Genomic DNA, 121,896 nt, shown 5'->3' on the forward strand with positions numbered 1-121,896 from the left:
GTTCTGGTTTTATGGATGGGATATGGTTCTGGTTGCTCTGTGTACCACTTCTCCCCTTTTCTCAAGTTCTGGTTTTATGGATGAAATATGGTTCTGGTTGCTCTGTGTACCACTTCTCCCCTTTTTTCAAGTTCTGGTTTTATGGATGAGATATGGTTCTGGTTGCTCTGTGTACCACTTCTCCCCTTTTCTCAAGTTCTGGTTTTATGGATGAGATATGGTTCTGATTGATCTCTGTACCACTTCTCCCCTTTTCTCAAGTTCTGGTTTTATGGATGAGATATGGTTCTGGTTGCTCTGTGTACCACTTCTCCCCTTTTCTCAAGTTCTGGTTTTATGGATGAGATATGGTTCTGGTTGATCTGTGTACCACTTCTTCCCTTTTCTCAAGTTCTGGTTTTATGGATGAGATATGGTTCTGGTTGCTCTGTGTACCACTTCTCCCCTTTTCTCAAGTTCTGGTTTTATGGATGAGATATGGTTCTGATTGCTCTGTGTACCACTTCTCCCCTTTTCTCAAGTTCTGGTTTTATGGATGAGATATGGTTCTGGTTGCTCTGTGTACCACTTCTCCCTTTTCTCAAGTTCTGGTTTTATGGATGAGATATGGTTCTGATTGATCTGTGTACCACTTCTCTCCTTTTCTCAAGTTCTGGTTTTATGGATGAGATATGGTTCTGGTTGCTCTGTGTACCACTTCTCCCCTTTTCTCAAGTTCTGGTTTTATGGATGAGATATGGTTCTGGTTGCTCTGTGTACCACTTCTCCCCCTCTTTCAAGTTCTGGTTTTATGGATGAGATATGGTTCTGGTTGCTCTGTGTACCACTTCTCCCCTTTTCTCAAGTTCTGGTTTTATGGATGAGATATGGTTCTGGTTGCTCTGTGTACCACTTCTTCCCTTTTCTCAAGTTCTGGTTTTATGGATGAGATATGGTTCTGGTTGCTCAGTATACCACTTCTCCCTCTTTTCTTAAGTTCTGGTTTTATGGATGAGATATGGTTCTGGTTGCTCTGTGTACCACTTCTCCCCTTTTCTCAAGTTCTGGTTTTATGGATGAGATATGGTTCTGGTTGCTCTGTGTACCACTTCTTCCCTTTTCTCAAGTTCTGGTTTTATGGATGGGATATGGTTCTGGTTGCTCTGTGTACCACTTCTCCCCTTTCTCAAGTTCTGGTTTTATGGATGAGATATGGTTCTGGTTGCTCTGTGTACCACTTCTCCCCTTTTTCAAGTATTGGTTTTATGGATGAGATATGGTTCTGGTTGCTCTGTGTACCACTTCTCCCTCTCTTTCAAGTTCTGGTTTTATGGATGAGATATGGTTCTGGTTGCTCTGTGTACCACTTCTCCCCCTTTCTCAAGTTCTGGTTTTATGGATGAGATATGGTTCTGGTTGCTCTGTGTACCACTTCTCTCCTTTTCTCAAGTTCTGGTTTTATGGATGAGATATGGTTCTGGTTGCTCTGTGTACCACTTCTCCCCTTTTCTCAAGTTTTGGTTTTATGGATGAGATATGGTTCTGATTGATCTGTGTACCACTTCTTCCCTTTTCTCAAGTTCTGGTTTTATGGATGGGATATGGTTCTGGTTGCTCTGTGTACCACTTCTCCCCTTTCTCAAGTTCTGGTTTTATGGATGAGATATGGTTCTGGTTGCTCTGTGTACCACTTCTCCCTTTTCTCAAGTTCTGGTTTTATGGATGCGATATGGTTCTGGTTGCTCTGTGTACCACTTCTCCCCTTATCTCAAGTTCTGGTTTTATGGATGAGATATGGTTCTGGTTGATCTGTGTACCACTTCTTCCCTTATTTCAAGTTCTGGTTTTATGGATGAGATATGGTTCTGGTTGATCTGTGTACCACTTCTTCCCTTTTCTCAAGTTCTGGTTTTATGGATGAGATATGGTTCTGGTTGCTCTGTGTACCACTTCTCCCCTTTTCTCAAGTTCTGGTTTTATGGATGAGATATGGTTCTTGTTGCTCTGTGTACCACTTTTCCCCTTATCTCAAGTTCTGGTTTTATGGATGAGATATGGTTCTGGTTGCTCTGTGTACCACTTCTTCCCTTTTCTCAAGTTCTGGTTTTATGGATGGGATATGGTTCTGGTTGCTCTGTGTACCACTTCTCCCCCTCTTTCAAGTTCTGGTTTTATGGATGAGATATGGTTCTGGTTGCTCTGTGTACCACTTCTCCCCTTTTCTCAAGTTCTGGTTTTATGGATGAGATATGGTTCTGGTTGCTCTGTGTACCACTTCTTCCCTTTCTCAAGTTCTGGTTTTATGGATGAGATATGGTTCTGGTTGCTCTGTGTACCACTTCTCCCCTTTTCTCAAGTTCTGGTTTTATGGATGAGATATGGTTCTGGTTGCTCTGTGTACCACTTCTCCCCTTTTTCAAGTATTGGTTTTATGGATGAGATATGGTTCTGGTTGCTCTGTGTACCACTTCTCCCCTTATCTCAAGTTCTGGTTTTATGGATGAGATATGGTTCGGATTGATCTCCGTACCACTTCTCCCCTTTTCTCAAGTTCTGGTTTTATGGATGAGATATGGTTCTGGTTGCTCTGTGTACCACTTCTCCCCTTTTCTCAAGTTCTGGTTTTATGGATGAGATATGGTTCTGGTTGATCTGTGTACCACTTCTTCCCTTTTCTCAAGTTCTGGTTTTATGGATGAGATATGGTTCTGGTTGCTCTGTGTACCACTTCTCCCCTTTTCTCAAGTTCTGGTTTTATGGATGAGATATGGTTCTGGTTGCTCTGTGTACCACTTCTCCCCTTTTCTCAAGTTCTGGTTTTATGGATGAGATATGGTTCTGGTTGCTCTGTGTACCACTTCTCCCCTTTTCTCAAGTTTTGGTTTTATGGATGAGATATGGTTCTGATTGATCTGTGTACCACTTCTTCCCTTTTCTCAAGTTCTGGTTTTATGGATGAGATATGGTTCTGGTTGCTCTGTGTACCACTTCTCCCCTTTTCTCAAGTTCTGGTTTTATGGATGAGATATGGTTCTGGTTGCTCTGTGTACCACTTCTCCCTTTTCTCAAGTTCTGGTTTTATGGATGAGATATGGTTCTGGTTGCTCTGTGTACCACTTCTCCCCTTTTCTCAAGTTCTGGTTTTATGGATGAGATATGGTTCTGGTTGATCTGTGTGCCACTTCTTCCCTTATTTCAAGTTCTGGTTTTATGGATGAGATATGGTTCTGGTTGATCTGTGTACCACTTCTTCCCTTTTCTCAAGTTCTGGTTTTATGGATGAGATATGGTTCTGGTTGCTCTGTGTACCACTTCTCCCCTTTTCTCAAGTTCTGGTTTTATGGATGAGATATGGTTCTGGTTGCTCTGTGTACCACTTCTCCCCTTTTCTCAAGTTCTGGTTTTATGGATGAGATATGGTTCTGGTTGATCTGTGTACCACTTCTTCCCTTTTCTCAAGTTCTGGTTTTATGGATGAGATATGGTTCTGGTTGATCTGTGTACCACTTCTTCCCTTTTCTCAAGTTCTGGTTTTATGGATGAGATATGGTTCTGGTTGCTCTGTGTACCACTTCTCCCCTTTTCTCAAGTTCTGGTTTTATGGATGAGATATGGTTCTGGTTGCTCTGTGTACCACTTCTCCCCTTTTCTCAAGTTTTGGTTTTATGGATGAGATATGGTTCTGATTGATCTGTGTACCACTTCTTCCCTTTTCTCAAGTTCTGGTTTTATGGATGGGATATGGTTCTGGTTGCACTGTGCACCACTTCTCCCCTTTTCTCAAGTTCTGGTTTTATGGATGAGATATGGTTCTGGTTGCTCTATGTACCACTTCTCCCTTTTCTCAAGTTCTGGTTTTATGGATACGATATGGTTCTGGTTGCTCTGTGTACCACTTTTCCCCTTATCTCAAGTTCTGGTTTTATGGATGAGATATGGTTCTGGTTGATCTGTGTACCACTTCTTCCCTTTTCTCAAGTTCTGGTTTTATGGATGAGATATGGTTCTGGTTGCTCTGTGTACCACTTCTCCCCTTTTCTCAAGTTCTGGTTTTATGGATGAGATATGGTTCTGGTTGATCTCTGTACCACTTCTCCCCTTTTCTCAAGTTCTGGTTTTATGGATGAGATATGGTTCTGGTTGCTCTGTGTACCACTTCTCCTTTTTTCTCAAGTTTTGGTTTTATGGATGAGATATGGTTCTGATTGATCTCTGTACCACTTCTCCCCTTTTTTCAAGTTCTGGTTTTATGGATGAGATATGGTTCTGGTTGATCTGTGTACCACTTCTCCCCTTTTCTCAAGTTCTGGTTTTATGGATGAGATATGGTTCTGGTTGCTCTGTGTACCACTTCTCCCTTTTCTCAAGTTCTGGTTTTATGGATGAGATATGGTTCTGGTTGCTCTGTGTACCACTTCTCCCCTTTTCTCAAGTTCTGGTTTTATGGATGAGATATGGTTCTGATTGATCTCTGTACCACTTCTTCCCTTTTCTCAAGTTCTGGTTTTATGGATGAGATATGGTTCTGGTTGCTCTGTGTACCACTTCTCCCCTTTTCTCAAGTTCTGGTTTTATGGATGAGATATGGTTCTGGTTGATCTGTGTACCACTTCTCCCCTTTTCTCAAGTTCTGGTTTTATGGATGAGATATGGTTCTGGTTGCTCTCTGTACCACTTCTCCCCTTTTCTCAAGTTCTGGTTTTATGGATGAGATATGGTTCTGGTTGCTCTGTGTACCACTTCTCTTCTTTTCTCAAGTTCTGGTTTTATGGATGAGATATGGTTCTGGTTGCTCTGTGTACCACTTCTCCCCTTTTCTCAAGTTCTGGTTTTATGGATGAGATATGGTTCTGGTTGATCTGTGTACCACTTCTCCCCTTTTCTCAAGTTCTGGTTTTATGGATGAGATATGGTTCTGGTTGCTCTGTGTACCACTTCTCCCCCTTTTTCAAGTTCTGGTTTTATGGATGAGATATGGTTCTGGTTGCTCTGTGTACCACTTCTCCCCTTTTCTCAAGTTCTGGTTTTATGGATGAGATATGGTTCTGGTTGCTCTGTGTACCACTTCTCCCCCTCTTTCAAGTTCTGGTTTTATGGATGAGATATGGTTCTGGTTGCTCTGTGTACCACTTCTCCCCTTTTCTCAAGTTCTGGTTTTATGGATGAGATATGGTTCTGGTTGCTCTGTGTACCACTTCTCCCCTTTTCTCAAGTTCTGGTTTTATGGATGAGATATGGTTCTGGTTGCTCTGTGTACCACTTCTCCCCTTTTCTCAAGTTCTGGTTTTATGGATGAGATATGGTTCTGGTTGCTCTGTGTACCACTTCTCCCCTTTTTTCAAGTATTGGTTTTATGGATGAGATATGGTTCTGGTTGCTCTGTGTACCACTTCTCCCCTTTTCAAGTTCTGGTTTTATGGATGAGATATGGTTCTGGTTGCTCTGTGTACCACTTCTCCCCTTTCTCAAGTTCTGGTTTTATGGATGAGATATGGTTCTGGTTGCTCTGTGTACCACTTCTCCCTTTTCTCAAGTTCTGGTTTTATGGATGAGATATGGTTCTGGTTGCTCTGTGTACCACTTCTCCCCTTTTCTCAAGTTCTGGTTTTATGGATGAGATATGGTTCTGGTTGCTCTGTGTACCACTTCTCCCTTTTCTCAAGTTCTGGTTTTATGGATGAGATATGGTTCTGGTTGCTCTGTGTACCACTTCTCCCCTTTTCTCAAGTTCTGGTTTTATGGATGAGATATGGTTCTGGTTGATCTGTGTACCACTTCTTCCCTTTTCTCAAGTTCTGGTTTTATGGATGGGATATGGTTCTGGTTGCTCTGTGTACCACTTCTCCCCTTTTCTCAAGTTCTGGTTTTATGGATGAGATATGGTTCTGGTTGATCTGTGTACCACTTCTCCCCTTTTCTCAAGTTCTGGTTTTATGGATGAGATATGGTTCTGGTTGCTCTGTGTACCACTTCTCCTTTTTCTCAAGTTCTGGTTTTATGGATGAGATATGGTTCTGATTGATCTCTGTACCACTTCTCCCCTTTTCTCAAGTTCTGGTTTTATGGATGAGATATGGTTCTGGTTGATCTGTGTACCACTTCTTCCCTTTTCTCAAGTTCTGGTTTTATGGATGAGATATGGTTCTGGTTGCTCTGTGTACCACTTCTCCCCTTTTCTCAAGTTCTGGTTTTATGGATGAGATATGGTTCTGGTTGCTCTGTGTACCACTTCTCCCCTTTTCTCAAGTTCTGGTTTTATGGATGAGATATGGTTCTGGTTGATCTCTGTACCACTTCTTCCCTTTTCTCAAGTTCTGGTTTTATGGATGAGATATGGTTCTGGTTGCTCTGTGTACCACTTCTCCCCTTTTCTCAAGTTCTGGTTTTATGGATGAGATATGGTTCTGGTTGATCTGTGTACCACTTCTCCCCTTTTCTCAAGTTCTGGTTTTATGGATGAGATATGGTTCTGGTTGCTCTGTGTACCACTTCTCCCCTTTTCTCAAGTTCTGGTTTTATGGATGAGATATGGTTCTGGTTGCTCTGTGTACCACTTCTCCTCTTTTCTCAAGTTCTGGTTTTATGGATGAGATATGGTTCTGGTTGCTCTGTGTACCACTTCTCCCTTTTCTCAAGTTCTGGTTTTATGGATGAGATATGGTTCTGGTTGATCTGTGTACCACTTCTCCCCTTTTCTCAAGTTCTGGTTTTATGGATGAGATATGGTTCTGGTTGCTCTGTGTACCACTTCTCCCCCTCTTTCAAGTTCTGGTTTTATGGATGAGATATGGTTCTGGTTGCTCTGTGTACCACTTCTCCCCTTTTCTCAAGTTCTGGTTTTATGGATGAGATATGGTTCTGGTTGCTCTGTGTACCACTTCTCCCCTTTTCTCAAGTTCTGGTTTTATGGATGGGATATGGTTCTGGTTGCTCTGTATACCACTTCTCCCCTTTTCTCAAGTTCTGGTTTTATGGATGAAATATGGTTCTGGTTGCTCTGTGTACCACTTCTCCCCTTTTTCAAGTATTGGTTTTATGGATGAGATATGGTTCTGGTTGCTCTGTGTACCACTTCTCCCCCTCTTTCAAGTTCTGGTTTTATGGATGAGATATGGTTCTGGTTGCTCTGTGTACCACTTCTCCCCTTTTCTCAAGTTCTGGTTTTATGGATGAGATATGGTTCTGGTTGCTCTGTGTACCACTTCTCTCCCTTTTCTCAAGTTCTGGTTTTATGGATGAGATATGGTTCTGGTTGCTCTGTGTACCACTTCTCCCCTTTTCTCAAGTTCTGGTTTTATGGATGAGATATGGTTCTGATTGATCTCTGTACCACTTCTTCCCCTTTCTCAAGTTCTGGTTTTATGGATGAGATATGGTTCTGGTTGATCTCTGTACCACTTCTCCCCTTTTCTCAAGTTCTGGTTTTATGGATGAGATATGGTTCTGGTTGCTCTGTGTACCACTTCTCCCTTTTCTCAAGTTCTGGTTTTATGGATGAGATATGGTTCTGTTTGCTCTGTGTACCACTTCTCCCCTTTTTCAAGTTCTGGTTTTATGGATGAGATATGGTTCTGGTTGCTCTGTGTACCACTTCTCCCTTTTTCTCAAGTTCTGGTTTTATGGATGAGATATGGTTCTGGTTGCTCTGTGTACCACTTCTCCCCTTTTCTCAAGTTCTGGTTTTATGGATGGGATATGGTTCTGGTTGCTCTGTGTACCACTTCTCCCCTTTCTCAAGTTCTGGTTTTATGGATGAGATATGGTTCTGGTTGCTCTGTGTACCACTTCTCCCTTTTTTCAAGTTCTGGTTTTATGGATGAGATATGGTTCTGGTTGCTCTGTGTACCACTTCTCCCCCTCTTTCAAGTTCTGGTTTTATGGATGAGATATGGTTCTGGTTGCTCTGTGTACCACTTCTCCCCCTCTTTCAAGTTCTGGTTTTATGGATGAGATATGGTTCTGGTTGCTCTGTGTACCACTTCTCCCCTTTTCTCAAGTTCTGGTTTTATGGATGAGATATGGTTCTGGTTGCTCTGTGTACCACTTCTCCCCCTTTTTCAAGTTCTGGTTTTATGGATGAGATATGGTTCTGGTTGCTCTGTGTACCACTTCTCCCCTTTTCTCAAGTTCTGGTTTTATGGATGAGATATGGTTCTGGTTGCTCTGTGTACCACTTCTCCCCTTTTCTCAAGTTCTGGTTTTATGGATGAGATATGGTTCTGGTTGCTCTGTATACCACTTCTCCCCTTTTCTCAAGTTCTGGTTTTATGGATGAGATATGGTTCTGGTTGCTCTGTGTACCACTTCTCCCCTTTTTTCAAGTTCTGGTTTTATGGATGAGATATGGTTCTGGTTGCTCTGTGTACCACTTCTCCCCCTCTTTCAAGTTCTGGTTTTATGGATGAGATATGGTTCTGGTTGCTCTGTGTACCACTTCTCCCCTTTTCTCAAGTTCTGGTTTTATGGATGAGATATGGTTCTGGTTGCTCTGTGTACCACTTCTCTCCTTTTCTCAAGTTCTGGTTTTATGGATGAGATATGGTTCTGGTTGCTCTGTGTACCACTTCTCCCCTTTTCTCAAGTTCTGGTTTTATGGATGAGATATGGTTCTGATTGATCTCTGTACCACTTCTTCCCCTTTCTCAAGTTCTGGTTTTATGGATGAGATATGGTTCTGATTGATCTCTGTACCACTTCTCCCCTTTTCTCAAGTTCTGGTTTTATGGATGAGATATGGTTCTGGTTGCTCTGTGTACCACTTTTCTTCTTTTCTCAAGTTCTGGTTTTATGGATGAGATATGGTTCTGTTTGATCTGTGTACCACTTCTCCCCTTTTTTCAAGTTCTGGTTTCATGGATGAGATATGGTTCTGGTTGCTCTGTGTACCACTTCTCCTTTTTTCTCAAGTTCTGGTTTTATGGATGAGATATGGTTCTGGTTGCTCTGTGTACCACTTCTCCCCTTTTCTCAAGTTCTGGTTTTATGGATGAGATATGGTTCTGGTTGCTCTGTGTACCACTTCTCCCCTTTCTCAAGTTCTGTTTTATGGATGAGATATGGTTCTGGTTGCTCTGTGTACCACTTCTCCCCTTTTCTCAAGTTCTGGTTTTATGGATGAGATATGGTTCTGGTTGCTCTGTGTACCACTTCTCCCCTTTTTCAAGTTCTGGTTTTATGGATGAGATATGGTTCTGGTTGCTCTGTGTACCACTTCTCCCCTTTTCTCAAGTTCTGGTTTTATGGATGAGATATGGTTCTGGTTGCTCTGTGTACCACTTCTCTCCTTTTCTCAAGTTCTGGTTTTATGGATGAGATATGGTTCTGGTTGCTCTGTGTACCACTTCTCCCCTTTTCTCAAGTTCTGGTTTTATGGATGAGATATGGTTCTGATTGATCTCTGTACCACTTCTTCCCTTTTCTCAAGTTCTGGTTTTATGGATGAGATATGGTTCTGATTGATCTCTGTACCACTTCTCCCCTTTTCTCAAGTTCTGGTTTTATGGATGAGATATGGTTCTGGTTGCTCTGTGTACCACTTCTCTTCTTTTCTCAAGTTCTGGTTTTATGGATGAGATATGGTTCTGTTTGATCTGTGTACCACTTCTCCCCTTTTCTCAAGTTCTGGTTTCATGGATGAGATATGGTTCTGGTTCCTCTGTGTACCACTTCTCCCTTTTTCTCAAGTTCTGGTTTTATGGATGAGATATGGTTCTGGTTGCTCTGTGTACCACTTCTCCCCTTTTCTCAAGTTCTGGTTTTATGGATGAGATATGGTTCTGGTTGCTCTGTGTACCACTTCTCCCCCTCTTTCAAGTTCTGGTTTTATGGATGAGATATGGTTCTGGTTGCTCTGTGTACCACTTCTTCCCTTTTCTCAAGTTCTGGTTTTATGGATGGGATATGGTTCTGGTTGCTCTGTATGCCACTTCTCCCCTTTTCTCAAGTTCTGGTTTTATGGATGAGATATGGTTCTGGTTGCTCTGTGTACCACTTCTCCCCTTTTCTCAAGTTCTGGTTTTATGGATGGGATATGGTTCTGGTTGCTCTGTATACCACTTCTCCCCTTTTCTCAAGTTCTGGTTTTATGGATGAGATATGGTTCTGGTTGCTCTGTGTACCACTTCTCCCCTTTTCTCAAGTTCTGGTTTTATGGATGGGATATGGTTCTGGTTGCTCTGTATACCACTTCTCCCCTTTTCTCAAGTTCTGGTTTTATGGATGAGATATGGTTCTGGTTGCTCTGTATACCACTTCTCCCCTTTTCTCAAGTTCTGGTTTTATGGATGAGATATGGTTCTGGTTGTTCTGTGTACCACTTCTCCCCTTTTCTCAAGTTCTGGTTTTATGGATGAGATATGGTTTTGGTTGCTCTCTGCACCACTCTCGATGATTAGCATCTTTTATTTTGTAGTAATGAGCTTTTCTTCTAAAATTCCAGTGAGATTAGAGCCACCTGGTTTAATTAGTACCAGTGAGATTAGAGCTAGTTCTGTTTTCTGTTGAGATTAGCTACTTTTGGTTGAGATTACCACCCTGAGATTAGCTTCTCTGTTTAATTAGTACCAGTGAGATTACTTCTGTTTCTTTGGTACCAGTATTATTTACTCATTTCTAAGTGAATTTACCTGTTTAATTAGTGAGATTAGAGCTACTTTTCTGTTTAATTAGTACCAGTGAGATTAGAGCTACTTTCTGTTTAATTATTAGCACCAGTGAGATTAGAGCTACCTTTCTGTTTAATTAGTACCAGTGAGATTAGAGCTACTTTCTGTTTAATTAGTACCAGTGAGATTAGAGCTACTTTCTGTTTACTTAGTACCAGTGAGATTAGAGCTACTTTCTGTTTAATTAGTACCAGTGAGATTACAGCTACTTCTGTTTAATTAGTACCAGTGAGCTACTTTCTGATTAGTACCAGGGATTACAGCTACTTTCTGTTTAATTAGTACCAGTGAGATTACAGCTACTTTCTGTTTAATTAGTACCAGTGAGATTAGAGCTACTTTCTGTTTAATTAGTACCCAGTGAGATTACAGCTACTTTCTGTTTAATTAGTACCAGTGAGATTACAGCTACTTTCTGTTTAATTAGTACCAGTGAGATTAGAGCTACTTTCTGTTTAATTAGTACCAGTGAGATTAGAGCTACTTTCTGTTTAATTAGTACCAGTGAGATTAGAGCTACTTTCTGCTTTAATTAGTACCAGTGAGATTACAGCTACTTTCTGTTTAATTAGTACCAGTGAGATTAGAGCTACTTCTCTGCTTTAATTAGTACCCAGTGAGATTACAGCTACTCTCTGTTTAATTAGTACCAGTGAGATTACAGCTACTTTCTGGTTTAATTAGTACCAGTGAGATTAGAGCTACTTTCTGTTTAATTAGTACCAGTGAGATTAGAGCTACTTTCTGTTTAATTAGTACCAGTGATTACATTACTTTCTGTTTATTAGTACCAGTTCATTAGAGCTTACTCTCTGTTTAATTAGTACCAGTGAGATTACAGCTACTTTCTGTTTAATTAAGTACCAGTGAGATTACAGCTACTTTCTGTTTAATTAGTACCAGTGAGATTACAGCTACTTTCTGTTTAGATAGTACCAGTGAGATTACTACTTCTGTTTAATTAGTACCAGTGAGATTACAGCTACTTTCTGTTTAATTAGTACCAGTGAGATTACAGCTACTTTCTGTTTAATTAGTACCAGTGAGATTACAGCTACTTTCTGTTTAATTAGTACCAGTGAGATTACAGCTACTTTCTGTTTAATTAGTACCAGTGAGATTACTAGCTACTTTCTGTTTAATTAGTACCAGTGAGATTACAGCTACTTTCTGTTTAATTAGTACCAGTGAGATTACAGCTACTTCTGTTTAATTAGTACCAGTGAGATTACAGCTACTCTTCTGTTTAATTAGCACCAGTGAGATTACAGCTACTTTCTGTTTAATTAGTACCAGTGAGATTACAGCTACTTTCTGTTTAATTAGTACCAGTGAGATTACAGCTACTTTCTGTTTAATTAGTACCAGTGAGATTACAGCTACTTTCTGTTTAATTAGTACCAGTGAGATTAGAGCTACTTTCTGTTTAATTAGTACCAGTGAGATTACAGCTACTTTTCTGTTTAATTAGTACCAGTGAGATTAGAGCTTACTTCTCTGTTTAATTAGTACCAGTGAGATTACAGCTACTTTCTGTTTAATTAGTACCAGTGAGATTAGAGCTACTTTCTGTGATTAGATTAGTCTACTGTTTAATTAGTACCAGTGAGATTACAGACTACTTTCTGTTTAATTAGTACCAGTGGTGAGATTACAGCTTAATTAGTACCAGTGAGATTAGCTACTTTCTGTTTAATTAGTACCAGTGAGATTACAGTTACTTTCTGTTTAATTAGTACCAGTGAGATTACAGCTACTTTCTGTTTAATTAGTACCAGTGAGATTAGAGCTACTGTTTTCTGTTTAATTAGTACCAGTGAGATTAGAGCTACTTTCTGTTTAATTGGAGTACCAGTGAGATTAGAGCTACTTTCTCTGTTTAATTAGTACCAGTGAGATTACTTCTTACTTTCTGTTTAATTAGTACCAGTGAGATTACAGCTACTTTCTGCTTTAATTGGTACCAGTGAGATTAGAGCTACTTTCTGTTTAATTAGTACCAGTGAGATTACAGCTACTTTCTGTTTAATTAGTACCAGTGAGATTAGAGCTACTTTCTGTTTAATTAGTACCAGTGAGATTAGAGCTACTTTCTGCTTTAATTAGTACCAGTGAGATTAGAGCTACTTTCTGTTTAATTAGTACCAGTGAGATTAGTACCAGCTACTCTCTGTTTAATTAGTACCAGTGAGATTAGAGCTACTTTCTGTTTAATTAGTACCAGTGAGATTACAGCTACTTTCTGTTTAATTAGTACCAGTGAGATTACAGCTACTTTCTGTTTAATTAGTACCAGTGAGATTAGAGCTACTTTCTGTTTAATTAGTACCAGTGAGATTTACGAGTGAGATTAGAGCTACTTTCTGTTTAATTAGTACCAGTGAGATTAGAGCTACTCTCTGTTTAATTAGTACCAGTGAGATTAGAGCTACTTTCTGTTTAATTAGTACCAGTGAGATTACAGCTACTTTCTGTTTAATTAGTACCAGTGAGATTAGAGCTACTTTCTGTTTAATTAGTACCAGTGAGATTAGAGCTACTTTCTGTTTAATTAGTACCAGTGAGATTAGAGCTACTACTTCTGTTTAATTAGTACCAGTGAGATTAGAGCTACTTTCTGTTTAATTAGTACCAGTGAGATTAGAGCTACTCTCTGTTTAATTAGTACCAGTGAGATTACAGCTACTTCTTCTGTTTAATTAGTACCAGTGAGATTAGAGCTACTTTCTGTTTAATTAGTCTGAGATTAATACTTTCTGTTTAATTAGTACCAGTGAGATTACAGCTACTTTCTGTTTAATTAGTACCAGTGAGATTAGAGCTACTTTCTGTTTAATTAGTACCAGTGAGATTACAGCTACTTTCTGTTTAATTAGTACCAGTGAGATTAGAGCTACTTTCTGTTTAATTACTGGTACCAGTGAGATTAGAGCTACTTTCTGTTTAATTAGTACCAGTGAGATTAGAGCTACTTTCTGTTTAATTAGTACCAGTGAGATTACAGCTACTTTCTGTTTAATTAGTACCAGTGAGATTAGAGCTACTTTCTGTTTAATTAGTACCAGTGAGATTACTTTCTGTTTAATTAGTACCAGTGAGATTACTTTCTGTTTAATTAGTACCAGTGAGATTACAGCTACTTTCTGTTTAATTAGTACCAGTGAGATTACAGCTACTTTCTGTTTAATTTCTGTTTAATTAGTACCAGTGAGATTAGAGCTACTTTCTGTTTAATTAGTACCAGTGAGATTAGAGCTACTTTCTGTTTAATTAGTACCAGTGAGATTACAGTTACTTTCTGTTTAATTAGTTCCAGTGAGATTACAGCTACTTTCTGTTTAATTAGTACCAGTGAGATTACAGCTACTTTCTGTTTAATTAGTTACCAGTGAGATTACAGCTACTTTCTGTTTAATTAGTACCAGTGAGATTAGAGCTACTTTCTGTTTAATTAGTACCAGTGAGATTACAGCTACTTTCTGTTTAATTAGTACCAGTGAGATTACAGCTACTTTCTGTTTAATTAGTACCAGTGAGATTACAGCTACTTTCTGTTTAATTAGTTCCAGTGAGATTACAGCTACTTTCTGTTTAATTAGTACCAGTGAGATTACAGCTACTTTCTGTTTAATTAGTTCCAGTGAGATTACAGCTACTTTCTGTTTAATTAGTACCAGTGAGATTAGAGCTACTTTCTGTTTAATTAGTACCAGTGAGATTACAGCTACTTTCTGTTTAATTAGTACCAGTGAGATTACAGCTACTTTCTGTTTAATTAGTACCAGTGAGATTACAGCTACTTTCTGTTTAATTAGTACCAGTGAGATTACAGCTACTTTCTGTTTAATTAGTACCAGTGATTAGAGCTACTTTCTGTTTAATTATTGAGATTACAGCTACTTTCTGTTTAATTAGTACCAGTGAGATTACAGCTACTTTCTGTTTAATTAGTACCAGTGAGATTACAGCTACTTTCTGTTTAATTAGTACCAGTGAGATTACAGCTACCTGTTTAATTAGTACCAGTGAGATTACACTACTTTCTGTTTAATTAGTACCAGTGAGATTACAGCTACTTTCTGTTTAATTAGTACCAGTGAGATTACAGCTACTTTCTGTTTAATTAGTACCAGTGAGATTACAGCTACTTTCTGTTTAATTAGTACCAGTGAGATTAGAGCTACTTTCTGTTTAATTAGTACCAGTGAGATTACAGCTACTTTCTGTTTAATTAGTACCAGTGAGATTACAGCTACTTTCTGTTTAATTAGTAGCAGTGAGATTAGAGCTACTTCTGTTTAATTAGTACCAGTGAGATTACAGCTACTTTCTGTTTAATTAGTACCAGTGAGATTACAGCTACTTTCTGTTTAATTAGTACCAGTGAGATTACAGCTACTTTCTGTTTAATTAGTACCAGTGAGATTACAGCTACTTTCTGTTTAATTAGTACCAGTGAGATTAGAGCTACTAGAGCTTCTGTTTAATTAGTACCAGTGAGATTAGAGCTACTTTCTGTTTAATTAGTACCAGTGAGATTAGAGCTACTTTCTGTTTAATTAGTACCAGTGAGATTAGAGCTACTTTCTGTTTAATTAGTACCAGTGAGATTACAGCTACTTTCTGTTTAATTAGTACCAGTGAGATTACAGCTACTTTCTGTTTAATTAGTACCAGTGAGATTAGAGCTACTTTCTGTTTAATTAGTACCAGTGAGATTAGAGCTACTTTCTGTTTAATTAGTACCAGTGAGATTACAGCTACTTTCTGTTTAATTAGTACCAGTGAGATTAGAGCTACTTTCTGTTTAATTAGTACCAGTGAGATTAGAGCTACTTTCTGTTTAATTAGTACCAGTGAGATTACAGCTACTTTCTGTTTAATTAGTACCAGTGAGATTACAGCTACTTTCTGTTTAATTAGTACCAGTGAGATTACAGCTACTTTCTGTTTAATTAGTACCAGTGAGATTAGAGCTACTTTCTGTTTAATTAGTACCAGTGAGATTACAGCTACTTTCTGTTTAATTAGTACCAGTGAGATTACAGCTACTTTCTACCAGTGAGATTAGAGCTACTTTCTGTTTAATTAGTACCAGTGAGATTACAGCTACTTTCTGTTTAATTAGTACCAGTGAGATTACAGCTACTTTCTGTTTAATTAGTACCAGTGAGATTACAGCTACTTTCTGTTTAATTAGTACCAGTGAGATTACAGCTACTTTCTGTTTAATTAGTACCAGTGAGATTACAGCTACTTTCTGTTTAATTAGTACCAGTGAGATTACAGCTACTTTCTGTTTAATTAGTACCAGTGAGATTAGAGCTACTTTCTGTTTAATTAGTACCAGTGAGATTTACTACTTTCTGTTTAATTAGTACTTTACTTTGTTTAATTAGTACCAGTGAGATTAGAGCTACTTCTCTGTTTAATTAGTACCAGTGAGATTAGCTACTTTCTGTTTAATTAGTACCAGTGAGATTACAGCTACTTTCTGTTTAATTAGTACCAGTGAGATTACAGCTACTTTCTGTTTAATTAGTACCAGTGAGATTAGAGCTACTTTCTGTTTAATTAGTACCAGTGAGATTACAGCTACTTTCTGTTTAATTAGTACCAGTGAGATTACAGCTACTTTCTGTTTAATTAGTACCAGTGAGATTAGAGCTACTTTCTGTTTAATTAGTACCAGTGAGATTACAGCTACTTTCTGTTTAATTAGTACCAGTGAGATTAGAGCTACTTTCTGTTTAATTAGTACCAGTGAGATTACAGCTACTTTCTGTTTAATTAGTACCAGTGAGATTACAGCTACTTTCTGTTTAATTAGTACCAGTGAGATTAGAGCTACTTTCTACTTTCTGTTTAATTAGTACCAGTGAGATTAGAGCTACTTTCTGTTTAATTAGTACCAGTGAGATTAGAGCTACTTTCTGTTTAATTAGTACCAGTGAGATTACAGCTACTTTCTGTACCAGTGAGATTAGAGCTACTTTCTGTTTAATTAGTACCAGTGAGATTAGAGCTACTTTCTGTTTAATTAGTACCAGTGAGATTACAGCTACTTTCTGTTTAATTAGTACCAGTGAGATTACAGCTACTTTCTGTTTAATTAGTACCAGTGAGATTAGAGCTACTTTCTGTTTAATTAGTACCAGTGAGATTACAGCTACTTTCTGTTTTATTAGTACCAGTGAGATTACAGCTACTTTCTGTTTAATTAGTACCAGTGAGATTACAGCTACTTTCTGTTTAATTAGTACCAGTGAGATTACAGCTACTTTCTGTTTAATTAGTACCAGTGAGATTACAGCTACTTTCTGTTTAATTAGTACCAGTGAGATTACAGCTACTTTCTGTTTAATTAGTACCAGTGAGATTAGAGCTACTTTCTGTTTAATTAGTACCAGTGAGATTAGAGCTACTTTCTGTTTAATTAGTACCAGTGAGATTAGAGCTACTTTCTGTTTAATTAATACCAGTGAGATTAGAGCTACTTTCTGTTTAATTAGTACCAGTGAGATTACAGCTACTTTCTGTTTAATTAGTACCAGTGAGATTACAGCTACTTTCTGTTTAATTAGTACCAGTGAGATTACAGCTACTTTCTGTTTAATTAGTACCAGTGAGATTAGAGCTACTTTCTGTTTAATTAGTACCAGTGAGATTACAGCTACTTTCTGTTTAATTAGTACCAGTGAGATTAGAGCTACTTTCTGTTTAATTAGTACCAGTGAGATTACAGCTACTTTCTGTTTAATTAGTACCAGTGAGATTAGAGCTACACTCTGTTTAATTAGTACCAGTGAGATTACAGCTACTTTCTGTTTAATTATGTGAATAAAAAAAGTACATCAACTATGGTACACATGGACCAATCTTCTAAAACATAAGAACATTTTATTACTAGAAATAATTTACAAAATAACGTCATGTTACTAACTAAAAATGACTAAATTCAATAAATATCTATATGTATGGGTGTGTAAAGTATTAAAAACTACATTAATACTGTGGCCCGGCATGGCCAGGTGGTTAAGGCACTCTACTCGTAATCCGAGGGTCGCGGCTTCGAATCCCGGTCACACCAAACATGCTCACCCTTTCAGCTGTTGTGACGGTCAACTACTCGTTGGTAAAAGAGTAACCCAAGAGTTGGCGGTGGGCGGTGATGACTAGCTGCATTTCCTCTAGTCTTACAGTGCTAAATTAGGGACGGCTAGCGCAGATAACCCTTGAGTAGCTTTACGCGAAATAAAATAAACAACAAAAAACATTAATAAGGTATATGATACTGAAAACTGTCAGGGTAGCATCTCAAGTCTAAAATAGGAAATAATTACTTCGTGAATTAGTACGAATTTGTTTTGAACTCTTATGTTCTTGTAATAATCAGATGTAGTCGCACACAAAAATAAAAACATTAAAATGCGACATACACCGACCAATTTTGGAAGACAGATACTAATTACTATTTTTAAATTTAAAAACAAACAAAGAACTTCAAGCTTGCAAAACTAAACTCATTGTCAGAATGTCTTAAAATAATAATAACTATGCTTATTGGCCTACATCTGTAGTCAGCCCTCGATCTACAAAACTTTTATTTTCATATCGAAGAGATTGAAGAAAAATATTGCAGACTTATGTTTTCCATGTAACCGTAATAATAATAACATGCAAATGGATTTTAAAATGTTTATTTTAAACTTTTGATTTTTTATTGGTTCAACTTTTCGGTGTACTCTGTTTCGTAATTGTGTTTTGTTTTAACGTTGTGCGCGTCCAATTAAATATTACCTTTGCTTGTGCTGCTACCTGGTGGATGACGTCAGAGAAATTACTCCCCGTCGGAGTGTACTATTTCAATTGAAATGTGTACGCTGACGCCTAGGCCTCACATTTAGTTACACAGCAACTCTATTCCTGAAAGAGAGAGTTGATGATGCTAACTGGGTAAGGATTAGTACCATAATGTATGAAATGATAAACTATAAGAAGTGGGTATTTCATGGATTGAATTATGATATGTAACAATAAGATTTTATATATATATGAGAATATAAAAATTGTTTATTTTGGGGAACCCTTAAGCATGGGAAACTCTGAAAGTTTGGAAGCAACTGTTGATCACCGACTTACGATGCGAAATAAGTCCTGTGGAAGTTACGACGTGAAAATGCCCATACCGGAACCAAAGGAGTTAGAAAGAAGATTCACTTTAGTTTTGGTATGTTTTCTCTTAATAATTTCAGTGTTGTTTCCTTGTACATTTTTTGTTGCCTTTCAACATTTGTAGCACTTGTTAGAGGGACTTGCACATTTTGATAAAACTTAAGAAAAAACGGTCTTTTTAGTATATTAATCCGGTTATGTATGTTAACCCTGAAAAAGGTGCAAAGGCGAAACGTTGGTTTAAATAAATATATATTTTACATTTATCCGGAGCGTGTAGGTCGTTTTTATAATCATAACGTTCAGGAAAAATGTTTCTCTATAAACCTTATTCTTCGGTTTAACATATTTTGAGGTTATATGACAATTTATAATTGTGTTAACAAATAGTTATGTAACGGCAAAATTTCCTTATAGTTTTAAAATTAAAAATTGTCGATTGTACTTTGATAAAACCGGAATTTCACTTTCATCACATATAGCATGTGAGAAAAGGGTTTCATACGTTCAAATTTTTAAAATTTTATGTGAAGTGAAACTGATGTTTGAAATTCAATTATTATTTATGTCCCTGTTAATCTAATGTAATTAATACACCCTTATATTTTATATCAAAATAGCTTGCACTTGCTGTCCAGTCATTTTGTATATCATATGGGGCCTGGCATGGCCAAGCGCGTAAGGCGTGCGACTCGTAATCCGATGGTCGCGGGTTCGCGCCCGCGTCGCGCTAAACATGCTCGCCCTCCCAGCCGTGGGGGCGTATAATGTGACGGTCAATCCCACTATTCGTTGGTAAAAGAGTAGCCCAAGAGTTGGCGGTGGGTGGTGATGACTAGCTTCCTTCCCTCTAGTCTTACACTGCTAAATTAGGGACGGCTAGCACAGATAGCCCTCGAGTAGCTTTGTGCGAAATTCCAAAAACAAACAAGTATATCATATTGTTTTAATTGTAGCAGTATTACTCTATACCTAGAATTAATAATTTATCCAGCTCTAATTATTTCCGGGCATCAGTTTTCAACATTGGCATAGATAGAAAATGTTTGGCATTGGGGCAAAAATACAAATATCTGTAAGTTAGAAACTTTCTATTTTGCGACAGTTCTAAACGGAACTTCCTGTTTACAGTGAATCAATTTTAAATACATGCCGACCTAATATTTGTTATACAAATGTTATAAATCTCTCAACTTGTACAATTTTTAAACCGTTACTTATGACTAGGGTGTAGCGCCAATACTTTTACAGTCACGTGCTTGCGACATACTTGTGTAAAACCATTCGTTGGTAAAAGAGTAGCCCAAGGGTTGGCGGTGGGTGGTGATGACTAGCTGCCTTCCCTCTAGTCTTACACTGTTAAATTAGGGACTGCTGGCAAAGATAGCCCTCGTGTGAATTTTCGCGAAATTCAAAAACAAAAAATCCCGTTTTGTGTTGGTATACATGCTAATATTGGAACATTGTTGATTCATTTAGTATTTTTTAAATTTTATTTGTTGTTGTAGAGAATAATTATGGCGCTATTTCTATTGTTAGTTACGTGCACGAGCAATTACGTTCAACATGTTCTGTACATCATTTTCGCGGGTAATTACCCATAATTATCTTTGTCATTCTGCTGGGTTTTTCTTTTTATAATTTTTCTTCTTCTTTGCTTTACTAATGAACGAACAAAAAAAAAATCTTACCGCTGGTTCTATTAAGTTGTAAGGTTTGCTTGTAATAAACTGAATATGACTCTTAGGAAGAAGGCCTGAGAAACGTAACCGGGTGAACAGTGTTTAAATTAGTATTTAAATTGTCGCGTAATATTCATGAGTCTTAGCGATTTCTAGCCTTATAGACCATGCAAGATAGAGAATATAATATAACCTTTTAGAAGTAAGAATTTCGTAAACATTTTTCTATAGAACGTGCAACGATTGTTTTTGAAACTGACAATAAATAATTAAAGTAGCGACTTACCAGTTTTGTTTGATTTGTTTATGAGTCAGAGATAAACTACATTTGTCCGTTATTCATTACGAGACCACTGTTTTCTGTATTTTAAATTTAGTTTTTATGACTAAGGTAATTAGATCTGTTAAATGTAAACCAACCTTTTTATTAAGGGGAACAAATGGGGGGTTCATAAAAATTGAAAAACGTTACGATCACATTAACTACTTAATTCGAAAACATTATTAGTAATAACGTTATTCATATATACACTTTCTTTTATTCACCATCGCCCAGCTTTTACGTTTAGAGAGGCCTGGTGATTTGGGCACTGACTCTTTGTGACTTGCGGGTCGCGGGATTGAATCCTGTCGCTGAATACGTTCTTTCTGCTGTGGATGTTCTGTAATGTGACGTAGTAAAACATTAGTCGAAGGCGTGGGTGGTGTTGACTAACTGCTTCCCCCTTCAGTTTGTTAGTTCAAAATTAGGAACGACTAGCGAAGATAGCCCTCTAGTAGTTTTGCGCGAAATTTTACAAGTTTAGTCGTGTCAGTAGTAGGACACCTAGTGATAGAAAACGGCCATAATGAGAAACAGTACTAGAATCAGGCTGTTGTACTCGAGAAACTGCTGCTATTGATTTTATTATGATTAGAGAGACGTAAGTAAATTTATCTATGGAACTTATCCGGGTTCTAGCCTTGTACAAGTTTATAAATTAACCTAACGTGAAGCTGAAAATAGTATTAAAATTAAACTAGTGTTTAATTTTTTATCAAATCCGTTCTTCTGGTTACATTTAGACTGTGGTTTTGTGTTGTACTTGTTATAACACCGTAGTAAACAACAGCAAAACATATTTTAGGTGACCGGGCGTGGCCCAGTGGTGTCTGAGAGTTTGCCATTCTTGGCCCGGTGTTTCAGAAACACTTTGGGACCACGTGTGATGGCTGAATTTTACTATTTGGTAGGGGAAGTCGTACAAGAGATGGCGTTAAGTGCTGCTGATCTTCACTCCCTCTGGTGTAGCTAAGACACAGACAAACGAATTTTAATTGCACATGTTATTTCAGATATGAAGTTTTAAGCTGAGGTCATAATGACACCTGGTTGGTTTAACCACTGGCTGTTGTTAGTGAAGAACGTAGCATATTAATTAAGACAGGGAAACGTCATGTAGTGACGTAATTTAACGAGATGTTTCCGATGTTTGTTATTCGGCTTATTTTATTTTCTTGGTGGACGTTTCAAAAATTAATTTCGTATAATTGACTTTCTATTTGCTAAAAGTCTGAAAGTTATACAGCTATTGTCTAAATGTATTAACAGAATTTTATATCAATCAGTAACCTCCAAATTCACCATGAAGCACGTGTCCTTTTGTCTTTAGCTTGAGTAAGACACCCGACCTACCGGTTGACTCAGCGGTGTTTTTGTTTTTGCGCAAAGCTACACGAAGGCTATCTGCACTTGCCGTCTCTAATTTAGCAGTCCAAGACTAGAGGAAAGGCAGCTAGTCATCACCACCCACCGCCATCTCTTGGGCTACTCTATTACCAAAAATTAGTGGGATTGACCGTCACAATATAATGCCCCCACGGCTGAAAGGGCGAGCATGTTTGGTGTGACGTTGATTCGAACCCGCGGCTTTCAGATTACGAGTCCAGCCGCTTAAGCACCTGACCATGCTGGGCCCAGCGATAAGTGAAGACTTATAAAGTTAAACAATTATGGTTCAATACCCGCACTAGGCAGACTGCAGGCAGCTCGTTTTATGTCTACCCATAAACAAACTAAAGAAAATATATTCATGTATTTGTTTTTTAATCTGTATACTTTTTTCTTATAGTTTCGTACTAATGTTCATCTTAAAATTTTGAAATTCAACGTTACATGTGGTTTAATGTGGCGAAGTGTGGTAGTAATGCGAGTTTACACCACATTACAAACCTTTTAGAGGCACTATCAAAGTTTGTCAGCGTTTTTTCTTTCGACAGGAGCAAATTACAGACTGCTTCTAGCAAGAACCTTATTATGGGGTAAAACATGACCGTGTCATAATTATTTCATGTATTAAATGCTAATAAATATGTGTATATTCTGCTAATATGTATAAATATTCATTTTTACGCATGTTTTATTTTTAAATAACGAAACTCATTTTAATTACATGTAGTTTATAATTTAACTGTGTCGTAGAACTTAGTAGATGCCTAATGAGGGGTGATATTACCCAAGTGTTTAAACTCTTTCAAATAATTTAAGAGATGCTTAATTTGGGTCAAACGTTCTCCTGGTGTGACAGCAGTAAGTTAAAGGACTTACAACACTAAAATTCAGAGTTCTACTCCCCTTGATAAATAAAATAGATGTGGCTTTGTTTAGAAATCATACAGTTGGGTGGAAACTGAAGTGTTTGTTTCAAGAGTGCCTCACCGCTGATGGCCACCCTCTGATAAAAAAATAAACAGCGAAAACTGGCGAAACAACAGAACCAAATAGGCCTAGTACTTGACTTAAGTGAGGATAAATTAATATGAATGTGAAGATAGAAATTTGAGTTTACGTGATTTATATCTTCTTGTTACGACTAATAGAAGCCACGTGGATACAGTATTTCTAACAGTTCTGTTGCGAGTCTATCCGATTGGTTGACGGACTAGTTGTCATGGCATCATTTAAAGGAGTTAGAAACTGTGGTCTTGCCCTACCAATGTCCTAACATCGAGCACGGATATGCCTTGTAGTTCAAGTGAGGTTTGCTAAACCATCACGGAACCAACAAGTGTAACATTTTGTTAATTACAATTAAAGTAACCACCTCTAATCAGAAACTTGCAATATGATTGGCTGAAATAATGTAATGCGGATGTATTAATATTCGATAGTAGAACTTGCGAATAACCTTTCTTAAATTAATAACAGCAGTTTTTTGTTGTGTGGGAAAACTAATAGCTATCAGTAATTTACGAGTAAGACTTAATAACAAGTTTAAATAAATTATTCAAGAAAGAAACATAGTTAATAGCTATCTAAAGCTTAAGCCTAATCTTTCACCGAGACTTTATTCTACAGGGTGGCCCGTAAGGCCCTACCCATTCATATATCCTGATGTTTCCAGTGTATCTGTTTGCTGTCCCTCATTCTCGCTGCATAATATTATGCGACGCCATGTTCTGTGAGACATTTTCCTCAGCACAGCAGGGGTTATTGTTCCAAATGCCACGGTAACAGCTGCCTTCAACTCATCATCAGTATTATAACGTTGCTCAGACACAATACATGGATATGGGTATGGACTTACGGGCCACCCTGTATATAAACAGTTTTATTGCAGTCTGTTAGAAAAGTTTTGTTTACAAGAAGACAATGGCAGTATTTCCAGAGATGCCAACTATTTCAATTGACTGAGTGTAATGATTGTAGACAGAGCCCTTTCACAGTTTTAGTCCTTTTAGATTTGCTGGAAACAAGACAATCTGGTGAACGAGGCCTCTTTATTTCCAACTTGTGAACGATCGCATTGGTGTTTCGATGCCGCTCAGAAAACGAGAAATACCCATCTACGCGAACGCTGATTGGCTGACAAACACTGATGACGTAACTATGTATTCCCCCACGTACCCAGTATGGAGAAACACCGCATTCAGACTATTGGTAGAGGTCGGAGGTACAAATATTTTTTTATTATTTCAAGCACAAACACGATTATCGCAAGTAGCCATTTGGACTCTTATTTATTATCAAAATTTATTTGTATCTCACTAGAAATTTTCGTTTCACCCTTTCAAGCCCTGGGGGAACAATTTATCACTTTATTTTATAGGCCGATATAATATATAATAATTTGGGAGTTGCAACAAGTCGTAATATTTGTCTGTATGAGAGTATAGTCGTAATGTGTACACCACAATCGTAATGATTACGCTCAAATCGTAATGGTTGGCGTCTCTGTATTTGTTGACTTAGCAACAAATACTCTGTCAGTTACCACGTTCTACACTGGGACTTTCTTCAAGAGGTAGGGAGCACTCTTTGAGCCCAGACCTCTGGTGAGAAGTCTGGAAAACTGTACGTGGCGTTAATTTTGTTTGTTTGTTTAGAATTCCGTGCAAAGCTACACGAGAGCTATCTGCGCTAGCTGTTCCTAACTTAGCAGTGTAAGGCTAGAAGGTAGGCCACCACCCGCCGCCAACTCTTGGGCTACTCTTTTACCAACGAATAGTGGGATTGACCGTCATATTCTAACACCTCCACGGTTGAAAGGGTGAACATGTTTGTTATGACGGGAACCATTTTGGTATTTTAAAAAAATCATAGGTCGTCTTATTGTATTATGCTAACTATATGAACCTTTCTAAATCCAAGATACTAAAATTTGTACGGAAATGTAGGCCTAGCGTATGGTACTATATATGAAAGTTGTGTATAGATTCTAATAATTTCGTGATGTAATATTATTCCTAGCTGCTTTTATATACGGCAAGGTTAATAATAAAACTTGATTAAATCAAAGTGAGTATGTGTTTGTAATTAACGTAGTAGGTAATTTAGAAAATACGACAGGTGCTTCTCTGGATGCTTGAAAGATTTGCGGCTCGGATCTCTAAGCGCGGGATTTTTTGTTGTTTCAGTATAATATCGATCGTAATTTCCTGTTCTGATTTTTCAAGACACCAACTGGGGATTTGGAGCACTGTCAAGTAGGACCGGCGCACGAGCCTCGTGTGCCTAACAACTGCTCTGAGATACGGCAGTGCTGTTGATTGTTTGTTTGTAGTTAAGCACAAAGTTACATGATACACTACAATATGTAACACAATTTTTACTTTTTCTTGTTCCTGGACAGAAAGTGTTATTTCCCAATTGCTTATGTCTAAAGTAAATGGAAAAGACCTATTTTTCTCTTCAAACGTTGCTTTTGTGACCTGGGAGCGTATAACGAAAACATGATGGGAGACTATATTTTGGGGCTGATACGTGAAAGTGATTTACATTACAGTCGCAAATCTCGAAAAACTACTCGCTTCTAAACATTTTTGTATAACTTTAATATAAACACATGTAAATCTTGATTCATATGTTATTTTATTCAGATCTTATGTAAATAAAAATGTGCAAATTTGCCCGTTTTTACATAGAAAATAGGTTAATTTCTAAATTTCATTATCCAGGTCACAAAATCAAAGTTTGAAGGGAATAATGGCCATTTTCTGTACTTTTACAGCAATTAAGAAATAACACATACTATCCAGGAACAAAATTTGTGTTATATAGTGTTATCTGTGCTCTTTCCGCTATGGGTATCGAAACCCAGTTTTTGCATTGTCAGTCCGCAGACATATCGCTGTGCTATGGGGGGGGGGAGGTGCTATTGAAATGGGACAATTAGGTAAAATGTATTAAGGTTATTTGTATGAACGACGTGTGAACGTGACATTTCATTCTGTAACGTGGCACTCAGTTCTAGGTATATTTCTAGTAAATTTCAGCTTGTGTTACCTTTTTAAATCTGGTGTTGATTAACTGCCTTTCTTCCAGTCTATCACTTCTAAACCAAGGACCGTCAGCGGAGATAGCCCTGGACTTGTATTTTTGTTCGAACTCTAACGAACAAACAATCATCAGGCAGTCTGTGTTATAACGTGAAAAGCGCTGGGTAATAAGGTAAAATCATGCATTGTTAATCGTGCTGATAATCTGATTGGTTACTAAGGAATGACGTGATTAAAATTATAAAACCATAATCATTGTCACGTCACACACACCACCTGTCGGAAACTGATGCCACTGAACTCAGACTTCTGTAACGAACGATGTTCTGTGAGATGCGTGTGGTTGCCGAGATACGAACCATCAGTTCTTAGCTTTCTTGTGCCACCAGACAAAATACTATTGTATGCATACTTACAGACCAGATGTACTTTCGCAGGGTTCCCGAAAGTATTTGTTTCAAGTGTAACTAAAATTAACAGCAACAAATATTTTTATTTCCTGTTTTTAAAGTTCATATGTTGTGCTTTGGTTGTTATTAAACACAAAGCTACAAAAAGGAATATCTGTGCTCTGCCCACCACGGGTATAGAAACCCGATTTCTAGCAGTATAGGTCTTTACACAGTACGCACTTGTAATCAGTGAGATCCGCACGTTTTATTGACGTCATGACAGTACAAACTGCATCGTTAAAAGTCCCTTATGTAACATCATTTTAGTGTCCATTGAACTGTCTGATAGACACTAGATGATGACGCGAGTGGTTAAAGCAGGTAACATTCTTCTGAGGTTATTGAGTTTCCAAGTTACTAGCCGAAGACGAAGACTACTGTAACTAAAGTTGTTTTGACCAAACGTTGGATAAAAACAATAAAGGTTCATGTCATCAAACGTTACTGGGTCACTTTTCGAATTCTTGTTTTACTCTAGGCGGCGCTGGTATCAAGAAAATTGTTTTTTGTTTTTTTTAATTTCGCAAAAGCTACACGAGGGCTATATGCACTAGCCATATCTTATAAAACAGGGAAAGCAACTAGTTATCACCATCCACCACCAATTCTTGGGCTAGTCTTTAACCATCGAACAGTGGAAATGACTTACGTTACAACACCCCCACGGCTGAAAGGGCGAGCATGTCTGATGTGACGAGGATTTGAACCCGCGACCCTTAGATTGTGAGTTGAGCGCCCCTAACCACCTGGCCATGCTAGGTCCCAAGAAAATTGAGCCGTCACAAAGTTGGTCATTCCAGGTCGTCATTGTTTTCATGGTCTCTATGCTGGTTTTGACAGCTGGCACAATGCCTGGACTTCGTTTGTTGCTATGTTTTATTTGTACTCGTGTTGACAGCTGGCACAATGCCTGGACTTCATTTGTTGCTATGTTGTATTTGTACTCGTGTTATTCACAGAAATTTATATGACATGAGAATTTAATAATTGATGGGGGTCGAGCGTGGCTTAGTTGTGAATCCGAGGATTTATTAAAAAAAAAAAAACAAACTCGTACTGAGGGATGGTGGGTGTGTTTTGAGAGTGACGGTCAAGCCACACTAGCTGGTCAGAATGACTTTACGATAGGTATTCCACATTGTGTAAGAGTGACGGTCAAGCCACACTAGCTGGTCAGAATGAGTTTACGATAGGTATTCCACATTTTGCAAGAGTGACGGTCAAGCCACACTAGCTGGTCAGAATGAGTTTACGATAGGTATTCCACATTGTGTAAGAGTGACGGTCAAGCCACACTAGCTGGTCAGAATGAGTTTACGATAGGTATTCCACATTGTGTAAGAATGACGGTCAAGTCACACTAGCTGGTCAGAATGACTTTACGATAGGTATTCCACATTGTGTAAGAGTGACGGTCAAGCCACACTAGCTGGTCAGAATGAGTTTACGATAGGTATTCCACATTTTGCAAGAGTGACGGTCAAGCCACACTAGCTGGTCAGAATGAGTTTACGATAGGTATTCCACATTGTGCAAGAGTGACGGTCAAGCCACACTAGCTGGTCAGAATGAGTTTACGATAGGTATTCCACATTGTGCAAGAGTGACGGTCAAGCCACACTAGCTGGTCAGAATGAGTTTACGATAGGTATTCCACATTTTGCAAGAGTGACGGTCAAGCCACACTAGCTGGTCAGAATGACTTTACGATAGGTATTCCACATTGTGTAAGAGTGACGGTCAAGCCACACTAGCTGGTCAGAATGAGTTTACGATAGGTATTCCACATTTTGCAAGAGTGACGGTCAAGCCACACTAGCTGGTCAGAATGAGTTTACGATAGGTATTCCACATTTTGTAAGAGTGACGGTCAAGCCACACTAGCTAGTCAGAATGAGTTTACGATAGGTATTCCACATTGTGTAAGAGTGACGGTCAAGCCACACTAGCTAGTCAGAATGAGTTTACGATAGGTATTCCACATTGTGTGAGAGTGGCGGTCAAATCGCATCATTTGATAAGTGTAACCCATGAGCTAGTGACTTGGACTAGTTGATTTCCCTTAATCCAACTCTTCAAAATTAGGGGGTTGTGTAAATGAAGTTCTAATGGCCACAGTGTCTGCTGGTCTCAAAACGCTGTATATTCTTCATTTGTTGTAGGATTGCCATTTAAGTCTTTACGTTGTATTCGCACATTAAACGCAGCCCAGCATGGTCAGGTGGTGAAAGTACTCGACTCGTAATCTGAGAGTCGTGGGTTCGAATCCCCATCGCACTAAACATGCTCGCCCCTTTAGCCGTGGGGGCGTTATAATGTCTCGAATAATCCCACCATTCGTTGGTAAAAGAGTAGCCCAAGAATTGGCGTTGGGTGGTGATGACTAGCTGCCTTCCGTCTAGTCTTACACTGCTAAATTAGGGACGGCTAGTGCAGATAGCTCTCGTGTAGATTTTAGCGAAATTAAAAAAACAAACACATTAAACGCATTTTGTGGTTATATAATTAATTATAATGATATATGAAGAGCTCTTAACATGAATTTTACCAAAAAGGAGCCGAAGGTCGCCTAGAGAGGTCACTTGTTCTAACCAATCGCAACGCTATACGGTAGTGTGTTGTCAGTTAGTTAATCAGTAGACACTAAAATGACGTCACATAAGGAACGCATAACGTTGCAATTTGTATTGTCGTGATATCAGTGAAACGTGCGCATTCCATGAATCACCAGAAGAATTATCCGCTCTAGGCTACCTTACAGCACAAGATATGAACTTCAAAAGTAAGAGATAAATTTTTTTCTCCTAATTTTGGTTTTATTTAATCTTGAAAGAAAACACTTTTGGAGACCCAGCGCAAATACATGTAATAATTATAGACTTAGTCACAACGTATGTAGTAACAATTACATAAATAAAACCATCCATGATAAGAGACAAGTGTAGAAAGATAAGGAGTCGTAGTTAAAAGAATTAATATATTAAACAATGAGATATGAAAATATATTTCTTTTTTCACTCGAAATACACCTTGTGTATGTAATACAGTGAGCTAAATTAGGGACGGGTAATGCAGATAGCCCCTCGTGTAGCTTTGTGCGAAGTTTAAAACTATTGTATTATAATACTCGAAATAAACGACATTTTAACCCATTTATTTTTCTTGAATTGGACACTCAACATTTCGCTTTAGATTACAAAGATCCCAAAATGTTGGTGTCGTTCTAGTATTAAAATTGCTTCTGTACATCACCAATACGCACTATAGAAAATTAAATAACCACTGACCTTTTTAAACAATATTTTTTTCCGTTTTATCCATGTTGTGGGCATTTTGTTATATTGAACATAATAACAACAGAAACTTGTGTCAACTATACTCTTCAAAAAAAGAAACGCAAAAGGCAAAATATGAGACAAATTGTTAACAAGTTTATTCCGGGTAGTTCTGCATGACATGTGTGAAACTTTGCACATTCACTGCTAAACATCCAAAGTCTGCAAAGGCGAAGTCCACGCTCACTAGGTGAAGTTTAACGTCACTCAACGTCAATAACGAGTATGCCCCCCGTGAGCATCAACAACTGCTTGGCATCTCCTGCCCATGGAAGCGATGAGATGACGAATCGCATCCTGTGGAATGGCTGTCCACTCAGCCTGCAAAGCTGCTGCAAGCTGAGGTAGAGTCTGCGGTTGAGGTTGTCGCCTTCGCAGACGTCGGTCCAACTCGTCCCAAAGATGTTCGATGGGGTTTAAATCTGGTGATCTGGAGGGCCAGGGAAGAACGTTAATGTTGTGGTGTCTCAAGAAGACAGTGGTGAGTCGGGCTGTGTGAGGACGGGCGTTGTCATGTTGAAAAATGTCGTTGACGTACACCATGATGGGTTGCACATGGGGCCTAAGAATCTCGTAGACGGTTGCGTACGGTCTGATCGGAAATCATACGCAGCCCTGGTATGGTTGAGGCAGTAGACGTCGCAGTAGTGGTCCTATCCCAAAGGTGACGTAACCGGATGTTGCGATCTTGTGCGGGCGTGATCACACGAGGTCTGCCAGATCGTGGACGGTCACGAGTTGATCTATGTTGTTGGTGACGATTTCATAGCCTTGTGATGGTGCTTGGGTGGACATTCACAGCTCTGACAACATCTGATCGAGATTCGCCTGCATCCATGCGACCAATGGCGTTGTTGCGTTGTGCTACAGTCGGTCGTGGCGTAACTATGTTGCGTGTCGGTGGCTTAACACTGAGCTATGGAAACCGAGAACCCGTCACTTTTATAGGGATTTTGCACATGTTGCACTTGCAGAACATGCAGATCTCTCAAACAAATGTATTGGACACGCATGCGTTTTGGCGAAAAATCCGATTTTTTCCTCCATTTTCAAAGTGCACAACTTTTATTGTCATTTTGGTCTGACAATCAGTGCCTTAACACGTGTAACATCACATACTCTGAGCTTGTAACGTTATTACATATATTTCTCTTTAAAATAAAAAAAAATATTCCTTTTGTGTATGTTGTTTTGAAGAGTATATTATGAGTAAGGTTTGTTTAACCAATTCTTACCAGTTCTTAACGCCCCATAGTGGCACAACGGTATGTCTGCGGACTCGTACTGTCAAAAACCAGGTTTCGATACCCGTGGTGGGCAGAGCACAGGTAGCCCACTGTGTAGCTTTGTGTTAAGTGTCAAATAATCGGTCAAATAGTCCTTAATGTACACCGGTGGAGTCAGCAGATAACCCAGTGTGGCTTTGTGTTAAGTGTCAAATAATCGGTCAAATAGTCCTTAATGTACACCGGTGGAGTCAGCAGATAACCCAATGTGGCTTTGTGTTAAGTGTCAAATAATCGGACAAATAGTCCTTAATGTACACCGGTGGAGTCAGCAGATAACCCAATGTGGCTTTGTGTTAAGTGTCAAATAATCGGTCAAATAGTCTTTAATGTACACCGGTGGAGTCAGCAGATAACTCAGTGTGGCTTTGTGTTAAGTGTGAAATAATCGGTCAAATAGTCTTTAATGTACACTGGTGGAGTCAGCAGATAACCCAGTGTGGCTTTGTGTTAAGTGTCAAATAATCGGTCAAATAGTCCTTAATGTACACCGGTGGAGTCAGCAGATAACCCAATGTGGTTTTGCTATAAGAAAACACACACACACTTCTAAGTGGTCAAGAAATGGCTAAACTGATGTGTAAAACATGTGAAGTTACTTTGTATATGACCCATTGTTATATAGAAGGAACTGCGTTAGTTTTGTTTTCTTTTACTCTACCCATAAACTATAATAATAATATTCAAATACTGTAACATTTAATGATCGTATCAATAACTTACATAATTCAGTGATTTTGTTTTTAGTAACATTCAGATTTCTATCTTTAGCGCCATCTTTTGTCGATTGTAGACTTTTAAACTTGTGTCCTTGCGCATAAATGAAAATATATATATATATATATATATATATATAATAGGGCCTTGAAGGAGAAGTGAAAATATCGCACGCATTCAACTATATCAAACTGATGTATACATCAAGTTGATACTTGTGAGCACATTGTGGAGGACGTGTGGTATCCAAGGTAATTTACCAGCTATATCTATAGACGTGTGTGGGTTTCACATCTCGGTTCTAACATGAAGTTACGTTTGTAAAAGGGGCGAAGTGCGCGGGTAATTACGTTCGCTCTTTCTCTCTGTATGGGTATTTGGGTATTGATGTTTATCTACCCTGGAGGATCAGGTAATTACGTTGTGGAAAAGATTGTTTGTTTTTGAATTTCCCGTAAACCTGCACGATGGCTATCTGCACTAGCCGTCCCTATTTTAGCATGTGAGACTGAAGAGAAGGCAGAGTCATCACCACTCACCGCCAACTCTTGGGCTACTCTTTTACCAACGAATAGTGAGATTGACCGTACCATTATAACTCCCCCACAGCTGAAAGGGCGAGCATGTTTGGTGTGACGGGGAATGGAAAAGAAGTTCCATAAGTCATCGCCAGGTGGTTAAGGCACTGGAATCGTAATCTGAGGGTCTTGGGGGCGTTATTATATTAGGGTCAATCCCACTATTCGTTGGTAAAAGAGTCACCCAAGAGTGGGTAATGATGACTAGCTGCCATCCTGCTTGTCTTAAACTGCTAAATTAGAGACGGCTAGCGTAGATAGCCCTCGTGTAGCTGTGCGCGAAATTAAAAACACAAACCATAAGTCATCGAACCTTTTTTTGGTAATTAAATAGGGTCGTGTGTGTGTGTGTAGTGATCGTCTTTGTATTTATTTAAAGTTTTATTTCCGTTGTACACCATTCGAAAAGCTGTATTGATTTTGACGCCATCCAATAAACCATTCGAAGTAAGCTGTAATTTTTTTGTTTTCCACGGTTTATTTACAAGTTAGTGTTCGTTTAGTGCCATACATATGACGCATGCGTGTCTGCTAGGCCTCTCTGTGGTTTAAACTTTATTACGCTTAAGGACAGCTTCCATTGTGGTAATTTCGATAAGAACAAACGGTATTGTTGATTAATCAATTCCAGCTATGTTGGTTCGTTTGTTAGACAGTGGGATGTGTGATGTGCCCATCACGGATACTCAAATTCAGATTTTAGTGCTATAAATCCTTAGACTTGCCACTGAGGATCCCCGGCTGCGATTGTCTTCCCCGATCTGAAACACCACCGTCAAAAAAGAATAATTGGGTTATAAGTAAAATCAAAGTGCAACCCTGACATCTTCCATGTTATCTTGTCCAGACACGGGGTGTGAACTTCAACACACATGGTTCCCGTTTCTCCGTACTATAGGCCTGTTATAAGAGAAACAGTCAAATCTCGCTCTTTGTCCAAGAGTTGGCGGTTGAAGATGATGGCTTGATGTGTTTTCTAGAAACTTTTCAGGAAAGAATTGGGAAGGGCCACTTGCAAGTAGCATAGTTAGCTTTGATTAAATTTTTGAGATAAAGTGTTAAAAATAGGTGTTCTTAGCCAACCAAGGCTCCCTCTATGTACATCACAGACAGTAATGAAAACAGTGATTCAATGTGGGTGAAAGATTAGACCACGTGTTTTCTAACGTGTAATTTGTTTATTTATCTTTTTTGAACTCCGCGCAAAGCTGCACGAGGGATATCTGCGCTGGCGTCCCTAATTTAGCAGAGTAAATTGTTTTTGTTTTTTTAATATCCCACAAAGCTACTCGAGGGCTATCTGTGCTAGCCGTCCCTAATTTAGCAGTGTAAGACTAGAGGGAAGGCAAGCTAGTCATCACCACCCACCGCCAACTCTTGGGCTACTCTTTTACCAACGAATAGTGGGATTGACCGTACATTATAACGCCCCCACGGCTGAAAGGGCGAGCATGTTGGGCGCGACCGGAATGCGAACCCGCGACCCTCAGATTACGAGTCGCACGCCTTAACACGCTTGGCCATGCCGGGCCAGCAGTGTAAAACTAGAGACAAAGCAAATAGTCAACAAGACCCACTGCCAAGTATTGGGCTACTTTTTTACCAGTTAAAAGTAGAATTAACTTTCACGTTTTAAAACTCCCACGGCTTAAAGAGTGAATATATTAAAGACGAGATTCGAATCCGCGACCTTCAGATCATGCAAAGCAGGTCCCGTGCAACGTGTTGAAATTAGGATAGTCAAGAAAAGCACGAGGATTTGTTCTGACCGAAGTTTTATAAAATTTTTTGAAACTTGGAAGCAAATATGTCGCATCGTTTTTCTACTGATTTCAACATAATTGGAAGATTAGGCGAGTAGAAACTGCACTGATAGGTCACATTCTTTACTGTCAAGTTACGCTTCAGTATGGGGGGGGGGGAGAGATGGCGCTGTATGGGTTTAGAACGTATTCTTTGCACGAGGCTACTGACAATCGCTTTTTGTTTACAAGATCTCGAAGAAAGTGGCACACATTCCAAACGTGTTTGATACACGTGTTGTTTAACGGGTATAACAGGACCTGACAAGGTTATTAGTCGGTTACACTACAACCCCAGCCTGTCAACATTGTGGCTGTTTGTGTTCTGCCCTCGTTAACTTATCCCCGTTTTACTAGTTTCAAAGTAACTGATTCTGAGAAATTATGTACGCAACCCCTTCCTCTTATTGACAGAGATTCCAGTGCCTTGCACCAACTGTGTAGTTTTTCTATTGTGGATTAACCTTTACCGGCTTTGTGTGTTATTTTGTTTGTTTATTTTTGAATTTCGAGCAAAACTAAACGAAGGCTATCTGCGCTAGTCGTCCCTAATTTTGCAGTTACTGTAAGACTAGAAGGAAGGTAGCTAGTCATCACCAACCACCCCTAATTTTTGGGCTACTCTTTTGCCAAAGTAGAGTAGGATTGAGCGTAACGTTTTAACGTCCACACGGCTGAAAATGTGAGCATGTTGTATCTCATTACTACACTAATATACATCACGTGTCTTTCAGTTTGCACATCACCTCACAGTGCAACTCCACTAATCTTTTATTGCTCCAACGGTTGCGCTTCACCTCACAGTGCATATCCGTCCTTTCATTGTACATTACCTTACACAGACATCACCAGTCTTTCGGTGTGCAGCGACGATTACGCATCATTTTGAAGCGTAATTTTACCTCTTTCAGCTGTACTAGTGTTCGAGTATCACTTTTTGTACGTGTAATACCATTCCAACAACACTTACGCGTCTGCTTTCCCTTGTCACCAAAACGTTTCTTTGTTTAATCCAACATATTTTATGTACCATCAACATTCTGTGTACACACATCCATACTTTTAAATGTATCAGTTTTTATTTTCCTATCAACAGGTGCCTTTGTTGTTTTTTTTCAATAGTTTCCTTGCAGGTAGATGGCGCATCAGCTCGTTAATCATTTTTACGTTGATTTGATCCATTCTATTCACGCATTTTCACGTTCTTTAATACTGCTTTGACGTAGTAATAACTATTTACACGAAAATTACCGTCTACGAAACGTTTTAACAACAGATTAGCCGAACTGGCTTGTGTAGTTTGGTCAGCTTGTTACTCTCAGTAGCAGATAACGTGCGTTACGCGAGAGCGATTTTGAATCAGGAGTGTTGAACGTTGTAAAACTCGAAGGTCTAGTGTAAGATCTTTATTATGTTCTTCCCCATTTGTGGGAAGTGGGGGCAGTATGAGTTAGCGGTTTCAACACACTACTTCCCGCGTCTTTTGAATCGACCCAGCCGTTGGACACAAGTAAATTTCGACTAGTTTTCCGCCATAAAAATCTCTAGTCACGTGTTGCAACATCATTTTGTGATAGTGTGTGGGTGTTTTCTTATAGGAAACGTTGCATCGAGCTACCTGCTGTGTCCTTCGAGGAGAATCGAACCTCATTTTAACGCTTTAGATCCGAAGACTTACATCCCCGTCACACCAATCATGCTCAATCTTTCAGTCGTGGGGGCGTTATAATGTTACGGTCAATCCCACTATTCGCTGGTAAAATAGTAGCCAAAGAGTTGGCGGTGGGTGGTGATGACTAACTGCCTTTCCTCCAATCTTACACTGTTAAATTAGGGACAGCTAGCGCAGATAGCCCTCGTGCAGCTTTGCACAAAATTCGAAAACAAACCAAACCGAAGACTTACCACTGACCTACCGGGGGGACATGTAATTATGAGAGTGTACGAAGTTTACGAAGATGTGGACTCCTCCTTACCATTCCAGTGCCCTTGAACACTTCTCTAAATACAAACTGAGCAGTTACTGAATAAAGAAAATTATACATATGAATAGAAAAAAGTTGAACTGGTTTTTAAGCCACATGTTTATTATGTGTATTTAAATCTTCTCATGAAACAAAACATTCAAACAATTATTTTGATTCCGTGCCAACAAGAACATTTTAACACAGAGAAAAATGACCGTATCCCCCCCGTATAATCGGACTTTCGTGATGCATTTCATTTGTATTGATTGCCGCTCTTCGTTTGTTTCGTCACAGAAACCTTACCACGTGCCCCAAGCTGGTTATCCATTGCTACCCAACGATAGTAGTGGGTTGATATCCAAAATATTAATGTACTTGGGTCTCAATAATTACGTTTTGATTCACGTTAAGTCTCGCTAATGTGACTAAGGGTAAACTAAACAACAGGAACTCCTATTCACGTACTTTGTTACAGGAGCCATATTTTATTAGGCTTAATTACACAAATAAAGATATTTCAATCCAGGTTTATTGAAACCTTCTTTAAGTGGAATGTTAGAATCTAGCTACTTCCATCTCATGTTAAGACGTTCAACTCGTAATCTGAGAATCCCCGTCACACCAAACATCCTTGCCCTTTCAGCCATGGGGACGTTATAATGTTCGGTCAATCCCACTATTCGTTAGTAAAATAGTAGCCCAAGAGTTGGCGGTGGGTGGTGATGACTAGTTGCCTTCCTTCTAGTCTCACACTACTGAATTAGAAACTGGTAGTGCAGATAGCCCTCATTTAGCTTTGCGCGAACTTTAAATATAAAACAAACAGTTCCACTTAAAGGATGGATATTGGGGGGGGGATATTGAAATAGTGAACTTCGTGGGACCAAGTTCCCCACAACTAACTCATCATAACTGGAATTTAAAATACTTACATTACGTATAGTCTAGAACAATGACCCTAAAGAACTATACTACAAAGCATATGACAAAAATACGCGTCATTGTTAAGGGTTAAGACAATCACCCGGAAGAGTGGGGCGTCTTATACTTAACCAATCATTTTAAAGAAATGACACGTTATAGGAGCCTTTAAACCTTAACTTTTTTATAGCGTATTGTTATATAACTTCTCGTTGTTTGAAATTACAAACTATAATTTTCTTAAATATCTACATTGTAACCATAAAAAACAAACTAAAAAAGGTCAAAGTGCTTATCTTAGATTGTCTTTCTGTTGGATAGCGGTAAGTCTATAGACTTGGAACGTTAAAATACAGGGCTCGATTCCCGATTGTGAACACAACAAAATAGTCCAATGCGGCTTCACATCCGCTCGTTCAATGATTACAAATTGAAATGGTACTGTTCATTCGTATTCCTGACCTTCCGCCAGCTCGTGCACGAAGTGAACAATAGTAACGTATTATTTACTCCAGGTGGCAAAACACTGAATGTGTTTGACAGCCTCAAAGCACACCCCTAATAAGGTATTGCCCAGTTTGATGTTTTTAACGGTATGATCGATTTTATTCTTTGTTTGTTTTGAATTTTCGCGCAAAGCTACACGAGAATTGTCTTCGCTAGTTGTTATTAATTTATCAGTGTAAGGCTAAAGCTAATCATCACCACCCACCGTCAGCTGTTGGGCTACTCTTTTACCAACAAATAGTGGGATTGACCGTCACTTTATAACGCCCCCACGGCTGAAAATGCGAGCATGTTCGGTGCGACGGGGATTCGAACCCGCGACCCTCAGATTACAAGTCGAGCATACGAACCATCTGGTCATGTCGGGCGTGTTCGATTTTATAGTATTTAGCATGTACAAGGTCTGTAACAACTAGTAAATATAGACATATAGCACTATACTGGACATGTATGAGTTAGACGCGAAAATTCGCAGTGGGTGAGTGAAGTACACGCGTTCTTCACTACACTTGTCTTCGTGATGAGATTGCAAATTCTCTTTGTTAACCTGAAGATGGCCTAACAAGGTCGAAACGTTGTTCTGTCCTTTATAAGTGTTAATACCCATATCAGCCGTTCTGAGAAAGGTTTTACTAAGCCTCTTTAATTAAAGTAGAACAGTATGGTGACTGGCTGAGCAGTTTCATAGAAGGACGCCCTTCGATTCCTCTTTCCTAATTAAAAAAAAAAAAATACGAGTTCAAGTTATCAATCGGATATAAAAAGTTTGATTTTGGCGCCATTTCAATTTTTCCTCCTTCATTCCCTCGCGAATGTGGGTAAAACCGATTGAGATTTGTCTTCTGAAGCCACGTGCAGCACGTGTGTTACGTGTCAGTGTTCTTCAATCTTTTCGATACTAGGGACTGGATCGCTGCCATCCTAAACCGCCAAATGTTCGAGTCCAACGAAAACCGATAGTGATTGAGGTGCGAGTTGTTTCAGTGAAGTCACACGAATTGGTAATTGAATGAACGGTGTAACATGCGGCTCAAAATAGTGAAAGGGGCAGACCACACCCTCGCTTACAAGGTATTAGTTTTCAAGTCGGTCATTGTCTTGTATATTTGTTAATTAATTACGTATACTAAAACAGGCTATCCTTTTTAAACACTTCTGTACATATTCGACTTACGATGTTTACTCGTAAATTTTACTGTATTTTACTAACGATAGTGCTACAGACTTGAAATCAGTTAAACCTAAACTTACTGTTTTGTTTATTGTGCGTTGTATATGGAGGGAAAGGACGACAAAAATATTGTAGTATTTAGTTGAGACTTCTGGTTAGGCTTAACTTTTCCAACTTCTTCTTTTTAGAGACATATTCCGGTCATTAAACGCTTCAGTTTATTTATTATACAGCAAATGACGTTCTAAGCCAGTCATCTTCCATCCGCCATTTTTGTTGTTTCGTTCGTTAGAAAAACAGTATCACGCAGGTCCAGACACGCCATCTGTAATGAAAAGAAAAATTCATAAATTTGGCATGGAAAAATAGTTTGTTTTTTGTAATCTACACAACTGGCTATCTGTGATGTATCCATAACGGATATCTAAGTCCAGTTTTTGGTATTATCAGCCTTCAGACTTACCGCTAAGCCAATGGGAGATGGTATTACAATAACAAAGTAGCATTAAACGTAATAAACAAAATAACTTAAACCTGGAATGCTGAAAATAAGCAACGTCGGAAATGACGACACAGACGAGCTCCAGTAACATTCTCTTTCCTGTTTTTGTCTTAAGTAGTTTAATATTAGGCTTAACTGAGGGCCTATATATGTAATTAACCAACATGAAGTGGTATTTGTTCTCTAGTTGGTTAAAGGGCGTCTTTGTTTCGAACATAAATCATGAATGGTAGACCTTTCAAAATATAGCCTGAATAAAATATGTTGGCACACTTGTATATAGGAAACGTTTAAGATGTAGGACAGTAAAAAATGTCTTGATGTAGTTCAAGTGTCTATAGAAGTTGGACTAAGTAGCAAGCGGACACTTGTGTTAACAACTATTGATTTTAAGTATGTAATATTTTATTAAAAAAGAAACTCCTTTTCTGGCTTAAAAAGTCTTTAATAATTGTTGCAAACTTAAATTTTGCCAAATACTGAAGTTTTGTACATTTACTCTATGTTTTACCGCAATTGGTTCTCTGCATTGTAAAAGTTGTGGTTGTAGAACCGGTCTGAACAGCTAGGTTTACTGCTGAGTCATTGGGTTTACTTTTATTGTTTTTTAAAGGTAATATCCAACAAAGTATTTCAGTGTTTTAGAATTCAAATTACTGGAACACTTTACTGGATTTTACTAAAGGGACTAGTCAATACTTCCTGGTTTGTCTGTTAACCATTAAACCATTTTACCTTCACAGTTGAAGATGTGACAGTGGACTCATCTTCTGGTTAGGTAGTAGTTTATTTAGCTTAATGGCAAGAAATTGTAGTTGAAAGGACAGACACTGTCAACAATCCAGATCTGAGTAAGAGTTCGGAAGGGACAGATACAGATAAAAACTCTGCTGGGGTCTAGTGTGTGTGAACCCTAAATGTCTAGTTGTTATTGTTTCTCACGTCCTTCGTGGCTGTCTTCCAGTATTGGGATACAGCTATGTGGCGCCAACACTGTAACTAGAACTGTTTAAATTGTCAGAGCAAAAATAAAATTTTGATTGCGAATTATTTGTCGTAACCAATCACAAGGTGGATCTTTTACACTGTTTTAATTTACTATTATTTAGCCAACGAAGAGAATGAAGAAATAAATGATAATGCTGTGCATACCTAAATTATTCTGTAATAAAATATATTCATGTTCCTAATTTGTCGACACAGTAATGGCTGGAGCTAACTTGAAGGTTTATGTAACACAGCCGTGTTCAGAGTATATACGTATGTATGTAAATATAGGACTGAACTTTTGGGCAGACCTGGGATATTGACAACGCTGTTTCGAATGGCACTATTCTAATACTTCGGAACAGTTTTAAGCTCTTTTAGACCACATTAACAACAAAATATCTGTTAAGAGAAATAGCCAATGGATATCTTATGAACTATTTGTTGCACGTTCTTCTCGGTACCGAAAACTAGGATATAAATATCAGTGTGTACTAGAGCGTGACAACTTCACGTGTATTAATATCTTGTGAATATATTTATAATTTAATGATTTGATGTCCACTGTCAAAGCTGACTTAAGGACGTAGGCGGCATGTGAAAAAAACAAAACTGTTTGCTTGAGCTGAAATCTTACTTTGAATAGAATCTTATTTTTAATTAATTTTCAAATAATGTGCTGTATTAAACTGGTATTACTTTTTAAGTTAAGAGAAATAAGTCTACAAGGAATACGGCTATTTTTATATTTTTTTCCCCCAAGGAATATTGTTGTTTTTATCTTGTTTTGTTTTCCCCCAAGGAATTCTGCTGTTCTGTTTTGTTTACCCCCCGAGGAATACTGCTGTTCTGTTTTGTTTTTCGATAACAGTCAGAATGTTCATGTTTCAATTAATTTTTTTCTCGGAGAAACTAGTTTTACCATACAAACACTAGTAAATCTCACCATTTCGTTTGATAAACACTGAACGTTTTCAAACATAAAAACAACTTAAAGTTTGTCTAAGAGGATTCACAAATGGACAGAGTTGTTAGTTTCCATTTTTATTTATAAACTGATTTTTCACGATGCACGTGAGTTAAAACACCCTAACAGCTGTAAAGTAGAAGTGTGTGGAACTTAACTGTAAAGTAGAAGTGTGTGGAACTTAACAACTGTTATCTGATCAAACCATTTTACTAAAAGAACAACAACAGAAGGATTTTGTCTCGGAACAAACAAGCCACATTGGTCCATCTGTTCTGTTCACCGCAGATAAACAAGCCACGGATTTAGCATTACAAGTTTCTAAATTTAGCACAGTTTTATTGGGGGACCCAAACTCCTCAAGTTAGACGGAAAGAACCAGCCATGTGTAAGTGTGGTATATGAAACAGGATAGGCCTTATGAAGATGTAATGTGAAAGTAGATAGGTTAACAAACAGACAAACAAAATTGGGGGGAATACTTTTCTCTCTTATTGCAACATAAAAGGGGTAGAGGTCACGTTTTCCCTAATGGTCAGCCTGCTGGAAAGTTAATTAGAGGCTTCGTTTTTCAATCCATATTACAAACAACATTAATGATGGAATAAAGGATTGCGCAATGCACTTCGTTGTAAGAATGATGATCAAATTTCACTATTAGATTAGAGTATCCCCGGTAGGTGGTGCTGTTGGCTATCTGCTTTCCCTCTGGTCTATCACTAAAACTTGATACGCCTAGAGTAGAAAGCTTTCGGGTAATTTTGCCCGAGAACATATTCTTGGTGTTAATAAAGTGTATTATAAACTTGTAGGGGGCGCTAATCACTTTCGACTGTGAGCGATACTTGTGTACAAAGCTATATTCGTTTGCCCATCGCAATTTTTACGTGGCAATATTGGCATCAGCTAGTTTTCTCGGGGTCCTTCTGTTTCCTCCCACGTGCTATTCTTGGCACAGGATCTAGAGATCCCCCGCCGCCCCCTGAAGGACCCCTAAATCCCATATCTGTCGTCGATCTTGTGTTAGTCTTAACACTATAACTGTTGTCATTTTCATCTTTTCTAATTGTTATTATTTTCTTCTAAGTTCTGATATTTTTCTCATCTTAATATTAAGTCCACTTGGATATTCAAAACCACGTGCGGGGTGAAGAGAGAAGAGAGTACCCCCGGTTATACCTTCCCCCCCCAAGTCAGACAGATTCAAACCGAAATGTCCGTTCCGTGCTGTGCTGTGCTATGCTACGCTGTCGCTTCTAAGACGATTTAATATAAATCAGTATATTAACAAAAGAACCTACAACTTATTGTTTGTGGCACATCTGTTTGATGACAAAAACCAAAACAACTGTGTCGAATAAGTACCGTGAACCCAAGCAAAAGTTATCAAAAATAATTACTGAAAACGATACGTGCTAGCTTTAGCAGCATTACATTTGGTAGTTTTCCAGCTAGTGTTAGCTTTAGCAGCATTGATGACTAAAATTACAAACTATGGCATTGTCATATTAAACCAATAAAACAATGTAATTAATGTTTTGTGATGTTACGCAAACATTTTTGTGTAATGATAACTTAATTCGTAAAATAATAACTTTTTACGTTTTATAATTTATCTCGGACGAACTTCCAGTTTATTATGTTGCATATTACGTTTTCAAATATCCTGAAACAGGGTTACATTATAATTTTGATTTAGAAGTAAATTAATGTTAATATGTATCACATTTATGATATTTTCGAACAAGATCGATACAGTTTTCTTTTTTTAATACAAATATATTTTAATATACAAACAATAATACACTTTATAAGAACGGTTATTACAAATAATGATTTATGTACAAAGGTTTCACAAACAATAGTGAGTCTTCTATCTGATCTGAAACTTCCTTTATCTTATCGAGGGTTCACAATGAGCGAATTAATTCTGAGTTGAAAGTGGTACAATTCACTTAACGGCGAGCTAGCTAGCTCTTTACTAATCATACGTGAATTTTTCGCAGTTTAAGTTATATAATTGTAAAAATATCAATCTCGGCGCTTGTTTGTTTTGAATTTCGCGCAAAGCTGCACAAGAACTATTTGCGTTAGCTGTCACAAATTTAGTAGAGGGGAGGCAGCTGGTCATCACCACCTACTGCCAACTGTGGTGCTACTTCTTTACCCACGAATAGTGGGAGTGATCGTGAAATTATAACGCTTTCACCGCCGAAAGGGTGAGCATGTTTGATGTGGCGAGGATTTAAACCCTCAGATTACGACTCTAGTGCCCTAACCACTTGGCCATGGCAGGCTAGTAATGTTGGATGCTAATCCACTGAAGTTAAACGGTTTGTAATGTCTGAAATCTATAAATGTTCCTGGTCAAAAATACGTATTTTCCCGTTCAATAAGCGTCAATCACAGTTGTATCTTCGGAGGTTTATAGTATATCAACCGTGGTAAACCAACAATATTGTTTTTCGGCGCGTCGGTTTATAAACGTTAAGTCAAGGTTCTAGAAATTTCAGCTGGCTCAACAATACGTTAGTGGTTTCGTAAAACGTAGATTTTTGATTCTCACACTATAGAGAATCTTCAACAAATTTAGAAATAGTTTCCTTTAGTGTCACTTAACAGTATTATTTAACATATCAATATAAATATGTGTCAGTAAATTTGCTATAATCTGTACTACGTATTGGGGAGAGACTGTGAAAATGTGATTTTCATACTTAGTTGCGTTTCTAACGTAACATGATGTGGGTACTAACAGTAGAGTTTTTAACCTAATAGTACCTCACTTTCCGAATTACACATGGTTATTACATTTTGTTAGAATAACAGAAAAGAAGTTTATTTAAGAACAAATATGCCACGTTGAACCATCTGCAGTGTTCACCACGGAGAATCGATCCCTGATTTAGTGTTGCAAACTTGATGGTTTCGTTTTCTAATGTTATTTTTCCGAAAGGTAGCCGAAGGCCACCTGGTGAGTGGTTTTAACCACTTTCACCATTGTCCGGTTTTATTTATTTTGTAGAAAGAATACTTTCGGGAGCCCTGTGGAAGTACATGTCCGCCGCCCCCTAACTGGACTCGCTCCTTTAAAAACCATGTTTCGCTACCCGTGATGAACAAAGAGATAGCCATTAGGCATTTCTATATCTTTGTATTTAATTCCAAATAATCAATCAATCAATACAAACTACGCTTGAATCACTAATTGTTAAATCAATAATAAAACAACGTTTGTAAGTAGTGCGACTATGGTGCACGTGTTAGTCGTATCGATATTTCACTAACCAACTCGTCTGTTGTTGTCGTTGTAACAATACTTGACTAACCAACTCGTCTGTTGTTGTCGTTGTAACAATACTTAACTAACCAACTCGTCTGTTGTTGTCGTTGTAACAATACTTAACTAACCAACTCGTCTGTTGTTGTCGTTGTAACAATACTTGACTAACCAACTCGTCTGTTGTTGTCGTTGTAACAATACTTGACTAACCAACTCGTCTGTTGTTGTCGTTGTAACAATACTTAACTAACCAACTCGTCTGTTGTTGTCGTTGTAACAATACTTAACTAACCAACTCGTCTCTTGTTGTCGTTGTAACAATACTTAACTAACCAACTCGTCTCTTGTTGTCGTTGTAACAATACTTAACTAACCAACTCGTCTCTTGTTGTCGTTGTAACAATACTTAACTAACCAACTCGTCTCTTGTTGTCGTTGTAACAATACTTAACTAACCAACTCGTCTGTTGTTGTCGTTGTAACAATACTTAACTAACCAACTCGTCTGTTGTCCTTAAACATTTCAACCATTATTATTGTTTTGACAATACTTAATGTTTAACAGTGCTACTGTTTATTACACATGAAGTCCTAGCGGACGACATACAGTAAGTAAATATCACATGTGAGTTGGAGACTGAAGGACAAATGTTTGTCCTGCTTCCAAACCTCCATGAATTCTCACTAGTGTTCTGTCCATGCGCGCGAAATTCAAAACAAACAACCCAATCCATGTTGAATTGTCTCAATTTAGTATTTGGGAATTTTTATTAATCTATTATACAACACGAAGAGTTAATAAGTTTAAGTTACAAACGTGTATTTTATGAGTCGTAGATCCAATTTGCTTCTTCGCATGTGGTATTAATAAATAACTTTTGTAATGCTTTCTTTTTGTATATGTAGGGTGGTATTTTTTGTATTATTCGGCAAAACAATAATTATTCCACGTAATAAACCATAGGCCTAACTTCACAAATACAGTTTTAGAACAGATCCGCTTATATCTCGTACGTATGTTCTTATCACATTTCTAGTAACTCGTTGAAAACTCAGAACTTAAAACGCTGATCAAACTACCCAGATTACTCAATAATCAGTTTCTATAACCCATTCTCTCATCTCACATTTTAAAACTTACAAATAGTTTCCTAAACTTTGAACAATATTTCTTCCTCTGATCTCGTTACGTCGACACGCACTCTGGTGGAACAACAGATCGAACGCATATATTTGTCGTAACACAACAAATCGGCGTTTACAGGTGTTTGTGCTCACTGTATGTTAAGACAGTATTTCTTAGATAAGTTTCTACATTTGTCGATGTTTCAATAAGCTCCAGTTAGTTACTGGAGGAAGGACGTGTGTGTGTGTTGTTAGTTGGTTGCCTTGACTTTTTTTACTTAGGTCGTATACGCTGAGTGATCAAAGCGTCCTTCAGAATCCACTTATTTGCTGGTAGGTTTCTCTGTTGAATTTCACGCAAAGCTGCACGAGGGCTATCCGCGCTAGCTGTCCCTAATTTAGCAGTGTAAGACTAGAGGGAAGACACTTATTCATCACCACCCACCGCCACCTCTTTGGTTACTCTTTTATCAACGAATAGTGGGATTGACGGTCACATTATAACCCTCCCATAGCGGAAAGGGCGAGCGTATTTTGGTGTAAGGTTGATTAGAACCCAGGGCCTAACCACTTGGCCATGTTGGGCCTTTCTTACAGGTATTATTACCCTGCTTGGCGTGTCTGACACACCACGTAACGAACCAACAGCTGCGACATCTTTTAGTCTTAGATAATATATTGGTTTATTTTAATTACTGGTGCAGACATATGTATATGTAAATTAATACGGTTGTGTAACTACATTTTTTGGACGTTTTACATCTGTTTAAATATTAATTGTGAATATATTTTTACGCCAACTTTTCTACGTATCTCTTTGTTATGTATAATGTGATGTCAGGCTTAACTGTGTGACGTATAACGTGATGTCAGACATTAGCAGATATACTATGACATTGGTGGAAATAATTATCAGCTGTCGTGTATCATTTTGTATGAAAACCAACACTTACTATGTGTCCGCTGTACAGTTATGAAACATATGTCAACCCTCTGAATATAATGAAAGATTCTAATTACATCTAACGTAGAAAAGACTATAGTCAGTTACAAGGCGACACACACACACTTCTATTAAATAACAGTTGGTCGTGAAGCTGGACCACTTGTAAATATCTGTGTTGGTCGTGAAGCTGGACCACTTGTAAGTATCTGTGTTGGTCGTGAAGCTGGACCACTTGTAAAGATCTGTGTTGGTCGTGAAGCTAGACCACTTGTAAAGATCTGTGTTGGTCGTGAAGCTAGACCATATAAAACTATCGCAATACTTTCTTGTTTATTTGTTTCAATAATAAACTGAACAAACTCAAACTATTGAAATTTTCAGTCTAGTATATAAATACTGCATTTGTTCCTGTTGTTGTTGAACGTACCTGTCACGTTGGTTTCGAAATTTCATGAAACTTGAGGGGAATCCCCATAATCAGAAACTTCCTTTTCTTGATACTAGGTGGTGTCTGGTCACGCAGAGAAGTAAAATAAATCATTAACATGTTGATAGTGATTAAAATAAATAAAACCAACTCGGACGTGGTTTTATCGTAAAGTGTTCCTGCTGTCTTTTAGTACGTTATTTAGCGATGATAGGGAGTCCACTGATTTTTGTAAATTTCATGTAATAGTAGTAGGGTAGCCATATTTGTGGTAAACGTAAAGAAAAGGCGGTTTTTAGAATATCCAGTTTTTTTACAAATATCCCTTAACTAAAATATTCTTTTTCAGTTATTCCGTTAGTAATTATACGTATAATTTATTTCTACCAAATCCGTTTTTTACTGAAATAATTTGTTAATAATTCATTAATATTTTGTTTCTAATATTTCCTCTTGCATGTTGTCAATAGACACCTTACGTGCTCAGTGGATAAATAAATCGTTTTTAGTTTTAGAGACTGTGGAAATAGATTAATCATGAACCACCACAGTGAAATCACGTATTTTGCTTATTATAAATGATTGAGTGGTGTTAGCATTTGGAAAATAGGCCCAGCATAGCCAAGCGTATTAAGGCATACGACTCCTAATCTGAGGGTTGCAGGTTCTCATCTTCGTCGCTCCAAATATGCTCGCCCTTTCAGCCGTGGGGCATTATAATGTGACGGTCAATCCAACTATTCGTTGGTAAAAGAGTAGCCCTAGTGCTGGCGGAGGGTGGTGATGACTAGCTGCTTTCCCTTCTTACACTACTAAATTAGGGACGGCTAGCGCAGATAACCCTCGAGTAGCTTTGTACGAAATTAAAAAAAGGAAAACTATTGGAAAATAATTTTTTTCGCTGTGTTTAAATAATAAATCTGATTATTAAATGTACTTTTTCTCGGAATGTTCTATTAGTTTCCAGCAAATTCCTTTGCGATCGTGTGACAAAATCAAAATTTACCCATTCGTTCATATTATTGTTTTACAAGACTAGAACAAAATCGACTGGGTATTTTGCACCGAAGCACAGACATACGTTATATGAAGTGTTCAAATATCCATGACCTGTTTAAGAAGTTTCATTAAGAGTTGATTTACATGGTTGTAAGTACGTAAAAAGAGATCTGCTGGTAGTGTATTCAAGCTACAACTCCCTCTTCTGACATCACTATAAAAGTATTGCAAGTTATATCCACATTGTAGTGTGGGATTGCACAGGAATTTTGCAAAAACTGAGAAAACAGTTTTAATATGACTTCCTTAATTTTGTTATGTTCTGAATTTTTTAAGTACTTCACTTTCCGCTATTAAAAAATCTAATGTTTTCCTACAGTGTGCGTTAGTTGGCAACTACAGCTCGTGCATTTCTAGCGCAGTAACCTGTTCAGTGCCGCATAACTCGTCCAAGCCGATCGTAACATAGTGCCACGGATGAGTTGATTCGTTCTCAATAATACCTAACTTCAACGCTAGATGTCAGCACCATACATACATTTGACCTACTTACAAATTGTTTCACTTTCGATCCAAAATGGCGTCACGAAAAAGTTACAAAATGAAGAAGCATTAGAGTTGTATTGTAGTAGCTGAAATACTTGTCAGTCAACAGGTTAATTGAAGTCATATAAAAATATTCCTATTTTGCTGTTGCATATTGTTAGTCGAGTTGCTGTTCTTCATCCTTACTTGAGTTTGCTGTCTATTCGTGGATTTCTGCGACTATACATCAGCAAGTATTTAACAGTGAACAATTATCCTAGTACATTTCCCTATTCAGACGGCAGTGGCAATTCTTTCTACTGTGTTTTATATTTATCCGAACTTGTAAGTGCGTATTTATTACCACTACATATAACATTTCATATTGCTATTTCTGTTTTTAAATACACACACTAAGTGTGTCACTGTTGTCTCTTTTGCATGCATTATTTGTGTTGCCTTATTCTAGCAAACACTTTTGCACAACAGGCTGTTGAAGAACATAAATGCGTATCGTGTTGACCTAACAAAGTAAGCATGTTATTGAGTATGTATGCTCACCGCATTGCACAAAAGTGTTAGGACAAAGCTAGCCGTCACTAATTTAGTTGTGTAAGACTAGAGGGAAGGTAACGAGTCATCATCACCCACCGCCAACTTTGGGGTTACTCTTTTACCAACGAATAGTGGGATTGACTGTAACATTATGATGCCTCTGCTAGCATATTTGGTGTGACGGGGATTCGAACCCGTGACCCTCGGATTATGAAACAAGCGCATTAACCACCTGGTCATACCGGGCATATATTGACCTTCGAATTTAGTGGAAGTGCTTGAGTTTAGCAAACACTTAATATTGTGTGCCCTCTTTAATAACTGCAGACAGTCTTTCAGCCGTTTTTGCAACATATCTGATGAAAGCTTTTTTCTGGTTTTTTCTATAAATATCTCCGATACACTCCCATAAAGCTCCTTTGGAAGTAACTTTTGATTTGTTACCTTTTTTTTTAAGTTATGGAATCCCATATCTGCTCAGTTGGCTTGAGATGATGGCTCTGTTGGGGACATAGCCAAGAAAGAATAATGCAAAGTAATTTCTGCATACGTTTAATGAGTGTGTGGGGTCATTATCTTCTTGGTAGCAGAATTCTTTACTAATAATACACAAACCACTGGGTATAAACCATGACGGACCAGTATGTGATCGTACTTGTACTGGTCCATTATTCCATCTATTCTGCAAACATCTGTTGCCTCAGCAGAAAAACAAACTAGAAACATCACTATGTTTCATGGTAGGTGCTGTTGCATTGAGTCAAATATCTTTCACCTTTCTTCCGTTGGACGTGCAACCTGCGCTTTAAACCAAATATTTCAAACTTGGACTCCATCCATCCATAACACCCTTTTCCAACCATCAGCAGTCCAGATTTTGTACTTTATAGTAAATTTCCATCTCTACACAGTATTTGGAGCTTGAAGTTACAGTTTATTAACTGCTACACGAACAAATATCCAATTATTGTCGAGTCTTGTTGATACTGTACATCTGGAAACTTTTCTGTCATTTGGAACAAGGTCGTTTATCTCGAGTGCCAGTCTGTCTTCTGTCCTGAAGGTTACAATGAACAAAGATATTTAACATCAATATCATTGAGTTTATGTGTTCTATCTCTTGCTTTCCTTTTTAAAACTTACCTGTCTCAGTCTCATGATCTAGGGTGTACTTGACAGTGTTAGGAAGCAGTTAGAGTCCGCAGCAGTTTATTCAAGTCCAACCAGCATCACGTAAAGCTTTGATGTGAACTCTGTTTTACTGACAATTCTCTATGGTTTTGGGCCGAGGCATGACAACATAACTTAACACATAGTGTTAAATACGATTTTATCAAGGTTTATTTGTGGGGTACAATTAAATTGATTTCTTCCAACATATACCGGTACCATATGCTAGCTCCTTTCTATAAGAGTAAGACACTGTATGGACACGATGACAGTCATTTCAAACCCTAAATTTCATGAGTACGTTTCTTCAAGCAGAACCCTCATGACATGTTCTTGGTACAAGTATATGGGAATTTTAAAGATTGATAAGTATCCCCCCCCCTGGCTGGTTAAGGCGCTCGACTCGTAATCTGAGGGTCGCAGGTTCGAATCCCCGTCACTCCAAACATGCTCGCCATTTCAGCTGCGGGGCTGTTATTGGTGTTGACGAATCCCACTATTGGTTGGTAAGAGTAGCTCAAGGGCTGGTGGTGGGTGGTGATGACCAGTGCCTTCTCTCTTGTCTTACACCGCTGAATTAGGGACGACTAATGCAGATAGCCCTCGTGTAGCTTTGCACGAATTTCAAACGTTACTGCACAGTACTGTACGCTGTATTAATTAGTGTTGTATTATCCTAAACATTAATCCGTTCTGATGAGATTGCTTTGTTGCTGCGCGTCTCTTGTTACATTACGCTGTGACGTTGATGGAAGTCGACCATTAAATCTGTAATGATACAGTTGTTCCCTTCAGTATGGTTTATTGAGAACAACTTTACATTTTGTTTGTTGTAGGTGTATACCAGTTCATGGTTGGTTGGTCTTTCCTGGACAATTGTGATTTATTTTGAATAAGTTCAGTGTGGTGATTGGGTGGGAAAAAGTTAGTGCAGCAGTAAGCTGTTGAAAAACACGTAACATTCAGTTGAACACATGTACGTGTTTAGCTTAAAATTTATTCTTCATAAATGGATTTAAAAGCTTATGAACAAAGATTAGTAAAAACTGTTAATTTAAGAGGGGAATAGTGATGGTAAAAGTACAGAAACAAATTGAATCCAAAATTAAACTTTATATTTTTAAGCCTACAACTAAGGACTCTAAAAAGGTAAACAAACTAGACTGTAAATAGTGTCTACATTATTTTCTAAAGCTACAAATCCCTATTTTGACTCCATGTTCACAGTACTATGTCAAAATAGGACTTGTAGCTTGAGAAAATAACAGACACCATTTATAGCCTTGTTTGTTTGCCTTCTTAGAGTCCCTAATTGTAGGCTTGAATATACTCTTAGGATTTTCCTTCATCCAATTTCTGTACGTTTTTTTTAAAATTAACATTTTATACTAATTTTCCTACAACAAGAACCATTTTTGGTGAATTACCTAACACTTCTTCAATGCTCTGTGTAAATTTATTTTCACGTGCCTTCTTAGGACTAACTTTCATTTCATTCTGAGGAAAAATTAAAACAATAACAAATTTTATTTCAGTATTCCTCGTGTGTTGAACAATGAAATTAATCTAAGAATATTTGTTTTTTTTCCACAAGATTTTCGCACAAGAACTTCGTAACTTCGGTGTTGTTAAGTCGCTTCGTTTGTTCGCTTGGCAGATTAAAACGTGCTTATAATTTAGTACAAGAATTTTTCACTTTAAACGTGATACCGTGCAAACATTAAATCAGGCATGGCTGTGACTCCTTTGTAATTCTGAGAAACGACCACGATCTAGAGTACTTGCTTAGTCACAGACAACAGCTCTTTATTTGAACACTTGTCAAAATTTAACCTAAAAATACCGCTTAGCGCCCACGTGCTTCAGTCAAATCGTGGAGTTGCTAACAGACCAATAAAATAAAATGGCAAGTGTGTATTGGCTACATGTTAGTGGCGCATGTCCTATTGTACACGTGACCAGCGATCTGCACTATTTATAGTTGTCATGGGCGATTTTTTTCCGTTTCGAATGAATAGTATTAGTGTGCCAGAACTGGGAATCCGTGGGCTAATGTGTTAATCACTTTGAGGTCACGGGTTCGCTGTGAGAGTAGCGTCCAAAGTCCAGTATTTGAAAAGAAGTTTAAGAGCTAGCGGCGGACCATGTCTTTCTTATAACAGTCCATCAGTTCAAAGTTAGGGACCCGTAATCACATAGTACTTGTGTGGCTTAGCGCGAATTTCTGAAATACAACTTTTGAGTTTAACATGAGGAGATACGAAAACGCACCATTAGCTCACTGGTAAGATGAGTTACGTTATATATTATGACCATCAAGTCCTAAATATCGTTCTGAGACCGAACGTTAGAAGTGTTATAACATCGTCCATGTATATTTTTTATAAAGAAGAAATCGCTGCTGTCGCGCGATATTTGAACTCGCGACTCCTATTTTATGACAACGATATGCTGCTATGTCTTTAGGGTGAGCAAGCGGGATACGAACCCTTGACCCTGCTTGCAGGCCAAATGTTTGACTGACTATACTACCTCCTCTCGAATATCGTAAATCTCAGTTTCACCATTTTAGCCATTCAAGAATGGATTTTAGCAGATGCTTGAGTCGGTTTGTGAAGCTCAGAATCCAGTAACTTGGTGAAAACAATACTGTAACATTTCACACAGAACACAGTAGTTTGGTAGACAATTACATATGACCAGTGTAACCCATTTCACACAGAACACAGTACTATGGTAAAATATCACACTTCACCAGAGCGAACAGTTCACAGAGAAATCCGATAGCAAGATTAAAGAGTTACACGTCGGCCCGGCATGGCCAGATGGTTAAGGCATTCGACTCGTAATCTGAGGATCACGGGTTCGAGTCCCATTCACACCAAACATACTCGCCCATTCAGCCGTGAGGGCGTTATAATGTGACAGTCAATCTCGCTATTTGTTGGTAAAAGAGTAGCCCAAGAGGTGGCGGTTGGTGGTGATGACAAGCTGCCTTCCCTCTAGTCTTACCCTGCTAAATTAGAGACGGCCAGCGCAGATAGCCCTCGTGTAGCTTTACGCGAAATTAAAAGTTACACACGACACGTGTAACCTAGTTCACACTGTAAAGTCGTTACTATAAATAGCGTCTCAACCACTACTATGTCTGTTGTATCATACACCCTTGTGCAAATTAATTGAAACAAGACGGAAAATTACGATTTTTTCAATTTTTTGCGTTTTATTTCTGAGAATCCAAAAATTACTCACAAATTAATACATGATATGACCGCCTTTATTTTTCAGAAGATCATTAATCCGCTTTGGCATCGAGTCCACGATTTGACTGCAATCTTTACTAATTTTTGGATCGCGGTACCACACCTCAATTATGGCCTCAATTAGCTTATATTTCGTAGTACAGTCTTTTCCTCGAAGTCTTTCTTTACAAATCGCCCAAAGAATTTCAATAGGATTTAAGTCCGGAGAGTTTCCGGGCCAGTCCAGCACCTTTATTCACGTTGTAGTCATAAAATTCTTCACAAGTTTCGATGTGTGGCACGGAGCCAGATCTTGCTGAAAAATGCCAGATCCATCTGTAAATCTCTTTTTCAATACTGGAACGACTCTTCTCTGCAAAACTTCAATGTACTGTGGTCTTCGCATCATACCTTCTACGATATGTAAGTCTCCAACGCCATAATAGCTGAAAAAGCCCCAAACATCTTCTTCAAGAGATGTTTTACAAACTGATTGATGTGAGATTCTCGAAGTTTCTCACCTGGAGATCTGCGAACATGCAGACTTCTTTGACCCTGTATGAAGAAATGAGTCTCGTCACTGAATAACACCTTCCTCCATTGTTCTTTCGTCCAGTTCTTGTATTTCAGACCACACTGATATCGTGTTTACTTCATTGAGTTGGTAAGAAGTTTTTTTGACTGGTCTCCTTGCCCTTCTAACGCAATTTCGAATGACGTAATATTCCTCAAAATTTCGTCATATATCCCAAAAATAGATCGACCGTACTACAAAACACAGCTAATGACGCCGTCTGTGTGAAAAAAATGACTATTAAAGGAAATCAGCGGTCCAGCGAGCCTACGCCGGCCGCCATGCTGAAAATATTGTAAAATGACCATTTGTTTCAATTAATTTGCTCAAGGGTGTATTTGCCATGAATAGCTCTGGTATTGTACAAAAGGCCTCGTCGGCGCTGTATATAGCAGAGGTATAGTGAATGATATAAATTCTTACAATAGTTAACCTAGATCGTCAGAAACGTACAAATATATAGGGCATATGTTAGTATCAGAGCGGATACTACAGGGTGTTCGGAAAGTACACTTATATTTATTAACATACAAAACTGCACAGTGACTGTCCGAACACCCTGTATAAGTTGTACACACATGTAGGAAACATGTTAGTATCAGTCCAGATCATTTAACATGTTAATACGTCTTTAAAGGCTCTGTTGGAATTTAAATTTATTTATACTTATGTCTGTCTATAAATTAATAGACGGCGTCCCTGTAGTGACTCCTGGTTGTTAGAGTAAGTTAGTCTATCAGCAATTTTAAGAAATTTGCTCTTAGCCTAACTTATGTTGTTCCCTTTATATCACCTGCTGCTGAGTATTTTGTGTCGGTTGTGTCTTAGTGGCACAGCGGAATATCTGCGGACTCACTCCGCTAGAGATCGGGTTTCGATACTCGTATTGAGCAGAGCACAAATAACCCAGTGTAATTAACAATAATTACGAGTCCTCATTTTTGCAAGTTTCTGGATACCAAATCTTGCAATTGTACTTTCAGGATTTGTTTCCAGGTCACAGGAACTGTCCGTCATAGTAGAAGTACATTACCGCCCACTGTTTTGTAGAAAGTTTATATTAAATCTATAGCACTCGAGTGTTTTGTTTGTTTTAAATTTCGCGCAATAGTACACGAGGGCTATCTCCTCTTACACTGCTTAATTAGGGACGACTAGAGGGAAGGCAGCTGGTCATCACCTCCCACCACCGACTCTTGGGCTGCTTTTTTACTAACGGATAGTGTGATTGACCGTCATATTATAACACTCCCGCGGCTGAAGGAGCAAGCATATTTGGGGTGAAGGCTTCGAACCCTCGACCCTCAGATTATGAGTGGAGTGCTCTAACCGTCTTGCCATGCTAGGTCAAACTATAACTTAGATATTATTATTATTTCGTTTATCACAATTAACTTTTTTTTTTATTTTTGTTTGATGTGTTTAGGTTCCAGAACGATCGATAAAACTCGCGTCATGATTGGTCTAAAGAAATCTGTAGCCAATAGTTGCCAACATTTTAATCGTAACAAAACACGAGCCGATTTCAATGTAAGAGATTCGCTTGTGTAAAAGTACATATGATATTCCGTGAAAACTCCGCACGTGGTGGAGAAAAATAGACATCATTTTCGAATTCAGTGTCAGCGGTAAGTTTCAGGAAGTATAACATTAAAATCCGGGGCTCGATTCTCAGGTGGACATGGCACATATTGCCTATTGTGCAGCTATGTGCTAAAATACGAATAATAACATTCACCCTCATCAGTAAGATAGGTTAAAATAAAGCATGGTAACTTCCAGGCTCTAAGTAATATTATTACTTCCACAGGCCTGCGATGGTTTTATTGTCGAAATGTTTACATCTTCTATAGTAATTTCTGTATCCTGAATCCGAACACGATGCCCATGAGATTGGATTTGATACTGGATTTGATACTGGATTTGTTTGTCATTAAGCACAAAGCTACGCAATGGGCTATTTGTGCTTTGCCCACTATAGGTATCGAAACCCGGTTTTAAGCGGTGCGAGTCCGCTGTGCCACTAAGGAGCAAAACAATAGTAACTGGAAAAGAAACCAGGCTTGGCATGACTAGGTGGTTAATGCGCTCGACTAGTAATCTGAAGGTCACGGGTTCGAATCTCCGTCGTACCAAGCATGCTCGCCCTTTCAGCCGTGGGGACGTTATAACGTGATGGCCAATCCCACTATTCGTTGTTGAAGGAGTATCCCAAGAGTTAGCGGTGGATGGTGATGACCAGATGTTTTCTCTGGTCTTACACTACTAAAGTAGTTATAGGCCTCGTGTAGCTTTGCGCAAAATTCGAAACAAACAAAACTTGCACAGTCATCATTCCCCGGTAGGACATCGGTTACTCTAGTGGACTTGCAGCGCTAAAATCCGAGGTTCAATTCCCCGTAGTGCAGACAGCAGATGGCCCAATATGGTTTCGCTTAAAAAAACAACAAACGAAAATACTAATACAAAGTCTTGCTGTGGAAAACGTCTTAGTTACCTGCAGTGTACATATCGACCCTCGACTAAAATCCGAGGTTCAATTCCCCGTAGTGCAGACAGCAGATGGACCAATATGGTTTCGCTTAAAACAACAACAAACGAAAATACTAATAAGTCTTGCTGTGGAAAACGTCTTAGTTATCTGCAGTGTACATATCGACCCTCGGCTAAAATCCGAGGTTCAATTCCCCGTAGTGCAGACAGCAGATGGACCAATATGGTTTCGCTTAAAAAAAACAACAAACGAAAATACTATTACAAAGTCTTGCTGTGGAAAACGTCTTAGTTACCTGCAGTGTACATATCGACCCTCGGCTTTGTTACCGTTTTCCGAATACCTGATTTCGTCGATATTTATCTGTGTTTACATGTCGTGTTCTGATCAGTTTGTTAGTGTGTTGCGTTATTGTAACACATCTCTCGTGCTATTGGACGATTAAAGAATGTCCTTGCATACATTTTCCTCCAACTCTTTTGAACGTAACGTCGTTTAGGTGTTTCAATATGGACGATTTGACTGGCCTGCCTCCTAACTGTGGCAACTGTAAACATATTCTAACATACATTTTCTTTTTACAGAATTCAATTAGAACTTCTTTGTAGCAAAACACGTGTGATTGGTTTATTCGTGTTAAGTAATAAGTGATACGCCTTTTAAACCAGTTTCTTATCATTGACAAATATCTTTTACTAAGATGTCTGTTTTAGTGAAGAAGTAAAACAAAGACACCGGAAGAATTATAGTATCAGAGGAACGCACACCACTGACAGATTTTTTATTCTTGTCCCACAGCGGAATGTTTGCGGACTTGTAACGCTAGAACCGGATTTTGATACCCGTGGTGTGCAGAGCACAGATAGCTCATTATGTGTCTTTGTGCTTAATTCAGAACCAATCTTTTTCTTCTAGGCTTAACATGGCCACGTGGTTAGGGTGCTCGACTCGAAATTTGAGGGTCCCGAGTTCGAATCCCCGTCACACAAAAACATTCTCGACTTTCAGCTGTGGGGACGTTATAATGTAACGGTCAGTCTCACTATTCGTTGGGAAAAGAGTAGCCCAAGAATTGTCAGTGGGTGGGGATGACCTTTCCTCCAGTCTTGCACTGCTAAATGAAAGACGACTATCACAAATAGTTCTCGTGTAACTTTGCGCGAAATTCAAAAACAAAGAATTCCTTTTCTACCTACGTGGAACTTGATGAATTTGTCACTGACTCCATACCGAAAACCGTTAAACTCGGGCCTGATGGTTAGGGCACTGGACTAGGAATCTGCGATGTCTTTTAGGATAAAAGAATTGTTTCAAACGTTAGACTCGAAGTTATAACGTCATTTCCTTGACGTATCTGTGACGTTTTTTTTTGCCCCATTTCAAAAATGAACTCTGCCCTTAATGTAATTTCCACAGTCCGGAAATCATTGGATCTTGCCCGGTGCTTACAATAAATGTTAACAGTTTTCATATATCTACTATTTACGTATTTACTTAGCTATATGTAGGTTTATCACTTCATTTATCTGTTTCTTTCTTTATGTAAACACATACCCATCTATTTGTCTGTGTGCATCTGTCTTATTATAATTTATTGTCATATTTTCATTTTGCCGTACGTATTCGAGTGGTTAGTTTGCGTAGACTGTGAATCTGAGGATTCATGGTCCGTGGCTCGTGTCTAAAAAATGCAATCTGTGAGAGCGTTATAAACGAGCATCTGTCAAACCTTACTGTCTTCAGACAGGTTGGCGGTGGATGCTGTTGACTAACTGCCCTCTATTAAAGTCTATCCGTTCAAACCGAGGGTTTTTACCTTTTGTGAAGCTTTGCACAGAACTCCTAAAACAGTCAAACACGTTTCCATTGAAGCCTAATTTTTATAAATTTATTTTGACACCTCATCCTTATTTACCAGCCGACTGACTGGGTGCATAATTTCGTGGGGTAACGTGAGGTTAGTGTTAAGTGTGGTAAAGGTACACGTGGTTTGGTTTATGACGTGTTTTTTGGTTTTCTCAGTTTATTTGAATCCACACAGTTCTGTTTTTTGGAGAATTTGTTACTGGAACAATCTGCTAAAGATAACCAGGAAACGACAGAGTAGACGTATATGAACAGTCAAGATTCATCTCAACAACTGAAGCAGGAATACGTTCATTACCGTATTATTATAATAAATACTGCGTAAAAACTATTTCTGCAAAGAACCTTACTCAGTCACGATATGATCGATGTGATTTATTAAATAAGCACCTCGTGGTGATCGTGGCACGTCACATCATTAGTGTAATGTTGTGAGTGGACACTGACACATTTAGTGACTGTTAGAGTAGAAACACTGGTAAATATCGAGATATTCAAACAGTAGTGACTAGATACTGACACATTCAGTGACTGTTAGAGTAGAAACACTGGTAAATATCGAGATATTCAAACAGTAGTGACTAGATACTGACACATTCAGTGACTGTTAGAGTAGAAACACTGGTAAATATCGAGATATTCAAACAGTAGTGACTAGATACTGACACATTTAGTGACTGTTAGAGTAGAAACACTGGTAAATATCGAGATATTCAAACAGTAGTGACTAGATACTGACACATTCAGTGACTGTTAGAGTAGAAACACTGGTAAATATCGAGATATTCAAACAGTAGTGACTAGATACTGACACATTCAGTGACTGTTAGAGTAGAAACACTGGTAAATATCGAGATATTCAAACAGTAGTGACTAGATACTGACACATTTAGTGACTGTTAGAGTAGAAACACTGGTAAATATCGAGATATTCAAACAGTTGTGACTAGATACTGACACATTCAGTGACTGTTAGAGTAGAAACACTGGTAAATATCGAGATATTCAAACAGTAGTGACTAGATACTGACACATTCAGTGACTGTTAGAGTAGAAACACTGGTAAATATCGAGATATTCAAACAGTAGTGACTAGATACTGACACATTTAGTGACTGTTAGAGTAGAAACACTGGTAAATATCGAGATATTCAAACAGTAGTGACTAGATACTGACACATTCAGTGACTGTTAGAGTAGAAACACTGGTAAATATCGAGATATTCAAACAGTAGTGACTAGATACTGACACATTTAGTGACTGTTAGAGTAGAAACACTGGTAAATATCGAGATATTCAAACAGTAGTGACTAGATACTGACACATTCAGTGACTGTTAGAGTAGAAACACTGGTAAATATCGAGATATTCAAACAGTAGTGACTAGATACTGACACATTCAGTGACTGTTAGAGTAGAAACACAGGTAAATATCGAGATATTTAAACAGTAGTGACTAGATACTGACACATTTAGTGACTGTTAGAGTAGAAACACTGGTAAATATCGAGGTATTCAAACAGTAGTGACTAGATACTGACACATTCAGTGACTGTTAGAGTAGAAACACAGGTAAATATCGAGATATTCAAACAGTAGTGACTAGATACTGACACATTCAGTGACTGTTAGAGTAGAAACACAGGTAAATATCGAGATATTCAAACAGTAGTGACTAGATACTGACACATTCAGTGACTGTTAGAGTAGAAACACTGGTAAATATCGAGATATTCAAACAGTTGTGACTAGATACTGACACATTCAGTGACTGTTAGAGTAGAAACACTGGTAAATATCGAGATATTCAAACAGTAGTGACTAGATACTGACACATTCAGTGACTGTTAGAGTAGAAACACTGGTAAATATCGAGATATTCAAACAGTAGTGACTAGATACTGACACATTCAGTGACTGTTAGAGTAGAAACACTGGTAAATATCGAGATATTCAAACAGTAGTGACTAGATACTGACACATTTAGTGACTGTTAGAGTAGAAACACTGGTAAATATCGAGATATTCAAACAGTAGTGACTAGATACTGACACATTCAGTGACTGTTAGAGTAGAAACACTGGTAAATATCGAGATATTCAAACAGTAGTGACTAGATACTGACACATTCAGTGACTGTTAGAGTAGAAACACTGGTAAATATCGAGATATTCAAACAGTAGTGACTAGATACTGACACATTTAGTGACTGTTAGAGTAGAAACACTGGTAAATATCGAGATATTCAAACAGTTGTGACTAGATACTGACACATTCAGTGACTGTTAGAGTAGAAACACTGGTAAATATCGAGATATTCAAACAGTAGTGACTAGATACTGACACATTCAGTGACTGTTAGAGTAGAAACACTGGTAAATATCGAGATATTCAAACTAGATACTGACACATTTAGTGACTGTTAGATACACTGGTAAATATCGAGATATTCAAACAGTAGTGACTAGATACTGACACATTCAGTGACTGTTAGAGTAGAAACACTGGTAAATATCGAGATATTCAAACAGTAGTGACTAGATACTGACACATTTAGTGACTGTTAGAGTAGAAACACTGGTAAATATCGAGATATTCAAACAGTAGTGACTAGATACTGACACATTCAGTGACTGTTAGAGTAGAAACACTGGTAAATATCGAGATATTCAAACAGTAGTGACTAGATACTGACACATTCAGTGACTGTTAGAGTAGAAACACTGGTAAATATCGAGATATTTAAACAGTAGTGACTAGATACTGACACATTTAGTGACTGTTAGAGTAGAAACACTGGTAAATATCGAGGTATTCAAACAGTAGTGACTAGATACTGACACATTCAGTGACTGTTAGAGTAGAAACACAGGTAAATATCGAGATATTCAAACAGTAGTGACTAGATACTGACACATTCAGTGACTGTTAGAGTAGAAACACAGGTAAATATCGAGATATTCAAACAGTAGTGACTAGATACTGACACATTCAGTGACTGTTAGAGTAGAAACACTGGTAAATATCGAGATATTCAAACAGTAGTGACTAGATACTGACACATTCAGTGACTGTTAGAGTAGAAACACTGGTAAATATCGAGATATTCAAACAGTAGTGACTAGATACTGACACATTCAGTGACTGTTAGAGTAGAAACACTGGTAAATATCGAGATATTCAAACAGTAGTGACTAGATACTGACACATTTAGTGACTGTTAGAGTAGAAACACTGGTAAATATCGAGATATTCAAACAGTAGTGACTAGATACTGACACATTCAGTGACTGTTAGAGTAGAAACACTGGTAAATATCGAGATATTCAAACAGTAGTGACTAGATACTGACACATTCAGTGACTGTTAGAGTAGAAACACTGGTAAATATCGAGATATTCAAACAGTAGTGACTAGATACTGACACATTCAGTGACTGTTAGAGTAGAAACACTGGTAAATATCGAGATATTCAAACAGTAGTGACTAGATACTGACACATTCAGTGACTGTTAGAGTAGAAACACTGGTAAATATCGAGATATTCAAACAGTAGTGACTAGATACTGACACATTCAGTGACTGTTAGAGTAGAAACACTGGTAAATATCGAGATATTCAAACAGTAGTGACTAGATACTGACACATTTATTGACTGTTAGAGTAGAAACACTGGTAAATATCGAGATATTCAAACAGTAGTGACTAGATACTGACACATTCAGTGACTGTTAGAGTAGAAACACTGGTAAATATCGAGATATTCAAACAGTAGTGACTAGATACTGACACATTTATTGACTGTTAGAGTAGAAACACTGGTAAATATCGAGATATTCAAACAGTAGTGACTAGATACTGACACATTCAGTGACTGTTAGAGTAGAAACACAGGTAAATATCGAGATATTTAAACAGTAGTGACTAGATACTGACACATTTAGTGACTGTTAGAGTAGAAACACTGGTAAATATCGAGGTATTCAAACAGTAGTGACTAGATACTGACACATTCAGTGACTGTTAGAGTAGAAACACAGGTAAATATCGAGATATTCAAACAGTAGTGACTAGATACTGACACATTCAGTGACTGTTAGAGTAGAAACACAGGTAAATATCGAGATATTCAAACAGTAGTGACTAGATACTGACACATTCAGTGACTGTTAGAGTAGAAACACTGGTAAATATCGAGATATTCAAACAGTAGTGACTAGATACTGACACATTCAGTGACTGTTAGAGTAGAAACACTGGTAAATATCGAGATATTCAAACAGTAGTGACTAGATACTGACACATTTAGTGACTGTTAGAGTAGAAACACTGGTAAATATCGAGATATTCAAACAGTAGTGACTAGATACTGACACATTCAGTGACTGTTAGAGTAGAAACACTGGTAAATATCGAGATATTCAAACAGTAGTGACTAGATACTGACACATTTAGTGACTGTTAGAGTAGAAACACTGGTAAATATCGAGATATTCAAACAGTAGTGACTAGATACTGACACATTCAGTGACTGTTAGAGTAGAAACACTGGTAAATATCGAGATATTCAAACAGTAGTGACTAGATACTGACACATTCAGTGACTGTTAGAGTAGAAACACAGGTAAATATCGAGATATTCAAACAGTAGTGACTAGATACTGACACATTCAGTGACTGTTAGAGTAGAAACACTGGTAAATATCGAGATATTCAAACAGTTGTGACTAGATACTGACACATTCAGTGACTGTTAGAGTAGAAACACTGGTAAATATCGAGATATTCAAACAGTAGTGACTAGATACTGACACATTCAGTGACTGTTAGAGTAGAAACACTGGTAAATATCGAGATATTCAAACAGTAGTGACTAGATACTGACACATTCAGTGACTGTTAGAGTAGAAACACTGGTAAATATCGAGATATTCAAACAGTAGTGACTAGATACTGACACATTCAGTGACTGTTAGAGTAGAAACACAGGTAAATATCGAGATATTCAAACAGTAGTGACTAGATACTGACACATTCAGTGACTGTTAGAGTAGAAACACTGGTAAATATCGAGATATTCAAACAGTAGTGACTAGATACTGACACATTTAGTGACTGTTAGAGAAGAAACACTGGTAAATATCGAGATATTCAAACAGTAGTGACTAGATACTGACACATTTAGTGACTGTTAGAGAAGAAACACTGGTAAATATCGAGATATTCAAACAGTAGTGACTAGATACTGACACATTCAGTGACTGTTAGAGTAGAAACACTGGTAAATATCGAGATATTCAAACAGTAGTGACTAGATACTGACACATTCAGTGACTGTTAGAGTAGAAACACTGGTAAATATCGAGATATTTAAACAGTAGTGACTAGATACTGACACATTCAGTGACTGTTAGAGTAGAAACACTGGTAAATATCGAGATATTCAAACAGTAGTGACTAGATACTGACACATTCAGTGACTGTTAGAGTAGAAACACTGGTAAATATCGAGATATTCAAACAGTAGTGACTAGATACTGACACATTCAGTGACTGTTAGAGTAGAAACACTGGTAAATATCGAGATATTCAAACAGTAGTGACTAGATACTGACACATTCAGTGACTGTTAGAGTAGAAACACTGGTAAATATCGAGATATTCAAACAGTAGTGACTAGATACTGACACATTCAGTGACTGTTAGAGTAGAAACACTGGTAAATATCGAGATATTCAAACAGTAGTGACTAGATACTGACACATTCAGTGACTGTTAGAGTAGAAACACTGGTAAATATCGAGATATTCAAACAGTAGTGACTAGATACTGACACATTCAGTGACTGTTAGAGTAGAAACACTGGTAAATATCGAGATATTCAAACAGTAGTGACTAGATACTGACACATTCAGTGACTGTTAGAGTAGAAACACTGGTAAATATCGAGATATTCAAACAGTAGTGACTAGATACTGACACATTCAGTGACTGTTAGAGTAGAAACACTGGTAAATATCGAGATATTCAAACAGTAGTGACTAGATACTGACACATTCAGTGACTGTTAGAGTAGAAACACTGGTAAATATCGAGATATTCAAACAGTAGTGACTAGATACTGACACATTCAGTGACTGTTAGAGTAGAAACACTGGTAAATATCGAGATATTCAAACAGTAGTGACTAGATACTGACACATTCAGTGACTGTTAGAGTAGAAACACTGGTAAATATCGAGATATTCAAACAGTAGTGACTAGATACTGACACATTCAGTGACTGTTAGAGTAGAAACACTGGTAAATATCGAGATATTCAAACAGTAGTGACTAGATACTGACACATTTAGTGACTGTTAGAGTAGAAACACTGGTAAATATCGAGATATTCAAACAGTTGTGACTAGATACTGACACATTCAGTGACTGTTAGAGTAGAAACACTGGTAAATATAGATATTCAAACAGTTGTGACTAGATACTGACACACTGTTAGAGTATATATCGAGATATTCAAACAGTTGTGACTAGATACTGACACATTCAGTGACTGTTAGAGTAGAAACACTGGTAAATATCGAGATATTCAAACAGTTGTGACTAGATACTGACACATTCAGTGACTGTTAGAGTAGAAACACTGGTAAATATCGAGATATTCAAACAGTAGTGACTAGATACTGACACATTCAGTGACTGTTAGAGTAGAAACACTGGTAAATATCGAGATATTCAAACAGTAGTGACTAGATACTGACACATTCAGTGACTGTTAGAGTAGAAACACTGGTAAATATCGAGATATTCAAACAGTAGTGACTAGATACTGACACATTCAGTGACTGTTAGAGTAGAAACACTGGTAAATATCGAGATATTCAAACAGTAGTGACTAGATACTGACACATTCAGTGACTGTTAGAGTAGAAACACTGGTAAATATCGAGATATTCAAACAGCAATGTCCTTATTTCAACAGTTTCGTGATTGTTTGCTAATAAAGTAAATGAGAGATGTGTAACTGTGGCTCTCTTCTCACACCATCTGTAAATGTAAAAATTTAAAGAACTTTATTTATAGGAAACGGTTTTCTTCAGCTATTGCTACATTAATGGTGTTTGGTCTGTGAACGCGGTTTATTCGTGTGTTTTTTTTGGGTTTTTTAAGTAGTCGGAAAGCATCTACCACTATATATGTATATTTTTTGTTTATTGACGGAACCCAAACCATGGATCCTCGTATTTACAACCAAATATCTTAACATATAGTGTAGTGTTTAAAGCCAGTCTTGGGTATGAATGTCACTCTTGTTTCATAACCTCGATGTATAATACAAAGAAGTAAGCATACTTCATAAGGTTATGTTTTGTTTGTTGGATTTTGCGCAAAGCTACACGAGAGCTATGTTCGCTGGCCGTCCTTTATTTAACAGTGTGAAACTAGAAACAGTTAGTCACCACCAATTTTTGGGCTACTCTTTTACCAACGAATAGTGGGATTGACAGTGACGTTATAACGCCCGCACAGCCGAAAAGGAGAACGTTTGGTGAGACGAGGATTCGTACCCGCGACTCTCAGATTGCGAATTAAGCGCCCCCTAACAACCTGGACATGCTAAGCCGGAAACGAAGAAGGTTTAGTTTTTGTTATGCCTTACCAACTTCCTAGCGTTCAAATTGAAATTTTATGTTTAGGTAACAATGTTTACATTGTCATAGAAACTGTAATTTGTTTTAAGTTTACATTATTTTGGTTTTCACTGTCAATCACTTTGGAAAAAGTAAAATCATAAGTTGAGGATTTTTTTTCGTATCTGTACTGGTTAGGTTGTTAGATTATGAACCTGATCCATGATTGGAATCCCATAACCGCACAAACAACAAACTTATTTTGCAATTTGCAGCCGTTAGTGCGTTATAAGAGAGACAGTGAAACCCTATTATTTGATTAGATTACTTCAAGAGTTAGCGGTTTATGTTGTTAACTTGTTGTCTTTCTTGTATTTACTTTTATCTATTGATTTAACATTATAGGCAGCTATCCCGTGTGTGACTTTGCGTGATTATCCCAAACAAACATGTTTTGCTTTATAGATTTATAATTACACGACTAATACATGTAAGTTTGAATGTTGTCAAAGAAATTGTTTATTTACTTATCGGTCTATTAAGAAAAACAGTTATCCCTACGTATAATAAATTATCCCCCCTTCCGCCACTAAAATAAAACACTTGGTGGTCAGTTAAGTAGCATACTTCAAGGTACTGTATGATCGTTTGCTGAAATACAGCCTAACACTACTTGGAAGGGTTTCCTGTTTAAACCATTAGCACTACTATACAGTAGTGTGTTGTCTGTCAGTTAGTTAGTAGATCCTAAAAATAAGGTCAAGTAAAAAAACGCTAAACATGTCATTTGTAGTCATGACGTCAGTAATACGTGCGCATGTCACGAATCACGAGAAGTATGATGCATTTTGTAGGCTACAACACAGCGTGGCGTATGGACTTCGAAAGCAAAATAATGTTCACGGACTTGCAACGCTAGAAACCAGGCAGAGCACAGATAACTCATTGTGTAGCTTTGTGCTTCAAACAATCAAAAGTAGGAAATAGATATATCTGTTTCTCTTAATTTTGTTTTTATTTGCATTGCAAACGGAACACTTTAGGGGGCACTGCACAAGTACATCTAATTTGCTTTCACATTTTGCGTTTCCAACGTTTTAATGTCATCTTTGATTCGTGTTTTCAGTGACGTCACTATCTATCACTAAAACATCTTTTCGTGGTAAATGTTCACCCAATTTTAAATCTCTAAATTAAGACTTTGACAGACTCAGAAAGTGAACATTTTGTGTCATTAAATGGTCACTTGACCAGGCTACTTTGTTAACAGTGATTGAAATTGTTTCACGGTCATAAGTATCGCGTTTTTTTCTTTCAACCTACGACATTATCTGCGAACAGAAGTGGTTAATAGGTTGGATCTTTACTAGAGAAAACATTCTTGGTTAGTCCCACCACGGGTATCGAACCCCGGTTTCCATGGTTGTAAGTCTGCAGATATACGTTTGTGTCACCGGAAGGGTGTTATTCAGTTGTATTAAATAACAGACAAATGACATAAACGGTGATAGGTATGTACAGTATTTTTATTGCTTTTTACAAACATAAATTATTACTTAAATGTATCAGGTTGTTGTTGTTTTATTTAAGACACATAGCTTCCATCAGAGGTCAGTTACGTCTCTGGGAAAGATTAATACAATATCACATGAAATATTAGTTTCACTTCTTGGCATTCACGAATTGACACTGTGAAATGTAAATCAGGCTCGTTTCCGTTCCCCTAACTGTGTGAATAAACCTGAACTTGATCACAATTCCCAAGGCATGTCACGTGTCACAGTATTCGTATGTTCCGTACTGAAACTAATTACAGTATTTGTTTTGTACATGTAGGCATCCATGGACCTTCCTCCAGATAAGGCCAAACTTCTCAAGCAATACGATGATGGAAAAAAATGGGACATGATCTGTGACCAGGTATTATATAATTGTCTAATATTTTAAAAATTGTAAGCACGTTGTTGTTGTTGTATGTTTAATTTTTATTATAAGCATAGGCACATCGGGCTACCTGCTGTGTCCACCGAAGCGAATCGAACCCCTTTGACTTCAGTGTTGTAAATCCGTAGACTTACTGGGGAATGTATTATTACACTATGTAACAAAATTTATACTTTTTCTTGTTCCTGGACAGAAAGTGTTATTTCCCAATTACTTATATCTAAAGTAAATGGAAAAGACATATTTTTCTCTTCAAACTTTACTTTTGTAACCTGGGAGCACCTGACGAAAACACGATGGGAGACTTTATTTGGGAGCTGATACGTAAAAGTGATTTACATTACAGTTGAAAATCTCGAAAAACTACTCGCTTCTAAACATTTTTATATAACTTTAGTATAAATACATGTAAATCTTGATTCATATGTTGTTTTATTCAGACCTTTATGTAAATGAAAATGTGCAAATTTGTCCATTTTTTATATAGAAAATAGGTTAATTTCTAAATTTCATTATCTAGGTCACAAAAGTAAAGTTTGAAGGGAATACTGGTCATTTTCTGTACTTTTACAACATAAGCAATTAAGAAATAACACATACTGTCCAGGAACAAAATTTGTATTACATAGTGTTATTGCTTGTAAAAGTAGGTTTAGCCGTGGCCATTTGTGTTCCTTATTCGTGTCCATTTAAGGAACTGTTGTACACATGACATAAAGTGTTTTAATAATAAAAATGTTTTAGGAGTGTTTGATTTTTTTAGTTTTTGTGTTCCCATCAGAATTTTAAACAAAATTGTTAATTTTTTAACTTCTTAAAAAAACAAAAAAATACGTGATTATAATATTGTTCGAACAACGAACTATTAATTACGTGCTGTAGTATGATTGGTGGAACAACACATTATTTTCTTATACAGTTATGGTAGTCCCTACTAAACCGTTATAAAGAAAATTCATACATTTTTACTATGTCGTGTAGGAGAAAGTCATGGCTAAGGAGTCTCCTTCGTTCTACCTTAGAAGGCTGAAGACTTACCTGGATCCAAAAGCCTCTAGAAGTTCTCGGGTAGGTAAAGTGTGTTGTATATTTGTTATTTGTAAAAGATGGTTAGTCAGAACAAAACTGAATGTAGAAATACTGTTTGAATAATTAATAATGGTAACAAACGTATGTTACACAAGTAGATCTCAAGTGTTTCTTCTCTTCGAAGAAAATCGCGTACACAGAAGGTTATTGTCGAGTTTGTGAAATGAGAAACCGTAGAACCAGTTAATAAATTTTAATATCTGTTTTATGGATACATTAGTTTAAAAGTTTGGTTCATATTTTTTCGCAAAGCGATACAAGCACTATGGGTATGGCATTCTCTAATTTTGAAAGGATACGCAGGAAGGTTACGTTTGTTTTGATGCGCAAAGCTACACGAGGGCTATCTGCGCAAGCCGTATAATTTAGCAGTGAAAGACAAGAGGGGAAAACGGCTATTCATTACCAACCACCACCAACTCTTGTACTGCTCTTTCACCAACGAATAGTGTGATTGACCGTTACAGTATAACGCCCCAATTGTTGACAAGGCGAACGTGCGTGGTGGAACGGGAATACGAACACGCGCGGTCACGTGGCTAAGGAGCGTGACACGTAATCTGAGACCTGCGGGTTCGAATCCCTATCACACCAAACATGCTCGCCCTTTTAGCTGTGGGAGCCTTATAATGGTACGGTCAATCCCACTATTTGTTGGTAAAAAAAATAAAAAACGTAATCCAAGTATTGGCGGTGGGTGGTGGTGACTAGCTGCCTTTCCTCTAGTCTTACACTGCTAAATTAGGAACGGCTAGCACAGATAGCCCTCGTGTAGCTTTGCGTGAAATTCGAAACAAACCAAATCACACCAAATCCCTAGTAGGCCACCGGTAGGTTTGATTTATGAAGGTAAAATTCATGCTTTAGTTTTCCGAGGTGGATAGGGCACAGCTTTGCGCGAAATTGAAAAAGAAACACACGACCCTCAAATTGCGAATCAAGCGCCCTAACATCATGACCATGCTCGGACACCTAGAGGGAATGCGGTTGGTAAATAGTACTCATCTCCGACTTATGAATTACTCTTACCTGTTCGAATACTGGCATCTGACCTTCATTTTTATAGTCCAGTCACGGGCCCAAAGTGCGGAGTGCGTTTTTTATGGCAACCATAAACCTAACGTTCACTGTCCGGACGCACTAAAGGACATGGCCACGCCTGACTCTAAGTGAAACTGTTGTATGGGTCATCGTTAAAGTTTTTCAGTTTTGAACAATACAACCCTAAAAACCGGGTTTCGATACCCGTGGTGGGCAGAACACAAACAGTGCACTGTAAAGCTTTGTGCTTAGCTTCAAACAACAATGAATTTCAACAATAATTAGACGAAAACAGATGGACCATTTTCCCTCAAATTCTTAGACTGGGCACTCTAGGTTGGTTACGCCCGGCCTACAAAGCTTCAGAAATAAGAGATAATCTTGCAAGTATTATACAGTGTTGTAATAAAAGATGGTAACATGTAACTTATTTACTCGTGAAAATCAGTGTCAGATGTAAGATTGTTGGAAATCACTTCCAATTCATGAAACAGGTATTAAATTCTCGACAGGCTGTTGAAGGTGCTCGCGGAACTGTCGAACTGCTCTACTTTAATACATGAAATAATTTAACGTGTGTATTATGGAAGGAAGTGTGCACGTGTAGAACGTTCTCTCTTTTTTTATTAGGTATGATTTATTTCGAAAAATGACAGTTTCGATTAGCTGAATACGTGCACTGAATACACTAACCGATAAATCATTTACCTTAATAGAAGCTGGATAAACGAATGTTTTTAATATTAAATGGAAATCAGTTAAGATAATCCATGTTTCGATTTGATTTTTACATTTAACGTTCCTATTAAGTGAACTTCGTGAGATAAAATAAGAACAGCGGTCAGTGATACGAGAAAAAGGGCGGAGTGTGGTAGCACAATGTAACGTGATATACATCTCGCGAGCGTTGTAAGTGGCGCGTTGACGTTTTACAAAATGTCTCTGTCTTTAGGGACTCGTTGAAAATGCTTAGTCCTTTAAGCACGTGGGTAGGACTGAACCAAAATTAGAAGTCTTTATTCATTTCCTGTTGTGTCAGCTGTCGACCTGTCGTCTTTCAAAGACGAAGCAGTGGCCAGCAAAGCAACCAACCTTGTCGCGATATTTCAGTCCCCTTGTTAACCTAACAGACGAAAGTATAAGGCTTAACTGACAGAACCTTATTAATGTTACAGACGGATAGCATAAGGCTTAACTGACAGAACCTTATTAATGTAACAGACGGAAGCATAAGACTTAATTGACAGAATAATGTAATAACTTTCCAAGTATTATATACCAGCATATGAAATGTACTTAATATTTTGTTTTTATTGTTATAGGCAATTTGTTGACATATTATGTGGTGGTTCTCTCATCACAAAACGATCACATTTCAAGAATTTGCACACTGAGAGAGAAACAATACAAACAAAGAAAACATTAAAAAGAAATAAATATAATTTAGAACGTCATTGTTGTCACAAAGAAAACAGTGATAGAACTGTTGGATCTGGTGTTTGATCTGTAATTGAATTAAAAAATTGTGGTGAATAATCTCCCCCCCATTGAACCTCATGTTTCCTTTATCTCACTTAACAAAAACAGTAAGAAATGAGTTAATGTTCTTTCTGTGAGTGAAAGATAATTATTGAAAAGAAATCAGTTTGTTCTATCACATATTTAGGACATCAACAAAATCAATACTTCTGTTACCTTTTAATGATTTAGAATATTAATCTAGAATCAGCCACTACACCAAATTAAACATTTTCTATTTAAAAAAAAACCAAAAAACAAACAAACTTGGTATTTGTTTGTTGTTGTTCCCATGGTATTCTATGCCATGGAGCTAGTGACTTAAATCTTTTTCAGTTGTTTAGAAAACATGAAAATAAGTTTTTTTGTACTTCCAAAAATGTTACCTCATTCAATGAATAAATATAAACATAAGTTTTTATTTCACTCACACAGGTTGTAGATGAATGTGATAGGTAGGTAGCATCCCCTGTTTTTTTAGCATCCTTTTATTCTTATTGTAGTTGATGTGAGAGGGGAAAAATGCTCCATGAGTAGATTAAAAATATATATTTAAAAACAGCTGGTATGGATAGAGAAAAAAACTATGTAGAGGAGCGAACAATGTTTTGACCTTCTGTCGTCGTCAGGTTCACGATGACCAAAGAAGGTCGAAATGATTTTGGCTCCTCTACATAAAGTTTTCAGGTCATCATGGGTCCATGAGTAGATTGTTAGCACAATCCATCAGATAAGAGAAGCAGTTTCCAAAATAATTATGGATAACCTTAACATTCTAATTTTAGTATTCTATTTATCTCATTGTTCAGAGAAAATGTTATTTTTTAAATTTTATATTTTAACTGTAACAAAAATGTAAAAGGTCTCTGAATCGTAGTCCATAAACCGTCAATGTTTTTCAATAGGTGCAACCTTATCAGTTCTTCATAATTGTACATATTGACTGTTGCTATATTCAGTGGTTTATAATTGTTTTGCTCATCTGTTTTGTTACCATAGGTCTAGCTGGTTCTGCATTCAATAAGTCCATAGGTCTAGCTCGTTCTGTGTTCAATAAGTCCATAGGTCTAGCTGGTTCTGCATTCAATAAGTCCTTGATCCATAAAACTCCCCTAGATGTATGTAATGCCTTTATGGATCCTGGAAATAGTGTAGTCTTTTTTTTTAGAGTATTGTATGTGGTGGTTGTTAAAGGTTCTTCCAGAGGAGAAGGCAGGAAAAGTTGTCAAGGTTTCATGGTTTAATGGATTTCTTTATCTATTCATGTAATCATCTCTGGTGTAACTGCTGTTTCAAGAATTCCTGGATAATTTCAGCTCATTTGGGCTTATCTTTAAAAGGTAATAAAGCATGGATTGTTACAGTGTGGGCACAGAGCACAAGTGAAGGAGGACAATTAATAAGAATACATTTCTGGAAATTTTGTGTTAATCGTAACACTTGCAGATTGTAACATTTCAAATTTGTTTAGGTAGGGCTTCTGTACCTAGACTTAGATTTTGATTTGTTTGAATGTATGACTCCTTGTTTTAACTAAGTGTACTTATTTTGATTTGTTTGAATGTATGACTCCTTGTTTTAACTAAGTGTACTTATTTTGATTTGTTTGAATGTATGACTCCTTGTTTTAACTAAGTGTACTTATTTTGATTTGTTTGAATGTATGACTCCTTGTTTTAACTAAGTGTACTTATTTTGATTTGTTTGAATGTATGACTCCTTGTTTTAACTAAGTGTACTTATTTTGATTTGTTTGAATGTATGACTCCTTGTTTTAACTAAGTGTACTTATTTTGATTTGTTTGAATGTATGACTCCTTGTTTTAACTAAGTGTACTTATTTTGATTTGTTTGAATGTATGACTCCTTGTTTTAACTAAGTGTACTTATTTTGATTTGTTTGAATGTATGACTCCTTGTTTTAACTAAGTGTACTTATTTTGATTTGTTTGAATGTATGACTCCTTGTTTTAACTAAGTGTACTTATTTTGATTTGTTTGAATGTATGACTCCTTGTTTTAACTAAGTGTACTTATTTTGATTTGTTTGAATGTATGACTCCTTGTTTTAACTAAGTGTACTTATTTTGGCTTTTGTGGACTCATTGTTTTGTTACAAAAACAGTACAGTAGACTAAAGTTATAAGTCTTACTTGTATTGAGGATGGGGGTATGTCCCCCTCATATTTGAACAATAGCTATACACTTCTTGTATGTTGTATAGAATAATTCGCTCATTTAAACTATACCAACCATCATTCTCAAACAATGTTATGGTGCTGGAACTCAATACTATAAATCATTGTGTTGGTCTATCCAATAATTGCTGTTATTAACTGTCCAAACACAATAAAAGGAAAACATTGAAGAAATGGTTACAGAAAGGGTTAGAAAGTGCTGATAAAATGTGTTAGTATTAACTTTTACAAGCACTTGCATATTTTTCAGATCTTGAATATACAAGGTGATTGAAATCATGTAGTTTTATCTAAAGATGCTTAAAATATTCACTACAATGTCTGAGTCTCAACTGTTGATTTGTTAATAATTTTAAGTGAATCATTATAAAAACAATCATTTATTGCCAGGGGTACACACAGAAATATTTTTGGGAGGGGCATTTACAGTGTAATTTAATAGACTAAAAGATTATATGTTGTTGTGCGTGCTTGAATGAAAACACAGATTTTCAGTTTTAATAAAACTTACTAGAAATAGTTGGTTTAAGTATGATATCAAGCTTCTGTAATAATTTTTACAATTTTTATGACATCTAAGGGGAGCAAATGTCTCTTCTTGCACCTTCCTATAGGTGCTAATGTTTTGCTTTCTCATTTATCTTCCTAAATTTTGTTTTTAGAAAAGAAAGTTTCTCGGAGATGCCTCTTCAACACAAGTCCTTCAGGATCTTGAGATTTCTCTCAGGACTAACCATATAGAGTAAGTTTAATTATCTATGTAAATGTGTTTATAATCAAACTGTATGAATATAGGAAAATAGAAAACCTTAAATGCTTTATTTTCTAATTATGTATATTTTGTGCTGGATGTAAAGGTACAGCAGTGGCTTTATCAAAGGCTAAAATAAACTTTCAGACCATACAAGAAATGTTATATTTGGACATTTTAAAATTATGAATTCCAGAATAAAAACACATACAGTGATATTAATATTTTAAAACACTGATTTAAAACTATTGCTACAGTTACTATATTATTTTAATAACACAAAAATAATGTACCAAAGTGATGCACATATTTGCTCTAAATTCACTGTACAAATAAAAGTTGTGGGATTACTTAGGTGGTATAAATATATCTTAATCCATTTGTCTCTGTTTTCACTTCTTTGGGAAATATTTGTTTTATGCCAAAAGTTGCTACATTTCTGTAATTAGTAAACAAAAGGTAATATATATCAGTATTTTTTTAACTTTTTGTTTTCAAGGTAGCAGACCAAGGTTGGACCATTGTTGGCCCAATGACAAACTGCACGTATGTTTTTAATTGGACTGGTTAATTGTTGGTTCAGTGTAAGCATCCCCTTTTGTAACTGTTGGCATAATGCTGTGATGATGCTGGCCAAAGTAATTGGAGAATACCTAATTAAAATACCAGATTATTAATTAATATTAGATAATCCCTTGCATGTTAAGTTTTATTTTGAAAAATGTATTTTTCAGTTATTATTATTTATCTTCAAAATTCCTTTGATCTACAAGTATGAAACAAAAATCACATCTGTCACAACGTGAGAAGTAATAAAGTTGTAAATTTAAAAGTCCCAGCCATTCTAGAATTTCACCTGAAATGTAATTCAACACTTCCTGGTTATAGTTATTGTAGAGGTCACTGTTTTTCAACACTCCAACTTGTTTGTCAAAATATTTGTGTACCCCAGCTTTTAAATATATATATATATATAAAATTGTACTACAAAGGACTAATAATATATGCTCAAGTTTTCTTGTGTTAAATCAACAGATCGACTGGTGGCTAGGAGTCATCTGTAATAACATGACATCTTGAATACATGGCAGATGCTGGTTAGTTCTGTGGTAGAACTCATAATTTAAGATCAGTTGAATTGGGCTCAATTCCATGAGTTCCCACAAAATATTTTCTTCACTCTGGAGACAAGGATATATTATAAGAGCTGTGGTCAAATCCCACCATTTGATCTTGCAAGAGTGGTTCTTGAGTAGCGTTGAGAAAAAATTTAACACACACGCACACACAAAACAACAAAAAACATACTGGGTAATATTTATATTTACATTTTTTAATACGAGGGCACTCAATAAATGCCCAGTAAACTATACAGTAAGAAAAAGTGATTGTATGATGTTCCAACAGTTAAAAAAGTTCACATCATTAAGTACTTTTTCTGTTATTTTCAGAAAACAAGTACATTTTATCTGATTTTACATATAGGTGGGTTCGAGAATTTCTAAATGAAGAAAATAAGGGATTGGATGTTCTCGTAGATTACCTGGCATTTAGACTTGAAATCCTTAGGTAAGATGTAGTCAGAAAATGTGTTTCTTTGATTTCATTAGGACAGTATTTTGTTAAGCCTTGTTTGTTATATTGTTTCCAGTAGCTTAGCAGTAAGTTTATAATACTAAGACTTAGGTTTTATACCTGTGATTGGTAGAGTACAGCCACTTAACAACAAGATTTGTTGAATTAAATGTAAGTTTTCTTTATTACAACAGAACTTGTAAGTCACATAGTTTTAAAAATACCCTTCACCAGTGTTTCAGATTTAAACAATTACTTCTGTGTAGATTCTTAAAATGTTAAAACCTAAATATAAAAATTATATAATTGTTCAGTGATATGCTTGAATTGGAATGATGTATGTTAATTAGTACTTAAAGCCTGAAGTAAATTTTGTTAGGTTTTTCTTATTGTTTCTTGTGAAAGATTTTAGTGATGCAAGACAATTGTGATGATTTTTAATGCTTCATGAAAAGCGTTGTAGCCATTGTGATTTGTCCTTGCTTTATTTCTAGCAATTGTTGTGTCTGAACCTTTTACCTCAAATTGACAGGCAAGAGAAAAGCTTGCAAAATTCACCCAACTGTAACCACAAGAACGGAGAGATTCCTAATGGATATCAGGTGCCACATCGACCTGTCCAGGAAAAGGATGCTCCAAAGATCAGAAAGGCTTCCAGACATATAGCTAAGCTGAACATGGGTGAGGCTAAAGATGACATACACTTGTGCGTTATGTGTCTTCGTGCTATCATGAATAACAAGGTAGAGTCATAAGTACATATGACTTGTTTATTTTCCGAATTTCTAGTTTTCTTCTTAACTCTTTTAGTGCCATCATCATACAAGATACACAAGTCAGTGAAAATTCTGTCAGAGTGTAACGTGTGTTTATCTTACCCTGCACTCTTTGAATCAATACTGGCATTGTGGTAAGAAATCAGAATGTTGATATGAATTCCAAGAGTTATGATAAAAATAAAACTGCATGTTACACAGTGACAACTAGCATTTTCACCGACTACTGTATCTCGTACAGTGATAGCACAGAAAGGGTTAAATATGTTGTGATTTTTGTAAAACTTGTTAACCTTTCACTTATGTAAGAATACAGAAAGAAGTGTGGTTTGTTCATAATAAGTGTTAATCTTTCACTTATGTAAGAATACAGAAAGAAGTGTGGTTTGTTCATAATAAGTGTTAACCTTTCTCTTATGTAAGAATACAGGAAAGAAGTGTGGTTTGTTCATAATAAGTGTTAACCTTTCACTTATGTAAGAATACAGGAAAGAAGTGTGGTTTGTTCATAATAAGTGTTCACCTTTCTCTTATGTAAGAATACAGGAAAGAAGTGTGGTTTGTTCATAATAAGTGTTAACCTTTCACTTATGTAAGAATACAGGAAAGAAGTGTGGTTTGTTCATAATAAGTGTTAACCTTTCTCTTATGTAAGAATACAGGAAAGAAGTGTGGTTTGTTCATAATAAGTGTTAACCTTTCTCTTATGTAAGAATACAGGAAAGAAGTGTGGTTTGTTCATAATAAGTGTTAACCTTTCTCTTATGTAAGAATACAGGAAAGAAGTGTGGTTTGTTCATAATAAGTGTTAACCTTTCTCTTATGTAAGAATACAGGAAAGAAGTGTGGTTTGTTCATAATAAGTGTTAACCTTTCACTTATGTAAGAATACAGGAAAGAAGTGTGGTTTGTTCATAATAAGTGTTAACCTTTCACTTATGTAAGAATACAGGAAAGAAGTGTGGTTTGTTCATAATAAGTGTTAACCTTTCTCTTATGTAAGAATACAGGAAAGAAGTGTGGTTTGTTCATAATAAGTGTTAACCTTTCACTTATGTAAAAATACAGGAAAGAAGTGTGGTTTGTTCATAATAAGTGTTAACCTTTCACTTATGTAAAAATACAGGAAAGAAGTGTGGTTTGTTCATAATAAGTGTTAACCTTTCACTTATGTAAGAATACAGGAAAGAAGTGTGGTTTGTTCATAATAAGTGTTAACCTTTCTCTTATGTAAGAATACAGGAAAGAAGTGTGGTTTGTTCATAATAAGTGTTAACCTTTCACTTATGTAAGAATACAGGAATGAAGTGTGGTTTGTTCATAATAAGTGTTAACCTTTCACTTATGTAAGAATACAGGAAAGAAGTGTGGTTTGTTCATAATAAGTGTTAACCTTTCTCTTATGTAAGAATACAGGAAAGAAGTGTGGTTTGTTCATAATAAGTGTTAACCTTTCACTTATGTAAGAATACAGGAAAGAAGTGTGGTTTGTTCATAATAAGTGTTAACCTTTCACTTATGTAAGAATACAGGAAAGAAGTGTGGTTTGTTCATAATAAGTGTTAACCTTTCACTTATGTAAGAATACAGGAAAGAAGTGTGGTTTGTTCATAATAAGTGTTAACCTTTCACTTATGTAAGAATACAGGAAAGAAGTGTGGTTTGTTCATAATAAGTGTTAACCTTTCACTTATGTAAGAATACAGGAAAGAAGTGTGGTTTGTTCATAATAAGTCTTAACCTTTCACTTATGTAAGAATACAGGAAAGAAGTGTGGTTTGTTCATAATAAGTGTTAACCTTTCACTTATGTAAGAATACAGGAAAGAAGTGTGGTTTGTTCATAATAAGTGTTAACCTTTCTCTTATGTAAGAATACAGGAAAGAAGTGTGGTTTGTTCATAATAAGTGTTAACCTTTCACTTATGTAAGAATACAGGAATGAAGTGTGGTTTGTTCATAATAAGTGTTAACCTTTCACTTATGTAAGAATACAGGAAAGAAGTGTGGTTTGTTCATAATAAGTGTTAACCTTTCTCTTATGTAAGAATACAGGAAAGAAGTGTGGTTTGTTCATAATAAGTGTTAACCTTTCACTTATGTAAGAATACAGGAAAGAAGTGTGGTTTGTTCATAATAAGTGTTAACCTTTCACTTATGTAAGAATACAGGAAAGAAGTGTGGTTTGTTCATAATAAGTGTTAACCTTTCACTTATGTAAGAATACAGGAAAGAAGTGTGGTTTGTTCATAATAAGTGTTAACCTTTCACTTATGTAAGAATACAGGAAAGAAGTGTGGTTTGTTCATAATAAGTCTTAACCTTTCACTTATGTAAGAATACAGGAAAGAAGTGTGGTTTGTTCATAATAAGTCTTAACCTTTCACTTATGTAAGAATACAGGAAAGAAGTGTGGTTTGTTCATAATAAGTGTTAACCTTTCACTTATGTAAGAATACAGGAAAGAAGTGTGGTTTGTTCATAATAAGTGTTAACCTTTCACTTATGTAAGAATACAGGAAAGAAGTGTGGTTTGTTCATAATAAGTGTTAACCTTTCACTTATGTAAGAATACAGGAAAGAAGTGTGGTTTGTTCATAATAAGTGTTAACCTTTCTCTTATGTAAGAATACAGGAAAGAAGTGTGGTTTGTTCATAATAAGTGTTAACCTTTCACTTATGTAAGAATACAGGAAAGAAGTGTGGTTTGTTCATAATAAGTTTTGCAGGCAGACACAAACTTATAAATACATGAGGTGTTAAAGGTGAAAGAAGTACAATGTTCTACAGTCATTTGATTTTGTTAGGATTGTCGATCATCATAATGATTCCTTCTATAACTATTGTTCGTGTTTCTTATCATACTAAAGTTACTGTAATGTTAAAATCGAACAATTTGCTCTTCTGTTCAAGGTAACAGATGAGAATCATTGTTCATTAAGGCTTTTCAAACCTGAGATAAATGTCATTAGAATAGTTTAACATGTTAATGTTAGTATCTTTTATGTTATTTGAATCTGAAAAAAAAACAATCCAAAGTTTTAAATATTGAATAGCAGAATATTCTTTTCTCTATTATTTAAAGTTTTAAATCTATTCTGAGAAAAAACAATTTAAGACTGTAATAAGGCAACCAAAAATATCACTAATAGTTAGGGTGTCTAACTGATGAAATAGTGCACTATAATCTTTATAAATAAAAACAATATATTCAGCTACTTATAATTATTACCATAGTTTTGATCTAAGTAAGTAGCTTGATTTGGTCGAGAGTTAATGTTAAATACTTGTACCAACAACACCAGTGTGGTTTGGTATACAGCTTCGACTTATATGGGGTCTAAATATTCCGTGTTGGCATTCTAGGGTTATTGAGGTTTGAGCATTTATGGGAATAGTGATGTACTGCTATTCTGTTTGGAACCACCAGGGGAATTTTGATAAGTTTTTTGATTGTTTTTCAGTTATGCAAAGAATGAGATACCTATGTGCTTTGCTCACCACGGGTATTGAAACTCACTGCTGTATCACTTGGTTGTGTTTTTGATAAGGTGTGCTAGTGAAACTGGTAACTTTTGGATGCACAAACACTGTTTGTGTTGTGATAATGGCATATATAACCAGAACCTCAATTTGTACAGAGTTTTATACATTGGTTCTCAAATTTTCTTATTACAATTTCTTTTCAGTGCAACATATTATTAATAGTTCTTGATTAATTAAGCCACAAAGAAACTTCTGACAATGATTAGTTTTGTGTAATAATTTCTCTTTAATGACTACAGTATGGCTTCAACATGGTCATAGAACACACAGAGGCGATCAACTGTATTGCTTTAAGTTTAAACCACAAAAGTCTAAGGTAAGTCATATTCTATTTCAACAACTTATATCTGTACATGTGTATTCCGTACCACTGTAACTATAAGGCTTGCACTACCACTTCTTGGTAGGATTCAAACTGTCTTCACATTTCAATAGTTCATACTACTGTTTATATAGTTTGTGCCACTGTTTGTATTTCCTATGCTTCAGTATGTTTAAAACCTAAAGAATTCAACTTTCTACACCATCTTTCTTAGAACCAAACTTTTCTCATTGGTGGATTAAATAAACTGATACATTTATTAACAATATTTTAATTTAGTTGATAAAGTTTTACTAAGAAGTTTCAGACCCTGACTTGTATCCCTTATTCAATTAATTTGTTTTTTATCAGTTTTAAGTCTCTGAATATGTTTCAGTCAATGTATTAAAACTAAGTTTTAGTTTATTCTAGAATTCTCGTTTTGATAGCAAAAAGAAAACATCAGTAAATAATTAGTTTTTCATTAAAAATTAAGAAATAATTTAACTTAATAACATAATGTTTTTGGACAGCATGGGACCTATTGATCCATCTCGGCTGTCATGCTAAGACCATTGTTAAAAAATCTTAAAGCCCTTATCATTCGTTTACTGCCTGTACAATATTTAGTGTCGACCCATTCCACAGGCCAACCATCCTGTTAGAAAAATAAAACTGTTTTAGCTGAAGATAGCTCCAACTCTGTCAAAACTTATGTTTGCATCCTTTAACTTTTTCTTGCTGTTAAGTATGAGAAAAGATGATACATCAACACTGTTAATTCACTTTACAATCTTAAACATCTTAATCAGATTCACCATAACTGTTCATTTTGCAAGAGTAAACATTAAAATTTTACCATTTTAGTAACCCTTCTTGAACCCTTTTCAACAATTCAATGTCTTCCCTAAGGTAAGGAGCCCAAGACTGAAAACAATACTCCAAATGTGGCCTAACCAATGGCCTATACAATGAAATTATAAACTAGTTAGACTTGTATTCAGTATTTCTATAGATACAATCTAAAATCCTATTTGCCCTACTACTAGCAACAGCACACTGCTTGGATGACTTGAGAGACTGATAAACTAATACATCAAAATCTTTCTTTCATAATAGTGTTAAGGTTATTCCCATCCAAATCATACTTATAATTCAAATTATGATAACCCACGTGCATTATATTACATTTATTATAGCTAAAACCTCATCTGCCATTTGTTTGTCCAGTTTACTAAATGATCTAAATTGTTTTATAAATCAGCAGCATCATCCTCTTCACAGCCATCAACACCGAAGATTTTAACAGTTAAGTAACTTGTTGATCATTCCTTCATCTGGTTCATTGATGTAAAGAAAAAAGAGCAAACCTCCTAAGACTGAAACCTGAGGTACCACACTTGTAACGTTTGACTGAACTCCATCTGTAACAACCCTCTGCTTTCTTCCATCCAACAACTCTTCTACCAAACTTGCTAACTTATCTCCAACACCTGTATAGACATGAAAAACTAGTTAAAAAATGTATCACTTTGTAAAATGCTTTCTGAAAACCCAAATCTATGCCCTTAACTTTATTTACATGAGCAGTCATCTTTTCAAATAAGATCAAAAGATTTGAACAGCAAGATTTTTCCTCAGTGAAACCGTGTTGACTTTCTAATAAAACTCAACTTTGTTAAATGACTTTGTAAAGCATCTTTAATCAGGCTTTCCAAATCTATTCCCACAACTGATGTAAGACTAATGGGTCTGTAATTACTGAGACAGTTTCTATCACTCCTCCCTGAAAAGAAAAGCTACATTCGCTAACTTCCAATATTCTGGTTTCTGACCACTATCCAAGGACTAACAAAACCCTTGGGGAAGTATCTGGCCCAGTAGCCTTATTGTTCTTTAAATTTATTAATTATTTTCCTAACAAGCTCAGAATTAATGCAGTCATCTTGTTCAGTTTTGTTTCTATTTACCAACTAGATAGATAGATACTAGTGATTAAATTTAGGAAACAGTGACCAATGTTCTCCAGATAATAATAAAAAAGTGGATACTTTGAGCCTAATGTAATTGTTTTTTTTTATATTTTGTTATTTTTCAATAGAACAAAGTCATTGGTGTTGGAGCTTCTGGCTGCTATCTGTTTAGTTAAAGGTGGCCATGAAATCATTCTGTACGCCTTTGATAAATTTAAAGAAGTCTGTGCAGAAAGAAGGAGGTTTGAGACACTTATGAAATATTTCATGAACTTTGAAGATTTCAATGTTGATTTTATGGTATGTTGTTCTTCACAAACTGTTTACATTTAAAATTTTGTTTAATAAAATGTATGACTTGCTTTTTGTTAACACAATAAGCATTTATATTTGAGACAAATCTACAGTCAAAATATCCGATTGTTTCAATGCTCAGGTATGATGACGTGTCAAGAGTATTGAGGCGTTTGTGTTTAACAAAGTTGGACATAATTGTTAACAAAAGCTCGCATTCAATCTTGTACATTAAGAACTGAAGATAGGATGTTGTACTTCATTCCCGAAATGTGTATTTTAGTATCTTTAAACATTTTTCCAATGTGGCAACAGTGGGGCTGTCTCAGTGTTACATGTGGCAACAGTGGGGTTGTCTCAGTGTTACATGTGGCAACAGTGGGGCTGTCTCAGTGTTACATGTGGCAACAGTGGGGCTGTCTCAGTGTTACATGTGGCAACAGTGGGGCTGTCTCAGTGTTACATGTGGCAACAGTGGGGCTGTCTCAGTGTTACATGTGGCAACAGTGGGGCTGTCTCAGTGTTACATGTGGCAACAGTGGGGCTGTCTCAGTGTTACTAAATCGTTTATACTACCACTCTTCTGGTCGTTAATTTAAATTAACATAGTTATTATTAGCCATAAAAATTATTTAGAGATTTTTTTATATATACAAAAAAAGAAATAACTTATCAGTTTTTCTTGAATGTAAATTGTATTTTTACCCTATTTTATCACATAATTATTGTCTCACTCTGCAGAACCATACTGTAAGTAACAGTGTCTTGTTTCAAGTGATGCGTATATTTTGACATCATATGAAAAATGCTAATATTTTATTAATTTCTTTTGAATTATAATAATGGAAAATATAGTTTTATGTGAAAATACAGACAATTGTTTTTACAGTATTTACTGTTAGTTACAATTGTTTTCATAGTACTTACTGTTTGTTAAAATTGTTTTTTGTAGTACTTACTGCTATTCTATTCTTCATATGATACTGTAATACTTGATTATTTGTTTAACTTTTTCTGCTAATATTTACACGTGAGGACTGTTTATCAAGTCATAAAATAAATTGTATGAGTACAGTTTACAGTGACAAACATTTTGACATGTTGTAAGCATAGACAGAAGGGTTAGAAAGAAGTGTGGTATACCTGAAACTCAGACATCGTTTTGTTTGTTTGTAGGTTGCTTGTAAGTATAGACAGAAGGGTTAGAAAGAAGTATGGTACACCTGAAACTCGGTCATCGTTTTGTTTGTTTGTAGGTTGCTTGTAAGTATAGACAGAAGGGTTAGAAAGAAGTATGGTATACCTGAAACTCAGACATCGTTTTGTTTGTTTGTAGGTTGCTTGTAAGCATAGACAGAAGGGTTAGAAAGAAGTATGGTATACCTGAAACTCAGACATCGTTTTGTTTGTTTGTAGGTTGCTTGTATGTATAGACAGAAGGGTTAGAAAGAAGTGTGGTATACCTGAAACTCGGACATCGTTTTGTTTGTTTGTAGGTTGCTTGTATGTATAGACAGAAGGGTTAGAAAGAAGTATGGTATACCTGAAACTCAGACATCGTTTTGTTTGTTTGTAGGTTGCTTGTACGTATAGACAGAAGGGTTAGAAAGAAGTGTGGTATACCTGAAACTCAGACATCGTTTTGTTTGTTTGTAGGTTGCTTGTACGTATAAACAGAAGGGTCAGAAAGAAGTGTGGTATACCTGAAACTCAGACATCGTTTTGTTTGTTTGTAGGTTGCTTGAACGTATAGACAGAAGGGTTAGAAAGAAGTGTGGTATACCTGAAACTCAGACAACGTTTTGTTTGTTTGTAGGTTGCTTGTATGTATAGACAGAAGGGTTAGAAAGAAGTATGGTATACCTGAAACTCAGACATCGTTTTGTTTGTTTGTAGGTTGCTTGTATGTATAGACAGAAGGGTTAGAAAGAAGTATGGTATACCTGAAACTCAGACATTGTTTTGTTTGTTTGTAGGTTGCTTGTATGTATAGACAGAAGGGTTAGAAAGAAGTATGGTATACCTGAAACTCAGACATCGTTTTGTTTGTTTGAAGGTTGCTTGTAAGTATAGACATCAGTGTTAGAAAGAAGTATGGTATACCTGAAACTCAGTCATCGTTTTGTTTGTTTGTAGGTTGCTTGTAAGTATAGACAAAAGGGTTAGAATGAAGTGTGGTATACCTGAAACTCAGTCATCGTTTTGTTTGTTTGTAGGTTGCTTGTATGCAATTCATTAACATAGTGATTCATTCAGTGGAAGACATGAATTTCCGAGTACATTTGCAATATGAATTCACGCAACTGGGATTAGATGATTACTTAGAGAAGCTCCGTCCTTCTGAGAGTGAGGAACTACAAGTACAGATATCTGCTTATCTTGACAACGTGTTTGACGTAGCAGCCCTCATGGAAGATTCAGAAACGAAAGTAGCAGCACTGGAACATGTGGCTGATCTTGAAGAACAGTTATCCAGGGTGAGTACTGTGAGTAGATGTGTCTTGATAAGAGGTGAGTACTGTGAGTAGATGTGTCCTGATAAGGGGTGAGTACTGTGAGTAGAGGTGTCCTGATAAGGGGTGAGTACTGTGAGTAGAGGTGTCCTGATAAGGGGTGAGTACTGTGAGTAGAGGTGTCCTGATAAGGGGTGAGTACTGTGAGTAGAGGTGTCCTGATAAGGGGTGAGTACTGTGAGTAGAGGTGTCCTGATAAGGGGTGAGTACTGTGAGTAGAGGCGTCCTGATAAGGGATATATTTAACTTTTAAGGTTTCTGGAAACGAACTTGCAGGTTATGGCTTGATAGAAAAGAATGGTCATACTTTGTTAGGATTGTTTACTCTATCTACACAATCTCTCTTAAACCAAATTACTAAGTTGAATTATGTTATTGCAAACATTTTTTTTTATTAATAGTTTCAGTTTACTTACTTGTAAGGTATATTTTATTACACTTTACAGTAAGTGAGATTAGTTGATAGAACAAGAGTGATGTTTTGATCACTGGTACAATCATTATCAAATCCACAGCTTTTTACAGTAAGTGAGATTAGTTGTTAGAACAGGTACGATGTTTTGATCACTGGTACAATCATTATCAAATCCACAGCTTTTTACAGTAAGTGAGATTAGTTGTTAGAACAAGAGTGATGTTTTGATCACTGGTACAATCATTATCAAATCCACAACTTTTTACAGTAAGTGAGATTAGTTGTTAGAACAGGTACGATGTTTTGATCACTGGTACAATCATTATCAAATCCACAGCTTTTTACAGTAAGTGAGATTAGTTGTTAGAACAGGTACGATGTTTTGATCAATGGTACAATCATTATCAAATCCACAGCTTTTTACAGTAAGTGAGATTAGTTGTTAGAACAAGAGTGATGTTTTGATCAATGGTACAATCATTATCAAATCCACAACTTTTTACAGTAAGTAAGATTAGTTGTTGGAACAGGTACGATGTTTTGATCAATGGTACAATCATTATCAAATCCACAACTTTTTACAGTAAGTAAGATTAGTTGTTGGAACAGGTACGATGTTTTGATCAATGGTACAATCATTATCAAATCCACAGCTTTTTACAGTAAGTAAGATTAGTTGTTGGAACAGGTACGATGTTTTGATCAATGGTACAATCATTATCAAATCCACAACTTTTTACAGTAAGTGAGATTAGTTGTTAGAACAGGTACGATGTTTTGATCAATGGTACAATCATTATCAAATCCACAACTTTTTACAGTAAGTGAGATTAGTTGTTAGAACAAGAGTGATGTTTTGATCACTGGTACAATCATTATCAAATCCACAACTTTTTACAGTAAGTAAGATTAGTTGTTGGAACAGGTACGATGTTTTGATCAATGGTACAATCATTATCAAGTCCACAACTTTTTAGAGTAAAACACACTAACATTTAGATCCAAGGTTAGATTTTGAAGTCTGATTTCAATACTAAAACGTTATTTCCTGTAAAAACGTGTTGTTGATATTGATTGAACCATTGATAGAAATGTTGTACCTGTTCTAACAACTAATCTTACTTACCATTAAAGTTGTGAGTTGTAATAAAATATTTTTATGGATTAATTTTTAATGTTCTACTTATTCTCCATTTCTCTCTACATCCCTAGGCACATGAAGAATTTTTCGAGATGGAGAATGAATTTAATTCAAAACTGGGTAATTAAGTTTTACTGTTTTGTAACAAAGATGAAGTTGTTACTAATTATCAATAAGTGTTTGTTTTACTGTTTTGTAACAAAGATGAAGTTGTTACTAATTATCAATAAGTGTTTGTTTTACTGTTTTGTAACAAAGATAAAGTTGTTACTAATTATCTATGTGGTAATTTTGAAAGCCATTGTTTAATGTTGTGATTAGTTAGAGATATTTTGGAAGAAATAATCACATACAATTAGACCTTGGATTGTTTGCATACAGAAACACATTTCACATTCTCTTACACAGCCACCAGTGTTATGTCTCCAGTGCTTTTATTTACCTTAAGTAATGTTATAATTTCAAACCAACTCTGTGCCAAGGAGTGGTTTTATTGAACCTTCAAGTGTAAATTTGGAATATTTTAAAATTGTGATGAATTTTCATCTAGTTTTATTTCCTGTGTCATGAATGGAGTTAAAGTTCTTCAACCTTATTAAAAACAAGTCACTAATTAATAACTTCTATACTGGTTGTAGTTGTGTTCTGTAATTAACATGTTTTTCCTTCAACATTCTAACCATGATGAACGTACATAGCTAAAAACATTTTAAATGGTTTTTTAGATGTATTAACAGATTTAAATGTGTTATTTATAGCTATTTTAATATATTTATATTTCATTATTGCAATATATGTTCAAAATTCAGTTGGAAATATTTATTAACCTGGAATTATCTATGATTGAAGTATGGTCAAAATAATAAATGTGATCTATTCCAGTTAAAAGTAATGGTGCATAAATATGTGTGTATATAACCAGTATAATATTTATATTAACACGTTGGCTTCCTAAGCCTATTTTGCTGATACTTTCCCAGGGTCCCACTAGTCATTTTATAATTACTTTTTTATGAAGACTGTATGTGTAGTTGTTGTGTCCCAGCCAATAAGTGGCCCTTCAAAGAGAAAATAGAGCATGACTCACTGGTCTTGTGGGTCTTACTAGAAGTCTGTCATGACCCACAGATGGGTCATGTGGGAGCCAATGTGTTGATCAATTTGTAACATTTTTTTTTAAAGAATGGATTGAACTGTTTTGTTTAAAGTTTTTCCTTTTCTTTTTAATGCTGACACATGTAGTCATAGAAACATTGGAAACTTGGTTAAAACAATTACTTGTTTTGCTGAAATTGTAATAATTAAAATGAAAAGCAGAGTTTATACTTTTTCTTTATGTTAAAACAATTTTGTTTCTTTTAGTGGAACTTGAAACTCACTTAGAGTATATTACAAAAGAGAAAACTAACCTGCAGGTGAGAATTAGTATTTAATAAGGTCTGATGTTTTTTAACTCTTTGTAAATATATTGTTGTAGAAACCAAATACCTGGTTAGTTAAATCCTTGCTATGCCCTTGTAGACCACATAATCTCAGTGCTTTTCAACTCCCCAATGATGCAAGCAGATGAGAATAATGACACTTTTCTCTTGGATGACATGCCTACCCATTGCAGATTAACTGCTAGGAACCAATTAGGTAGACTCACTGGAGGACACAACAGCATAATGTGGGCCAGCCTTGAACTTGCAACCATCTGGACGTGAGTCAAAAGCATGAGCCACTGAGCCATGCTGCCTCCAACACCTAGTAGTTTTGGTTTAAGCTAGAACCAAGAAGTTAATGATTTTGATTCTTCAACAAATTAGTAGTGAAATTAATACAGATAAATAAACTTAAGGTCTGTATTGTAAATTGTAAACTTAGACATCATTTTTTGTATTTTAAATTGTTTCAGTATGAAAACTTTAATTATACAGCTGATGACCTCTTCATTCATTCTTTGAGGACCTGCACAACCTGGTGGTTGACTCACGATCTAATGGTCTTGGATTGGAATTTCTGTCACATTGAACATGCTTGCTTTTTGAGCTGTGGGGGTATAGTAATGTGATGGTCAATCCAACTATTTGTTCATAAAAGAATGGCCCACAAGTTGATGGAAGGTGGTGTTGACTAACTGCCTTCCTTCTAGGCTGTCAGTGCTAAATTGAGGAGGGCAAGTGCAGATGGCCCTCATGTATTTTGTGCAAAATTCAAAACAAAATCAAAGCCATGTTATTGAAGCTTGCCATGATGTTAAAGACTAGGTCACTTCAATATTAATACTGTAAATATATTATTATAGTAAAATGGCGTACATTATTAACCAGTTTGAAGGGCCATGTCGGTCGTGTTCACCCTTTTACCCATGAGAATGTTATAATGTAACAGTCAGTCCTACCATTTGTTGGTACAAAATAGCCCAAGAATTGATGATGTTGACTATTTATCTTTTATTTAGTTTGTCATATCAAAATTAGAGGTAGCTGGCACAGATAGTTCTCGAGTAACTTCACACAAAATTAAAGGAAGAAAGAAGCAAACTTTGAACTACCAGTTACTAGATATTTAAAAGTTTATAAATACTTTACTGGTCAAAGCTATGATTTAAAGAGATAATTAGAAACATCATAAACATTTATAAGTATGTATATATTTTTACTATAATCTCCAAATTATAAAAGTTTTAAGCTTTCAAATTAATACCATTCATTGTAAGAAGGGTGGTAGATATTTCTCAAAAAAAAGTGTGAAGATGCTTTTGTAATTTTCAGCAATTACACCAACAAGTAGGCGAAGAACTTAATATCATGCGGCAAACAGTTTCACAGAAGGATATAGAATCTCGTCAGAGGCAAAGCATGTTGGAGTCGAAGATAGAGGAACTTGAAATTTATCAAAAAACCTTACCTAAAGGTCAGAGATTTTTTCATAACAAGAACTTTGATAGTAAATGTAAACAGATTTAGAATACAAATACGTTTAAAAATAACAAGAATGAATAGTAATTTTGTTTATATTGTAGTGACCCCAAAAAATGTCATTATATATTACTCATCAGAGGACCATTCTTTGAATTATGTAAACCAAATGAAAATCAGGTATAATTCTTATGGTATTAATGTGACTTTTTATTTCCTTACATTAGGAACATTAGGTGTAATAAATGGAGAAACAATAGCTACTCCTATGCCACCACCACCACCTCCACCTCCTCCACCATTACCTATAAGTAATGGTGGTCAGTCAACTGGAATACCACCACCTCCAGGACAGATGGAATCTCCTACAGATGGTAAAATCAATTTTGAGAGTGAAAATTAATTAAAACAATTTAACCTTTATATAAAAACGTGAATTTAAAAATTTTGTGCAATAAAAATAACTGTTGTTTTCAGTTGTATTTGCACATATGAAAAACCTTTATTTCAGTATTTAGATAAAACGTTATAATTTTAAATAAAGGTACTCACAGAAGAGGCCACTGATTATAAGGAAACCTGGATCATTTACATGGGTCATTTATTTTGGTGATCGCTAAAACGTCTTACGCTGTGAGAAAAGTTGAAATTTGTAATTAATTTTATAAAAAAAAATTAAAGTTAAAGTGTAGTAATAGAATTTTTTTATTAACAAACATGAACAAATTCATGATGATGAGAAACCCACTTGAAATAAAAATGTACCTCAGGTTAACAGATGGTTACTTTGTTAAACTGAAGATGACCGAGGAAGGCCGAAACATTGTTCTCTGCTTATCAATAAAAGTGTTAATACCCGTACCAGCCGTTCTGAGATACAAATATGAACAAAGTTATTAGTATGAATTGAATTCTAAAATATCTGGGTGAAAAACCAATGTGTGTGTATTTCATAAAAATTGTACAAAAATGTATGACATAATAAAAATTAAACTATAGATCAATCCTAAAGTAAGATTTTGTGATTATGCAAATTTTTTTTGAAAAGCTAAGTGAATTCCAAAAATTGTCCACCAATTAAGAACCCACACACAAAGATAGGAAAAATAAGAAACTGTTGGAAAAATGTCTGTATTAAGTAGTTAAGCACCTGTTTGTTTCTGTTTTTCTTTTTTACTTGCAGCCATGACAATCAAGAAAAGATACCAGACAAAGTACAAATTACCTACTCTTAATTGGATAGCACTTAAGCCTAACCAAGTTAAAGGGACTGTATTCAGTGAAATGGATGAAGATAAGTTGTACGAGGTGATCACGGAAAAGTTTTGCCTGAAAACTATTTGTTTTTTAACTTTGTGTAACATTGGTTATGTATTTTGTACTTTGGTGTTTCAACTCTTTCTGCAGTGTATTAATTAACAAAACATTTAATGTTTCACAAAATAATTTAAAAACTGGCTTTTGGCAAATTATAAAATAATTGCAGGCACTTTTGAGGAACTCAGTATATTTTTTAAAATAAAATGATTATTTGCAAATTCTCACAAAATGTGTCAAAATATTTTGATTGCTAGAAACTTGTATAAATTTAGTTATCGTAGGTTAGAATTAATTTTTTTTTGCCTTACTGTTATTGTAAGGCTATAATGTTTTCAGAGAATATTTAATATTTTCTAGTGGAGCATGGAGTGGTGACATATTAAAATATGAGCTTTGTTAACCCTTTGAGTGCATAATTAAATTTCCAATGGGTTTTTAGAAAGAGTTAATTACTTGCTAAAAATCAAATCTATAATTAGACTTGTTTTTAGTACACTTTGCTCACTGATGTTTGAGAAATTTAAAAATAAGTGAGTGTTCTGATTGTCACACTGAGGAAAAGTCGTTTTTTCTACCTTGTGGTAAATCTGATTGTAACATCAAATAAATATAAATGTTAATTTCAATAAATTTTATTTATAATATCTGGAAGGTTAAGAAGTCACTTAAAAATATTAAAGGCCATTAAAAGAACTGCTGTTTTTTTTGTATTTTTTAAAAGTTTTATTAGTATGTGTAAATTAAACTGAACTGGCACATTTTGTTATAGGCCTAATTAAAACTTGTGATTTGTAGTAGGTTTTAATAAGTTTCTCAAAGCACGTCGCAAGTTTTACCAACTTGAGGAAGGTACTTATGTAAGTTGGTTTATTTGAGTTTTACCAACTTGAGGAAGGTACTTATGTAAGTTGGTTTATTTGCAGCTTATTGATTTCTCTGATTTTGAGGAACATTTCAAACTGAACCAGCAGGGTGGTTTTGCTGACCGAACAGAGGACGTTAATTGCAGTAAACGTTTCAAGGTAGGTTGGAATCATATGAGCACAAGAGTACTGACTACAGAGCTCTACCATAACAATTTGAAGTATTTTAAATTTGATACACTTATAATAGAGAACTGTTAATGAACAAAATATAATTATTTAAAATTGTATAATTTAATTATTATTAATCTCTGACCAAAACAAGCTAGTAAGAAAATAAAAAATTAAACCAATGATGAACATGGCTAATTTAATATACCATTTTTTACTTATATTGCCCAAATTGGATTGCTTCATCAGTTGGGTACTCTAACTATTGTAATATTTTGGGCCATAATTCTTATAATGTGTCACGATATATATACAGTTTGGGAACTTTTGGTTAGTCACAAATTTGTATACTTTTAATAAAAATACATAATTAAAAAAAAAATAAATACAGGGCAATACTCCAAAAGACTTCTGTCTTGACCTGAAGACAAAAGATGTCAGTCTTTCAAAATGTGTCACTCTGAACTGCCCATTTCACTTTTGTTCATCATAGTTACTGTGCCTAAAAGAAAAATGAAGAAAGTAGTTATAGTCTATTCTCTATCTTCCAAGTAATTTTAGAGGTGTGGCATGCTGCTCTGTCTGTTTACAGAACGTTGCACATGTGGTACAGGATGCTTGGATCAGATACGGGCAAGAGATCGTCCTATAAAATATAAGGACAGAAATTCTGTGGAAATGAACAGTCCTGGAACAAATACAATATCAAAGAATTAGTGTTATTTCATCACTGTACCTTTTCTTGTACATCAGTTGTAAACGCATTGAAGGAAACCTGTTCACGAACTTGCTATAGTTTGCTGCGTATCCAGAAATTGTGAACTTTGACCACCTGATAAGGCTGCAGACCTCCACTATTTGAGGGGTTTGCAACTTGCTTTTGTTCACTGCTATTCATTTGAGCAACTCATCTAGTATACTTGAATCTATTTTAAAGCATTTACACTATGCCTTAGCTTAAATATATCACTTTTGCAAGTGTGTGTTGATAAGGCTTAATAAAGCTGAAGAACAATGTGTATCAGGTGACAGTAGAGGGTCTCTAAAGAGTTTTTATTATGAGATCTCAAGATCAGTAATGATACGGCAGGTGGTTAAGTATCAAGTATTATAAGTATTATATAACAAGTTGCCCTTACATCCAATATGCGTATCCAGAAATTGTGAACTTTGACCACCTGATAAGGCTGCAGACCTCCACTATTTGAGGGGTTTGCAACTTGCTTTTTGTTCACTGCTATTCATTTGAGCAACTCATCTAGTATACTTGAATCTATTTTAAAGCATTTACACTATGCCTTAGCTTAAATATATCACTTTTGCAAGTGTTGATAAGGCTTAATAAAGCTGAAGAACAATGTGTATCAGGTGACAGTAGAGGGTCTCTAAAGAGTTTTTATTATGAGATCTCAAGATCAGTAATGATACGGCAGGTGGATGGACCAGCTTCCAATTCGTCTAGTACTTTAACATGGAAGTATATCAGTTTCCACATATTTTAACTATATTTGTGATTAATAGGTTGACAAAGTTTGCTTGTCCAGTGTTTTTATATTGTTTTTGTATTGGATATGCAGATGTGATATATCCAGCTAAAGCTGAATCAACCTTTAAACTCTTGGTTAGGTCCACTTAGTAATTGTAGATTTGCTTAAGATATTGATCAAAGAGTCTTACTGACTGAGTTTTAATGTTAGGCATAATAATAAAGCTGTAAACAACCAATTATACAGTTTTCATCCTCATAATAAGTGTGACTTTATGCATTTCCAGAGAACTTGTGGCACCCAACAGAAATATTGACATGCTCTTTGTATCTGAATTGAAATTCACTGTGGACACATTAAGAAGGATATATGAAAACTGTTTACAATTAAACATTAATTTTATAATTGCTGTTTAGGTCTTTTGTTTTTAGTCTTTTTTACAGCTTTTTGTGCACAACAATTTTAATATTTTACATTATATACTAATTGAGAAATGTTTTATTTTTTTAACTTCCTTATACCCTGTTTTTTCTTTGACTTTTAATACACCAGAAAAAGTCTGATCAGGAGTTACTATTTTTTAAACAGAAGTCCAGTGAAGTGTGTGTTTTCTATTAGTTTTAATTCCCAGATGTCATATTTGATAGGGCAAGAATGGATCTTTTAATACGTATTGAGTAGAAATTACAATTTTTATACCATGTTTCTACCTCAGAATATGACGTTTTTGGTTAAATTCATAAATGTTTTAATTTTTTTTTGTTAGATTCTGTAACCTACTAATTCCAAATTTTGTATGTGATAAGTTAGGGTCAAAAGCTATTTATGTTTTTATATTTTAACTTGAAGCATCTAGTATTTTCTTGTAGTATGACTAAAACTAGTACAAGTACTCTTGAGACAGCTGGTATTGGTATTAAAACATTAATTAAAATAAAGTACATAACATTGTTTTGACCTTCTTAGGTCATCATCAGGTTAACAAAGAGAGAGCTTGCAACTGATCATTGTCAGGCACATGTCTCGGGGATGAGTGTGTCCAGTGAACACAAAATTGATTCAAAAACCAGGTACAAAACTAAAGTCCATACTATGTAAAAACTACACTGACAAACACAACACCAACATTACTTATAAAATACAATGCAACAACTGCCACGACATCTATATTGGAGAAACAAGTAGAAAAATGGAAATCGGATTCAAAGAACACAAAAAAACACCCTCACGCATTTTTGAACACTGTAAATCAGATAAACACAACATAACCATAGAAAATACCCAGAAATTAAGTAGGGAAACAAATATAAACAAATGCAAAATTAAAGAAGCCCTACTTATACAACTAAAACCAAAATTAAACCAATATAAAGGAACATCTTTATACCTATACTAATTGATAACCTAACATCCAACTGCAACGCCCCCTACAATCCCATACCCATTTACACTCATTCGTAAGACGTGTCTGGCGATGGTTAACTGCAATCTCTCTTTGTTAACCTGAAGATGATCTAAAAAGGTCGAAACGTTGTTCTCCACCTTTATTTTAATTGTTTTAATACCCATACCAGCTGTCTTGAGAGTACATTTTTTACTTCAAATGGGTTTCTTGTCATCACAGAAAAAGCAGTGCAAGTTTCTACAGCTGTATGTAGATTATATAAGGTTATTTACTATTGCAACAAATATTCTCATAAAGTAAAAACATCAGTTGATTTTAAATGAATATAAAATAACTTAATTTTGTAAAGAATTTATCAAATTATCAAGAAATTATTGTTTTGTTTTTATTTCTTATCTAAGAAATGTTTGTTTGTGCAGGTACCAGAAAAAATAACAATGCTAGAACACAACCGTTTGCGAAATGTGGCCATCTCCCGTCGTAAGCTAGAGTTATCGAACGAGGAGGTGGTTCGAGCAGTCAGTGCTCTTGATTTAAATACACTGAACCAGGAGTATGTGGAGCTACTTCTACGGATGGTTCCAAATGACAAAGAAGTAAGAAGTTTCTATGAATATAATTTTATATCACTGCTTACTAAATCCTTGGATGACAGACAGAAGTAATAATAATTCTTATTTCATTTTTATAAAGAGGTTAAACTGCTTGACTTTCAACCTGTTAGTTTCAGGTTTGAATCCCATCACCAAAGTTACTTGCCCTTTCAGCTATGGAGGTGTTGCTACATAATGACCAATTCCACTTTGCATTGATAAAGAGTAGTCTAAAAGTTATTGGTGGATGGGATTAACTAGCTACCCCCTCTCTCGTCTATAACCCCTAAATTAGGGACAACTAGCACACATAGTTCTTCTTAGTGTCAAACAAAAGTGAACTAATGAATCATTTGGTGCTTGCAAAAAAAGTGTAAGCTCTTTCATTTCCTCACGGATAAAATCCTCAAACAATATTTAGTAGAGTAGAGATGTCACTCATTACCTCTGTTGTTTAAGTCTGTTTATGAATATAGTGATAACTGGTTACTTTAAGACATCAGTAGTTTGGTGATAGATGCATTTGCTAGTTCTTCGACAAAAATGATACTAGTGAGGTGAAATCTCACTGTGTAGCAAACAAATCAGTATGTTATAATTCTTTAAGTCTTTAAAAGCAATTATGTTGTTACGTTAAATATTACAAGACAGATCTACAGTTAAGTTATTGTCTGACAAGTTTATAAAATTTCAGCTGTCAAGGACAAAAATGTATTTTTATTCACAATTTTATGTAATATTTTTCGTGGGGAGATTTAAAGATCAAATCTTAGTCAATTTATGAAGTCACAAAATAGCAAAGTAGACAATAATTGCAGAGTGACTGTGAATCATGATTTTCAATTTATGGAGTTACATGAGTAAACTGAAATGTATTTAGAGAGCATATGGCTTAGTGGTTTGCTTATATATGTGAGTTATACATGGTCAGGTGGTTAGGGCATTTGACTTGCAATCTGAGGACCATGGGTTCAAATCCCTCTCTGTCAAACTTGCTTGATCTTTCAGCCATGCAGCAGTTATAATGTGATGGTCAATCCCATTATTCTTCAATAGAATAGTAGCCCAAGAGTTGGTGATGGGTGGTGAAGACTAGCTGTCTTCCTTCTGGACTTTCGCTACTAAATTAGGGATGGCTAGTGCAGACAGTCCTTATGTGGCTTTGATAAAATTCAAAATAAACAAACCCAAACTTAACCCAATAATTTACTGAAGTTTTACTTCTCCTGAAATGGAGGATTTGTTTGTAAATGTTTGTGCAGAACTTACTTGAGGGTTGTGTACACTACCCATCCCTAATAGTGAAGATAGTGACTGGAGGGAAAGCACCCATTGACTTCTTGGGCAACTCAAAAGAAATAGTGTGATTTAACCATTGCTTTTATAATGCACCTATGGTGCCCTAAAGTATGAAGCTCAATTTTTTTTTATACTTGTAATGGGGCATAGATCATGGGACCTTCTAACTGTTGGGCTGTACTCAGGTCTGAAGGGAAAGAAATAAACATTTTATAATAATTAAGACACTTAAAAGGGACTCAAACCTCTCTAGTTAAAAATTAATCAGTGTGAATTTAACCCATTTTAAAAATTTGGAAATATAATCCCTCTTATAAAAGTTTACAGACTTTATATAATAGAGGTTATTTAAAACATGTGCCAGAATGTTTTTAATAATTGAAACAAGTTACGTACCAAAGTTTTACAATATATAGTTTTACAATGGCACAAAGAAATAACTAATGTCACCATAGTCTGTTATGCTTTTTCACAAGTTAGGTATTCCACTGATAAAGCTGTACTTTGTAAAAGATAAAATATTACTTACTATTTGTTGACAGAAAATAGTATTTCTTTTGCATTTTTTAGTTCTTTGATTTTGTTTTTTTGATCAACTTTACTGAAAAACAGTTTTCTCTGTTGAAAAGTTTTTTTAAACCAGATGTCACTGTATAAATCTTTTTAGGTAAAGGCTTACAGAGAATATGAAAAACAGAAAAGGCCAGTAGATGGTTTAACAGATGAAGACAAGTTTCTTTTGTCGGTAATTAAGTTTTATTCTAGATTTATAGTAATTTGTTCTTTAGATATAAAGTTACTGATGAACAATTAGTTTTAGTTACATTCCATCACGCTTTCATGGCATCAAAATATAAATTTTACTAGGACATCAACTATGTTGCTTCAGTTAAGATGTACATATTTACAATTTTAATAGAATGTAATAATATGTCATGGTTATTTGTTAAAGGCATAGGAAATGTGTGAGTTTGACATTTAAAGAAAGAAATAGAATGTAATAGTATTCTATGGTTATATTGTTAAAGACATAGGAAATGTGTGACTATGACATGGAAAGAAAGAAATAGAATGTAATAGTATTCTATGGTTATATTGTTAAAGACATAGGAAATGTGTGACTATGACATTTAAAGAAAGAAATAGAATGTAATAGTGTTCTATGGTTATATTGTTAAAGACATAGGAAATGTGTGGGTATGACATGGAAAGAAAGAAATAGAATATAATAGTATTCTATGGTTATATTGTTAAAGACATAGGAAATGTGTGACTATGACATGGAAAGAAAGAAATAGTGTAATAGTATTCTATGGTTATATTGTTAAAGACATAGGAAATGTGTAGGTATGACATGGAAAGAAAGAAATAGAATGTAATAGTATTCTATGGTTATATTGTTAAAGACATAGGAAATGTGTAACTATGACATGAAAAGAAAGAAATAGAATGTAATAGTATTCTATGGTTATATTGTTAAAGACATGGGAAATGTGTAACTATGACATGAAAAGAAAGAAATAGAATGTAATAGTATTGTATGGTGATATTGTTAAAGACATAGGAAATGTGTAACTATGACATTTAAAGAAAGAAATAGAATGTAATAGTATTCTATGGTTATATTGTTAAAGACATAGGAAATGTGTAACTATGACATGAAAAGAAAGAAATAGAATGTAATAGTATTCTATGGTTATATTGTTAAAGACATAGGAAATGTGTGACTATGACATAGAAAGAAAGAAATAGAATGTAATAGTATTCTATGGTTATATTGTTAAAGACATGGGAAATGTGTAACTATGACATGAAAAGAAAGAAATAGAATGTAATAGTATTGTATGGTGATATTGTTAAAGACATAGGAAATGTGTGAGTATGACATTTAAAGAATGAAATAGAATGTAATAGTATTCTATGGTTATATTGTTAAAGACATAGGAAATGTGTAACTATGACATGAAAAGAAAGAAATAGAATGTAATAGTATTCTATGGTTATATTGTTAAAGACTTAGGAAATGTGTAACTATGACATGAAAAGAAAGAAATAGAATGTAATAGTATTCTATGGTTATATTGTTAAAGACATAGGAAATGTGTGACTATGACATAGAAAGAAAGAAATAGAATGTAATAGTATTCTATGGTTATATTGTTAAAGACATAGGAAATGTGTAACTATGACATGAAAAGAAAGAAATAGAATGTAATAGTATTCTATGGTTATATTGTTAAAGACATGGGAAATGTGTAACTATGACATGAAAAGAAAGAAATAGAATGTAATAGTATTGTATGGTGATATTGTTAAAGACATAGGAAATGTGTGAGTATGACATTTAAAGAAAGAAATAGAATGTAATAGTATTGTATGGTGATATTGTTAAAGACATAGGAAATGTGTGAGTATGACATTTAAAGAAAGAAATAGAATGTAATTGTATTCTATGGTTATATTGTTAAAGACATGGGAAATGTGTAACTATGACATGAAAAGAAAGAAATAGAATGTAATAGTATTGTATGGTGATATTGTTAAAGACATAGGAAATGTGTGAGTATGACATTAAAAAGAAAGAAATAGAATGTAATAGTATTGTATGGTGATATTGTTAAAGACATAGGAAATGTGTGAGTATGACATTTAAAGAAAGAAATAGAATGTAATAGTATTCTATGGTTATATTGTTAAAGACATAGGAAATGTGTGAGTATGACATTTAAAGAAAGAAATAGAATGTAATAGTATTCTATGGTTATATTGTTAAAGACATAGGAAATGTGTGAGTATGACATTTAAAGAAAGAAATAGAATGTAATAGTATTGTATGGTGATATTGTTAAAGACATAGGAAATGTGTGAGTATGACATTTAAAGAAAGAAATAGAATGTAATAGTATTCTATGGTTATATTGTTAAAGACATAGGAAATGTGTAACTATGACATGAAAAGAAAGAAATAGAATGTAATAGTATTCTATGGTTATGTTGTTAAAGACATAGGAAATGTGTGAGTATGACATTTAAAGAAAGAAATAGAATGTAATAGTATTCTATGGTTATGTTGTTAAAGACATAGGAAATGTGTGACTATGACATAGAAAGAAAGAAATAGAATGTAATAGTATTCTATGGTTATATTGTTAAAGACATAGGAAATGTGTGACTATGACATTTAAAGAAAGAAATAGAATGTAATGGTATTCTATGGTTATGTTGTTAAAGACATAGGAAATGTGTGGGTATGACATGGAAAGAAAGAAATAGAATGTAATAGCATGTCATGGTTATTTTTCAGCTAACCAGAGTTGAAAGGTTAAACCAGAAACTGAACATTATGAGCTACATCGGAAGTTTTGATGAAAATATTGAACTTCTCACACCGGTGAGTGAAAACTGAATACTGTTCATATCAAGTGTAGCTGTGAATATTAGTTGTTGTTGTTTTTCCTGTTGGTGTCAAGTGTAACTGTGAATGTTAGTTGTTGTTGTTTTTCCTGTTGGTGTCAAGTGGAACTGTGAATATTAGTTGTCGTTGTTTTTCCTGTTGGTGTCAAGTGGAACTGTGAATATTAGTTGTCGTTGTTTTTCCTGTTTGTGTCAAGTGTAACTGTGAATATTAGTTGTCGTTGTTTTTCCTGTTGGTGTCAAGTGTATCTGTGAATATTAGTTGTCGTTGTTTTTCCTGTTGGTGTCAAGTGTAACTGTGAATATTAGTTGTCGTTGTTTTTCCTGTTGGTGTCAAGTGTAACTGTGAATATTAGTTGTCGTTGTTTTTCCTGTTGGTATCAAGTGTAACTGTGAATATTAGTTGTTGTTGTTGTTTTTCCTGTTGGTGTCAAGTGTAACTGTGAATATTAGTTGTCGTTGTTTTTCCTGTTGGTGTCAAGTGTAACTGTGAATACTAGTTGTTGTTGTTGTTTTTCCTGTTGGTGTCAAGTGTAACTGTGAATATTAGTTGTCGTTGTTTTTCCTGTTGGTGTCAAGTGTAACTGTGAATACTAGTTGTTGTTGTTGTTTTTCCTGTTGGTGTCAAGTGTAACTGTGAATATTAGTTGTTGTTTTTTTTGTTGGCGTCAAGTGGTGGTTTTTTTATTTACTGCACACACACGGTGTGAAAGCCATTGTATATTTTTTTCAGTAAATGATTTGTTGGTTAAAAAGAAATAATCTGGCAAAATCAGTACAGAAAATAAAAGGTGAACATGACAGTATTTTTACTTTGGTGGACAGACTGCTAATAGTCTTTTTATGTAGTGTTTGCACACAAAAAACAACAATAAAAGCACAATAGTGTCTGAAAAATTTATTGGTTATCAACATTAAGTTAGTTTAAAGTGTGATCTTTCCTATGAGCACAGACGTTTAACAATGTTTAATGTGTTAGCACAGATTATGCTCTTTATTAGCAATTGCAGTATTTCAGTTTTATTATTGGACCTGCATATGGATTTAACAAATAACAAAGTCTGTAACAACAAAAAATTCACTTTTGTAAAATTCATTGGAAGGGAATGTTAAATAATGAAGTTATCTAGAAAAAACTCTAATACATGTTCTGGATTTGTCATATATAACATCTGACTTGTTTTTGTGCTACGCTAAATTGTAAGCAGGAAATTGTTTATAATAGTTAAATACTAAAGAAATGTTATGTTTGTTACTATTTAAAAAATGTTCGAGAAACAATTTATGATCATAACAATAAAACATTTCTAACAGTAGTTGTTTGTATAATTTATGATCATAACAATAAAACGTTTCTAACAGTAGTTGTTTGTATAATTTATGATCATAACAATAAAACGTTTCTAACAGTAGTTGTTTGTCTGTTTGTGTAAAATATTAGCATGTTATATTCAAGTAATTCCTTTATGTTTGCTAGTAAATAATAATAAATAATCACAAGACATTTATGTTAATGTTTTGTTTTTAAATATAGAAAGAATAAAGGAAGTTACTGGTAAACATGGCATGACTTTATAAATATTATACATCTTGTTTTCCAGCTTACTGGTAAACATGGCATGACTTTATAAATACTATACATCTTGTTTTCCAGCTTACTGGTAAACATGGCATGACTTTATAAATACTATACATCTTGTTTTCCAGCTTACTGGTAAACATGGCATGACTTTATAAATACTATACATCTTGTTTTCCAGCTTACTGGTAAACATGGCATGACTTTATAAATACTATACATCTTGTTTTCCAGCTTACTGGTAAACATGGCATGACTTTATAAATACTATACATCTTGTTTTCCAGCTTACTGGTAAACATGGCATGACTTTATAAATACTATACATCTTGTTTTCCAGCTTACTGGTAAACATGGCATGACTTTATAAATACTATACATCTTGTTTTCCAGCTTACTGGTAAACATGGCATGACTTTATAAATACTATACATCTTGTTTTCCAGCTTACTGGTAAACATGGCATGACTTTATAAATACTATACATCTTGTTTTCCAGCTTACTGGTAAACATGGCATGACTTTATAAATACTATACATCTTGTTTTCCAGCTTACTGGTAAACATGGCATGACTTTATAAATACTATACATCTTGTTTTCCAGCTTACTGGTAAACATGGCATGACTTTATAAATATTATACATCTTGTTTTCCAGCTTACTGGTAAACATGGCATGACTTTATAAATACTATACATCTTGTTTTCCAGCTTACTGGTAAACATGGCATGACTTTATAAATATTATACATCTTGTTTTCCAGCTTACTGGTAAACATGGCATGACTTTATAAATATTATACATCTTGTTTTCCAGCTTACTGGTAAACATGGCATGACTTTATAAATACTATACATCTTGTTTTCCAGCTTACTGGTAAACATGGCATGACTTTATAAATACTATACATCTTGTTTTCCAGCTTACTGGTAAACATGGCATGACTTTATAAATACTATACATCTTGTTTTCCAGCTTACTGGTAAACATGGCATGACTTTATAAATACTATACATCTTGTTTTCCAGCTTACTGGTAAACATGGCATGACTTTATAAATATTATACATCTTGTTTTCCAGCTTACTGGTAAACATGGCATGACTTTATAAATATTATACATCTTGTTTTCCAGCTTACTGGTAAACATGGCATGACTTTATAAATACTATACATCTTGTTTTCCAGCTTACTGGTAAACATGGCATGACTTTATAAATACTATACATCTTGTTTTCCAGCTTACTGGTAAACATGGCATGACTTTATAAATACTATACATCTTGTTTTCCAGCTTACTGGTAAACATGGCATGACTTTATAAATATTATACATCTTGTTTTCCAGCTTACTGGTAAACATGGCATGACTTTATAAATACTATACATCTTGTTTTCCAGCTTACTGGTAAACATGGCATGACTTTATAAATATTATACATCTTGTTTTCCAGCTTACTGGTAAACATGGCATGACTTTATAAATATTATACATCTTGTTTTCCAGCTTACTGGTAAACATGGCATGACTTTATAAATACTATACATCTTGTTTTCCAGCTTACTGGTAAACATGGCATGACTTTATAAATACTATACATCTTGTTTTCCAGCTTACTGGTAAACATGGCATGACTTTATAAATACTATACATCTTGTTTTCCAGCTTACTGGTAAACATGGCATGACTTTATAAATATTATACATCTTGTTTTCCAGCTTACTGGTAAACATGGCATGACTTTATAAATATTATACATCTTGTTTTCCAGCAAGTTCACTCTATTATCACAGCTTCGAGGTCAATCAAAAATTCGAAAAAAATAAGAAAACTGCTGGAGGTGAGTCTGAAGATTATTTGTTTACTATTTTATTTTAACACAGTTTTTATAATTTACTTGTTGTCCTAATTCAGAACATGCTATTTGAGGTTATGTACTAAATTCAGTCCCAGGTGTTACTTCAGGTAGGAAGGACTTGTTACAGAAACTAATGTTTTGTGGGATAATTGTATTGTCTTAAGTTATCTTGACTGTTCTCTGACTATCAGAAAAACGTGTTGATTCTTTAATATAATTTCCTGATTGGTCAGAAAGAGGGATGATCAGCTCTAAATACAATTTTGACAATTTTTAGCGTGATTAATTCCTGGCGTGAACACGCTATACAAGCCTCATTCAGTTTTGTCTTTCAACTAATTGTATACATGGTTCTTTAACACTAGTCATCAGGTTTCTTGTAAATATAGTGTATTTTACTGTACTAAAATACAGTCCATTTATTTCACATTCAACATTACAGTTGTCAATGTAGTTGTCCCCCATAGCAACTAGATCACCGACTTTTCTGTTTTCTCCTAAAAATCAAGTGTTTATTTGTTGTGTGAACTGCACACAGTCTTTTTTCTTTCATTATTTTTGTAAATAGTCACCAGACCTGTCATTTTGCACACTCGGTCCACGAATCTCCAGTTATTGCACAGTGGGTGACTGTGTGCTGGGTTCATCCTTCTAATACCCTGGTGGTAAGACATAACAAACATTTGTCATATAAATTACATCCTTGTGTGATTTTTCATTACAGATCATCTTAGCTTTTGGCAACTACATAAATGGAGCCAAAAGAGGACCAGCATATGGCTTCAAACTACAAAGTTTGGACTCGGTAAGTAAAAGCACATGAATGATTTTAACACAAATAGTCGTATGCATTAGCTTTCAGTAACTCTACACAGGGTACAGAAGAAACTAACTATTAATAACATACCACTATATTTAGTACAGCATAACATCTACAAAACACAGATATATTACAGATACACTGGTGTTAAGCCTTATATTTAGTACAGCATAACATCTACAAAACACAGATATATTACAGAATACACTGGTGTTAAGCCTTATATTTAGTACAGCATAACATCTACAAAACACAGATATATTACAGAATACACTGGTGTTAAGCCTTATATTTAGTACAGCATAACATCTACAAAAAACACAGATATATTACAGAATACACTGGTGTTAAGCCTTATATTTAGTACAGCATAACATCTACAAAACACAGATATATTACAGAATACACTGGTGTTAAGCCTTATATTTAGTACAGCATAACATCTACAAAACACAGATATATTACAGAATACACTGGTGTTAAGCCTTATATTTAGTACAGCATAACATCTACAAAACACAGATATATTACAGAATACACTGGTGTTAAGCCTTATATTTAGTACAGCATAACATCTACAAAACAGATATATTTCAGAATACACTGGTGTTAAGCCTTATATTTAGTACAGCATAACATCTACAAAACACAGATATATTACAGAATACACTGGTGTTAAGCCTTATATTTAGTACAGCATAACATCTACAAAAAACAGATATATTTCAGAATACACTGGTGTTAAGCCTTATATTTAGTACAGCATAACATCCACAAAACACAGATATATTACAGAATACACTGGTGTTAAGCCTTATATTTAGTACAGCATAACATCTACAAAACACAGATATATTACAGAATACACTGGTGTTAAGCCTTATATTTAGTAGAGCATAACATCTACAAAACACAGATATATTACAGAATACACTGGTGTTAAGCCTTATATTTAGTAGAGCATAACATCTACAAAACAGATATATTACAGAATACACTGGTGTTAAGCCTTATATTTAGTACAGCATAACATCTACAAAACACAGATATATTTCAGAATACACTGGTGTTAAGCCTTATATTTAGTACAGCATAACATCTACAAAACACAGATATATTACAGAATACACTGGTGTTAAGCCTTATATTTAGTACAGCATAACATCCACAAAACACAGATATATTTCAGAATACACTGGTGTTAAGCCTTATATTTAGTACAGCATAACATCCACAAAACACAGATATATTACAGAATACACTGGTGTTAAGCCTTATATTTAGTACAGCATAACATTTACAAAACACAGATATATTACAGAATACACTGGTGTTAAGCCTTATATTTAGTACAGCATAACATCTACAAAACACAGATATATTACAGAATACACTGGTGTTAAGCCTTATATTTAGTACAGCATAACATCTACAAAACACAGATATATTACAGAATACACTGGTGTTAAGCCTTATATTTAGTACAGCATAACATCTACAAAACACAGATATATTACAGAATACACTGGTGTTAAGCCTTATATTTAGTACAGCATATCATCTACAAAACACAGATATATTACAGAATACACTGGTGTTAAGCCTTATATTTAGTACAGCATAACATCTACAAAACACAGATATATTACAGAATACACTGGTGTTAAGCCTTATATTTAGTACAGCATAACATCTACAAACATCTACAAACACAGATATATTTCAGAATACACTGGTGTTAAGCCTTATATTTAGTACAGCATAACATCTACAAAACACAGATATATTACAGAATACACTGGTGTTAAGCCTTATATTTAGTACAGCATAACATCTACAAAACACAGATATATTACAGAATACACTGGTGTTAAGCCTTATATTTAGTACAGCATAACATCTACAAAACACAGATATATTACAGAATACACTGGTGTTAAGCCTTATATTTAGTACAGCATAACATCTACAAAACACAGATATATTACAGAATACACTGATGTTAAGCCTTATATTTAGTACAGCATAACATCTACAAAACACAGATATATTTCAGAATACACTGGTGTTAAGCCTTATATTTAGTACAGCATAACATCTACAAAACACAGATATATTACAGAATACACTGGTGTTAAGCCTTATATTTAGTACAGCATAACATCTACAAAACACAGATATATTACAGAATACACTGGTGTTAAGACTTATATTTAGTACAGCATAACATCTACAAAACACAGATATATTTCAGAATACACTGGTGTTAAGCCTTATATTTAGTACAGCATAACATCTACAAAACACAGATATATTACAGAATACACTGGTGTTAAGCCTTATATTTAGTACAGCATAACATCTACAAAACAGATATATTTCAGAATACACTGGTGTTAAGCCTTATATTTAGTACAGCATAACATCCACAAAACACAGATATATTACAGAATACACTGGTGTTAAGCCTTATATTTAGTACAGCATAACATCTACAAAACACAGATATATTACAGAATACACTGGTGTTAAGCCTTATATTTAGTACAGCATAACATTTACAAAACACAGATATATTACAGAATACACTGGTGTTAAGCCTTATATTTAGTACAGCATAACATCTACAAAACAGATATATTTCAGAATACACTGGTGTTAAGCCTTATATTTAGTACAGCATAACATCTACAAAACACAGATATATTACAGAATACACTGGTGTTAAGCCTTATATTTAGTACAGCATAACATCTACAAAACACAGATATATTACAGAATACACTGGTGTTAAGCCTTATATTTAGTACAGCATATCATCTACAAAACACAGATATATTACAGAATACACTGGTGTTAAGCCTTATATTTAGTACAGCATAACATCTACAAAACACAGATATATTACAGAATACACTGGTGTTAAGCCTTATATTTAGTACAGCATAACATCTACAAAACACATATATTACAGAATACACTGATGTTAAGCCTTATATTTAGTACAGCATAACATCTACAAAACACAGATATATTTCAGAATACACTGGTGTTAAGCCTTATATTTAGTACAGCATAACATCTACAAAACACAGATATATTACAGAATACACTGGTGTTAAGCCTTATATTTAGTACAGCATAACATCTACAAAACAGATATATTTCAGAATACACTGGTGTTAAGCCTTATATTTAGTACAGCATAACATCCACAAAACAGATATATTACAGAATACACTGGTGTTAAGCCTTATATTTAGTACAGCATAACATCTACAAAACACGGATATATTACAGAATACACTGGTGTTAAGCCTTATATTTAGTACAGCATAACATCTACAAAACAGATATATTTCAGAATACACTGGTGTTAAGCCTTATATTTAGTACAGCATAACATCTACAAAACACAGATATATTACAGAATACACTGGTGTTAAGCCTTATATTTAGTACAGCATAACATCTACAAAACACAGATATATTACAGAATACACTGGTGTTAAGCCTTATATTTAGTACAGCGTAACATCTACAAAACACAGATATATTACAGAATACACTGGTGTTAAGCCTTATATTTAGTACAGCATAACATTTACAAAACACAGATATATTACAGAATACACTGGTGTTAAGCCTTATATTTAGTACAGCATAACATCTACAAAACAGATATATTTCAGAATACACTGGTGTTAAGCCTTATATTTAGTACAGCATATCATCTACAAAACACAGATATATTACAGAATACACTGGTGTTAAGCCTTATATTTAGTACAGCATAACATCTACAAAACACAGATATGTTACAGAATACACTGGTGTTAAGCCTTATATTTAGTACAGCATAACATCTACAAAACACAGATATATTACAGAATACACTGGTGTTAAGCCTTATATTTAGTACAGCATAACATCCACAAAACACAGATATATTACAGAATACACTGATGTTAAGCCTTATATTTAGTACAGCATAACATCTACAAAACACAGATATATTTCAGAATACACTGGTGTTAAGCCTTATATTTAGTACAGCATAACATCTACAAAACACAGATATATTACAGAATACACTGGTGTTAAGCCTTATATTTAGTACAGCATAACATCTACAAAACAGATATATTTCAGAATACACTGGTGTTAAGCCTTATATTTAGTACAGCATAACATCCACAAAACACAGATATATTACAGAATACACTGGTGTTAAGCCTTATATTTAGTACAGCATAACATCTACAAAACACAGATATATTACAGAATACACTGGTGTTAAGCCTTATATTTAGTACAGCATAACATCTACAAAACACAGATATATTACAGAATACACTGGTGTTAAGCCTTATATTTAGTACAGCATAACATCTACAAAACACAGATATATTACAGAATACACTGGTGTTAAGCCTTATATTTAGTACAGCATAACATCAGCATAACAAAACACAGATATATTACAGAATACACTGATGTTAAGCCTTATATTTAGTACAGCATAACATCTACAAAACACAGATATATTTCAGAATACACTGGTGTTAAGCCTTATATTTAGTACAGCATAACATCTACAAAACACAGATATATTACAGAATACACTGGTGTTAAGCCTTATATTTAGTACAGCATAACATCTACAAAACAGATATATTTCAGAATACACTGGTGTTAAGCCTTATATTTAGTACAGCATAACATCCACAAAACACAGATATATTACAGAATACACTGGTGTTAAGCCTTATATTTAGTACAGCATAACATCTACAAAACACAGATATATTACAGAATACACTGGTGTTAAGCCTTATATTTAGTACAGCATAACATCTACAAAACACGGATATATTACAGAATACACTGGTGTTAAGCCTTATATTTAGTACAGCATAACATCTACAAAACACGGATATATTACAGAATACACTGGTGTTAAGCCTTATATTTAGTACAGCATAACATCTACAAAACACAGATATATTTCAGAATACACTGGTGTTAAGCCTTATATTTAGTACAGCATAACATCTACAAAACACAGATATATTACAGAATACACTGGTGTTAAGCCTTATATTTAGTACAGCATAACATCTACAAAACACAGATATATTACAGAATACACTGGTGTTAAGCCTTATATTTAGTACAGCGTAACATCTACAAAACACAGATATATTACAGAATACACTGGTGTTAAGCCTTATATTTAGTACAGCATATCATCTACAAAACACAGATATATTACAGAATACACTGGTGTTAAGCCTTACTCTTATTGTAGCTTGTTTTTTTTTATTTGTGTGTGTGTGTGTGTGTGTGTGTTTAAACTATAAATTTGTGACTATTTCATTTGTTAACAGCTTGGAGACACAAAGTCTGCAAATCGTAAGATTACGTTACTACACTATATTGTAGATACTGTCCAGTCTCTGTTTCCTGATGTTATCAACATAGATTCAGAACTACGATTTGTAGAAAGCTGCAGAAGGTACGTTTGTCTAGTGACAAACTTCATGTTACAATTTTTTAAAGCACTAAATATTATAATAAAATACATACTTACACAAATAACTGTTTTGTATTGTAGAAAAATATTACAAGAATTGTTTTATCACATATTTTTATTATGGAGTAAGATCTATTATAGTAGTCACTAGTTTCTTACCACATTTCAAATTAGGACTTATAAAATACCAAAACTTTTCATTTTCAGTAACACCAAATAAATATAATAAATATAATTTATCAGGAAATTAAGCAGCTGAGATAATTGCATTTAGATTATAATTATCAATGAAATTAAAATATCACAAAATTGGTTTATTTAGTTATGTTCTATAAAACATAAACCTACCAACCTCAGAGTTTACAAAACAACAATGTTATTTATGTGTTAGTTGTTTACATTTGTAACAGTAGACAGTGTATATAGACTACACTCAGTATTCTCACAACTGTTATATTGTAACAAGTTCTTGTATGTAGACTGCACTTTTTCAGTATTCTCACAATTGTCACATTGTAACAAGTTCTTGTATGTAGACTGCACTCTTTCAGTATTCTCACAACTGTTACATTGTAACAAGTTCTTGTATGTAGACTGCACTCTTTCAGTATTCTCACAACTGTTACATTGTAACAAGTTCTTGTACCACTAGATCTGATGAAATCACTATAATTTATATGCAAAAACGGCTCGTTTGGGTTGAGAAAATATTTTACATAGAAGAGCGAACAACGTTTTGACCTTCTTCGGTCATCGTAAGGTTCACAAAGAAAGAGGTAACTGACCGGAAGCTGACCACATGTTTGAAAGGGGTTGTGTAACTGTGTGTCGAAATGTAGAGGGCAGTATTAGATGTTTGAATATATAATTTTATATATTTTATTATATTAATATAGGTATAAAGGTGTTCCTTTATATTGGTTTATTTTGGGTTTAAGTTGTTGTATAAGTAAGGCTTCTTTAATTTTGCATTTGATTATGTTTGTTTCTTTAATTAGTATTTGAGTGTATAAACCAATATAAAGGAACACCTTTATACCTATATTAATATAATAAAATAAATAAAATTATATATTCAAACATCTAATACTGCCCTCTACATTTCGACACACAGTTACACAACCCCTTTCAAACATGTGGTCAGCTTCCGGTCAGTTACCTCTTTCTTTGTGAACCTGACGATGACCAAAGAAGGTCGAAACGTTGTTCGCTCTTCTATGTAAAATATTTTCTCAACCCAAAGGAGCCGTTTTTGCATATAAATTTCTCAACAAGTGGGTTTCTCGAAATCACTGAAATCACTATAATGTTTTTTCTTATGGTTTGGAGAGTAAATGTGGTTGTTTTATTTAACTTTTTTATTATAGGTTTTTTAAAACAGTTTAATATAAATTATAATGTTAATCGTTTTGGGAAAAAAAGTTGTAAGGTTTTGTGATACAAAAGATGTCTCTTTAACCCAAAAATATTTCATAACACCCAATTGGTTTACAGTAGAAGTAATTTTTAACAGATTAATAAAAATGTGTTTTTTTCCAGTTTCTATAACATATATATAAATTTTAGAAGGTTAATAAAAATGTTGTTTGTTTCTAGCTTCTCTAGAAAACATCCTGATGGATATTAGTGAGTTAGAGAAAGGCTTGGAGCTGTGCAAAAAAGAGCTGTCTCTCCGTGGCGATGCTAAGGATGCTACTGTGTTGAGAGAATTTTTGACAAACAATGAAGAAAAACTAAAGAAATTAAAGGCCAATACAAAAATAGCACAAGTAAGGTGGTTGCTTTTTAAATATAATTTGTTTTATTTTGGCCCAGGGCACCCTCACTGTGCCATTGCTTGCATATATTTATTTCTTTTATTATTTGTTAACCTATTCCAAAATGTAAATTGAACTTCTTTGTGTTTCTTTAACGTGTTTTGTAACTTTTAACGAAAGAAAGTTTTTGATAATTTCACCAATCATGTACATTTACTTGTGAGGCTGGAAGATGTCTTATGATTCACTTGTCTGTTTATTTAACAGGAAGCCTACTCTGACTGTGTAGAGTACTTCGGTGAAAGTGCGCGAACTGTTGCTCCAAACACTTTCTTCTCCTTGTTTGTTCGTTTTTTAAAAGCCTTCAAGGTAAGATACGTAACTGACAGGAACATCACTTGTTTATTAGCATAAGTATACAAGTTACACTTTTCGAAAATTTCTCTTACATGGAATATTTTAAACCAAAAACACTAAATAAGTAATTCCTATCAAGCCCCTTCAGTGGTACAGCAGTACTTACAACCCTAGAAACTAGGTTTTGATACCTGTGGTGGGCAGAGCACAGATAACCCTTTGTGCTTAACTACAAACAAACAAAATCCCCATCAAAGAAATTATGCCAGAATTTTGCCCTTATGTTTTGGGAATTTCAACATTTTTGATTCGTTATGTGCATTTATAAAATTGTTAATAATCAGAAGTACATAAGAGTACATGGCAGGTTTAATGAAAAACAGTCCAGCAGTTCACCATTCTATGTGAATGTACATGCGTGCGCACGCACACACAGACAGTTCTTAAATAATTGTCTAGACTCTCTGAAAATAAATTGGTTGGGAACAAGACATAATGATACTGTCAAACATTATATTTTAAAAATGTAAGAGTGTATGTGTGGAATATCATTTTTTTAAACAGCAAATTATCAAAGTAGTATTTTGTTATATACATTTTTATCGATCTTGAACAGCATCTCACAACAAAATGAATAAATATTAACTTTTTGTGTTTAGAGTTCCATAATTAAAGAATCAAATTTTACACTTCCTATGCCTGTTCATTTATCTGTGTAATCTTGAAAAAAAACATGTATCAAAGATTTTGAATACCAATGTTGTAGCAAGCAGAACAAGAAAACGAACAGAGAAGAAAACAGGAACGAGCTGCGAAAGAGACAAAGAAAAATCCTCCAGCACACGTGAGGAAGAAAAACTCTCTAAATGCACGAAAAAATACACAGGTGAAAGTTTGAGTTAGCTACGTGTTTGTAGTTATTGTATAATGTAATTAAAAGGGAAGATGAAATATTCAATAAATAATAAAATAATACCTGATTTTATTAAAAAGACATATGAAATTATAACTGTGAAGATGTATTTGTTCAAATTTATAACCTGAAGTTTTTGACTTTGAAACTGTTTCTCACTTTGTTACTAATTGTTCTTTGTGCTAGTTCATTTCCAGTGGCCCGGCATGGCCAGGTGGGTTAAGGCATTCGACTCGTAATCTGAGGGTTGCAGATTCGAATCCCCGTCGCACCAAACGTGCTCGCCCTTTTAGCCATGGAGCCATTATAATGTGATGATCAATCCCACTATTTGTTAATAAAAGGGAAGCCCAAGAGTTGGTGGTGGCTGGTGTTGACTAGCTGCCTTCCCTCTAGTGTTACACTCCTAAATTAGGGATGGCTTGCACAGATAGCCCTCGTGTAGCTTTGTGTGAAATTCAAAAACAAACTATCATTTTCAGCACATGTTCTGTTTTCGTTTTATTTATTAAAGTCATTTTACTGGTTTATTTTTTAAATTCTAGGATGCTGTTATCAATGAACTGAAGAGTAAGACACGTCAAGTCAAAGAAAAAAGGCTTTTGAAACAAGATGAAGTTTATAACGGAGCTCTCGAGGACATACTGTTAGGTGAGAAGTTCTCTTTGTTTGAAAATACATTTAAGTTTAATTTGAAGTAAAACAGTTGCTACTGAAAACATCAGTGAACTGAATATTGTCTAATGTATGCATTTGTTTTAAAACATAACTTTTTGTTTATTTGGCTGTTTTATTGAACTCGAACCAGACATAAAGATATAAATAAAAATATTTAATCAGTTCATTATTCTGTAACTTCTCTATCTACTGGTGTTCAATCCCCTTTGTGTGCACAGTGTGAATAGCCCTAAACATAAACAAACAGTATTTGTAAAATGTGGATTTAAAGGTGTAAAAATAAGTAATGTAAGTTTATATTATCTAAGAATCATGATACTTCTTTCAGTTCACACTATTTTTGTAATTGTATCAGCTCTAAGCAATAAATAGAAGTTTTGGTTGCTAAAGAAAGTATGCACTGTTAACTAAAACCTTTGTTGACAAAGCTGACTTCACTTGTAAATAGAAAGTATGTTTTCTAAAGCAAAGCATATAGATTCTTCAGACTTTTTTTCATCTACAATGGTATCAAATAATTCATTTTAATATAGGTCTTAAGAATGAACCGTATCGTCGAGCCGATGCAGTTAGAAGAAGTCAGAGAAGGAAACAAGAAAATGTTGGACTTTCTCGAACGATGGATGAACTAGAATTTTAGAAAGTTTTCTTACAGACATGTAATTAAATTAAAGCAAGTTCTTTGTGGAGGTTCATCAAAACCTGATTCTACAAATAGTTTTTGTATATTTGTAGAGGGCGAGCAGAAACCGTTGTCCGTGGTGTAAATTTAGGACGTCTAATACTTTCTTAATTTAGAATGTGTGCTGGTTGTTGTCTGTGGTGTAAATCTAGGACGTCTAATACTTTCTCATTTTAGAATGTGTTTTGATTGCTGTCCGTGGTGTAAATTTAGGACGTCTAATACTTTCTTAATTTAGAATGTGTGCTGGTTGTTGTCTGTGGTGTAAATCTAGGACGTCTAATACTTTCTCATTTTAGAATGTGTTTTGATTGCTGTCCGTGGTGTAAATTTAGGACGTCTAATACTTTCTTAATTTAGAATGTGTGCTGGTTGTTGTCTGTGGTGTAAATCTAGGACGTCTAATACTTTCTCAATTTAGAATGTGTTTTGATTGCTGTCCGTGGTGTAAATTTAGGACGTCTAATACTTTCTCAATTTAGAATGTGTTTTGGTTGCTGTCAGTGGTGTAAATTTAGGACGTCTAATACTTTCTCAATTTAGAATGTGTTTTGGTTGCTGTCCGTGGTGTAAATTTAGGACGTCTAATACTTTCTTAATTTAGAATGTGTGCTGATTGTTGTCTGTGGTGTAAATCTAGGACGTCTAATACTTTCTTAATTTAGAATGTGTGCTGGTTGTTGTCTGTGGTGTAAATCTAGGACGTCTAATACTTTCTCAATTTAGAATGTGTTTTGATTGCTGTCCGTGGTGTAAATTTAGGACGTCTAATACTTTCTCAATTTAGAATGTGTTTTGGTTGCTGTCCGTGGTGTAAATTTAGGACGTCTAATACTTTCTTAATTTAGAAGGTGTGCTGGTTGTTGTCCGTGTTGTAAATTTAGGACGTCTAATACTTTCTCAATTTAGAATGTGTTTTGGTTGCTGTCCGTGGTCTAAATTTAGGACGTCTAATACTTTCTCAATTTAGAATGTGTTTTGGTTGCTGTCTGTGGTGTAAATTTAGGACGTCAAATACTTTCTCAATTTAGAATGTGTTTTGGTTGCTGTCCGTGGTGTAAATTTAGGACGTCTAATACTTTCTTAATTTAGAATGTGTGTTGGTTGTATTTTTTGGCAATAGACAGTAATAGTGCATTATTTATGGACAATCATGGGTTCTTTGAAGGAAAATTATATGTTGTTCCTTTGAAGCTTGATGATAAATGTCTTGAAGGTAGTACTGTAACCACAGCTAATGTTCTACTACAGTCAAAACTGAGGTTTGAGCAACAACTTCCATTTATTTATATGTTTGTTATGAGAGTGTAACGCAAAAAATAATGAAGGAAACAACCTGTGTGTCCTCACAGCTAATTACAGCTATACTAAGGGAGGTCTACAGCCATTTGAAGAAGTGCTTGTAGGCTTAGTAACCATTACAAAAATAAGCACAGGTTCTGCAGGTTAAGGTTTACTGATAAACTCATCCACTTCATTAAGCTTGTGCCTTTAAGATGAAAATAATTTTATTGGCTAAAAAGCCTGTTTTAAAAAACGATAACAGTATGTCAAAATTCCTTGAATTTGACATGTGAAAATACAAATTGAAAATAACCACTTGGAATACTTTAATCAAGAAATTGGTTAAAAAAAGCTAATAATTAGTTGTTTGAATGTTTTACCATTAATCAAACTGTGGATTATTTTTAAATATTTGTTTCACATAAGAACAAAAAATGGATTTTACTTCTGTTAAACGTTTTGTAAAGGTGTTCTCTAAAGTGACACTTCCTCAATCTGCTCAGAAAAGTGGTTATTTTGTGTTGGAAACTAGACAGTGTACACTACGTATTTTGTTTGCTTTGGTGTTTTTGAACTTAAAGCTTAATAATACAGGCAGAAAAACGTGATATTCTTAGCACAGGCTTGATGGCACATTAAGTGAAGAAAATCTTTTAAAAATGGTGAGTATGAAGAACTGACAGTTTACAACTGCCATGTGTACTTTCTTTACTTTCTTTGTTAAATACGTTCTAGAACTGATAAAAGGTAATTACAATTCTCAGCCAACTCCATGTTGTATTTACTTGTTTTATTAATTGGACCAAAAACTAGAACTTGAAAAGACTGTAACGTAATTTAACCTAAACCTGGGGCTTATGTAACTGTATTAATTTATTTTCACTTAAAATAACAACTTCATAAATGAAAGTTAATTAACAATAATATATATATTTTTTTTTAATCAGTGTAAAAACTTTCATAATGCAAGTTCAAGACTTTTTTTCTTTGGAAATGTAATATTTTTTGCTTTATATTTTTTATATAGAGTGAAACAAGGATTTCTTTCACGTGTAATTTAGCGTAGTATTATTAATGGTATTTTTGAAAGTGTATGTCAGTGCCTTGTAGTGTAAAACTATGTGGTTATGTTTATAATGCTTCTTTAAGATATAGAATTAAGGAGGTTGTGTTGTGTAAGTGTTTATTGTACATTTTACCTGTGATATTTGTTGAACACAAACATAAAACAGTTTCATTTGTATTGTGTATTTACATCTATAAAACTAATGATATGTTCATTGACTTTTAACAACTTTAAGAAAATATATTAGCTTTAAATTTTGATTTTATATTAAAATTCAAAATGGTTTCTGGTGCTCCAATAGGATGTACAGTGTTTTATTAGTTTCAAGGGACCAAACTAGAATCTCTCATTAGAAACGTGTATTTGTAGTTTTATAAACCTTGCTTTATGATATACGACTTTTCTGTACATCAGTAAAACTACAAGTACTAAATTGTTATTTTTTAATTTTTCAAACCTTATTTTGTCATTAACTTAACCTGAACTATGTATTCCTTTTGCTTGAATGATTCAAGTTTAGAAACCAGATTTCAAATAATTTGACTGAAACATAATAATAAAGTCCATTGCAGCTTTATGTTCGATATTAGACAAGTATTTTGTAGTGTTTCTCTCAGGTCAAGTACAAGGTTTCTGTTGAAGTATTCTGTGATCTTATGTTGACGTAGTAATATAACTACTGCTTTGAATCGCTTTGCTTTAGTCTTGTCATCAAAATGTGTTCCTGCCAGTCTTTATTATATACATATTTATTAATGGTATTTACACAGCATATCTTAGCCCTAAATATTATGTTTAATAATTTAAGATTGTACATAAGTTGGTATTAAAATACCCATTTCTTTTGTAAATAAAACACTTTCCTTGTTTGGAAAATTGTACTGACTTTTTACTTTTGAAGTGGTTATGCATGATAACGTTTGTGGTGATGTTTTTTACTTCTGTTCAGATGTGGCTTGTGGTTAATATTGAGAAAGTAACAAATCCAAAATTAGTGTTTCAGGGATGCCAAAGTTTTTGAGAGATGGTGCCAACACGAGCATCTGTGGGGTGGGGATCATGGGGCCCGTCTTATGGACTCTGATGGGGGTTTGAACATATTTCACATTGTAAGAAATCATTCTACACTAGCAAACCACTTGGGCTAAAATAACTGACATTTTGTTTTTTCTAATTTTTTCAGATTTGGAGGACATATGACCTCCCTGGATATGTCAGTGATTGATGAGGGGATTGTGACATTTTAATATAAACCACAAATATCTAGAACAGTAAAAGAGGTGTTTACTTTAGGCATCTCGATTTATTTGTTCAGTTTATTGCTCATTTGTAACTATAAACACGTTGATAAAAAAAACAACTGTTGTCATGCCAGACAAGGCCCAACTATTTTTTCAAAATGTAAAGTACAAAGATAACCGTCGAATGAAGATAAATCATCTCACTTTTTTAACCAAGTCACTTCAGGCCCTTTTTATTTCTTTATTCTTTAAAAACACTGAATAATCACTAAATATTTAACAGATCTTGGTCACTGAAACCTTGTGAGGTGTACGTGCTCCTTTTGATGCAAACATTTCTTAAAATGAATTTCATTATTGGTTTCAAGCCTACTCTCTGCTTGGTTACATTAAATTGTGTGGCTAACATTAAAACCCTTGTTAGGCCTAGTAATAAACCTCAAACTCCTCTTGACGTTTCCATTAGAAGTAGGTCATCATGGTCAGGTGTTTAAAGAATGTAAATACCAAGGTACATTTTAGAAAGGTGTGCTATTTTGAACTGCGTTTTCAATACAGTTTTCATTGGAAACACATACTCTGATTAATAATTCATTATTACAAATTAGAAATAATCTGTTTATGAAAATATGTGTATATGTAAAACAGGAAGCTCACCTAAATTCTACCCAAGGTAATACATAAAGAAAATCAAGATTAGCTTAGATTGAACATTTAATATACCATTAAGAGTAAAGCTACAAATCAAAAGAAATATAACATAAAGACATAGTTTACATAGCAGAAACGAATTATCCCATGTGAAATTAATACACTCTGAGGAAAAGTAAGGTCACTATCAGGCTAACTATCTTTCATCTTAATGAAGACGTTGAGTTCTACAGATCTATGTCTCTTTCATGTTAATTGTTAAGCAACAACGACGATTGTGTTTTCCATATTTTATGAATATATGTAGGTAACAATATTGGGAGGGGGGCTTGGCTCATTTTGGGGAGGGACTCGACCCCCCTGCCGCCGCCACTGTTTAAAGATATTGTTTTGACTAAAAAAAAAAAGTAAACTATGCAATTTTTCCATGCCTTACCCCATGGGACACTGCCCTTATGAAAGGCACGATCAGAACAAGAACATTTTGAGCATTTTGCTATGAAAATACGAAGTTTCCAAGGATCTTGTGCCCCAAACTAATAAAATATAGATCTTCATATGTAAAATAAACATTTATTGTTTGAGGAGATATGGTTTCCTTCTCCCTTTGACAAGCTACTCAGTGCTTCAGATACTTGTTTTACAATAATAATGTTTTATTTCTGTATAACTATCACTTGTATCAAATAACTGTTGACATTTTCATAAGTGATTTCTGGAATAAATACCTTTCTTTTCACAAAATGAATTGTATAATTCCTGTAGTTATGAGTTAAACATAATTAGTATTTAGTGCAAGATGAACAGATAATAATTCAACTATGAAACTGAAAATAATTCTACTGTAATTGAGCAACCACGGAAATAAATTGTCTTCCAATTTTACTCGGTATACAAGTTTAAACTTACTATAATTAATTTTATGTTGAAAGCTAAAGTTAAAGCTTGGCCTTGAAGTTAACGTTAAACCAATAAACTGTTTAACGTGATGCTACACAATCACTAAAGGTATGTTTTTCGGGTTTTAATATCGCGAACATATATATATATATACAGTATGATAATCTTTTAAGAATTAAATACCCTGTAACTCTAGGGTAGTTTGTGAAAGTAAATATATGGATTTGTGGCAATTAAAGTTATGGTGTTATTTAACTATAAATTAATATTTGTCATTTAATTTGATATTATGTGGTGTTTCACATAAAGCCAAATTCTTGTTTGTTTGTTTTGGAATTTCGCACAAAGTTACTCGAGGGCTATCTGTGCTAGCCGTCCCTAATTTAGCAGTGTAAGACTAGAGGGAAGGCAGCTAGTCATCACCACCCACCGCCAACTCTTGGGCTACTCTTTTACCAACGAATAGTGGGATTGATCGTAACATTATACACCCCCACGGCTGGGAGGGCGAGCATGTTTAGCGCGACGCGGGCGCGAACCTACGACCCTCGGATTACGAGTCGCACGCCTTACGCGCTTGGCCATGCCAGGCCAAGCCAAATTCAATAAAATAAACTTATCTCTAGCTCGTAAGTAAAATATGGAAGGAAGTTTGTGGCAACAGCTAGGTTGGTGTTTTAGCTGAAAAGACCTTTACATTTTGGAAGTAAACCATTTTCGAAAGGCTGTTAATGTAATTAAAAGAAAATCTAACTCTTACACAAACGTACACATATTTTGTGTAAGAACTGGAATTTTAGACTGAGCATTTGAATAATAACCTCTTATAACTTATTACTACAAATGTTTGAAAGGGAGTTGTTATAAGATCTAAATTAGTTTATTCAAATATAAAAATAAACTCGCTGAACACGTATTAACTATGTCTCTGTCATTTAATAATACAAACATTGAATCAAAGTAAGTTGGATTGACTCTCGCTTTCCTAATACATCAATAGCTGAAAATGTGAAGCACATCGTGACTCAAACCTTGGACCCCGTGATGTGTAGTCAGGCACTAAGCCACATCTGTGTGGCTTTTAAACTGTACAAATTGTGGCAAACTGTAGAATGTATAATTTTCTAGCGCGTGATCAGTCCAGACGGTTGTCAGTGAAATAATGTACGGATGAAGTACCTATAAGTTACAATGCAGTTATATTACTTGTATTTCCTGCACAAACCAGTAGACTTGTGTTTTTACCAGTTATAGAATTTATATAAAGAAGTTTTTCCCCGAGTTTGAGTTGTGCATTCGGCATCAGCACTAACTTTAATTTTTGTTTTCGTAGCGATGCTTTTCCTTGGGCTACATGCAGAACTAGAGATTAATCAAAACATTTGTTACTGATTGGCTGAATAAAGAAGGGCGTTTACTTAAAGAGTCCATATTGAAAGACCTGAAAACAAATAATGCATAAAAGAGCCATAAAGTTTGTTTGTTTGGGAATTTCGCACAAAGCTACTCGAGGGCTATCTGTGCTAGCCGTCCCTAATTTAGCAGTGTAAGACTAGAGGGAAGGCAGCTAGTCATCACCACCCACCGCCAACTCTTGGGCTACTCTTTTGCCAACGAAAAGTGGGATTGACCGTCACATTATAACGCCCCCACGACTGGGAGGGCGAGCATATTTGGCGCGACTCGGGCGCGAACCCGCGACCCTCAGATTACGAAGCGCACGCCTTAACGCGCTAGGCCATGCCAGGCCCGAGCCAT

At 35.4% G+C, this 121,896-nt stretch overlaps 1 protein-coding gene across 1 annotated transcript; it reads left to right on the plus strand.

Annotated features, from left to right (window-relative positions):
* Window positions 1-18,473: 18,473 nt before the first annotated feature.
* Window positions 18,474-118,222, plus strand: LOC143234557 (formin-like protein). Its single transcript, XM_076471995.1, has 27 exons — window positions 18,474-18,599; window positions 18,738-18,873; window positions 68,124-68,207; window positions 69,213-69,299; window positions 74,740-74,819; window positions 76,314-76,397; window positions 76,936-77,146; window positions 80,964-81,040; window positions 83,127-83,298; window positions 85,509-85,769; window positions 87,433-87,481; window positions 88,724-88,776; window positions 90,118-90,259; window positions 90,492-90,638; window positions 91,448-91,572; window positions 92,508-92,606; window positions 95,930-96,106; window positions 98,070-98,147; window positions 100,707-100,793; window positions 104,167-104,235; window positions 104,978-105,058; window positions 110,464-110,599; window positions 112,206-112,378; window positions 112,634-112,735; window positions 113,490-113,609; window positions 114,182-114,287; window positions 114,848-118,222. The coding sequence occupies exons 1-27, from the start codon at window positions 18,586-18,588 to the stop codon at window positions 114,952-114,954; spliced, it is 3,057 nt and encodes a 1,018-aa protein (XP_076328110.1). The 5' UTR covers window positions 18,474-18,585; the 3' UTR covers window positions 114,955-118,222.
* The last annotated feature ends 3,674 nt before the right edge of the window (window positions 118,223-121,896 follow it).

This window comes from Tachypleus tridentatus, chromosome 12 (assembly GCF_004210375.1).
Source record: "Tachypleus tridentatus isolate NWPU-2018 chromosome 12, ASM421037v1, whole genome shotgun sequence".
Classification (NCBI taxonomy): domain Eukaryota; kingdom Metazoa; phylum Arthropoda; class Merostomata; order Xiphosura; family Limulidae; genus Tachypleus; species Tachypleus tridentatus.

Excerpts from the sequence above, each read along its gene's own strand:
- LOC143234557 (XM_076471995.1), top strand. Across the intron at positions 88,777-90,117 it reads AAGAGAAAACTAACCTGCAG|CAATTACACCAACAAGTAGG; the intron begins GTGAGAATTAGT and ends TGTAATTTTCAG. Across the intron at positions 90,639-91,447 it reads GATGGAATCTCCTACAGATG|CCATGACAATCAAGAAAAGA; the intron begins GTAAAATCAATT and ends TTTTACTTGCAG.